This window comes from Delphinapterus leucas, chromosome 19 (assembly GCF_059928025.1).
Source record: "Delphinapterus leucas isolate spDelLeu-1000000601 "Yukka" chromosome 19, BTC_Dleu_Yukka2, whole genome shotgun sequence".
Classification (NCBI taxonomy): domain Eukaryota; kingdom Metazoa; phylum Chordata; class Mammalia; order Artiodactyla; family Monodontidae; genus Delphinapterus; species Delphinapterus leucas.
In genome coordinates this window covers 38818282-38962460 of record NC_143147.1, presented here as the reverse complement: position 1 = coordinate 38962460, position 144179 = coordinate 38818282, and the positions used below count along the sequence as shown (strand labels likewise).

Here is a 144179-nt window from a genome sequence, read left to right as displayed (position 1 = left end):
TGAGCAAGAAGAAACAAACAAACAAAATTCCACTGTTAGGAGCTGAGCAAAAGGTTTGGAGCTAAATCTCTTAAGAATGAGCTCTTGCAAAATCATTAGGTAAAAAAAGCCAAGCACAATTGAGTTCCAGAATGTGTTTTTGGCCTCTTAATAGATAATTAGAATGAGCTGCTCTGTGTGCAACATGAATAAGGGTCTTGCTGCTTTTTTTTTTTTTAATTCTTTATGATAATAACCAGTGAAATATTTTTAGTTTTTTTTTTTCCCTTCCATATAAATCCAAATGTATGATGTGTCATGCATGGTCATATTAAGATTTTTAACAACAATATAGAAATAGAAGAAATATAGGTAACATGCTCCCCCTTCCCATTTTTTAAAACAAATGCTGTCTTATAAAACCCTTGGATTTCCAAACACTTATTGCATTAAAGCTGCCAGTCCGCCAACCCTCTTTGGATCTCATTCTGGGCAACAATCTAGAGAAAGCTAGTCAAATAATTACAGTAATGACAGTGATAAAAATATGGCTAATCTTCTATTTTGAATTCCAGATTTAATTTCTGGAAACAGCCAAGTTTGGTGGACAAAGTGGAGATACCATCTTTGTTTCCAAATGAGGTACAACTATAATATAATGTCCCTGATTTTACTGTGTGGGTTTGAAGGACAGCCACAAACACAGTTTTAAATACCTTGGTAACACTGGAGATCCAAGGACCTCAGATGAAAAACTCCAACTTTAGAGAATTTCTTTTGGCTCATTTAACTGAAGGAGTATACTAACGCTCTGATCATACCCTCAAGGTAGCTTTTTGCAGGTCGCACACCCTCAGAGGCCATGGCGATTTAAACTACTGAGGGCTCCCTGGCAGACAGGAGCTAAGAACAATAGATCAGCAGAGTTGGAGCCCTGCTTTCCACTGACAATACTGCATCTGAGCAATGATCTGGCTCCTAGGATGGAAGAGAATGGATGTGACATTGCACTCCAGCTGACCTTTATCAGTTATTGAGTTCTTACTGTTTTAAGTGCTTTACATACCTTCACTCATTTGATCCTCACAGAAACCCTAAGTCAAGTTGCCTCCCTTTTATGGCTAACGCACGGAGGCACCAAGAAGCCAAGTAATTTGTCCAGAAGACACACAGAATAAACGGCAGATTTGGGATTTGAAACCAGCTATTCTGAGCTCCGGAGTTGGTGTTGGTGTCTCTGACCGCTGTGCTATACCAGCAAGACTCTTAAGCCGCTCAAGTGTGTATTTCGGAATCTTATAATGTAGGTTGTTGGGGTTTTTTTGTTTGTTTGTTTTTGTTTGTTTTTAACAGATGTCTCATATAAAAGTCATAGGAACTTGGACAAGTCACTTAACAGCTCCGAAGAAACGGGGAGCTGAAGAAACAGGGAGAACGCAAAGTCAGAGTTGTGAGGGTTCCTAAAAAATTGATACAAAGCTCCTGGTATATAAGGGGCGTACCTGGCCATTTCCTATAGAAGAAGGGCAAACTATAGAAAATACTGTCCACTTACTACTTCCTTTTTTTGGGCGGGGGGTACATTATGAGACCATTAGTATGATTCTAATTTAATGTAATAACACTTTGCTTAATGTCATGAACCATCATTCTTCTGTGGAAATAAAGTTGATAAAAATCAACATCTTCCCTGTTTCTAACATTAACTCCTTTTTGTTCATATCATTCAACTCATTTTAAAAATTATATATTTTTCTTCTTAAAAACAATATACACATTGTAAAAATTTAGAATATGCATAAATGATAAAGAAGAAAAATGCCCATAATACATTTACCCACAAATAACTAAACATTTTGATGTATAAACTCTTTCTACACACAAATAAATTTAAATGAAACAGGATCAAATTGTATAGTTGCTTTGTTCACTTAAAAATATTATCATGGGGCTTCCCTGGTGGCGCAGTGGTTGAGAGTCCGCCTGCTGATGCAGGGGACACGGGTTCGTGCCCCGGTCCGGGAAGATCCCACATGCCGCGGAGCGGCTGGGCCCGTGAGCCATGGCCGCTGAGCCTGCGCGTCCGGAGCCTGTGCTCCGCAACGGGAGAGGCCACAACAGTGAGAGGCCCGCGTACCGCAAATAATAATAATAAAAAAAAGAATGTTATCATGATGTAAGCTATTATATATACAGTGGATAAACAACAGGGTCCTACTATATAGCACAGGGAACTAATATTCAATAACCTGTGATAAACCATAACGGAAAAGAATATAAAAAAGGAATATATATATATATATATAACTGAATCACTTTGCTGTATAGCAGAAATTACACAACAGTAATCAACTATACTTCAAGAAAACCAAAAAGGAGAAAAGAAAAAACATTAATATCTAGAAAAATAAAATCAATACAGGCAAATGGCTATTTAACCTACTCCCAAATGATGTTGCTATATAGTGGTTAAAAACTTCACCTAGAATATCACATCATGGCTAGAACAATAGCAACAAAAAAGAATATAAGTAAATATAACAGATGCAAAATGATGGTGTGTCTTTGGTCTTTCTCAAAAGAAAAAAAAAGAGAGATAGGGAAACAAAGTAAAAATATGTTTTCCCCAAATGTTTCATAATTTTTAATAAAACATTTTAGCAAACTGTTTTTCTTAAAATGGAATTAAAGCTAGAATAAAAATACAATCACCTCAAAAACTAAACAAAAAAAAAAAGTTATCATGAAAGTATTCCCCCATGTCCTTAAATATTCGCCTGTAGCATCTTTGTGGAGGTTTGTATACTGTCACATCACATGGATGTATCAATTTACTTAAGCAGTCCTTTATTACTAAATGTTTAGGTAGTTTCCAGGTTGCTGTTATTATGAAAAAAAAGCCACAGTGAATATCATTGGGGATAAAATGCATAGAAATACAACTCTTTTTTTTTTTTTTTTTTTGTGGTACGCAGGCCTCTCACTGCTGTGGCTTCTCCCGTTGCGGAGCACAGGCTCCGGACGCGCAGGCTCAGCGGCCATGGCTCACGGGCCCAGCCGCTCCGCGGCATGTGGGATCCTCCCGGACCGGGGCACGAACACGTGTCCCCTGCATCGGCAGGCGGACTCCCAACCACTGCGCCACCAGGGGGGGCCCACAACTCATTTTTAAAATTAGTGTAAAGCATACTACTCAGGATGATAAACTCCTGGGCTCTAAAATGCCCATCGTGTTTGTTTGTTGTTAAGCAATTATTTGATGTTTTGAATTCGTAGAACTATTGCTTCCTCTGTGAGTCCAGTTAAAAGAATGGGCTAATGTTCTAAGTATAAATGAACTCTGTCTAGCTTTAGATGGCTTCATAACCCATGTAAACAACACATTCTCCTGGAAATTCCCTAAGTGTGTTACATTTACTTTAGCTGGAGTTCCCTCTAGCATTTGTTTAATCCAGCATCATTTTGACTCCTAATCCATTTTTCAAAATAGACTTTCTTTCTAGAGCAGTTTTAGGGTCACAGCAAAAAACTGTACTGTGGGAGAGTTCCCACCTACCCCTGACCCCCCACATGCAACATCAGAGACCACAGTGGTGCATTTGTTACAATTGATGAACCTACATAGATACATCATTATCACTCAAAGTCCATAGTTTATGCTAAGGTTCACTTTGGTGTTGTACAGTCTATGGGTTTTACTAAATGCATTTACTAAATGTATTACTAAATGACATGTACCCCCCATTATGGTATCACACAGAATAGTTTCATAACCTTAAAAATCCTCTGGAAACCACTAATCCTTTGTAGAGTCTCCATATATTTTGCCTTATCCAAGAAGTCATATAATTGGAATCATACAGTGTGTAGCCTTGGCTTCTTTCACTTAGTAATACACATTAACTTTCCTCCATGTCATAACTTGATGGCTTATTTCTTTTTAGCTGAATAATATTCCATAGTCTGGATGTACCAAAGTTTATTTACCCATTCACCTACTGAAGGACATCTTGACTGCTTCCAACTTGTGGCAATTATGCATAAAGCTGAAATAAATATCTGTGTGTAGGCTTTTGTGTGGATATAAATTTTCAACTCCTTTGGGTAAATGTCAATGAGCATGACTGCTGAATTGAATGGTAAGACGATGTGTAGCTCTGTAAGAAACTGCTAAACTGTTCCAAAGTAGCTGTACCATTTTTGTATTCCCAGCAACAATGAAGGAGAGTTCCCGTTGGGTGTTGTCAGGCTTCTAGATTTGGGCCATTCTAATCAATGCAGACTGGTATTTCTTTGCTTTAATTTGCATTTCCCTGGTGACATATCACGTGGAGCACCTTTTCATATGCTTATTTGACATTTGTATATCTTCTTTGGTAAAATGCTTGTTCAGGTCTTTTCCCATATTTTATTTGGGTTGTTTGTTTTCTTATTATTGAGTTTTAAGAGTTCTTTGTATACTTTGAGTAACAGTCTTTTGTCAGCCATGTGTTTTGCCAATATTTTCTCCCATTCTGTGGCTTGTCTCCTTATTCTCTTGATCTTAATCCATTTTTAGGATTAGAAGATAGAGTGGGAAAAAATTGGAATAGGAGACAGGGTGGTGCTGGATTATCCAAAGGGTGGGCTAGGCCTAAGCTTAGGGCCCCAGTAGAAAGGAGCATCAAAAACATGAGAAACAGGGACTTCCCTGGTGGTCCAGTGGGTAAGACTCCATGCTCCCAACCCAGGGGACACATAGTCATTGGTTGGGGAACTAGATCCCACATGCATGCCACAGCTAAGAGTTCACATGCCACAACTAAGAGTCCACGTGCCACAACTAAGAAACCCACATGCCGCAACTAAAAGATCCTGCATGCCGCAACGAAGACCCAATGTGCTGCAACGAAGACCTAGTGCAGCCAAAATAAATAAATATTAAAAAAACAAAAACAAAAAACATGGGAAACAAAAGTTCTGAAAGAATCTGATGTCAAAAAAGACAGAATAGGGGACTTCCCTGGTGGTCCAGTGGTAAAGAATCCATCTTCCAATGCAGGAGACGTGGGTTCGATCCCTGGTCGGTGAACTAAGATCCCACATGCAGCAGGGCAACTAAGCCCGTGCGCCACAACTACTGAGCTCACACTTTTCAATGAGAGAGCCTGTGTGTTGCAATTACAGAGCTCACGTGCCCTGGAGCCCGAGCACCCCAACTAGAGAGAGAAAACCCTCATGCCACAACTAGAGAGAAGCCTGTGGGACACAATGAAGAGCCTGTGCCACAAGAAAGATTCCCACATGCCTCAACAAAGATCCTGCATGCTGCAACTAAGACCCTATGCAGCCAAAACAAATAAATAAAATAAATAAAGAGAAATTAGAAATGAGAAGATAAATTTTTTTTAAAAAGTAAAAAAAGACATAATAATGTCCACCTCTGGCTATAACAGAGTAATTGGCACAAGATTCCCTCTCATTGAACAACTATAGAACGGAACGAGATATGTGATGCACCTTTTTTCAAGCAAAAGATGGTTGGTGTAGGGGTATGATACTGGAGAGATGAGAAACATGTGAAGCCAGCCTCACAATCATCGCAGATTTCTTCTATGGTGCATGGAGGTGAAACCTAAGTGGAAGGATGGCTTGCTGTGAGCTGAGGGGGCAGGGAGTGGGTTACTGGGCTACTAAAGCAGCTGAAAATTGGGGGCAGGTTATTAAAGAAGAGGAAGTTGCACAGGAATTCACCATGGTCCCTGGGTGAGGGCTAGGCTGCACAGGCACAGGGGTGAGGTTCTGTGAGGCCTAGCAAAGACGATCTGTTGTGGGCTGAGAGCTTAATGGTGATACTAGAGGTTGTGCTGTTCTGAGCTGTTTTGAGAGGTATTAGTGTCTGGCCAAGCCAGAGTGCAGAGACTTCTATGAGCACTTTGGACTTTCAGGTGAGACTCCAGAAAAGACATAATTTAGGAGTCAGGAATATGTCTTAGTTTAGGGGCTGAGCCCTAAGATTAAAGTCCAAACTGAGGGACTTCCCTGGTGGTGCAGTGGTTAAGAATCCACCTGCCAATGCAGAGGACAGAGGTTCGAGCCCTGGTCAGGGAAGATCCCACATGCCGTGGAGCAACTAAGCCCGTGTGCCACAACTAGCGAGCCCACAAGCCACAACTACTGAGCCCACGTGACACAACTACTGAAGCCCGCACACCACAACAAAGAGTAGCCCTCACTCTACCCAACTGGAGAAAGCCTGCATGCAGCAACGAAGACCCAATGCAGCCAAAAATAAATAAATAATAAATAAATTAATTTTTTTTAAAAAAAGGTCCAAACTGAAATACACCCACTCTAATAAAGAATAAAACCTAGGCTAAAATGGCCAAAAGGATATGCCTGTAATTTAACTACCTACCAGAACAAAAATCAATACCCTTTAAAGGAAGACAATGTAATTCAGACTTCTTAAAATATATCACCCACAATGGGGACTTCCCTGGTGGCGCAGTGGTTAAGAATCCGCCTGCCAATGCAGGGGACACGGGTTCGAGCCCTGGTCTGGGAAGACCCCACATGTCGGGGAGCAACTAAGCCGGTGCATCACAACTACTGAGCCTGTGTGACACAACTAGTGAAGCCTCTGCGCCTAGAGCCCATGCTCCACAACAAGAGAAGCCACCGCAATGAGAAGGCCGCACACTGCAACGAAGAGTAGTCCCAGCTCGCCACAACTAGAGAAAGCCCGCGCACAGCAACGAAGACCCAACACAGCCAAAAATAAATAAATAAATTTATAAAAAAATAAAGTAAATGTAATAATATAATACTGTTAAAAGATAAACTGAGGCACATTAAACTTTTGAAGAGTTCATTGGAGCAAACATTGATTTGAATCAGGCAGTGCCAAACTGAAACTGGTTAGAGGGCACTCTACTGTCAGAAGCCAAGGGAAAAGGCTTTTACAGAGCAGTCACAGGAGCAAAGCATGGAAATTATTTAACTGGCTCTAGCTTGAGCAGTTGCATTATCTGGGAAAGTCTAGTTGGCTGTTTGTGATTGGCTGTTCTCAAGTTTTGATTTTTTACCCTTGAGGCATTTATAGAAATTGACTCTGGCTTAGGTTTTGGCTTGCTTACTTTGGGGGCCAAAGCGTTAGAGCCACCCTAGTCTAATGACTTCCTTGTTAATGACTTTCACGATAGTGTGGGGTTTATTATGTATGTCTGTGTAAAATACATGACAACAATAGCAAAAAAGGTGGTAAATAAAATTTTAATGTAATAAGATTCTCATATTTTACATATTCATTCATTTAATATATTCATTCTAAATGGACTGTGATGAGTTAAGGATGCAAATTATAATCCCTAGAACAACCACCAGAAATGTAATTGAAAGACGGGATAGTTAGGGAGTTTGGGATCGACATGTACACAATGTTATATTTAAAATGGATAACCAACAAGAACCTACTGTATAGCACAGGGAACTCTGCTCAATATTATGTAACAACCTAAATGGGAAAACAATTTGGAAAAGAATAGATACATGTATATGTATAACTGAATCACTTTGCTGTACACCTGAAACTAACACAACATTGTTAATCAACTATATTCCAGCCCCCTTTCCTCTCGCGGGTCCCGGGTCTTGGTTTGCTAAGTGCACTTGGGCCCGGCAGGTGCTGAAAGGTTGGGGTCGTGGACCCTCGCCAGCTCTCAGCAGCACGGAGGTGCAGGCTGTCGCCGAGGGCGCGGGGCCGGCGCCGCTAGCGGGGCGCTCCGCCCCGGGGCCCCCGCCCCTGACCCCGGCCAGGCCCTGGCTCCAGCCCCCGTCCTGGCTGCGGCCTCACAGTTTACCCTGCTGGTGATGCGGCCCTGTGGAGAGCAGGACGAGGCTGCGGCCGAAATGCACCCTGCGGCAGGCTCCGGCCCTGGGTGGGCAGCGCCAGGGCTGGCAAGCCCGTTCGGTACCTGTGCGAAGTGGCGGGGGATGGCGAGGAGGAGGCGAGGGAAGATGAGACAGACCTGCTGGACACTTCGGACCCCGGGGGGAGGCGAGAGCACGGCTAGTTTGGAGGATCTGGAGGACGAAGAGACCCACTCTGGGGGAGAGGGCGGCAGCGCGGGAACCCGGAGCCGGGGCAGCGGCGCGGGCAGCGGCGGGGGCCTCATGAGCAAGACCTGCACCTACGAGGGCTGCAGCGAGACCACGAGCCAGGTGGCCAAACAGCGCAAGCCTTGGATGTGCAAGAAACACCGCAACAAGATGTACAAGGATAAGCACAAGAAGAAGAAAAAGTGACCAAGCCCTGAATTGCAGTGCGGCCGCCCAGGCTGGCAGCGCGGGAAACGTCAAACTTGAGGAAAGCGCAGAGAGTATACTCTCTACTATTAAACAGAGAACAGGATCTTCGGGGGATCAACCTGCAAGACCTACTCTTTCAGAACAAGTGTTAAATCAAAAAAGACTTCTTACTAAGAAGTCCAGAAGTGGTGCGGTTTTTACAGAAACAGCAACAACTATTATATTAGCAAGTTTTGGAGCAAAGACAACAGCAGTTTCCAGGAACATCAGTGTGAGGGAATTTATCAAGAAGATCTACACGTTTTTTTATCTTATTGTAGTGGGTGGACGTATTTTTATACTAAAGATAAATGGGGTAAGATTTTCCAGTAGAAGGTAAAGTCATTTTCCTGTGACTGTATGTGTGCTTTGGGGACAATAAGTTTTGCACATGTGCATCTAATCCTTTCAGATCACTGTGGATGTGAAGAAATCAGCTTGTCTTTCCAAAGTAATATTTAATTACAATGTTTTTTTAAACAACGTGTTCCTCTTCAGTCATTGTTACTGAAGGTAATGAAGCAGTTGCTTTCTGTGGGAGTCAGGAAGTTAATAGATTTTAATCTTGGATCTCAGTGATTCTCATTAAGGGGCAGTTGGAAACATATGGGTATGTTTTTGCTTGTCACAGCGACCTTGAAAACTGCTGGTTTTTAGTGAATAGGACAGGAATGCTAAGTGTCTGGAATGGTCCCCCACAACTAAGAATTATGTTACACGCAATGCCAATAATCCTCCTGTTTAGAAACACTGAGAGCTATTTGTGATGACAAAATGTAGTTGGGCACCTAGAATTGGGTTCTTGTAATAACCTTTTCTTTGCAGTCAAGACTGGAGCTGTCAAAGAGGTAAGCATATTTTCTGTGTATAAGGAAAGTGATCACTGTTAAATAGCTGTGAGATTAGGCTGTGCATCTCCTTTCAGAGATATGCTGGTAAAACCCGAGAGGCATTAACCAAGTACCCTGGAATGAATGCATCTCCTAAAGTTGGCTTCTCTACTTCTTGTTCCCTATTAGTGTTGATCTTATTTAAAACAGACAGTCCTGTGTGTAGAATTTGTGAACAGTACAAATGTATCTCATCCCACCAATGTCAGGACAAAATTACTTTTTTATACTCATTTCTTTTTCAAAAAGAGGTCCTGAGTATAAGAATAACACTCCAGCATTTTCTCAGTGTTTTTCAAAATTGAGCTATTTTAAGATTGTGTTATTCCTAAGTATTGTTCAAAGAGTGATGGGTAATCTGGATAGATACTTTTTTCTTGTATTTTCTCCCAGGAAAACTTTTAAAAGGCAAAGCTTACCAATAAGAGTATCAAATCAAATGTCAAGAAAGTATTTCTAGTGTTAGGACAATAAATGCATGTGTCTCAAGTTAAACTTGTGCAAAAATTTGTTAGTTTCTTGGGTTTTAAACTCTGAAACATATATCAAGTTAAACTTGGTCGTGGCTGTTCTAAGATGTACTTAAGGAGAGAAGGAATCTTTTTGTTCATTTTATTTATTTATTTATTTTTGACTGCGTTGCGTCTTCGTTGCTGCGCGCAGGCTTTCTTTATTTGCGGCGAGCGGGGGCTACTCTTTGTTGCGGTGCATGGTCTTCTCATTGCGGTGGCTTCTCTTGTTGCGGAGCATGGGCTCTAGGTGCATGGGCTTCAGTAGTTGTGACTCACGGGCTCTAGAGCACAGGCTCAGTAGCTGTGGCACACGGGCTTAGTTGCTCCACGGCATGTGGGATCTTCCCAGACCAGGGCTCGAACCTGTGTCCCTTGCATTGGCAGGCAGATTCTTAACCACTGTGCCACCAGGGAAGCCCTCTTTTTGTTCATTTTTGATATATGTTTTATACCTGCATATCTGTGCACAAACGCTTTTACCAGAATTATTCATTAAAGTCCAGTTATTGACCTTTGGGAAAAAAAACTATATTCCAATATAAAATAAAAAGTTAAAAAAAGAAAGAAATAGAAGTATAGGCAAAAGGCCAATAAGAGGAAATGAAAATGAAATGTATAGCATATTGGATTAGTCCAAAAGAAGACTGGAAAAGAGGAGCATAGGGAAAAAAAACACAAAGAGACAACCAAAAAACAAGTAGCATTTTGGTGGACTTAAAATCAATAAGTATGTTAAGTACAAATGGACTAAACACACTAATTAAAAGGCTGAGCTTGTCAGACTGCATAAAAAGCAAGACCCAAATATGTTCAGTCTACAAGAGACACACTTTAAACATAAAGACACAGAGAAATAGAAATTAACACGTTAGGGCTCCCCTGGTGGCACAGTGGTTGAGAGTCCGCCTGCCGATGCAGGGGACACGGGTTCGTGCCCCAGTCCGGGAAGATCCCACATGCTGCGAAGAGGATGGGCCCGTGAGCCATGGCCGCTGAGCCTGCGCGTCCGGAGCCTGTGCTCCACAACGGGAGAGGCCACAGCAGTGAGAGGCCCGCGTACCGCAAACAAAAAAAAAAGAAATTAACACGTTAGAAAGCTATACCATGCAAGTAGTAAGATAAGAAAACTACTGTAACTATGTTGCTATTGGACAAAGTAGATTTTAAGAGAAAGATTATGATGAGAGATAAAGGGGGACTTTCAAGTGGTTAAATAATAAAAAATACATAAAATCCTTAACGTGTACGTACTTGTATTAGTTTCCTAGCGTTGCCATAACAAAGTACCACAGACTAGGAGACGTAAAACAAAAATTTATTCTCTCACAGTTCTAGAGGCTGGAAGTCTGAAATCAAGGTATCGGAGGGCCACGCTTCCTCTGGAATCTGTAGCAAAGGCTCCTTTCTTGCTTCTTCCTAGCTTATGAGGATTTTCTGGCAATCTTTGGTGTCCCTTGGCTTGCAGCTACAGCAGTTCAATCTCTGCCTTCAGTGTCATCTGAATTTGTCTTCACATGGCATTTTCCTATATCATGTTGAATTAGGGCCCACCGTAATGACCCCATCTTAATTGATTATACCTCCAAAACTGTATGTCTAAATCAGGAGTTAGGACTCCAACATATATTTTGCTTACGTTGGCTGTCAAAGCGTTAGAGCCACCCTATTTTGGGAGGATATAATTCAATGCATAATAGTACCTAATAATAAAGCTTCACAATACATGGGGGAAAAAAGGGACAAATACAAAGTGAGAAACAGACAAGTTCATTATCATATTGAAATTAACATCCTGCCAGTCTCAACATATTTCAAAAGACAAACATCTGAGATAGTAGAGCTGACTAAAATGGAATTATATTAGAAATTAATAACAATAAGATATACTGGAAAGCACTAGATAGTGGGAAATGAAGCCATATCTTTATAGGTAATTACAAAGAAATTACAAAGGAGAAATTATAAAGGAAATTAGAAAATATTTTGAATGAAATTGATAATGAAAACACTTATCAAAACTTGTGGAATATAACTAAAACAGTGCTTAGAGGGAGATTTATATTTTTAAACACCTATATTAGGCAAGAAGAAGGCTTAACAATAATGATCTGATGTTCCAGCTTAATAAACTTGAAAAAGAAAAGCAAATTAAACCAAAAGTAAATAGAAGGAAATAATAGATATGAGAAGAAATCAATGAAAAAAAGAGCAGACAGAGAAAATTAAAGCCAAAAGCTGGTTCTTTGAAAACATTAATAAAATAAATAATCTATTAGATGGATTAATCCAGAAAAAAGAAAGAAAACACAGATTACTTAAATCAGGAATGAAAGAGGGGTTACTACTACAGTGTCTACTGACATTAAAAGAGTAATATGGCAGAATAAGGACCCCTAAAAATTCTGCAAAAATTGTCAGGATCAACTTTTTCAGAACTCTGTAAATTAGCAAAAAGCTCGCAACAATTCAGAAAAATGCTTATTCAAAGAAAGTGGTTGAATCTTGGTAAGAACAGCAAGCTTTGTGGGGTTTTAACTTGACCTTTTCCCATTACCCCCACCCTAGCTCCATGGTAGTCTTAAAAACCAATAGTCTGCAAATAACTCCAAGCCCTTGGAAAACACTAGGAAACTTACTGGTTTTAGGCACTTAAGGAAATCCTTATCTAGTCATTAGCTGATCATGAAGCTAACCAAGCAGAGAGTTTAGAGAAACACATGATGAAGAATACTCACTTTACGGAATTAATTCAGAAAAGTCACTAAACAAATAACAACAACAAACCCTAGGAAGGGGGGAATCTGGTGTCCACAGTGCCACATTGTATTATTTTAAATGTCCATGTCCAGCTTTGAACAAAAAATTGATGACAATTGGTGATACATACAAAGAAACAAGAAAACATGGCTCATATAAGAAAAAAAAAAATCAACAGAAACTGTCCCTGAGTAGGCACAGATGTTGGACTTTCTAGACAAATATTTTACAACAGTTATTTTAAATATGTTCCAAGAACATGAGGAAATCATGTCTAAAGAAATAAAGGAAAGCATGAGAATGATGTCTCTTTAAATAGAGTATCAGTAAGGAAATAGAAATTATTATTATTTTTTAAAAAGAACCAAATGGAAATTCTGGAGTTGAAAAGTACAATAACTGAAATGAAAAATTCACTAGAGGGGCTCAACAGCAGATTTGATCAGGCAGAAGAGAGGAATCATGAATCAGGACATAGATCAATTGAGATGATTCAGTCTGTGAATCAGAAAAGAAAAAGAATAAAGAAAAATGAACAGAGCCTCAAACACCTGTGAGACATCAACAAGCTCACCAACATACACATGATGGGAGTTCCTAAATGAGAGGAGAGGAAGGAGGGCAGAAAGAAAATTGGAAGAAATAACAAAGGAATAAAAAGAGTATATTAGAAAATATTTAACACAGAAGAAGGCAGTAATGGAGAAATTGAAGAGCAAAAAAGATATATAACATAAAAATAGGTAGTGAATGGCAAATGTAAATCCTACTTCTTAGTAATTTAATGTAAATGGATTAGATGCTCCAATTAAAAGGCAGAGACTGGCAGAATGCACAAAAAACATGATCTGACTACATTCTGTCCACAAGAACCACACTTTAGTTTCAAAGACACCAATAGGTTGAAAGTAAAAGGAGACACCATGCAAATAGTAACCAATAAGAAGATAGACCACATTTGGGTCTCAATAAATTTAAAGGATTGAAATAATACAAAGTATATTCTCTAACCACAGTGGAATGTATTTAGGTAGGTCTTAGTAAATATCTACTGCATAGAATTCGATAAACATAAAGTATGCCCCTCCTAGTGTTCTTCACTGGCTAACCAGCCTTTTTAAACTTCTCTGCCTGGAAGGAGAGTTCTACAAGCCTTCTGGCATGAGTCAGGTCACCTCGCACACAAGAGCTAGGTCAGAGGGGATCTCTTAGTGTTCATTTCCTGGAAACTGCTCCCCATGGAGGCGGGGCAGCATTTTATAGTAGGAAATGCTTTGCTTCTGTAATCACATAGTCTGGATGCCAATAACCATTACCTTAGACAAGTTATTTAGTTTCTCTAAGTCTCAGTTTTCTCATTTGTGCCATGAGATAACTATACCTCAAAGATTTAGTGGGAGAATTAAATGAGGTACCAAATAGCTAAATACATAAATCTTAATTTCCTACCCTCCTCATTCTTCTGTCTTCCTTCTTCTCATGCAAATAACAACGCAATATGAAAGAGAAGAAATGGGGTAAAGAGTCCTGGAGGAATAGAATTACTATTATTATATTACTATAGTAATTACTATTACTGTTACTATTACTACAGGAAAAGCGGGAATTAGAATATTAAATAAAGCAATCCTGAGCTAGTAGCCTAGTCCTATTTTGTATAAAATACATGACCCTCATCTGTAAAATGATATAATGACTTCTGTCTTGTAGTGCTTACAAGGATTATAAGAGATTATAAGGATATCTATGACTTGTCTAGCACCCAGCAGGTGCCCAATAAATGGTAGTGATCACTATTAGCATTTACCTTGTCCTCCTTTTTGCTGCCCACCCTATCCCCAAAGCAAACTCCAGCTTATTCCTCCCAAAACACTTTCTCTTCGCTCCCCATCCCCTCTCTTGAACACTTCTCCCTTATTGTACACCCACTTTACCTGCACCCAGGCCAGAGCAGGGAGGGAAACAAAGCTAAAAATAAATGAAAGAAAATAAACCTAAATAAACAATTTTGAGAAAAATGTTTCAAAATTATATTTGTGTGTGTGTGTGCACGGGCAAGTGTGTATGTATGTGTGTGAGAGGAAAACTTTGTTAAACTGGGTTGAATCCGAACTCCAGTAAAGTAGAAATGGAAAATAAAATAAAATAAAAAGCATGTTATATCGGCGGCATGGAAAGAAATCACCAAGTTTAAGCCTGAGCGTGTGGGTGTGTGACCATGGGCTCCAGGCTGCAGAGATTGTAAGCCGATACGCCAGCGCCCAGGACCAGGGAAGAGAAAGGAAGGATTTAAAAAAAAAAAAAAAAAAAAAAAAAGGCAGTCAGTCGTTTACTGTTCCTGCAGTTATTTTTTTAAGACCCTGTCCTGATAAGACAGCCTTGCTCGCGGGGGCGGTGCGGACAACTCCTGTCCGGATGAGTTCTCCGAAGGAAGGTACCTGCTGCAGGGGCTTCTGTGCAGTAGTCCCCTCACTCCCGGGATCCGGGGTTCACCACGCGAGGCGTCAGTTTCCTCATCCGCAGAGTGGCCGCAAGAACCCCCTGGTGGTCGAGAGGCTCGTCTGAAACCCCGAGCCCAGCGCCCCGCACCCAACCCCCGGAAACCACCGGGGTACGAACGTCGCAACTCGCACGTCAGCAACCCCGGGGGCCCCGCGCGGCCCGCCCCACCCCCCACGCTCCCCGCCTGCCCCACGTGACTTCCCGAAAGGCCCGGGGACCGCCCCTCCCACAGATCAGTTTCGTTTCCTTGGCGGCCTCCGGGCGATAGTGCAGCAGTCGCGGCCGTGGTTCCAGCGCGTCTCGTCGGGTTCCCCCAGGAGCGCCATGGCGGAGCTGTGTCCCCTGGCCGAAGAGCTGTCGTGCTCCATCTGTCTGGAGCCCTTCAAGGGGCCGGTCACCACGCCCTGCGGCCACAACTTCTGCGGGTCGTGCCTGGACCAGACGTGGGCCGTCCAGGGCCCGCCGTACCTATGCCCGCAGTGCCGCACCGGCTTCCAGACGCGGCCACAGCTGCACAAGAACACGGTGTTGTGTGCGGTGGTGGAGCAGTTCCTGCAGGCCGAGCAGGTCCATCCCGAGCTCCCCGACGACTGGACGCCGCCCACCCGGGCCGCCGCCCCCAACCCGGCCGGCCAGGTGGCTTGCGACCACTGCCTGCAGGCGACCGCCGTCAAGACGTGCCTGGTGTGCACGGCCTCCTTCTGCCAGGAGCACCTGCGGCCGCATCTCGACAGCCCCGCCTTCCGGGACCACCCGCTGCAGCCGCCCATCCGTGACCTGATGCGCCGCAAGTGCCCCCAGCACAACCGGCTGCGGGACTTCTTCTGCCCTGAGCACGGCGAGTGCATCTGCCACATCTGCGTGGTGGAGCACAAGACCTGCTCGCCTGCGTCCCTGAGTCAGGCCAGCACTGACCTGGAGGTAGGGGTTGGCGGATGAGGGCCCAGAGGGGCAGCCTGGGCCTGCTGGGTTGTGCAGAGGGTACCACTGTGGGCATCTTGGCCTACTTGGATCACCTGGGTGCGGGGGATGGGCCTCGCTGGGCCTGAGATCAGGGCAGGGGCATCCCCAGGGTCCAGGTAGAAAGGGGCTGGGAGAACATACAGCCCTTCTGGATCATTCCTGGTCCACCTTCTCTGCCCCCACCCCTCTCACCCATTATACGGAGGGACATTGCTTGCCTTAAGCCTAGCACTTGTCTGACATGTTTAGTACAGGGTTTTGAACATCAGATATGAGCGCTAGGGGTTACCTCTGTTCTCTCAATAAATCCGGGTAGCACCCGGGAGGTGGGTATAATTAGTTATTTACAGCTGAGGAAATGGAGGTTCAGAGAAGTTAATTTAACCTGAGCTAACCCAAGTGGGCATTGGGCCCCCAGCTGGTCTGACTCCACATTTGCTGTTTCTCCCTATGGACCAGCCTCAAAGCCAAGTCCACAGAGTTCAGAGCATAGGACATTCCTGAGGTCATGTGAGAAAAAGCCTTTGGTGAGCCAGAGACTTCCAGCGACCAGGGAGGACGGTTATGGGTGGGAGGGTGGGCAGAGTCCCAGGAATCCCTGGATAGGATGCACAGCCAAACTCCTGCACCATAGCGCCCTATATACTTCCTGTGCCACTTTAAAGCACAGGATTGGCCCTCATCAGTAAAGTGAGGAGGTGGGACTGGGTGGATTCATTCCTAAGGGGCCTTCTGGGTCTGTGATGATTTCAGTGGTTTGGGGATCATAATTTCCCCCTGTGGACTCCAGGCAGAGGCTGAAAAGGTGTAGTCTAACTACCTTTCATTGTATCAGTCTGAGCTCCAGAGTGAAGCCTGATTTCCTTTCACTCTGGCAGTGCTGTCAGGGAGAACAAGGGCTGTCCTCGTATCATCAAAGGAGACATGAGGCCTGTGGGAGGTTTGCAGTGGCGCCAGGGCCAGGGTGAAGGCTTTGCTCCCGTCCGGGCACGGCTCCTCCCTGGCCTGGTCTGCTTCTCCAGTCTGAGCAGGGTTTCTGTGTACTTCCTCCCTGAGTCCCAGAAGTCAGACCTCAGGCAGTGCCTGACAGTTGACTTTGGAGGTACCACCATCTCAGGCCCAGACTACCTGGGTCTCCACCTGTTGCAGGAAGGAACCTGCCTGGCCTGCGGAGGCTGGAGCCCTGCTCTGCCCCGCATCCGCTGTGGTTCAGGGCAAGACTCTGAGTTCTCTGAACCTTATCTTCATCCATAAAATGGGATTAATAGCATTCCCTCCCCACCTCCAAGGGTGACCAGGAGGCTCCGAAGGGATGAATTGTGTGGGAAGTGCCTCATGGGCAGGCCCCAGGGTCAGGCTGGTTGACACAGGCTCTGACCAGAGCTGGATGTTGAGATCTGGGTTTGAATTCTGGCTCTGCTTCCTAGCTAGGAACTCAGAAAAGGGGCACAATAATAGTACCTATCTCAGAAGGTTACTGGGAAGATTAAATGAGGTGTTCCATAAATGGCGTTTTACAGTTCGCTAATGCTCCATAGAAGTGCCACTATCATTTCTGTTACTCAGAAATTCCCTGAGGAGAGTTTGCTGCATGGAGGGTGTTAGGCTGCCCAGCTCTTCTTTGCCTCAGGATGCATGGCTCTGAGGACTAGGGCAGCCTGGCTCCTATCGAAAGACCCTTCTAGAAGTTCTTATCCAGGAGGCTGAAGGCAAGTAGGGGCAGAAGGACCCATTTCCGCCTGGTCTGGAGCCCCAGCTCCCTCTCAGCCTCCAGGACCTGGAGCTGGAGTCTGCGCCCAGATTATTTGTATGCCATACACACTGGGCTTTTTAATCCTTTTAACAAGGCTTTCCTGCCATCTCTCCCCTTCCCCTCGTTGTCCTGGCTTGCTCAGTCCTTTAACCTGTCTCCTTTTCCAGCCCTGCTGCTGGTCAGTACTGGTGGCAGAGCCAGCCCAGCTTGGCCCGGTCACTGGTGTGGGGTGGACTCAGGACTCCGGTGCCTCCCATGTGGAGGACCCAAGTCCCCAGTCTGTGAACCCCACTGTTAGAGACCAGGTCAAAGGGCATTGTCACAGAGGTCACATCTGAAACGCTATCAATGACTTGGGCTTTTGGGGTTGAGTTAGTGTGGCCTTGGTCTCTGCTTCTAGCCTTTACATGTGACTCTTCTCTGGGTGGTTCAAATCCAGAGTCAAGGTCAGTGGTGGAGTGGGAGAGGCAGGGAAGAGGAAGGGAGGGCCAGAGTATTGTTGAGCCAACTAGTTAGGGGACATACATTTTTTTCTAGAATTTTCCTGTGTGCTCAGTTTGGACACAAGTCTGTAATTGTAACACCAGGATCTTGTAGCACTAGTTAATGGCGATGTGACCTAGGGCAAGCCACTTAATTGCTCTGTGCTTCAGTGACCTCATCTGTAAAGGGGGGATAACCCTCTACCTCCTAGCGTTGCTTTTTGCTTTTAGTTAATACATGGAAAGCACTAGAACAATGCCTGGCTTGGAGTAAGTACATGATAAACACTAGCTCCCATTATGGTAGTGGTGGTGGTGATTTTCCTACCCATTTCTATGCCCCAACATTTCACCTGAGTAGGGTGAAATTGGATATTGATTATGAAAATTTATGGCAATACTAAGAGGCCTTGGGTGATATTAGCTTCCACTGTGCATAATTTACCTTTGTATCTGAAGGCTAGGGGCCTAGCAATTCTGAATCACCTTAGTTCAGTTTCAGGGACTGAACTGTCGATGGCTGGTTTACTGCTGGTTCGTCCCTATCCTAGGGTTTAGCCCTTGGAGGTCGCTGCCTGTGGGGCTTATCAAGTGAGCCTTGGACTCTGATCTTTGTCCACCTGCCTCTCCGAGGCTGACAGAGGCCCTCCCAGCTGTCTTCCGGAACTGGCAGATGGCTCTGGGAGAACAACCCCCGATGCCAGGCTTATCTCTCTGGGTTTCCTTCTTCTGGATCTTAATTACATAATCCTTCCCTCCTTTCTTAGCTCCCTATTGGTTTTTAATAGATCCCCCTCCCCCAATATTTTGTCTGCTTTTCTGGTTGTTTGCAGTGGGAGGCTTGGTTTGTACAACCCCGCCTGCCACTTTCTGAAGCAGCTGCCCCAGCTCGTTCTGTCTGTGTGAGCTTGACCACCTTGCTGTCCTCTTTGCCTCAGTTTCATCATCTATAAAATGGGTGCTAGTGAAGAAGCTCATAATAATCCAAGCTGAAGTTTACTAAGGCCATTTGTCCTGACTAAGATCCAGGCACTATGCTGAGGACTTAACACTGCTTCAGTTAATTCTCCTTCTAGCCCCGCGGGGTGGGAACAGTTGCGTTGATATCTATTTCATGGCCAAAGAAACAAGTGAGAGACAGCTGAAGAGCTGGGTATTGAGTCTTGTCTGTCTGGCTCCAAATCCTATCCTTGTAACTTCTTTACTGTCCAGTTCCCCTGAAAGGATGAAGGGAGGCAGTAAATATGAGAATGCTTCAAAAAGCTACAAGCAGGGACTTTCCTGGCTGTCCAGTGGTTAAGACTTCACCTTTCAGTACAGAGGGGAGCTAAGATCCCACGTGCCTCGTGGCCAAAAAACCAAAACATAAAACAGAAGCAATATTGTAACAAATTCAATAAAAACTTTAAAAATGGTCCACATCAAAAAAAACAAACTTAATAAAAAAAAAGCTACAAGCAGGTGAGACTTGGGGTGGTGGAAACACCTGTGGGATAGACTTGAGGGCAGTCGCTGGTGTTGGGTGCTGGTGGGGGGCTGGATGGGGTATTTTCTCACTCGGTTTGTTTTCTCCGCAGAACAAGTTGAGGCATAAACTGACTGTCACGTACAGTCAGATCAACGGGGCGTCGAGAGCACTGGAGGACGTGAGAGCCAGGCAGCAGGACGTGCGGGTGAGAGACAGGGCTCCCCGCCACCAGCCTGGCCCTGGAGCCTCCCTTCACCTCTGGGGAGGGCAAGGCTTGTGTCAGGTTCACTCACAGTGTCAGAATTCAACTTCAGCCTTGCAGAACATGCAAAAAGCTATGTGCCCAGAGAGATCCTTTACAGACTCAAAGCCTACCTACAAGCCCAGCCATTAAAAATTAGGGTTAAAATATAGTAATATAAAAAGTGGTTATGATTTAAGGGGGAGAAAAACAGGAAGTAAAAGTTGCATCTATTTATTTTTAAAAAGTGTATTTGTTTCTAGGGCGACTGTAACAGGTTACTGCAGACTTGGCTTACAACAACAGAAATGTGGTCTCCCACAGTTCTGGAGGCCAGAAGTCCAAATTCAAAGTGTCGACAGGGCCACACTCTTTCCGCAGGTTCTGGGGAAGAATCCTTCCTTGCCTCTTCCAGCCTCTTGTGGCTCAGGTATTCCTTGGCTTGTGGCTGCATCACTCCAATCTCTGCCCCTATCTTCACATGGCCTCCTCCGTCTTCTCCTCTTTTGTCTCTAATAAGGACACTTGCTATTGGATTAGAGCTCACCTGGGTAATCCAGGATGATCTCATCTCAAGATTCCTACCCAAATTACATCTGCAAAGACTCATTTTCTAAGTAAGTTCTGAAACGTGGACATATCTTTTGAGGGGCTGCCATTCAACCCATTACAGGAAGTATAGGAAAAAAGACTGGAAGGAAATATAATAAAGGAATAGTAGTGCAAGTGTTGGAGTGGTAGAATTAGGGATATTTTTTTCCCTCTAGTTTTTTTACAGTTTTTATAAGGTTACAATGCTTTTATATTGAAAGAAGATTTGATTTTTAAGCATCCTGGTCTGGAGCTACAGCATTCAGTTTTATTGCCACAGCTGTGGCTTAATTAGATGAAATCTGGGTTAGAATACTAGCCTGTGTTGGCAGATCTCTGAGCCTTAGTTTTGAAGCAATCACAACTTCTTTCCAGAGGTGAGTTATGAGGCTTAAATGAAAGGATGCACATGAAAATACCTGTATCAGTGGGGGGGGGGCAGGCTAAACTGCTGTAACAGAGATACCCCTCAAAATCAGAGGTTTAAATAAGATAGCCGTTTATTTTGCTCCCTGCGAAAGTTCAGGTGAAGAACCCAGACTAGTGGGACCTGAGCAACCCAGGCTACTGGGATGGCTCTGCTCCATGTGATCCTTCAGAGTTCAGAGTTCTTTCCTTTTTATTGCCCTTCCTCATCTCTGTGGTTGCAGCTGGGTCACCATTACATCTTTGCTGTAGCCTGTGAGAAGGGGGAAGGAGAGTGTTGCCATTATCACTTTTGCTCCTGTTGTGAGCAGCTTAGTCACATGACCAAGCCCAGCTGCAGGGGATGCTGGGAAATGTAGTCTGTGGCTGGGCAGCCACGTGCTGGTCTAAACTCCAGGGGTGTTCTCTTATTGACGGGAGCAGAAGGAGGATGAATACTCAGGGACATTGGTAGTCACATTGGAGGTGGCAGGGTTAAAGAAATAATTGAATTCCTGGGACTTCCCTGGTGGTTCAGTGGTTAAGACTCCGTGCTTCCACTGCAGGGGGCACGGGTTCAATCCCCGGTCGGGGAACTAAGATGCCATATGCTGCGCAGTGTGGCCAAAAAAGAAAGAAAAAGAAATAATTGAGTTCCAATCTTCCTGTCCCTCTTATGTGTGTTTCTGTCACGTTTGATCCTGAGCTATTGAGGTTTCCCAACATGTAAAGCGAAACTGCAGCTTCTAGAGCAGTGCTGTCCCCTAGAAATATAAAGTGAGCCTTATACTGTATATAACTCTAATTTGAATAACACATGAAATTAATTTTAATAATATATTTTATTTAACTCAGTATATCCAAAATATTATTTTAATCAGTATAAAGTGTTAATGAGATATTTCAGATTCCTTTTATTTTACACTTATAGCACATCTTAACTTGGACTAGCCATAGTTCAAATGCTCTGTAGCTACATGTAGCAAGTAGCTATGGTATTAGATAGCGCAGTTCTAGAGGAAATTTTCTAGAGCAGCTTCATACCCTTTAAAAAATTACTCATGAACTGCTTTCCAGCTTAAGAAATAAAATATCGCCATGGAAGATGAAGCCCCTGCTTTGCTTCTCCCTTTTTATATCCCCCTTCCTCTCTTCCAGAAGTAACCACTATCCTGAATTTATCCATTCCCATGTGTTTCTTTATACTTGTAATATGTACGTATGTATTCCTTTGACAATAGATACTACCATTCTGTTTGTTTCTAACCTTTATGTAAGGAGCATCATATTGTATGTCTTCTTCTACAAGTTGTTTTTCCCTTATTACTGTTTAATATTCCATCCTGTGAATAATTTTCCGTCTTCTATTGATAGACATTCAGGTTGTTTCCAGGGTTTTGCTAATTCAAACAGTGCTGCTTAGAGCATTCTTGTGTGTCTCTTGGGCAGGTTCTGAGATTTTTTTCTTTATTTATTTACTTGGTTGCATGGGGTCTTAGTGGCTGCAGGTGGGCTCCTTAGTTGCGGCTCCAGGACTCCTTAGTTGTGGCTCGCCAGCTCCTTAGTTGCGGTACGTGGGCTCCTAACTTGCGGTTCGCGGGCTTCTTAGTGGTGGCATGAGAACTCTTAGTTCCAGCATGCATGTGGGATCTAGTTCCCTGACCAGGGATTGCACGCAGGCCCCCTGCATTGGGAGCACGGGGTCTTATCCACTGCGCCACCAGGGAAGTCTCCAGATTTTTTCTAGAGTATATTCCTAGATTGAGTTGCTGGTCAAAGGGTATGAGCACCTTCAAATACACCAGATCTTGCTCTCCAAAGTGGTTGCATCCCTTTGTATTCCCAGGAAGTATAGGTAAGAGCTCCTGGCGCTCCGTGTCTCAAGCTTAGCTTTTTTGCCAGTCTGATGGATGCCCTCTTGTTTTGGCTTCTCAGGAGGTTGCACACAGGAAGATAGACCAGCTTAGACAAGAATACATGGAAATGAAGGCTCTCATTGATGCCTCAGAGGCCAGCTCCACACGAAAGATAAAGGAAGAGGAGAAGAGGGTCAACAGCAAGTTTGACAACATTTATCAGATCCTCCTCAAGAAGAAGAGTGAGATCCAGACCCTGAAGGAAGAGATTGAACTTGCCCTGACTAAGGGGGACGAGTATGAGTTTCTGGAGGTGGGTCAAGATGAGGGCGTTGAATACTCTTTCTGCCTAGCGTCATGATGTTGACTGTGGGTGCGTTGGGGCCCTCGAGGAGCTGAGGCTGTATGAGGTCATGGGAAGCATCCCTGAGACACATGCTCTGTTAGTTTTCTGCATTTCATGACAACTTACCACAAACTGAGTGGCTTAGAAGAACATCTATCTGTTATCTCACACTTTCTGTGGCTCAGGGCATGGCTGAGGTCTCACCAGGCTACATTCCTTTTGGAGCTCAAGGTTGTCTTCCAAGCTCACATTCTTGTTGGCAGAATTCAGTCCCTTGTGGTGCAGGACTGGGGTCCCCATGTCCTTGCTGGCTGTCAGCAGGGGCCACCCGCAGTTCCTAGAGGCTGCTGTGATTCCTCGCTGTGTGGCCCTCTTTCGAGTTGGCAGCCGGCTTCTTCAAAACCGGCAGAGAATTTCTCCCTCCCCGAAAGCCCAGTTCCTTTTTTAAGGACTTTTACCTGATTAAGTGAGGCCCACCTGGGAGAATCATCTTTTTGATTAATTCAAAACCAACAGATTCGGGATCTTAATTACATCTCAGTATTCCTTCAGTTTTCCCATGTAATGTAACCTAACCATGGAGTAATATCCTTTCATACTCAGTGTCATGCTCATACTTAGGAGGAGAGGATGTATAGGATGTGTACCCGGGGCAGGCAGGAGTCTTGGGGGCCATCTTAGCATGCTGCCTACTGCATAGGCCCCCACCGCTTCCCTCCATCCTGCCTCTGCACAGCCCCTGGAAGTGTCTCTCTAAAGCACAGGCACCACTCCCCGCCCTTTCTGATTTCACATTCCCACAGGACCTTGGTGACCAGCCTGCCTTTGCCAGCCACCCCCTGCCCATGCCCTGTGCTCTAACCACAGCAGAGCACTCCTCAGATGCACCGGGCATTGGGAAGGAATGCTGTGGCTGGCCTCTGCCTAGTAAACCCTGTCCTTTGTCCTCAGATCCCGTTATTCTGCCATTGCTGGCGATCCGGAGCATGTTACCTGCCTCTGCTCTTGCCCTCAACAACGTTGTTTTAGATGTCCTTGTTTTCATGTCTGTTTAAAAGGCTGTCAGGGGACCTCCCTGGTGGTCCAGTGGTTAAGACTCCGTGCTCCCAACGCAGGGGGTGTGGGTTCAATCCCTGGTCAGGGAACTAAGATCCCACATGCCGCACAGCGTGGCCAAAAAAAAAGAGAAAAAAACCAAAACGCTGTCAGCTCTTTTCGGGCGGGGCCCTTCATCCTCCTAGCATGTCCAGTGCACGGCAGAGTGTCTGGCACGCGGCAGATGTTCTGGGGTGGCCCGTTGATTGGGTGACGTGCTGCTTTGACACGTCCAAGGCCCAGATTCCATGTTCAGGTCCTGAGGAGGGACAGGAGTGCCTGGCAACCTTCTCTTCTCTGTTCAGGGTCTTCTGGCCACACCTAGGCTGGATGGCATTAAGTTTCATCTCACATGCTCATTCCTGTTTGTTGGCCTAGCCGCCTTGAGCTCTTACAGAAGGATTCCGAGTCCACATCTGGCCCTCTGGATACTGTATGACATGATTTGGTCTCCAGGTCTGGAACCTTCTGTAAGATCCTTCTTCTTCATTGGATATGTGGCTGAATCCTGCAGCCTTCCAGGCATTCCTGTCTATTTTCAGGACATGTGTTCAGAGCTGGTCCTTGCGGGATGGAGATGGTGATGAGTCTCCTGTACTTCTTCAGCCACAGCTGGAGGGGTGGAAGGAGCATTGTCCGTGGGGGTCAGGAGATCTGGGTCCCCGCTTTGTCCCTGCCACGAATTGGCAGAGGTCCTGGCAAGACACTTGTCATTTTTGACTTCAGTTTTCCCGTTTGTAAGGTGAGGGACCTCTGAGGGCCCTTCCAGCTCCAGATCGCTGTGTCTTGAAGTGGCACTTTAACCCCCAGTGACCTCTGGCTCTAATTTGAGAGGTTGATTAGACTTAGTGCCCATGGGCACAGGGAAGCTCCTTCTGGGGTTCATGAGGCCTGAGCCCAGGCCCTGGCTTCACCAGAGCTGCCTGAACTAACCCCCTGGCTTGTTGCAGAAAGCAGCAAAACTGCAAGGAATCACAACGAAGCCAGTCTATGTCCCCAAGGTGGAGCTGAATCACGAGCTGATAAAGGGTGTCTGTCAGGGCACCTCTGAGCTCAAAAATGAGCTGAAGCAGTACCTCAAACAGTTCCAGGACAAGAAGCCTGAGGAGCTCATCATCCCAGGTAACTATTAGCAACCTCCTATGCTTTCCACTGGGACCTCTGAAATGGGATGTGTCCCCTCAGTGTTTTGGGGTGGGAGAGAAATCCTGAACTGGAGCATTGGGACTTGAGTTTCGGGGGTTATAAAACATTTGCTCTCCATCTAGGAGGTAGTGGGGAGTTTCTGCCTCATCCTGAGATTGTAGCTGTCCTTCCTAAAATATTTTTGGGGGCTGGATGTTATGAAGGGTCTTTCTAGATAGGCTTTTTTTTGTGAGTCTGAGGTTGGCTCAGACGGGTTGAATGGATTCTGGGTTGTCAGTGTTATTTGGTAGGGAAGTGGCTAGTTTGGGGGTCAGAGAAACATGGAATTCCTCCTTGGTAATACCCCCTGCCCTTCCACGTACATCCAACCCATTGTCAGATTTTGCTTCTTAAACACCTCGTGCTTCAGTCAGCTGATTTCCCTGCCAGCCACCAGTCACCTGCTGTCCATTGCAATCACCCGTGGCAGCTTCCTAATGAGGCCCTCTGCATCCACTCCTGTTGCAGCTGGAAAGAGCTTTTCAGGATGCAAATCTGATTTCTTGGCACCTTCTCCCCTGCCTCCTGTTCAGAGACTTTCCATTGCTTTTAGATTGCAGACCAGACTCTTGACCCTGGCTGTCAGCCCCTGCCTGGTCAGGCCCCGTCTGGCTCTTTAGCCCTGAAGTTACCCCCTCCTCCCATACATCCCTCTACACTCTATAATTCTTCAAATATGTTAAGCTTAAAAAAAAAAAAAAAAAATGTTAAGCTTCCTGCCACAGGGCCTTTGTACATGCTCCCCCACTGCCTAGAGGGCTCAGACTCCAACATCTTCACCAGGTGACACCCTGTCACCCTTCAGAGGTCAGTTGAAACATTCCATTTCTCAGCAAACCTCCCCTGTCGCCACTCCTGCTCCTCAGACCAGGTTGCCGGGTCCTTATCATCCCTTGGGGCCCTTAGCGCATTTTACTCTTCCTTGCCATTCCCGTGTGTCTCCCCCACCAGACTGTGATCAGTGAGGGCAGGGGCTGGGTCTGTTTTCATCCAACACTCTCCCCAGCGCCCGGCACAGAGGGGAAAGCCATTGATGGATTAGCCCTGCATATTTGTTTTCCTGCTATGTCAGTGATCACTGGTCTGGGGACGGAGGGGTGAGAGGAACCAGAGGGAAAGGAGCTACCACGACATGCCAGACATCTTGATCTCACCACCACGAGCGAGGAGAGTCATCCCCGTCATACGTCGGAAGAAACCAAAGCTCACAGATGGTTCAGAGGTCATGGAGCTGGGTGCTGGTGGAGGAAAGACTGCACCCTGGCTGCATTTTAAGGCAGAGAAAAGAGGGAACACACCGAATTTGTCTTTCAGTTATCTTGTTTCTAGTGCTTGTAAATGATCGGATGGGGAAGGTCAGCGGAAATCAACTTTGTAAGCCCTCTCCCCGCCTGCCGACTGCGGGGCTGGCTCCTAGGCTTGGTTTGGAAGAGCCACATAGACTACCCTCTTCTTCTTTGGCACAGGGGTCCCTGGAGGACATGACCTGCCGCACATGCCGAAACCCCCACGGCCTATGAAGAAGACCCCAAGTAAGTAAAGTAACCCCACCTCTGTCCCTGGGGCCGCAGCGACTGTGGCAGGCGGTGCTCGGGCTGAGGCACTGGCAGGCGTCACGGCTCCTGTCCGTGGGGCACAGCCCATCCCAGGCTCCGCGGGGCCCAGGCGCACCTGGAGGCAAGTGCTGTCTGACCCCACTGAGGGGAGGTGGCAGGACTGTTGCAGGAGCCCTGCTGGCGCACGCGGGAGGACCGGCCATCAGCACTGGATGTTCTGACTGCCTGGAACAGCAAGATGACCGAAGCTGGCTTGTCTTGAGAAATACTTACGATGCCCGAGTTCTGGCATTTGGGGTGACCCCCTGAGCAGAGGCTGAGCCTCACCGTAGCCCAGTGCCGTTCAGCCTCGGGTTGGGATGTGTTTCTGCCATCACAGAGCTCTTCAACCTTTTTTCCCTGTTGCCCTCCTTTGCTCTTACCTCTCAGGCCCTTTTAGAAATTTTTTTCCTAATCACCCCCATCCATGAAATTTTAATACCGCACATATGATATATCTGTTTATATACTGTGCTTTTACACATAAAAAGAACAAGTTTTTTCCATCCTTCTCTCCCCCTCACCTCCTAAGAATCAATTTCTGCTCGCCCTTGGGGGCGAAATCACCCTGTTGAGATGGGGCTGGGGTGAAGAATGGTCCTCAGTTTCCTCATCTGTCAAATTTGGACCATAATGATGTCCACCTCATGGGATTATTGTGTGAGGTTCACATGGGACACTGATGGTGAAAGCTCTCTAAAGGACGGGCATATGTCACCGAACTGTTGGCCAAAAAGTCAGTGAGGACGGAGGAGGGCTGCCCCGCATTGGGTGGTTGGGATGAGAGAACTCCGGGCTGGTTTTTGTTGTTGTTTGCTTGGTGTTAGTGTTTAGTGGTTGTCTTTGGCAGACAAATGTGTGGTACCAGTTCCTGAGTGGAATGGGGTCGGGGACTGGGATGCCTGGGACAGGTGAGGAGGGAGCCATCAGCGGAGCCTGAAAACGTGGAAGGGCACCTTGTGTGAAGAGGGAGGTACTGTAAACCTGTGGCCTTCTCAAGGCACAGCTCCTGAAAGCCTCCTTCCCGCTGCCCCACTTCATAAGCCCCGCTCTTCATGTGAGTGAGCTGTTGGGGGCTGAGGCGGGGAAACAGGCAAGGAAGGGGTAGGCTCATCACTGTGGATGAGGCTCCTAAGAATCGTGATGACTGGGGAGGGGGCCCTTTGCCTGAGGCCAAGGTCATAGCCTGGGGTCCTGCCAAGATGCTGGTCCAGCGGCAGTGGGCAGGAGAGGAGCAGGGGGGAGATGGGAAGAGTGAGAACGACTCCCGAGAAATACGGCTCTGAAGCGGGAGGAACGGGGAGCCAGTGGGGCATGTGGGACCAGGGAGGGTCTGGTGGAGAGAGAGCAGGGCTGGTCTGGAATGTACAGTATCCTGCAGGCAGGCAGGGATGAGATCCAAAACCCCCCTTATCATTTCAGTGGTGGGGAAGGTGGCAGAAAGGGAACCTGAAATCTTCTAGTCTGCTCAAACTTGAGCCCTCATCGCAATCCCAGGGGCTTGTAAGAGACAGACTTCTGAGCCCCACCCCCAGACTCTCAGTTTCAGCTGGTCTGGGTGGGTCTGAGAATTTGCATCCCTACAGCTTCCCAGGTGATGCTGATGCTACTGGTTTGGGGACCACGCTTTGCGGACGGGTGTTTTAGCTAAACTCAGTTCCCACAGGCACACACTCGTGATACTTTCTAAAGACTATCGTGGTACTTGGCAAGCACATTTTTTTGGCTTGCTCCCTATGTGGGTCTTTTTTTGTGTTTGTTTTTGCATTTTTTCTTCTGCGGAGATATAATTTAATACTACAGTAAAATGCCCAGATCTTAAAAGTACAGTTAGATTAATTTTGACAAATGCACACATCTGTGTTACCATTACCCAAATCAGGATAAAGATTTCCATTATTCCAGGAAATTCGTTCATGCTGCTTTTTAGTGAGCCCCCTCCCTACCAAAACCATGATTCAGGTTTCTATCACCGTAGATTGATTTGCCTGTTGACCCCTTATATTTTTCAAGTTTAAAACATCCTAGCTTTATTTGTATGGGTCACATTAGTGCATTGATTGTTATTATGGTGTTTTGAAAGTGTCATTGTGTTTAAAATATGTTAATTCTGAAAATTTTCTTTTTCAGAAGAAGAAAAGAAACCCAAGAAACCTTGTAAGTTACGCATTTCTGCATCTTTTTGTTTCTTGAGTGCCTGAGTGTAGAACTGAATGCCAGCAGGGAAAGCTGAGCCATGGGGTTTGGGGGTCTGGGCTCTGTGACTGTGTCCCGTGCTGGCAGCCAGGCCTGGGCTTGGAGGTGGCAAGTGTAAATGCATAAGACCAATAGGATGAGTGTTGCCCTGTCTGGACTCATTTGTGTCGCCGTGGCTGTCCAGGTGTGTGTTTGTGGAAGCAGCTCTTGAGAATCAGCGTGGCAGGGAGTATAGGCCATCAGGTCACCCTGTCATGTCCCCAACTCATGCGTCTCCTCCCTCAGCCCCAATCATTGTCTCAGCCAGCAAGCTTCCCACCTTTGGAGCCCCAGAACATTTAGTGGATCTCAAACAAACTGGCCAGGAGGGTGAGTTCTGGTGGGCCAGGGGCAGTGGGCTGCCCACTCTGCATTTGTTCTGAAAACATCTCTCTCTTCTTCATCCAGCTGAGGCCAAAGTCCCCACCAGACCGTCGACCCCAGTGTCTCTCAAGGCCAAGGTGCTGGAGACCTTCCTCGCCAAGTCCAGGCCTGAGCTCCTGGAGTGTGAGTAGCTGCTGGCTTGCTTACCCTTGCCTCTGTCTAGCTTGGTCAGCCTCTCGCCTAGAGGGCCCACTGTGCTCTACTCTGTCACATCCTTACTTGCTCCCTTCTGGCTTCCAGCCCGGAAGTGGTGGGAGTTCCTTCCTCCGGGCCAGCCTAGGGGCCACCCGCCCGTAGCTTCACCCACAGAGCATCCTCCACTTGTGCTCACTTCCACGCAGTGGCCATAACCTCTCTCTGCGAAGTGCGCTCTGGCCCTCCTTTCCCCACAGCCACAGCAGGCTGGGTGGGGAGCAGTGGATGCCTGGTTCTCGGGCCGGCGCCCGAGAACCTCCCCCCACCCGCCCCCCATTTGTGGGGCCCCCTGCGCTCTGTGATACAGCCACGTAAGCAGAGGAAGTGAGTTCTAGGGACTTAGGATCTTAGAGGACATTTTCCCAGGCCATTCATTTTGCCCTGGGGGAAAACCAGAGCAAAGTATCCTTCCCTGAGCCCCCGAGCCAGGGAGTGGCAGATAACCCCAGTCCTGAATTCCCAGCTAGGGATTGTCCTTCTCTGCCTGCTGTCTCCCACTGGTCCAGGGTTCCGTGTGAGCAGAGGGGCAGAGATGGGTGTGTCCTGGGGAGGAGGTGGAGGGTGGGGACAGCACTCATCTCTGCTCAGTCTTCGGACTTGCCAGAACTGGCTGGAAGTGTGGCAGGAAGGGCGGGGAGGCCATGCTCGTGTCCCAACCAAGGAGTATATTCAGGTCATGGGTGTGTTTACAGACCTTGATTGGTTCCCCGTTGCAACCGATTCAAGTCTAGACCGCTTAGCTCTCTACTTGTGGCTCCATGTGTCCCTCTCCTCCTGCTGTGTCCTCTGTGCTTCCAGCTGCCCAGCCTTCCCTGGTCCCAGCACCTGTCCACCGTCCTCGTGACTCCACGTTTGCCTTCACTGTCCCCTCTGCCAAGCATAGCCTTCCTCCCTCCTCTGCTCTCCTCTGTTTAATTCTCCTCTTCCTGTCGCCAGCTCCAATTCTAGCCCACCTGTGAAGTGTCCCCCTGTGCCCTCCCCACCCTTTAGCCGTTGCCCCGTGGCTGTGTCCCTCCAGCAGTGTGCCTGCCCTTTAGCAGAGTGCAGGGCCCGTGGTGTTGTCATTACTGACGGGCTTGCCTTGCTTGTGGGAGTGTGAACTCCACGAGGCCAGGCACCATGTCTGGTTCATGGTTGTACATCCTGCATAGAATCTGGCATAAGCCAGGGGCTCAATAAATGGTCTTAGATGGAGGAATAGACAGAGAGATGGGTGACTAATAGATGCACAGATGGCTGGATTGATGGATAGAGAGATGGACAAATGTCCGCCCGGCTAGACAGAATGGATGGATGGATGAAACAAATGAATAAATAGGACCAGTTAGGAAAAGGATTGAAAGTGAGAGCATTTTGGGCTCCTTGTAACTGGCTCCTTGGTGCTCCCTTAGATGCTGTTAAAGTCATCCTGGACTACAACACTGCCCACAGCAAGGTGACTCTGTCCGAGAACTACACCGTAGCTTCTGTGGCTGACGTACCCCAAAACTACCGACCACATCCCCAGAGGTTCACATACTGCTCTCAGGTGTTGGGCCTGCACTGCTACAAGAAAGGGATCCACTACTGGGAGGTGGAGCTGCAGAAGAACAACTTCTGTGGGGTGGGCGTCTGCTATGGCAGCATGGAACGGCAGGGCCCCGAGAGCCGGCTTGGCCGCAACAGTGCCTCTTGGTGTGTAGAGTGGTTCAATACCAAGATTTCTGCCTGGCACAACGACGTGCAGAAAACCCTGCCCTCCACGAAGGCCTCGCGAGTGGGCGTGCTCCTCAACTGCGACCACGGCTTTGTCATCTTCTTCGCCGTGGCTGACAAGGTCCACCTGTTGTATAAGTACAAGGTGGACTTTGCTGAAGCTCTGTACCCGGCCTTCTGGCTGTTCGCCACAGGCGCCACGCTCTCCATCTGCTCCTCCAAGTAGGTGGGCTGTGGACGCTTGGGCTGACTGCCTGTGCAGTGCCTGGGACTCTAGTGAAAATGCTGTATGTAGGTGGAGCTCTCAGGGAGGTTCCTGAGAGTCCCCAAGGGCTGAAAGGATGGGAGGGGAGCTGGTGAGGGTGGGAGGATAGGGAGATGGGCTAAGAGGATGGGTTTGGCCAGGGAAAGGGATGGGGTGATTGCGTTATGGGTGAGGAAGCCTTTCTGCCTTCTGCTGCCCATCAGGCAGGATGACCCCCTCCCCTTGTTCTGGTAGATCTCCAGGCTGCCCGGTGGCCGGGTGCGGCTTTGCGGAGTGAAATCCTTAGTGCCCCTCTGCTCTTGGACATAATCTATAGCCACTGTGGGTTCTTCCTTAGGCCTCTGGTGTCTGCCTCTCTGCTGTCTGGGGTAGCCTTCAAATCTTGAACTTTTGATGATTCTCTACAGAGCTACTTAACTCTATAGATTTTTTAGAAAATTCCAAAGTCATTGAATTTCATTATTACTCACCCCCCACTACCTACATGTGGGAGTTGGGGTGAATGCTCAGACCTCTGGTTATTTTCTGTGCTTGAGGGAAGCTGCGCACAACAGGTCTCCACCCAGACCAGAGTTTCCCAAAGAAGTATGTCCTTTTCCTCCACTGTTTCCCTTTCTGTCTTGGACCTCAACACCCCATCCATGGTTTTGAAATGTTTAGTCCAACAGGACCCTTTTCAGTCTAAGATTTCAAACCATAATCTGAATCAGCCTGTTTTGGATTTGTGATTCAGGGTCAAGGTGACCCAGGTCCCATGTGGCGAGAAACCCCTCCCACTCTCATGTATTATGAAAGGCATCTCAGCAGAGATGCCTTGGTTGCAACTACGGAGCCTTCTTCCCCTAGCCCAGGCTTTGGGGCAAGGCTCTTCACCAGGCAAGAGGGACCCTGACTGCGTTCACAGTTGGAGGTTTTCTTCTGATTGGAGCCTCTTGCCTTCTTACTGATCACCCTCCTCAGTGATAGCCTCTGTTCCCCAGGATTGTGAGATCCTGCACTGGCTGGTGGAGATACCACCGTGGCCAGCACAGTTGAACGTTCACCTAAGCCCGCTGTCAGGCAGACAGGCCAGGTGTGGCTACCTCGGGGACCATACTAGGTCACCTGCTGGGCTGACTACCTATGGCCAGAAGGGCCTTCTAGCAGATCCATGGGAAACAGCAACATTCCTGTTCAACCCGGCACTGGTCCTTGTGTGAGTTAGAGGCCTGTCACCAGCCCTAGCCCTTTCTACTTTCCTCCTCGTTTGAGCCAATTCCAGATGTAGGAATTGACCAGGCAAAGGGTCAGGAAGACTTAAGGACCAGGGAGGAAAGAAGCTGCCAGGCTTAAGCACAAGGAGCTATTTTTCCTGCAGTGTTTCTGTGCAGTGAAAATAACCCCAGTCCACTCAGGGCGGGAGCGAATGGATTCCTGGAATTTCCCAAGCTCCTTATATCCTGATATTGTCAGGATGTAAGTTCTGATCCCCAAAGTGAGAGAAATGTAACCTCTTGTGGTGAAATGTGTCCTGCTCTGGGCTTTGCCAAGAGGAGAGCTGAGGTCAGGCTCCTTGTGGTATGAAAAGGATAATAATACCACTGGAGACAGGGACCCCAGGCCTTTCCATATGGATGTTTGACAAGTTAGTGCTTCTGGAGCCTTGTGCTGGGCCCCCAGGGCACTCTAGTGAGGCCCAGAGCACTTGATATTTCTGACAGATGTGTTCATCTGTGTCCCCTCCCAACAAGAACTTCCACTTCCTTGGGAGAGAAATCATCTTTGTAGGGAAGATCCCCCTGCAATAGCTGAAATGTGGTTTTTAAAAGTTTGCTTTCTTTGCTCCTGGGAAGAAAAGTTCTTTGTTGATTCTTCTCTGCTTTTGGAGATGGTCCAAAGCATCTTCATTGATCTCCTGAAACAAACGCCTTGTTTGAAGCCAGTTTATACTCGGGAAACAGCTGGGTTTAGAGGAGAATGCCGAAGATTAAACCATGGGTCCTGCTTGGGCTCTTCTGCAGAAATGAGGGCAGCCAAGAGGGCTGTTCTCTGATGATCGATCATCCAGCTCAGGAAAGGGAAGCATGAGCCCCTGTGTTGATGAGAGGCAAGCAGGTAACCCAAGGTGAGCCCTGTGTGGGTTCTTTGCGTGAACTGAGGGGCATTCCGAACCATTCTGTTTCCAGTGGTGAGACTTTACATCTCCTCCCTTGACTTGCGGGGCCGGTGCCCGACACTAGCGTCCTAGAGTTGGGGGAAAGTTCGTGTTCATCTGACTTCCCGTTTTGCAAAGTAAGTCAGATGACTCCACTCACTGCTCTTGACATCCCATTATGGAGGAGGTGCCTCCTTAGATGCCCCTGGTACCCTGGGGGAAGGGTCAGAACTTCCCAGATACACAGACATAAAAACGCTCTCCCAACCTAGGTATCAGGGGCTGTCTCAGTCACTCTGGTGTGATAAACGAAAGGTCAGGGTCAAGTGTTTGTTATTTTTCAAGGGCTGATTGATTGGTTCTCCTGTTATAATTACTCTGAAATGGGTCTGTGATCTATACATAATACTGATACATTATTTCTTACCTTATTCTGCTCCACTGTATTGATTTTAAATAATTAGGAGTATTTAAGCTTATATTCTTGAGTTTATATTTTTAAGAGTTGATTCTTTCAGAGATAATAAGGGCTGTAGACACAGATCTTCTGAAACCCACGAGAAATACCAGAGCCAAGGCCCGCTGACATGCCTCAGAAGCTTTGAATGCAATAAAGCTGTGTGTGGTATTGTTTCACACATTGCAGTGTGTGTAGAAAGTGTTACTTATCTGTCATGCTGGAGTCAGCAAATGAGGTGTCCAAGGGCCTCTGGCTGCCCCCCACCCAGATGCCTGGGGGCTGAGATTTCAGCAGAACTATAGCCCATTTGAGGCTGTCATGGGTGTGGCAGCCACTCAGGAAGCTTTCGATGCAGAAATCTCAGCCAGATAAGATGTCCTTCTGGGCTTTGCATCAGGATGGGGGTGGGGAGGAAGGGGAGGGGTATGAGTGAAAAGGTAAATAAACCACAATGGGGTAATCAGGGAAACGGTGATGGAAGTGGGAGGGTTCATTGTATTATGCCTTCTATTGTTATCTCTGTTTGAAAATTTCTATAATAAAAAGTTTAAAAAATGAAACAAAAACCAGCCAGCAGTGGGCCCTGTTCACGGATTTTATCCTTGTTTGAAGAGAGGTAGGAGTTGTGGTTGGTGTGCATTTGAGGTTGTTGAATAATAATTTGACTGGCTGTTGTCTCTTGTTCCTGCTGGGGAGATACTAAATCCTTGGAATTTCCCCAGTAATAGGAGCGTCCTTATTATTCATGAGCCCCTTGGATCACACCTGAATTTATGCTAAGAAGTGAGATGACCCAGGATCGGGGCTGGTCGGCAGAGAGACCAGGCGTGAGATTAGAGGGTTGGTCTCCCTGAGCCAGCCTCACCCCCAGGAGGGGAGAGGGGCTGGAAATCGAGTTGAAATATGTGGTCAGTGATTCAATCAGTCGTGCCTGATAAAAGCTGGGCACCCCGAAGATCTGAAACAGGAGGGAAGGGGGCAGGGCACAACCTTTGAAAGAATGACATAGCCTGAGGACATGACATAAACTGATTAGAAGCAAATGAGTCCAAGCTGGAGGACAAGTCGACTTCCACTAGACGTTGTGCCTCAGTATACACTCTTCTTCTTTTTAAATGTATTAATTTTATTTATTGTTATTTTTGGCTGCGTTGGGTCTTTGTTGCTGCGCGCAGGCTTTCTCTAGTTGCGGCGAGCAGGGGCTACTCTTCGTTGCGGTGCGTGAGCTTCTCATTATGGTGGCTTCTCTTGTTGTGTAGCATGGGCTCTAGGTGCACGGGCTTCAATAGTTGTGGCACGTGGGCTCAGTGGTTGTGGCTCGTGGGCTCTAGAGCTCAGGCTCAGTAGTTGTGGCACATGGGCGTAGTTGCTCCACGGCATGTGGGATCTTCCTGGACCAGGGCTCGAACCCATGTCCCCTGCATTGGCAGGCGGATTCTTAACCACTGCGCCACCAGGGAAGCCCAGTATACGCTCTTTGTAACACATCAGCAAGCTAAATGACACAGCCACAGGCACCATGACAGTTCCAAGGCCCACCATAAGGATCAAAATGTGGGCGGTGGCCCAATTCCTGGAAATCCCCACCCCTTCCTGAAATAGCTGGAATACTCCTCCCGCTCATTAGCCTATGAAATCACCCACCCCTATAAAAACTGAGAACCCCATACCCTGGGGCTGCTCTCAGCTTCTGAGATGGCCCACACTCTGTCTGTGTAGTGTGTTTCTAAATAAATCCACTTCTTACCTATCACTTTGTCTCTCACTGAATTCTTTCTGCCACGAGACATCAAGAACCTGAGCTTCATTAAGTCCTGAAACCAGGTGTGTGATCTCAGTTGGAAGACGGTGGGTTTTGCCCGGGTTTGAGTCCCGGCATGTGGGTTCAAGTCCCAACCTGAGGTGCGTGGTTTCAGCTCCACTGAACACCCCGATTCCACAGGGAGAGGGACAGGAGCTATGGGTTGGTGTCCCTTCTGAACCTCACTCCATATGTCTCTTCATTTGGGCAGTCTTGATCTGTACCCTTTACAATGAAACTGTAATCATAAGTATAGCGATTTCCTGAGCTCTTTGAATTCGAGTAACACTTACACTGAAGCTGAGGGAGGTCATGTGCTATAGACCGGAGGTTGGTGCTGCCGCCCAATTCATATGTTGAAACCTCACCCCCAGTGTGGTGGTATTGGAGGTGATTAGAGGGTGGCGCCCTCATGAAAGGGGTTAGTGCCCTTATACGTGAGACCCCAGAGAGCTCCCTCACCCCTTCTGTCATGTCAGGACACAGCAAGAAGACAGCTGTCTCTCAACAAGGAAGCAGTTCCTTACCAGACACTGAACCTGCCAGCGCCTGCTTCTTGGACTTCAGCCTTCAGAGCTGTGAGAAATAAGTGTTTTTGTTTAAGCCACCCAGTTTATGGCATTTTTGTTATAGCAGACCAGACTAAGCCTTCTGGATGTGTGTGTAGCCAGTTGGTCAGAAGTGTGGGTGGCCTGGGGACCCCCTGAAGTGTGGCTGGGGTCTGAAGTGAGGGCAGTCTTGCTGGGACTGTGTCCTTTGGCCTGTGGAGCCTGACTCTGACGCCAGGGGTTATCAGCAGAATTGTACTGCAGGATGCCAGCTGGTGTCAGAGAGAGATGGCAGGACTTGCAAACTTTGAATAAGCCCTTGACCAACTTGTCAGAAGAAACTACACTGTTCTTTCTTTTTAAACATTTCTTATAGCAGGTTTATTTGCAAAAACTGGAAACAACCCAAGTGTCCATAAACAGGGTGAATAGATAAACAAATTTTGCTGTAGCCGTACAGTGGAAAACTGCTCAGCAGTATAAGGAAGGAACTATTGACGCACGTGAAAACATAGATAAATCTCAAAATAATTATGCTGACTGAAAAAAGCCAGACGTGAAAGAGTACATAGTGTATGATTGCATTTATGTAAAACTCTAGAAAATGCAAACTATCTATAGTGACAGAAAGCAGTTTAGGTATTGCCCTGGAAGGGGGGTGGGCAGGAGAGGCTGCAGGGAGGGATTATAATGAGGCATGAGGAAACTTAGGGGAAGATGGTTGTGTTCACTATCTTGATTAAGGTGATAGTTTCATGGGTATTTGCGTATGTCAAACCTTAAATTGTACAACTTAAATATATGCAGCTTACTGTGTCAATTATACCTCAATAAAGCTTTTTCTAATTTTAATTTTTTGATTGAAGTATAATCGTTAGCTCCAGGTGCACGATATGGTGATTCAATATTTCTATACATTACAAGATGATCACCACGTTAAGTCTAGTTACCACCTGTCACCATCAGTCTCCCTCACCTCTTTCATTCATCCCCACAACCCCCTCCCCTCTAGCAACCCCCTCCCCTCTGGCAACAACCTGTTTTGTTCTCTGTATCTATGAGTCTGTTTCTGTTTAAAACACATTGTTCTATATATGCAATCTAAAAAAAAAAAAAAGGTTCTGGTGAACCTAGGGATTGGACAGGAATAAAGATGCAGCCGTAGAGAATGAACCTGATACGGGGAGGGGGAAGGGTAAGCTGGGACGAAGTGAGAGAGTGGCATGGACATATATCCACTACCAAATGTAAAATAGATAGCTGGTGGGAAGCAGCCGCATAGCACAGGGAGATCAGCTCGGTGCTTTGTGACCACCTAGAGAGGTGGGGTAGGGAGGGTGGGAGGGAGGGAGATGCAAGAGGGAGGGGATATGGGGATATATGTATATGTATAACTGATTCACTTTGTTATAAAGCAGAAACTAACACACCATTGTAAAGCAGTTATACTCCAATAAAGATGTTAGAAATATATATATAAAATAAAATAATAAAACAAAACACATTGTTCTTTCTTTTTTTTCTTTTTGGCCGCGCCTATTGGCTTGTGGGATTTTACTTCCCCAACCAGGGGTTGAACCCGGGCCTTTGGCAGTGAGAGCACCGAGTCCTAACCACTGGACCACCAGGGAATTCCCTAAAACACACTGCTCTTAAAGGAGCTTCGAAAGTTTCTTCTTTCCGACGCCAAGTCTCCAGGGCTTAAAGTCTTGGGATTTGCTCTCTCACCCCCACTCCTCTTGCAGCTTTCTCTTCCTCACTGTCCCTGTGCCCACAAAAATACTCAGGATGTCAGTTACAGAAGTGTCCTCCCATTCAGAGATGCCACTTAAACTGTCATGGGACACTCTTCTGTTCCAGTGAAAAGTTCAGGACAGTAACTTTAGACTCCTTAGTAAAGTACAGAAGGGTGGTGAGTGGTGTGTGTGTGTGTGTTTGTGTTTATGTGTGTTTATGTGTGTGTGTGTTTGTGTGTGTGTTTATGTGTGTGTGTGTGTTTATGTGTGTGTGTATGAGGGGCTAATTTCAAAGTCACCTGTGGTCAGGGAATGACTCATTTATTTTTCCTCGATTCTCTCATGGGTCTTCCAACTGTTTTCTCTCCAGTTCCCAGGTGGTCTTAAAAGGCCATTGCACCTTGATTAATGGGAGGCTCCCCAGCCTTTACTGACCCCGGGTGTTGGTCTCCCTGTCTTTTACTGTGGAACAATCTTAATGCGTATACTACAGGAAGACACTAAAACAGTGGGTCTTAGAGTGGGGGTAAAGGAAGGGATGGTAATACTGACGCAATAAGAAAGCCTAGTGGAAAGGGGATCATTGGGGTAAAAACGCCTCATGACTGATGATTTTCCTGCCTATCTTCTGCGCTGAGGTTATTTCCTCTCAAAAGTTCAGACACTCGAGTTTCTTTTACATTTCCCCATACGCTTCTGGCTTTTCTTGATTGAAAACATGTAGGTGGGGGCACATCTTCCAGTTGGATTTGGAAAAGTTCCTGCTGGGCAGCGCCCAGGCCCTTCGCTCAGAAGCTTGCTGGTGAGAAGCTGCATGGCGTGGCGCATGGCACAGGCTGCAGTGCTTCTAGGATGTCCAGCTGCTGGGCCCACCGCATGGGCTGACAGTGTCTGACAGTCATGGGAGAAATCCACGCTCTGTGGCTTCTGAAGAGTCCTGGAGCCTGGATATGTGGGTCTCATCCTAGATTTCCACAGAATCCCTGTGAGGGACTTAGTGGGCAGACACGAATGTAGTGTGACTCTAGGTGATGGTCTTTCTCCATAGGGATTTCCCAGAAGGTTTATGCCCTAAAACCTTCTTATCTACAGATGGAATGTGAGTATAGGATTTGAGAAGCTGCTTCACTGCTAACTGGCTCTTAACCAGGGGTCACACACCATTTCCAAACTTGCATTAGTGACTAATGGTGATTTTCCATTTCCATGGCACCAACAATTCAGCTTTTTAAAGCATCCCTGAAGACTGCGTTTTGTACTCATCTCACCTGTCTTTTCTACAAGGGTCCCACGGCCTTGAAGGATGCAACTCAGCTTTCTCAGAGGTGTCCCCTCTGAGAAAGATGTCGAGAGAGTTTCCTCACTCTTCCTGCACCCTGACCCATGGCTCATCCTCTTTGGGTCCCTGGCAGCAATACCATTGTGCCTACACTCAATGCTAGTCCTCCATCCAGTGTCATATGCAAAAAGCAGTTCTTTGCCTTATGAGGATAGTTTATTCCAGGAAAAGATATATGAAGTTTGAAGCTCCCCAATTTCTTACCCCTAGACCAGTGATATTGTCTCCATTAAACAAGAGCTAATCCATCTATTAGAAGTTGTAAATTCTCACCCAGCCTTGACAACCAGTTCGTCCAGGTCAAATCTGGAAGAGGTCTTGCCTAGGTCAGTCCCTCTCCTAGAGCCAGGAGCTCAGTGAGACAGAATTCCCACTGAGAATTCCTGAATCATTCAGGATTCAGAATGTTCTTCTGTCTGAGTACTGTTTACTCACCACCAGGATTCACTCCATACTGGCTGGACTGGACCATTCTGGGTCTGGACCTCAATGTTTCAGAACCCTTGATGGCTGGAAGCAGGGACAGAATACCTATTCTAAAATCACCTGAAATACATGTCTAATGGCTAACAGTGGAATCAGGGAATTTTTCTTTGGGCAGATACTTTCATTGTCTTGGGACAGATATCTTGGGTGACTTCCAGTCATCAATGAAATAATCCAAGTGCAAACACCTCAGACTGGGATGCTAAGTGATTATCAAATCTGTGGGATGGAGTTATTCATAGTATCCCTTTATTAATGTTCTAATGCTCATAGGGTCAGTAGTGATATCTCTTTTTTTCATTTCTGATATTAGTAATTCATGTCCTTTTTTTTGGTCTTAGTCTGGCTAGAGGCCTATTGATTTTACTGATGTTTTTTAAAGAATCAGTTTTTGGTTTCATTGATTTTCTCTATTAATTTCACGTTTTCAATTTTACTGATTTCTGCTCTATTTCTTATTGTTACTTTTTCTGCTAAATTTGGACGTAACTTGCCTTCTTTTACTAGTTTTCTAATGTGGGAACTTATATTATTGATCTTAGATCTTCCTTCTTTTCTAATATTTGCATTCAATGCTATAAATTTCCCTCTAAGCATTGTTTTCACTTCATCCCACAAATTTTGATAAGTTGTGTTTTAATTTTAATTCAGTTCAAAATATTTTAAAATTTCTCTTGAGATTTCTTCTTTGACCCATGTGTTATTTAGAAGCGTTTTCAATCTCCACATATTTTGGGATTTTCCAGTTACCTTTCTGTTACTGATTCCTAGCTTAATTCCATTGTGGTGTGAAAGCAGACATTGTATAATTTCTATTCTTTTAAATTTGCTAAGGTATGTTTTATGGCTCAGAATGTAATCTATCTTGGTGAATGTTTCATGTGAGCTTGAGAAGAATGTATATCCTGCCACTGTTGGATAAAATAGTCTATAGATGCCAGTTATATCCAGTTAACTGATAGTGTTGTTGAATTTGCTGATGTCCTTATGACTCTGTCCATTTCTGATACAGGATTGTTGAATTATCCAACAGTGATAGTGGATGCGTCTATTACTCTTTGCAATTCTATTCATTTTTGCCTCACATGTTTGATGCTCTGTTGTTAGGTGCATATATATTAAGAATTGTTGTGTCTTCTTGAAGAACTGACCCCTTAACCATTATGTAATGCCTTTTTTTAAAATCCCTGATAATTTTCTTTGCTTTGAAGCCTATTTTGTCTGAAATTAATATAGCTACTCCTGCTTTCTTTTGATTAATGTTAGCATGGTGTATTTTTCTCCATCCATTCACTTTTAATCTATATGTGTCTTTATATTTAAAGTGGGTTTCTTGTAGAGAACACATAGTTGGGTCTTGTTTTTTGATCCACTCTGGCAATCTCTGTGTTTTAACCGGTACATCTAGACCATTGATGTTTAAAGTGAATATTGATACAATTGGATTAATATCTGCCATATTCATTGCTTTTTTCTATTTGCCGCCCTTGTTCTTTGTTCTTATTTTTCTCTTCCACTCTTTTTCTGCCTTTCATGTTTTTTACTTTTTTTAACATCTTTATTGGAGTATAATTGCTTTACAATGGTGTGTTAGTTTCTGCTTTATACAAAGTGATACATATACATATATCCACATATCTCTTCCCTCTTGCGTCTCCCTCCCTCCCACCCTCCCTATCCCACCCCTCTAGGTGGTCACAGAGCACCGAGCTGATCTCCCTGTGCTATGCGGCTGCTGCCCACTAGCTAACTATTTTACGTTTGGTAGTGTATATGTGTCCATGCCACTCTCACACTTTGTCCCAGCTTACCCTTCCCGCTCCCCATATCCTCAAGCCCATTCTCTAAAAGGTCTGTGTCTTTATTCCCGTCTTGCCTCTAGGTTCTTCATGACCATTTTTTTGGTTTGTTTTTTACATTCCATATATATGTGTTAGCATACGGTATTTGTTTCTCTCTTTCTGACTTACTTCACTATGTATGACAGACTCTAGGTCCATCCACCTCACTACAAATAACTCAATTTCGTTTCTTTTTATGGCTGAGTAATATTCCATTGTATATATATGCCACATCTTCTTTATCCATTCATCCGCTGATGGACACTTAGGTTGTTTCCATCTCCGGGCTATTGTAAATAGAGCTGCAATGAACGTTTTGGTACATGACTCTTTTTGAATTATGGTTTTCTCAGGGTATATGCCCAATAGTGGGATTGCTGGGTCGTATGGTAGTTCTATTTTTAGTTTTTAAGGAAGCTCCATACTGTTCTCCATAGTGGCTATATCAATTTACATTCCCACCAACAGTGCAAGAGGGTTCCCTTTTCTCCACACCCTCTCCAGCATTTATTGTTTCTAGATTTTTTGATGATGACCATTCTGACTGGTGTGAGATGATATCTCATTGTAGTTTTGATTTGCATTTCTATAATGATGAATGATGTTGAGCATTCTTTCATGTGTTTGTTGGCAGTCTGTATATCTTCTTTGGAGAAATGTCTATTTAGGTCTTCTGCCCATTTTTGGATTGGGTTGTTTGTTTTTTTGATACTGAGCTGCATGAGCTGCTTGTAAATTTTGGAGATTAATCCTTTGTCAGTTGCTTCGTTTGCAAATATTTTCTCCCATTCTAAGGGTTGTCTTTTGGTCTTGTTTATGGTTTCCTTTGCTGTGCAAAAGCTTTGAAGTTTCATTAGGTCCCATTTGTTTATTTTTGGTTTTACTTCCATTTCTCTAGGAGGTGGGTCAGAAAGGATGTTGCTGTGATTTATGTCATAGAGTGTTCTGCCTATGTTTCCCTCTAAGAGTTTGATAGTGTCTGGCCTTACATTTAGGTCTTTAATCCATTTTGAGCTTATTTTTGTGTATGGTGTTAGGGAATGTTCTAATGTCATTCTTTTACATATAGCTGTCCAGTTTTCCCAGAACCACTTATTGAAGAGGATGTATTTGCATAGAGTTGCTTGTAGTAATCTCTCATGATCCTTTGTATTTCTGCAGTGTCATTTGTTACTTCCCCTTTTTCATTTCTAATTCTACTGATTTGAGTCTTCTCCCTTTTTTTCTTGATGAGTCTGGCTAATGGTTTATCAATTTTGTTTATCTTCTCAAAGAACCAGCTTTTAGTTTTATTGATCTTTGCTATCGTTTCCTTCATTTCTTTTTCATTTATTTCTGATCTGATCTTTATCATATGTTTCCTTCTGCTAACTTTGGGGGGTTTTTTTGTTATTCTTTCTCTAATTGCTTTAGGTGTAAGGTTAGGTTGTTTATTTGAGGTGTTTCTTGTTTCTTAAGGTAGGATTGTATTGCTATTAACTTCCCTCTTAGAACTGCTTTTGCTGCATCCCATAGGTTTTGGGTCGTCGTGTTTTCATCGTCATTTGTTTCTAGGTATTTTTTGATTTCCTCTTTCATTTCTTCAGTGATCTCTCGGTTATTTAGTAGTGTATTGTTTAGCCTCCATGTGTTTTTACTTTCTACAGATTTTTTCCTGTAATTGATATCTAGTCCCATAGCATTGTCATCAGAAAAGATACTTGATACGATTTCAATTTTCTTAAATACCAAGACTTGATTTGTGACCCCAAATATGATCTATCCTGCAGAATGTTCCATGAGCACTTGAGAAGACAGTGTATTCTGTTGTTTTTGGATGGAATGTCCTATAAATATCAGTTAAGTCCATCTTGTTTAATGTATCATTTAAAGCTTGTGTTTCCTTATTTATTTTCATTTTGCATGATCTTTCCATTCGTGAAAGTGGGGTGTTAAAGTCCCCTACTACGATTGTGTTACTGTCGATTTCCCCTTTTATGACTCTTAGCATTTGCCTTATGTATTGAGGTGCTCCTATGTTGGGTGCATAAATATTTACAATTGTTATATCTTCTTCTTGAATTGATCCCTTGATCATTATGTAGTGTCCTTCTTTGTCTCTTGTAATAGTCTTTTTTTTTTTTTTTTTTTTTTTGCTGTACGCGGGCCTCTCACTGTTGTGGCCTCTCCCGTTGTGGAGCACAGGCTCCGGACACGCAGGCTCAGCGGCCATGGCTCACGGGCCCAGCCGCTCCGTGGCATGTGGGATCTTTCCGGACCGGGGCACGAACCCGTGTCCCCTGCATCGGCAGGCGGACTCTCAACCACTGCGCCACCAGGGAAGCCCTAATAGTCTTTTTTTAAAGCCTATTTTTTTCTGATATGAGAATTGCTACTCCAGCTTTCTTTTGATTTCCATTTGCATGGAATATCTTTTTCTATCCCCTCACTTTCAGTCTGTATGTGTCCCTAGGTCTGAAGTGGGTCTCTTGTAGACAGCATATATACGGGTCTTGTTTTTGTATTCATTCAGCCAGTCTATGTCTTTTGGTTGGAGCATTTAATCCATTTACATTTAAGGTAATTATCAACGTGCCATTTTCCTAATTGTTTTGGGTTTGTTATTGTAGGTCTTTTCCTCCTCTTGTGTTTCCTGCCCAGAGAAGTTCCTTTAGCATTTGTTGTAAAGTTGGTTTGGTGGTGCTGAATTCTCTTAGCTTTTACTTGTCTGTAAAGGTTTTAATTTCTCTGTCAAATCTGAATGAGATCCTTGCTGGGTAGAGTAATCTTTGTTGTAGGTTTTTCCCCTTCATCACTTTAAATATGTCCTGCCACTCCCTTCTGGCTTGCAGAGTTTCTGCTGAAAGATCAGCTGTTAAACTTAAGGGGATTCCCTTTTATGTTATTTGTTGTTTTTCCCTTTCTGCTCTTAATATTTTTTCTTTGTATTTAATTTTTGATAGTTTGATTAATATGTGTCTTGGTGTGTTTCTCCTTGGATTTATTTTTGTAGGGGACTCTCTGTGCTTCCTGGACTTAACTATTTCCTTTCCCATATTAGGGAAGTTTTCAACTATAATCTCTTCAAATATTTTCTCGGTCCCTTTCTTTTTCTCTTCTTCTGGGATCCCTATAATTCAAATGTTGGTGCATTTAATGTTGTCCCAGGGGTCTCTGAGACTTTGCTCAATTCTTTTCATTCTTTTTTCTTTATTCTGCTCTGCAGTAGTTATTTCCACTATTTTATCTTCCAGGTCACTTATCCGTTCTTCTGCCTCAGTTATTCTGCTATTGATCCCTTCTAGAGAATTTTTAATTTCATTTATTGTATTGTTCATCACTGCTTGTTTGCTCTTTAGTTCCTCTAGGTCCTTGTTAAACGTTTCTTGTATTTTCTCCATTCTGTTTCCAAGATTTTGGATCATCTTTACTATCATTATTCTGAATTCCTTTTCAGGTAGACTGCTTGTTTCCTCTTCATTTGTTAGGTCTCATGGGTTTTTGCCTTGCTCCTTCATCTGCTGTTTCTTTCTCTTCTCATGTTGCTTATCTTACTGTGTTTGGGGTCTCCTTTTTGCAGGCTGCAGGTTCGTAGTTACTGTTGTTTTTGGTGTCTGCCCCCAGTGGCTAACGTTGGTTCAGTGGGTTGTGTAGGCTTCCTGGTGGAGGGCACTAGTGCCTGTGTTCTGGTGGATGAGGCTCATCTTGTCTTTCTGTTGGGCAGGTCCACATCTGGTGGTGTGTTTTGGGGTATCTGTGCCTTATTATGATTTTAGGCAGCCTCTCTGCTAATGGGTGGGGTTGTGTGCCTGTCTTGCTAGTTGTTTGGCATAGGGTGTCCAGCACTGTAGCTTGCTGATCGTTGAGTGGAGCTGGATCTTGGCATTGAGATGGAGATCTCTGGGAGATTTTCACCGTTTGATATTATGTGGAGCTGGGAGGTCTCTTGTGGTCCAATGTCCTGAACTTGGCTCTCCCACCTCAGAGAAACAGCCCTGATGCCTGGCTGGAGCACCAAGAGCCTGTCATCCACATGGCTCAGAATAAAATGGAGGAAAAAAAGGAAAGAATGAAAGAAGAAGATAAAATTAAGTAAAACAAAAGTTATTAAAATAAAAAATAATTATTAAAATTTTTTTTAAAAAATTATAAAAAAGAAAGAAGAGAGCATCCAAACCAAAAAAAAAAAAAAAAAATCCACCAATGATAACTAGCACTAAAAACTACACTAAAAAACAAAAACAAAAACGGACAGACCGAACTCTAGGACAAATGGTAAAAGCAAAGCTTTAGAGACAAAATCACACACAGAAGCATATACATACACACTCACAAAAAGAGAAAAAGGGAAAGAAAAATATCGTTGCTCCCAAAGTCCACCTCCTCAATTTGGGATGATTCCTTGTCTATTCAGGTATTCCACAGATGCAGGGTACATCAAGTTGATTGTGGAGATTTAATCCGCTGCTCCTGAGGCTGCTGGGAGAGATTTCCCTTTCTCTTCTTTGTTCGCACAGCTCCCGGGGTTCAGCTTTGGATTTGGCCCCGCCTCTGCGTGTAGGTCGCCTGAGGACGTCTTTTCTTCACTCAGACAGGATGGGGTTAAAGGAGCAGCTGATTCGGGGATTCTGGCTCACTCAGGCCCGGGGGAGGGAGGGGTGCGGATGCGGGGCGAGCCTGCGGCAGCAGAGGCCAGCATGATGTTGCACAGCCTCAGGCGCTGTGCGTTCTCCCTGGGAGGTTGTCCCTGGATCACGGGACCCTGGCAGTGGCGGGCTGCACAGGCTCCCGGGAGGCGAGGTGGGGATAGTGACCTGTGTTTGCACCCAGGACTCTTGGTAGCGGCAGCAGCAACCTTAGCGTCTCATGCCCGTCTCTGGGGTCAGCCGCGGCTCGCGCCTGTCTCTGGAGCTCCTTCAAGCAGTGCTGTTAATCTCCTCTCCTCGCGCACCAGGAAACAAAGAGGCAAGAAAAAGTCTCTTGCCTCTTTGGCAGCTCCAGACTTTTCCCGGACTCCCGGCTAGCTGTGAAGCACTAGCCCCCTTTAGGCTGTGTTCACGCAGCCAACCCCAGTCCTCTCCCTGCGCTCCGACCGAAGCCGGAGCCTCAGCTCCCAGCCCCCGCCCGCCCCGGCGGGTGAGCAGACAAGCCTGTTGGGCTGGTGAGTGCTCGTCGGCACCGATCCTCTGTGCGGGAATCTCTCCGCTTTGCCCTCCGCACCCCTGTTGCTGTGCTCTCCTCCGTGGCTTCGAAGCTCCCCCCTCCGCCACCCGCAGTCTCCGCCCGCGAAGGGGCTTCCTAGTGTGTGGAAACATTTCCTCCTTCACAGCTCCCTCCCACTGCTGCAGGTCCCGTCCCTATTCTTTTGTCTCTTTTTTCTTTTGCCCTACCCAGGTAGGTGAGGAGTTTCTTGCCTTTTGGGAGGTCTGAGGTCTTCTGCCAGCGTCCAGTAGGTGTTCTGTAGGAGCTGTTCCACATGTAGATGTATTTCTGGTGTATCTGTGGGGAGGAAGGTGATCTCCGCGTCGTATTCTTCCGCCATCTTGAAGCTCCTCCGCCTTTCATGGTTTGAATTTTAAATGATTCCTTTTTGTCTTCTTTCTTAGCATATTTCTTAACACTTAAAATTTTTTTTTTAATTATTGTTTTTTTTTTAGAATTTGCAATATACATTTACGGCTAATCGAAGTCCACTTTCAAATACCTCTATACTACTTCACAGGTAATGTGATTACCTTATAATAACAAAATTATCCTGGACTTCCCTGGTGGCGCAGTGGTTAATAACCCACCTGCCAGTGCAGGGGACAGGGGTTCGATCCCTGGTCCGGGAAGATCCCACATGCCGTGGAGCAAATAAACCCCTGCGTCACAACTACTGAGCCTGCGCTCTAGAGCTGGTGAGCCACAACTATGGAGCCCATGTGCCACAACTACTGAAGCACGTGCACCTAGAATCCACAGTGAGGTCTGTGCACTGCTACGTAGAGTAGGCCCCGATTGCCACAATTAGAGAAAACCCATATACAGCAATGAAGACCCAATGCAGCCAAAAATAAATAAATAAAATTTTAAAAATAACAAAATTACCATAATTTATCCCTCCTGTCCCTTTTATCATTGCTGTCATTTATTTCACTTATATATAAGTATACACAAGCATACATAAACATAAGATATATACATAAACACACATAATCAAATACATTGTGGGTATTGAACAAGCAGTTATCTGTTAGATCAATTAAGAATAAGGAAAATAAAATTTTAAATTTCATTTATTCCTTCTTCAGTGTTCTTCCTTACTTTTTGTAGATCTGAGTTTCTGACCTACATTATTTTCCTTTTCTCTAAAAACCTTCTTTTCTTGCAAAGTAGGTCTACTGACAGCAAATTCCTTCACTTTTTGTTTGTCTGAAAAATTCTATTTCTCCTTGACTTTTGAAGGATGATTTCACAGGGTACAGAATTCTAGGATGGTATTTTTTTCTCTCTCTCAACACTTTAAATATTTCACTTCTACCTTGTATGATTTCCAAGGAGAAATTGGATGTAATTCTTATCTTTGTTCCTCTATTGGTAAGGTGTTTTTTTTTCCTTCTGACTTCTTTCTGGATTTTTACTTTATCTTTTATTTTATGTAGCATGAAAATGATATGCCTTTTAAAGTACTTTTCCTACTTGTGTTCTCTGAGTTTCCTGGATCTGTGATTTGCCGTCTGACGTTAACTTGGGGAAATTCTGAGTCATTATTCTTTCAAATAGTTCTGTTCCTTTCTCTCTTTCTTCTCCTTCTGGTATTTTTATTATGCATATATTACACGTTTTGTAGTTGTCCCATAATTGTTGGATATTTTGTTCTCTTTTTTTTTCAGTCTTTGGTCTCTGTGCTTTTCCGTTTTTGAGGATTCTATTGATATATATTTTTAGCTCAGAGATTCTTTTCTCAGTCACGTCCAGTCTACTAGTAAGCCATCAAAGGCATTCTTCATTTTATATGTATATACAGCTGATTAACAATAACAATGTTGTGTTAGTTTCAGGTGCACAGCAAAGTGAATCAGCCACACATATACATGTATCCATTCTCCTCCAGACTCCCCTCCAGGCTGCCACGTAACACATAACATTGAGCAGAGTTCCCTGTGCTATACAGTAGGTCCTTGTTGGTTATCCTTTTTAATATAGTAGTGTGTACATGTCAATCCCAAACTCCCTAACTATTCCTTCCCTCCCCACTCCCCCCACCTCCATAACCATAAGGTCATTCTCTAAGTCTGTGAGTCCATTTCTGTTTTGTAGATACGCTCATTTGTATTATTTCTGTTTAGATTCCGCATATAACTGATATCATACGATATTCTCTTTCTCTGTCTGACTGACTTCACTCATTATGACCATCTCCAGGTGCACTCATGTTGCTGCAAATGGCATTATTTCGTTCTTTTTTATGGCTGAGTAATATTCCATTGTATATATGTACCACATCTTCTTTATCCATTCCTCTGTCGATGGACATTTAGGTTGCCTCCATGTCCTGGCTCTTGTAAATAGTGCTGCAATGAACATTGGGGAGCATGTATCCTTTTGGACCATGGTTTTCTCCAGATATATGCACAGGACTGGGATTGCAGGGTCATATGTTAGCTCTATTTTTAGTTTTTTTAAGAAACCTCCATACTGTTCTCCATAGTGGCTCTACCAATTTACATTCCCACCAATAGTGTAGGAGGGTTCCCTTCTCTCCACACCCTCTCCAGCATCTACTGTTTGTGGAGTTTTTGATGATAGCCATTTTGACTGGTGTGGGGTGATATTACATTGTAATTTTGATTTGCATTTCTCTAATCATTAGCATGTTGCACATCTTTTCATGTGCCTCTTGGCCATCCGTATGTCTTCCTTGGAAAAATGTCTATTTAGGTCTTCTGCCCATTTTTCGATTGGGTTGTTTGCTTTGATGATATTAAACCACATGAGCTGTTTGTAAATTTTGGAGACTAATCCCTTGTCGGTCACATCTTTTGCAAATATTTTCTCCCAACCTGTAGGTTGTCCTTTTGTTTTGCTTATGGTTTCCTTTGTTGTGCAAAACTTTTGAGCTTAATTAGGTCTCATTTGTTTATTTTTGTTTTTATTTCCATTACTCTGGGAGACGGATCAGTAAAGATATTGCTGCGATTTAAGGCATTCTTCATCTTCGTTACAGTGTTTTTTGTTTTTTTTTTCCCCAACCAGAGATTGAACCTGGGCCCTTGGCAGTGAAAGTGCAGAGTCCTAACCACTGAACCTTCAGGGATTCCCTCTGTTACAGCGTTTTTGATCTCTAGCATTTCATTTTGTTCTTTATTAAGAATTCCATCTCTTGGCTTACCTTGTCCATCTGTACTTGCATGCTGTCTACTTTATCCATTAACTCTCTTAGTATATTAATCACAACTGGGTTTTTTTGGACTTTTATTTAATTTACTTTTTTATACAGCAGGTTCTTATTAGTTATCCATTTTATACATGTTAGTGTATACATGTCAAGCACAATCTCCCAATTCATTATACCACCACCACCACGCCACCACTTTCCCCCCCTTGGTGTCCATATGTTTGTTCTCTACATCTGTGTCTCTATTTCTGCTCTGAAAACCGGTTCATCTGTACCACTTTTCTAGGTTCCACATATACGTGTTAACATACGATATTTGTTTTTCTCTTTCTGACTTACTTCACTCTGTATGACAGTCTCTAGATCCATCAACATCTCTACAAATGACCCAATTTCGTTCCATTTTATGGCTGAGTAATACTCCATTGTATATATGTGCCACATCTTCTTTAGCCATTCATCAATCACAGCTGTTTTCAATTCCCAGTCTGATAATTCCAACATCTCTGCCATGTCTGGTTCTGATGCTTGCTCTGTCTCTTCAAATTGTGTTTTTGCCTTTTGGTATATTTTGTAATTTTTTCTTGCTAGCCAAACCTGTTGTACTAGGTAAATGGTACTGCTGTAAATAGGTCTTTGGTGTGGGAGAAGGGGAAGTGTTCTATAGTACTATTATTTAGGTCTTGGTATTTTAGTGAGCCTATGCTTCTAAACTGTGAACATCACAGTGTTTCTCAGTTTTTTCCTCCTCCCCCTAAGTGGGACGGTATGCTAGAATGGGCTGGAATTGGGTATTTTCCTTTCTCCAGGTCAGTTAGGCTCTGATAAAATCACAGCAGTTTAGGGTCTGGTTAATTAGTTTACCCTGAGGGCAGGCCTTGTTAAGAAGAACAGAGTGCTCTGGTGTATTTCAAAATGATTCCTTTTCTCCTTTGCCTGCCAGAAGCTTGAGGGGATTTTCCTCTGATATTTACTGTGGGAAACACGTTGAGCTTTTGGAGATAAATTTCACAATATGGTGGGGGCCCTATGACTGGGTTCCCTTGTATTTTTTAACCCTGATAGGTGGTTTCAGCTCCCAAGTCTCCGCTCTGGTAATTCATGATTCCCTGTTATTGCCTGTCTCTCCAACCTTGAGGGCAATGGTTTGCCCTGTGTACTCCCTTCTTTTATGGATTCAAGAAGCATTGTTGAGCTTCCCTGGTGGCGCAGTGGTTGAGAGTCCGCCTGCTGATGCAGGAGACACAGGTTCGTGCCCCGGTCCGGCAGGATCCCATATGCCGCGGAGCGGCTTGGGCCCGTAGCCATGGCCGCTGAGCCTGTGCGTCCGGAGCCTGTGCTCCGCAACAAGAGGCGCCACAACAGTGAGAAGCCCGCGTACCGCGGAAAAAAAAAAAAAAGAAGCATTGTTGATTTTTCAGTCTGTGCAGCTTTTTACTTGTCAGGAAGGAACAGCAACTCCAAGCTTCTTACATGTGGAACTGGAAACTGGATATTCATGATTTCATTATCATTCAGTTCAAAATACTTTTTTTTTTTTTTTTTTTGCGGTACGCGGGCCTCTCACTGTTGTGGCCTCTCCCGTTGCGGAGCACAGGCTCCGGACGCGCAGGCTCAGCAGCCATGGCTCACGGGCCCAGCCGCTCCCCGGCATGTGGGATCCTCCAGGACCGGGGCACGAACCCGTGTCCCCTGCATCGGCAGGCGGACTCTCAACCACTGCGCCACCAGGGAAGCCCCAAAATACTTTTAAGTGCCCCTTTCTTCTTTGACTCATGAGTTATTTAGAAGTGTGCTGTTTAGTTTTCACATATTTGGGGGTTTTCCAGATGTCTTTTTTTACTGGTTTTTAACTTAATTCCATTGTGTTTGAGAATATCTTTCCATAGTTTTGAGACAGGAGGGAAGTGGGTAGGGCCCAACCTTTAAAAGAATGACATAGCCGTTGAGGATACGACATAAACTGGTTAAAACCAACTAGGCCCAAGATTGCATGAGCTTCAACTTCTGGTAGACAATTAGCCTCATTTCATGCTCATTGTAATGCATTAGCATACTAAATGCACACCCACAGGCACCATGACGGTTCTAAGGGTGACCATAAAAAGGGCAAAAATTGGGTGGTGGCCCAATTCCTGGAAATCCCCGCCCTCTTCCCCCAAATAGTTGGAATAATCCTCCTACTCACTAGCCTATGAAGTTACCCAGCCCGTAAAAACTGATCACCCCATATTTTGGGGCTGCTGTCATCTTCTAAGATGGCCCACACTCTGTCTGTGGAGTGTGTTTCTCCCATGGCCGCTCTCGCCTCCTTAGACAGACTGCATTCTGCCTATGGAAAGTGTCTCTCTCTCAGTAAACCTGCTTTGAGTTTACTATGGCCGGCTCTTGAATTTTTTCCTGCACGAAGTCCAGGTCCCTCACTTGGTGGCCCATTCCAGGGACTTACCTGAGACACGGGACATGACCATCCTCTTGAGCCCCATTTTCCTACAACAGTTTGAATTATTTTAAATTTATCGAGCTTTATGACTGAGAATATGATCTATCTTGGAAAATGTTACATGTGCACTTGAAAATAATGTGTACACAGCAAAGGAAACCATAAACAAAATGAAAAGACAACTTACGGAATGGGAGAAAATATTTGCAAACGATGCAACCGACAAGGGCTTAATTTCCAAAATATACAAACAGTTCATACAACTCAACAACAAAAAAACCCAGCCCATCTAAAAATGGACAGAAGACCTAAATAGATAATTCTCTAAAAAAGAAATACAAATGGCCAATAGGCACATGAAAAGTTGCTCAACATCACTAATTATTAGACAAAAGCAAATCAAAACTACAATGAGGTACCACCTCACTCCAGTCAGAATGGCCATCATTAAAAAGTCTACAAATAACAAATTCTGGAGAGGGTGTGGAGAAAAGAGAACCCTCTTACCCTGTTGGTGGGAACGTAAGTTGGTGCAGCCACTATGGAAAACAGTGTGGAGTTTCCTCAGAAAACTAAAAATAGAATTACCATATGATCCAGCAATCCCACTCCTGGGCATATATCCAGAGAAAACTTTAATTCAAAAAGATACATGCAAAAAAAAAAAAAAAAAGATACATGCATCCCTATGTTCATAGCAGCATATTCACAATAGCCAAGACATGGAAACAACCTAAATGTCCGTCAACAGGTGAATGGATAAAGAAGATGTGGTACATATATATAATGGAATACTACTCAGCCACAAAAAAGAATGAAATAATGCCATTTGCAGCAACATGGATGCAACTAGAGATTACCATACTGAACGAAGTAAGTCAGAAAGAGAAAGACAAATACCATATGATATCACTTACATGTGGAATCTAAAATATGGCTCAAATGAACCTATCTATAAAATAGAAACAGACTCACAGACATAGAGAACAGGCTTGTGGTTTCCAAGGGGGAGCAGGGTGGGGGAGGGATGGACTGGGAGTTTGGGGTTAGTAGATGAAGACTATTATATATAGAATGGATGGACAACAAGGTCCTACTGTACAGCACAGGGAACTATATTCACTATCGTGGGATAAACCATAATGGAAACCATAGAAAAAGAACGTCTCTATGTGTATAACTGAGTCACTTTGCTGTACAGCAGAGATTGGCACAACACTGTACATCAACTAGACTGCAGTAAAAAAAAGGACACTAATGTGTATGCTGCTATTGTCGGGTGGAGTGTTTCTGTAAGTGTCAATTTGTCAAGTTGGTTGATAGTGTTTAGGCCTTTTATATTATTACTGATTTGTGTCTACTTGTACTAATTATTGGGAAAGGGTGTTAAAATCTCTAACTAAAACTTTGAATGTATCTGTCTTTTCCTTGAAGTTCTATCAGTCTTTTTTTCTCTTTTTTAATGAATTTATTTATTTATTTATTTTGGCTGCGTTGGGTCTTTTTTGCTGCGCACGGGCTTTCTCTGGTTGTGGCGAGCGGGGGCTACTCTTCGTTGTGGTGCGCAGGCTTCTTGTTGCGGTGGCTTCTCTTGTTGGGGAGCATGGGCTCTAGGCACACGGGCTTCAGTAGTTGCAGCATGTGGGCTCAGTAGTTGTGGCACACGGGCTTAGTTGCTCTGTGGCCTGTGGGATCTTCCCAGACCAGGGCTTGAACCTGTGTCCCCTGTGTTGGCAGGTGGATTCTTAACCACTGCGCCACCAGGGAAGCCCTCTATCACTCTTCTTTTTATGTAATTTGAAGCTTTTTTTCCTAAGTGTATAAATATTTAGGATTTTTATGTCCTCTTGGTGACTTGACCCCTTTATTATTATGAAGTGACCCTTTTTATCTCTGCTAATATTCTTTGCTCTGAAAACTACTTTGAGTGATATTAATATAGACAGTCTAACTTTCTTTTGATTAATGTTAGCGTGACATATCTTTTTTCCATCCTTTTGCTTTTAACCTGTGTCATTATATTTAAACTGTATTTCTTATAGACAGCATGTATTTGGGTCTTGCAGAAATGACAGTCTGCTTTTAATCAGTGAGTTTAGACCATCTGCATTTAATGTAATTGAGCATGTGGAATGGGAAATAATGCTGTGGTCATCTCTGGAGAAAAAAATCTGCCATAGTCCTCTGAGTCTTTTCTTTCTCCTGGAGCACTTAGTTTCAGCTTGCCGACACCTATGTTAATTTACTGTTGTTCTGTAAAAATACTGTTGTTTTACTCTTGAGGATAGGGGAATGTTCATATTAAAAAAAAAAAAAAAGACTCAGTTTGCAACTTTACATTCATCTTTCCCTATGTAAAAGATTCGCAGACACACACACACAAAGCATTTGACCTTCAATACCAATATCCATGAATAATATTGGATTATTCATCACCCTCTGATGTTACTGGGATTATCAGATGCAATAACCCTTGAAGTGACACAAAAAGTAGTGTCACCTTTTAAGAGCAAAAAAACTAACTTCTCAAAATGCCACATCAAACAAATGCTTCTTTTAACAGAAATTACTTCTTTTTTAAAAAAGCTCAAAAATTTATTCCCACTTTATAAAGCACTCATTGCTTATCTGTAAGAAATGACACCTCTTTATACAACACTTAAAGAAAAGGCTGAATGCAATCTGTGCTCTGTTCCCTTTTTGGAAAGTTATTTTTCTAAGTCTAAGTTTTCTAATGATGTAGGAAGTGCCAACTATCTTTGGTCAGAAATGGATGCCAGCGATGTCACCTTAAGAAAAATTCTATGGAATGTAAACAAAAAACTTCTGCATTTATTTTGCCGGTTGCGGGGTTGCTGCACAATTTTGTACTATTCTGGGAGCAGCTCTTTGCTCTATTAACAGGACCCCACCTGTTAGGTGGAGTGGTTTCTGTTTTGCATTTCTATCCCTTAATGACTCATAATGAGTCATGACTCTTTACGTCTAGCTGTTTAATATGCCTCAAGTCAGATTTGTTTAGCACATTCTAACAATGGCACACAGTGACCTTTCCTTTGTCACCTCTCTGGAAGGTAACCAACTACCAGGAGCTAAGTACAGCAGTACTGGTCACTCTTGTACCCTTTTGGGAAATAGCTGTCTTTATATGGGGAAAAGGAAAGAGTGACAGAAGTGATAATTCCCAGTCTTATGGCAAGATGGAAACTAAAAGAAGCTGAAAAGTAGAGGCTGGAATTCTATTCCACAGTTATCTTTTCTCTTGTGTATTTTTAATCTTTCCCTTTCCAGTAGGTAGTTCCTTTCCCCTGTGCTGCCAATTATGCCACTACATTTCTTAACAAAGCAGCAATATTTAATGAAAAACCCCACCAACTTGCTAAATCTGTTGTAGCCCAAGTGTCTGCCTCTCTAGGTCATGGGTCATCTTCTGCTGCTCCATGTAGGATGGAGCTGCTCCTCTGTTCATGCGCCTGATGCACAGTGAGGCCAAACAAACTGAAATATCGAAGTTTGGGGCAGAGCAAGGTTTATTGCAGGGCCAAGCAAGGAGAATGGGTGGCTTGTGCTTAAAAGCCTGGAACTGAGACTTACCTGGTGGCACAGTGGTTTAAGACTCCACTCTCCCAATGCGGGGGGCGCAGGTTTGATCACTGGCCAGGGAACTAGATCCCACATGCATGCTGCAACTAAGAGTTTGCATGCCACAACTAAAGAGCCTGCCTGCCACAACTAAGGAGCCCACCTGCCACAACTAAGACCCAGCACAACCAAATAAATAAATACATATTAAAAAAAAAAAAAAAACCCAAACCTTGAACTCCCCAATGGTTTGGGGGGAGAAGTTTTTATAGGCAAAATTTGGGTTGAGGGCTGCATGGTATGTGACTTTCTTCTGATTGGTTGGTGATGAGGTAACAGGGTGGTGCTCCAGGGATCTTGTGATCATCCTAAAGTTACCATCCTCCACCATGGTGGGGGCCTTTGTTCACTGCTGTTTCCTAAATACACAGAAAAATGCCTGGGACACAGTAGACAAAATATTTGCTGAGTGTGTGACTTCATTTCAAGGATACAAACTCCAGTGCCTGAAAGACTCTGCTGTACATTTGGGGGCAGCCAGAGGAATCTATAAAAGAGGAGGAAAGTAAAATTAAAAACCAGACCATAAACATGACTATTCCCAGAGTCCTAGGAAAAAAGGAAAAGTACAGTTTAAATCCTTCATAGGGTCCCCTCGAAGCACTCTAGATACTAGCCTATCTTTTCTGTCCTTGCCCATCCTCTGATTTTACAGTGAAGAGAGAGCCCTTTCTTCAATCTTGCACATAGAAAAAATCTCCATCCCTCTGTAACAGGGAAGAGCCAATTCTGACTCCATGTTGGATCTGTTTCTTTGACTTTAACCTTTGCTTTTTGTTGCTTTTGTTATTATAATCATACATAATGACCTGCCTCAGGGAACCTTGCCCCTCTGCCTGCATGTTAAACTAAAGTGCCTTTGTTCAGCTCACAGGGAGACAATCTGACCCTGCCCACCTGTAAATGGCTGCAGAAAAGAAGAAATTAACACATCCCCTCCCTGATGCTGGCCAAGCCAGGAAAAACTAATGGCCTTTTTACTTTACTTCCTCCTGCCCATCTCTGTTCTATAAAAGAAACTGACATCCTGACCCTGATAAGCTGGTTTTTTGGGAACCCTAGCCCACCATCTTCTCAGTCTGCTGGTTTTCTGAATAAAATCTATTCCTTGCTTCAACACCTCGTCTCCTGGTTTATTGGGCTGTTCTGCAGCTTGCAGAGCAAGCTTGACTCAGTAACAAATTTGGCGAGCCAGCTAGGTGCCTTGCTGCTCGTGGCTAGCTGGCCCCAGTCAGGGAATATTGGGGCAAGGCCCTAGCAGCGGCTGAGACCATTTTCCCTGAGGATCTTCCCTTCAAAATTCCCTGAAGCGGCACCAGCTACACCAGTGCTTGGCAGTTGAAGCAAGGAACCGACAACCTTCTACGAGTCAATTTTGGAGGGTAAGTCGCTCTGGTGTGTGCACCGGGAATATATTCTCCCCTCAATTTGGGCTTTTCCTTTACAGGACAAGCCAATTGTTTGGTGGGGGTACCGTCTTGGAGAGGGGAATTGTTGGACTTTACCTGATTTGGGAACTGGTTTGTTGGTTTTGGTTTTGATTTTGGTTTCGTGTGAATCAATGTTGGAATTTCTTTGTGCTTTTTGCGTTGGAATTTGTTTGCATCTTTTGTGTTTTGGTGTTAGCAAACTTATAATAAAAGTGGGAAATACTCCATCTATCCCAAAGGAGGACCCTTTGGGGCGTATATTAGATAAATGGGCAAAACATAGCCGTGAGCCTATGACTAAGAAAAACATGATATACTATTGTAATAAGGTGTGGACGCAATATATGTTAAGTTCAGAAAGGTGATGGCTCGAATGGCTTCCTCGATTATTATATGATCTCACAATTAGAAGTGTTTTGATAAAGAGCAGGGAAAAGAGGTGGGATTCCATATGTAGGAGCATTTATGCTATTGCATCAGGAGGAAAAGGAGTCAGAGGGCTGCTCACCCCCCAATGCCACCAACATATTTACTCCTTTCACCACCTCCTGTTTCCCCTTCCCATGGGGATCGAATAGAAGTTTCTATGTTAACCCTGGAGCACAGGGACCTGGTTTAGTATTACCATCTAAGACCCAACAGGGCACCCAATTTGGACCAGGAATCACTTCTGCAACAGGGCAATTTCCCTTACACCAATATCCTGTAAGAGGCCAGGGAACTCCTTTAGACTTGAGGCATCAGATTCTAATTTCCCCACAGGAGCCCTGGGTAACTTTGACAGTGGGGAACAAGTTGACTGATTTTTCTAGTAGATACGGGTGCCACATATTCTGTGGTAAACGCCAAGGTGGCACAGAAAACATCGCAGTCTATCTCACTCACAGGAGTTTCTGGAGAAGTACAAAACCCTTCATTCTTACAACCTCTAGAAGGCCAACTAGGGGACCTCACCCTGAAACATAACTTCTTGTATATGCCAGAGTATCCAATCCCCCTTTTTTAGGATGAGATCTCCTTTGTAAATTAAATGCTCAAGTAACTTTTTCGCCAGAACAGCTTGATATCAGGGTCCCACTGGAACTTAAAGCCTACAAATGGTGCTCATGGAAACTGCAGAGAAGGAAACAAAGTCATCCTAGGAGAAACTTGCCTGTATCTTTGAGATGCAAATGTCCTATTTGGTGTTCTCAAGAGCCCTCATCTTTGCCATCTTTTTAAAATGCAAATTTTGAAAAAAGTGTAAAGTAATTTAGAAATTGACTTGTCAAGGGTAAATAGAAATCCTCAGTGTTATTCCTGTAAATATTTAGCCATCTAGAGAAGTGAGCTTTATTTGTTCCATCTACCAGAAACCCAACTTTAATCCAACCTCTTGTAAACTGATGGGTTTTACATTGCTGTACCTGCAGGGCTGAAATTTTGAAATGAGAACTATGAGTTCTCTCTGTTTGTTTCTGTGTTTGTATGTGTCTTTGCCTTTGGATAACATTGCTGAGGTTGTTTTGTGTATGAGCTCTGTTTAATTGGCTTAAAGAAAAGTAAGCACTTACAAACCAAACAATTCTAAATACAAGAGAAATTAAGCTAAATTAGTTTCAGTTTCACGTGAACTGGGAAATATTTAGTATTAAATTAATGTTTAAGTTTGTGATCTAATTAATATAGACATGTCTTTAGAGTCATCAACATTAAGTATAATACTTTCACTGCACCTAGGTTTAATAGAAGTTAAATGAAATCTTGTTATACCTGTTGCAAATCTGTCAGCAAGGAAAGTAACTTGATATGAAGAAACTTCTAAGGAAAGAAAATGTAAATGAGATAAGAACCTTTAGGTCTGAAAAGCTATCTACAATAGTCTCTCCAGATTTTGGTAACTATTACTTGTCTCTTGGCTTTCACTAGAAATTAAGATTTTTAAGAGTCAGGGATTCTATTTAAATTTATAGTTAAAGCTACTGAAAATAATAAAACATTTCAGTGTGGTAGAGTGTGTGTTTTCAGTTATGAAAGTGTGAGGAATGGAAGTACATTTTACTGAGAAAGTTTTATACATGGTCAGGATGAACTAAATTTAGATTGAAGTTAACTAAGTAAACAGATTTTATTAAGTAAGCTAATACAAGACTGGAATTTGACTTCTCTCTCTGTTAGAAGTGCTCCTTTTTGATAACAGATTGTATGAGTTTCTGTGCCCTTAGGAGATCCATATTTGTTTTCTTTTAATCGTTTTGTGATTTTGGTTAAATGAATAAGTATTGTTTCACAGTGACCTATGATCCTGTTGTGTTTTAAAACCTTTATGATGTTTTTAACAAACTTCCCAAATACCAAAATCTGACTAAAACTTTTTTAGCCTCCTCCTGACTCTGGAATACTTCAAAAGAACATCTCGGAGACATCTCAGAGAGGAATGTTAAACTAAGTTTATTTGGCATGTTAAATTATTTCAGAAATATTGTCAAGGGATTGGAGATGAACCTTAGGTTATAGTGTATGTATTAATGTCATTAATATAGATATTCCAAAATTTAATTTGCATCCCTAACATCTGATATGTCCTGATATGTTATCAATCATAATTCTAGTTATTCTACAATGTTACATGTCACAGAAATATCCAAGTTTCCTGCTAATTGTATTGTACTCAAACCTTTAACCAGGTTATTTTAAGTTTTGTCCTGATGCTTTTACAAAGTGAAGATTTTCAAGAGGACTCATAAAAAGGAACTTTTTAACAAATATAAGTTTCTGGTAGCCTTTAGATAATATCACTGGACTGGGTAATGAATGACAAAACTAATGGAAAACCTGATTACTTCATCCAGATCAACACAAATTAATTACCTAGGACTGAATAAACTGGTGAATATGGTTATACTTTTTATGGTTTCTATCTGAAAAATTATTGGTTTAAATCTGTGTTTTCCAGGTGTAAGGAAAACTAATTATGACTTCCAGTAATTTGGTAAATTATACCTTGGTAAGTAGAATTGAAACATTTATCTTTTTCTCTCTGCCTGGTTGATCCTGCTAGTACCATATGCTTGTCTCAGAGATTAAGCCATGCATGTATAAGTATTCATGGCTGGCACAGTGAAACTATGGATGGCTCATTAAATCAGTTATGGTTCCTTTGGTTGCTTGTTATTACAACTGGATTACAGCTAGTTATAATAATCATTGGTTTAATTTGTTCTTTGTTTCCAAATTGTTTGTGCTTTGTGTCTCCCTGCTGCCCTATGTTTTTGTCAGTGTTACCAGCTGCATTACTTATATCCTGTCTATTTTATAAGACTGTTGCCTCTTACACTACCCAGTGTGTAACCAGGCCTCCAGCAAGACTTCTATGGCTAAACATCTTGAGGAAATAGATCACATTTATAACATAAAATAATTGTAATAGTGTGATTCTAGGTATGGGAGGAAGCAACAAGGCAAAGTGTCTCCTGGATCATACTTAGACAGAGGATCCAGAGAATCTTTAATTATCAATAGGGCCTAATCCAAAAATTAACACCTTGGAGTGACATATGAAGAATTTCCCCCTGATCTGGGATGAGCCTCCCAGCGCTGTGGGACAAAATTTGATCATGAAATGTCTCCCAAATATTGGTCAAATTCCTGACCAAGAGGAGAAGATGCGAGAAATGGAATATTTCCCTCCATTATCAGTCATCAGCGGTGCTTGCAGCCCCTCAAGGTGAGCTGGTGAGCCCTGAGGGAACTCAGGAAGGAGAATAATACCTGCCATCTAGCAGCCATCCGACTGCAGCCACTCCCTACGGCAAGCCCTGAGGAAACTCAGGCTATGAGAATACACCATACAGGCCCCAGATATCTGAGGTGCGTATCAAAGGAATGATTTCAGTGAGCCTGGAATCTTCCCATACATAGAAAAGTGCTAAATTCCTTAACTTTAGATGCTGCCTCCTGGTCTTGAAGTCCTCAAAATTCCCACTGAATAAAACTTAAGTCTCAACTTTTAGATCATCAGTATTTTTTAAGTCTACAGATGTAAAGTAGACACTTTCCAAAGAGGAACAAAAAAGACAAATCTGAACACTGGCACCAATGGTGGACCCTCCCAGAAAGATCCATCTGACAAAGCAGTTAGAATAGTTGTCACCCCTTTTTCCACAAGATTGTGGAATGGACACTGACAGTGGAAAATTGTAACAGGGAAGAACCAATTCTGACTCCATGTTGGATCTGCTTCTTTGACTTTAACCTTTGCTTTTCTTTGCCTTTGTTATTATAATCATACATAATGGCCTGTCTCAGGGAACCCTGCCCCTCAGCCTGCATGTTAAACTAAAGTGTCTTTTGTTCAGCACGCAGGGAGACAATCTGACCCTGCCCACCTGTGAATGGCTGCAGAAAAGAAGAAATTAACACATCCCCTCCCTGATGCTGGCCAAGCCAGGCAAAACTAATGGCCTTTTTACTATACTGCCTCACCTCCTCCCCCTCTCTGTTCTATAAAAGAAACTGGCATCCAGACCACAATAAGATGGTTTTTGGAGACCCTAGTCTGCCACCTTCTCGGTTCGCGGGCTTTCTGAATAAAGTCGCTATTCCTTGCCTCAACACCTTGTCTCCCGATTTACTGGCCTGTCGTGCAGCAAGCAGAGAGAGCTTGGACTCAGTAACACCCCTATAGGAAATTCTCACCAACCCCCTCCCCCCAAAGAATTGCTTTTGTCCCCAGATTTAGTTCTCTCCATTTCTCCCCACAGGGCAATTCATAGACACAACATCCTTAGGAGCAAATTTCCTAACATCTAGGTGTTTAGTCTGAGTGATTCTCAGCCTTTAGAAGCATTTGAATCACCTCAAGGACTTGTGGAAACAGATTCCTGGTCTCCACCCCTGAGTTTCTGATTTAATAGGTGTAGGGTGAGATTTGAGAACTTACATTTCTAGCAAGTTCACAGGTGTTGCTGATGCTGCTAATCTGGGGGCTACACTCTGAGAATCACTGATCTAGCAGAACACCTCATGGGGTATCAGCAAACACGACCACCTGGGTTTTGCATGTCAAGTTTGTCCCCTTTGAGGTCACCACTGATGTGATGGCAAGAGAATCTGCTCTGCAGGATTCTATATGGTGGAATCACCTCTTGGTATTGATACAGGTTTCCCCCGCTATCTGAAAGTAGAGTGTTCCTATATGGCATAAAGCCAAAAGTATCCTCCTGCTTTCAAATAAGTTGAGCTAGATCACTTTGCTTTTACAAAAAATGTACGTTAGTACATTAATATGGCAATGGATTTTTTTTCATAAAAGCGAAAATCCTCTTTGGATGTCTCTCAGTCGTTGAGAACAGGGACTAAGGTAGGTGTTTTGTAAAAGCAAAATAGTGCAATGTGAACTTTCAGAAAGTGGGAGATACCTGTAATCTCATCTTCTTGGCTTGCATCATACTTCACGTCTTCTTTCATTTCCTGGTTACTTGTCACCTTGTCCTCTGTTGATTCTACTTGTCCACTCCCCCATAAAGGGGAGCGTTTTCTTCAAAATCCAGGAGCTCTGCTATTCTCACCTGAGTATTCTGCTCTCCAAGAATCCGCCCTCTTTCTTCTTCTTCTTCATCATCACAGCTGACATTTATTTCCACTGACTGTGTTCCTATGTTCCTTATAATATACCACACTTGACATAAACATATCAGTTAGGATGTTGCTTTTGGTGGCCATGAACAAAAAACCCAACTTTAAAAAATAAGGAAAATTTTCATCTCACATACCATCATATACTCCCAAGGAAGGGCAGTTCCAGGATTGGCTGACTCAGTGCCTCAACATTGTCATCAATGCGTCTTTCCAACTTCCCACACTGCCATTCTTGCCCTGTTGGCTTTGCCCTCATTTCTGCTTACCTCCTGGTTAAAAAAAATGACCTCAGTGGTTGCAGGTATCCCACACAGTCATGACACCATCTCTTTCTCTCTGTATCTCTTTTTTTTTTTTCAGTACGCGGGCCTCTCACTGTTGTGGCCTCTCCCCCTTTGCGGAGCACAGGCTCCGGACGCGCAAGCTCAGCGGCCATGGCTCACGGGCCCAGCCGCTCCGCGGCATGTGGGATCTTCCTGGACCGGGGCACGAACTCGTGTCCCCTGCATCGGCAGGCGGACTCTCAACCACCGTGCCACCAGGGAAGCCCTCTCTGTATCTCTTTTTAAGAGCCAGGCAGTCTTTTCTGGAGGTACCCCAGCAGATCTCCCCATTATGTCTCATTGACTAGAACTGGGTCACATGTCCACCTCCAGCTGCCAAGAGAATGGGATTACCATGTTGGTTACCCCTGAGTTGGGGTGAGGTCACCTTCTCCGAGTACTTGGCTGTCATTTGGGGGCACAAGGAAGAAGAGGGAAATGATTGTTGGTTGGTTGGTTGGCTTTGAACATAAGAACAGAAACTTATGTTCTGGTTGTGTACTGCTGTGTAAAAACACAAAAATAACATTGGTTTTGCTCTTGACTTTGTGACTTGTGTAGGGTTTGCTTGGAACAGCTCATTTCTGCTCCACTTGGCGTCTGTGGGTGGTGGCTTGAAGGCTGGGCTGTAATCGTCTTCAGGCTGACTCACTCACACATCTGACAGTTAATGCTAGGGGCTTTTCCTGGCAGCAGATACATTTTCTCTATGCAATACTGAAGAAAGGGCTGAGTCCCAAGGGCCAGTGTCCCAACAACCAGGCAAAAGTCATATCACCTTTTATGACGAAGCCTCAGAAGACCCCGATTTCTGCTGCATTCCCTTCATTGGAAACAGGTCACTAAGGCCAGTCCCTATAAGTGGAATTAGATTTCACTTTTTGATGGGAGGAGTATCAAGAAATTTGTACACGGTAACATGTACTATCTGATTAAGTCCTCCAAGCAGCCCTGTTCTATTCTTCATTGTTTTTATAGATGAGAAAAGAGACTCATGTTAGAACCTTGAAAACATTATGCTAAGTGAAATAAACCAGACACGAAAGGACAAATAGTGTATGAATTCCACTTCAATGAAGTACTTAGAATAGGCACCTTCACAGAGACAGAAAGCAGAACAGAGGTGACCAGGGACTGGAAGAAGGAGAGGGAGTTATTATCTCATGGGTTTGGAGTTTCTGTTTGGGGTGATGAAATGTTTCTGGGAATGAATAGTGGTGATAATTGCACAACACTGTGAGTGTACTTAATGCCACCAAATTGCACACTTAAAAATGGTTACAATGGTAAGTTTTATATTATGTGTATTTTACCACAATTAAAAAAAAAAAAAAGAGATCAGGTTAACATTCTGGCAGATTGTAGCCTCCAAAAATGGCCACAGCACTCTTTCCAGGACAGCATGCTCTTCCAGAACCTTCCTCCCCACCCCCAATAGAAGCTGTCTGTTTCTCCTCTTGTTGAAACCGGGCAGGGCTTTGTCACTACCTTGGTGAATGGTAGAAGTGACACTGTGTGACTTCTGAGGCTGGGGCACAAAGGAGTAGGGCTTCCTCCTGGCTCTCCCTCTCAGGATGCTTTCCTGGGAACTCAGACACCATGCGTGAGGAAGCTGCAGCCCCAGCTGACAGCCAACAGCAACTACCAGATGGGTGAGCTTTCCACCGATTCAGTCCCCAGCCTTAGAGCTGTCCCAGCATATGCTGGGAGGAGGATCTGACTCATGTGAAAATGTACAGAGGCCTGCCCTTGTTGCAGATCCAGGAACAAAATAAATGTTGCCATTTTAAGCCACTTAGTTTTCAGGTAATGTGTCACACAGCCATGGTGACTGGAACACATACCTAGTGAGTGACAGAGCCAGGACCTGAACCCAGGACCTGGAGCTGAAAGTCCAACACTCAAGATGCCCCACCTCTCTGTGAATGACACAAAAACCTATGCCTGGGCTTCCCTGGTGGCGCAGTGGTTGAGAGTCCGCCTGCCGATGCAGGGGACGCGGGTTCGTGCCCCGGTCCGGGAGGATCCCACATGCCGCGGAGCGGCTGGGCCCGTGAGCCACGGCCGCTGGGCCTGCGCGTCCGGAGCCTGTGCTCCGCAACGGGAGAGGCCGCAGCAGTGAGAGGCCCGCGTACCGCAAAAACACAAAAAAACCCTATTCCTGTAGTCTGGCCAGTACATGAATGTCCTGATCTAACTTTATAGTCTATGTATCTAGCACCAAGTGTATCTTCTATTCCTGAAAACTAGCTCCTGCCACTACCCCCCAGCCACTGCCACCCCCAGTGTAGAGGAACAGCTCCATTCCCAGGCATGAGATCATGGGAAGCCTATAAGGAGCCGGTACAAGGTCATCTTCTGTTCACGTCCTTATACCCCCTGGGAAGCTGTCATGAGCCAGTTTCCCATTTCTCTGGGGTTCTGGTGAGACCTGGGCTTCAGAATTTCAAAACCACTTTCCTCCAATCTAGAATTAGCTCCTTAGCAATGGGGTGTCCCATAACTCACATTGCAGTCACTCTGCCTCTTTGGGTGCTGTACAAGAACCATGGGGAGTTGGCACCTTTGGCTTATTGTAACTTTGCTACTTGTAAAAATGGCTGCTTATAACTTTACTGGTTGAATCATTCAGGTGCTGGCCTTGGCCTTGTACGTGTGAACCTGATACCCAGCAGTTCCCCGTTTGTATCAGTCACATCAATATTTGTTGAACAAATTCACTTTTCCAAGGTTCAAAATCTTGAGAGACTATTTAATCCTTTCTTCAAGGTATCCTTCATCCAGATCTGTCAATTCTTCCTCTATAAATGTTCTCATTTCTGCCTCTATTTCCGTGTCTGTTGTCTCTACCTAAATTCAAACCCTAGTCTGCTTGCTCCTGGATTATAGTAAAACTAGGCTTCCTGTTTCCAATCCATCCCCTTCCGATCCATCTTCCACAGTACTTCTAGAGTAATCTTCTTAAAATGCCATTTATAGATGGCACCATATGGTTCACAGACTTAAAGCTGACATCTTTAGCTCCTTGTTCAATGCTCTACAACCTGGTCTTCTGTTATTTCTCCAAATTCATCTTCCATGAATCTTCTACATCAACATTTGCTTCTCGGGACTTCCCTGGTGGCGCAGTGGTTAAGAATCCGCCTGCCAATGCATGGGTTCGATCCCTGGTCCGGGAAGATACCACATGCTGCGGAGCAGCTAAGCCCGTGCGCCACAACTACTGAGCCCACGTACCACAGCTACTGAAGCCAGTGCGCCTAGAACCCGGGCTCTGCAATGAGAAGCCACTGCAATGAGAAGCCCAGGCACAGCACAGAAGAGTAGCCCCTGCTTGCCGCACCTAGAGAAAGCTTGCACAGGGCAACAAAGACCCAACGCAGCTAAAAATAAATAAATTAATTAAAAAAAAAAACAGAAAACACACAAAAATATTTGCTTCTCTCCAGCTTGGCTAGCACTATGTCCTTTGAATATGGCAGAATGGAATCTCCTTTGAGGCTTAGCCTAATGACACTTCCTTTCTTCCTGAAGCATCCCTCCACTGCCAGCTCTTCTGAACCTGTGTACCCTTGAGTTCTCTGTAGTACTCAATGGGCTTGTGGATGAGTCAGAATACAAAATGACTGAAGATTGCAGAAGATAACTAGACAGAGCAAGTTCATTGCCAGTTAATACTAAATATGTCTGAGGAATCCAGCTAGGACTGGTTCTTGGTACGGAGGTTCTTAATTGGAGTCTAGGAGGCCCCTGAAGTTCATTGCAAAATCCTGCTGAATGTGGATAGCAACGTGTGTATGTGTGTCCATAAGTATAGTCAGCTCCTTGCAGAGGTCTGCTTGTGGCCCAGTAAAGGCTAAGAACCCCTGACCTACACAGAAGGTGACATAACTTAGTGAAAAAAACAAGCAACAACCCCACTAGATTTTAGAGTCACAAGACTGGATTGGTATCTTATCCCAGCTCTGTGTGACACTGGTATGTCACTAACCTTTCTGAATCACAGTGTACTCATTTGGAAAATTGAAATTATTATCTGCTCTGCCTAATCAATTGGGTTTTTGTGAGGAATAAAGAAAATACTTCATATAAAATTGCTTTATAAATGATGAAATGCTCTACAAATATGTTATTATGCTACTTAATTCCAGACCATATGGTTCTTAAGATTATATGTTCCAGTTTACATAATTTCTTACCTCTCTTGAAATAATAGTTTCTTACTAGTCCTATTTCCTCCTCCTGTTGTCTGGGTGTTTCATTGGTCCGGAGTCCATTGCTATTACCTGAATCATGGTCACAAGCTTTGGTATCAGATACTAAAGGTCACTGCTCCTTTTACCAAATTAAAGCAAGCCTCTTGCAACATGTTACTCAGAGTTTATCTTTTTCTAAGGAACAGAAACTCACTGCAGCTCGGCCCCTCCTTTCCCAGTGGAAGAAAGCATGTTGTTTAAAGCAGTGCTTCTTAAACCATATGTAGTGAAAAACCAGGTGTCTTTTTGTTTTTGTTATTTTAATTTTATTTATCTTTAGCTGCATTGGGTCTTTGTTGTTGCATGCAGGCTTTCTCTAGTTGGGGCGAGCAGGGGCTACTCTGTGTTGCGGTGTATGGGCTTCTCATTGCGGTGGCTTCTCTTGTTGTGGAGCATGGGCTCTAGGCATGAGGGCTTCAGTAGTTGCAACAGGTGGGCTCAGTAGTTGTGGCACACAGGCTTAGTTGCTCCACAGCATGTGGGATCTTCCAGGGCCAGAGATTGAACCCGTGTCCCCTGCACTGGCAGGTGGATTCGTAACCACTGCGCCACCAGGGAAGTCCAAAATCAGGTGTTTTGTTTCTTTCTTCTTTAAAAAAATTCTAATACACTGTAAAAAATTAATAAACAGAAACCTCAATTAAAAAGAGTCAGGAGACAAGAATGAGGAACTCTCAAACCCTGCGATGATAGTACGGCCCAACAGGAAGAAGAAATATTCCTCTTCTTTCCTGGCGAGGACTGAGCCAATGAAAAGCCATGGAATCTTTGTTTACTATAGCCCTCCCAACTTCCTTTTCCCCTCTATAGGAGTGCTCCTTCCCTTGCATGTGGCTTGCCATGGTTATAGACCTTGAATTACAATTCTTTGCTGATCATGGATAAACCTATCTTTGCTGGAGAGCTATTTGGCAGTCTATTGTTTTAGGTCAACAGCATCATGTATCAATATTTTTTATAAAGTACAGTAAAGAGAAAAATGACATAAAGAGACACACAATACAAGCTACATTTTTATTAGGATTAGATCCAATAGTCAACTGACAAAATAGCTATACAAATTTCTAAACTCTTACTCTCAGTTTCTGTACTTATTTCCTGGTGGATTGGAAGAAAACAGTCTGTGGGCCATACTCTGAGGAGGACAGATTTAAAGGTTACAAAAGCATTTTGTGAAAACGAAGCCCAGTGGATAATCTGATTGCTTGCTGGTCTGTGGATGGGCTTCCTGGGTCCAGTCAACTACAAGGGAGGAATGGTCACATGGTCTAAACATGGCTGTAGGGGTGGGAACATTTTTCCTTCTTGGTTCTTCAGTTGGTCTAATAATTAAATTGATATGAGACAGATTAACAGGAAAACAAACAAAATTATGTACATGTGAGAGCCCCGTAAAGATATGAAGACCCGAAGGACAGCCAGGTAATTGAAACTTCTGTAACGTTCTGAGCTAAAGAAAGGGGTAGGGATCTGAGGGTACAAAGGGGAGGAAGGCCATTCCTAGGAAGCTAGAGGAGGTGTTTGAAAAACAAAGGTTGTCCTGTTATGCTGATGTTTCTTAGGTAATAAGGTATATCTGATAACAGCTCTCTTCTGGTATGGGCTCTTTTCCAACGTAAATTTAAGCAATTGAGGGGGAAGTAAAGAACTTTCCCTGAATCTACTGTGTTTTTGACTACCTTTAGCCCAAACTAAAACTCATGCCAAAGTGGCTATTTTGGGGTAAGAATTCTGCTCCCGTTCATGGCCGTTGGCAGAGCCTTGGCTGGAGCACTTCCCAGAGAATGGGGCCTGAGATGTGCGCAGACATGCTGTAGGAGCACGCACACGGGCTCTGGCAGTACACAGTCCTGCTGTTTGCCAGGGTTGGTCTCCGAGTGCAGCGCCTCAGCAACTTCATTTGTTCAAAACTCCTGGGTGCCCGCCTATGCTGGAAATTGGAGGATGAGTATAATGCCCTGAAGAGTAAGTGTTCCATAACACATAGAACAGAATTTGCAAAAAGACATGCAAATGCTCATTAATTTGAATGCAAAATGACCAAGGTGAGCAACCTGTCCTCAAGAAGCTCACAGCGTACACAGCTTTGTCATAGATGAATTTACCTTCTGTCAACTCACACGTGATAAAAAGTTTTCATTTTCTAGTTCCACAACGGTACCAAAAAAATTAAATTTCGATTTATAGGAAATGTTTAACACTTTCAGTTCATTAATCTCTGAATTCCTTCCATGTATGTGATCAGTTTCCTTGTTGAAGGCTGTATCATAAACCCTAGCATTCCTAGTGTCCAGCACAATGATATATCTGCCTATATTCAACTTCTTTTTATACTGTTGGTGGTGGTTGTGTTGATGATGAAAAAGCAGCAGGGATGAGGACCCGGGATTAACATCCAGCCCTGAGTTACCAATCTGTGAAATGGAGTTCATAATGTCTACCTCACAAAATTGTAGATTATAATCAGATAAAAGTAAATAAAACATCTAGCATAATACCCAAGTGCCCAAGCTGTAATTTAAGAAGTAAAAACATGGGGTGTTCCCTGGTAGTCCAGTGGTTAGGGCTCAGCACTTTCACTGCCGTGGCCTGGTTTCAATCCCTGGCTGGGGAACTAAGCAAAGGGTGTGGCACGGCCAAAACGGAAAAAAAAAAAAAAAAAAAAAGAAGTCAAAACATGGAACTGTCAGGGGCTATTTAGTTAATAGCCTTCTTGGGAACTTCTGTAGATATCACCGCCAAACGTGATAACTCATGTTTAAAATTATGATCAAGAAAGGGTGCATTATGCTTGGCATTGTCTGTTTAAAAAAAAAAAACAGGCAAATGAGCAGTGAATTTTAAGTTATTTCAAAAAAAAATTGTAAAAACACAATTCTAACATGACAGAATGAAGCTGGACTGCACTTTTTCCTCTCATGAAATGAATAAAAATGTTATTTGCCACAAAACGTCATATGAAATCCAGATCACAGCTGTTAAACCATAAAGCTTTATAAAAATTCAAATGGAAGGAAGTGCAAATTTCTGCCAAGTATAAGATGCCTTCACTTTTCCCTCCCATTACAATCATCATATAAGCCTGTGGGAGGCTACAGGTAATTAGTTGCCAACCCGTATTTTAAAATTAGGTTTCATATAAAAAGCCCACAGTTCTACCTTTCCCAGAAAGATGAGCTCTGTGCTCCTGGACCTGCTTCCCTGCGGTCAGGTGCTCTAGTTTGCCCAGTTCCACCACCCCCACCTTCGTCTCCTGCCTCTCTCCTCTAAGCACCTGAGTCTGCAACCTCTCCATTGGCATGGCTCCCACTTTTATAAAGAACTGGGGGGCTCAAGCAGAACAAATAACTTGCCTAATGTTAAACAGTGGTAGAGGATGGGTTTGCAGCCTAGATATTTCAAATAAATTCTCTTCTCTTTCCACTGTAACAGCTGAAAATGAGATGAATGCACCTCATTTATTTGACTTCCTTTACTGGTACTCTGCCACAAGCCAGTTGCTAAGTATGTATATTTTCCTCTCCGTCCAAACGTATCTGACCCAGAACTTGCCACACATTGTAATTTCTGTTCTGCTGTAGGCCAAGGACCATCTTCTGTGAAAGTAACTCAAAGCCGTCTTCTCGTTGTTGTGTCAAAAAAAGCAACACAGGATCATGCTTTTCAAGTGCTGCACTTTAATTTTATTAAAAAACGAGCAAACATCATCAATGTATCAAATGCTTTAATTCACATTTCTCTGTCTGTAGGCATTGACCACAATACAGACCCAACACAACAAAAGCAGTTAACACAGGGTAATTAGTGATAGGGACATAGTACTGAGGCCAAGGGGGGAGAAAGTACATGAGGCCAGCTGGCTGCTCGAGCGGACCCGTCACAAGCGTCCTTGACACTGTGGGTTCACAGAGCCGATCCAGTCAGTCCGCCTGCAGGTGATCAGGGCCAAGGATCTGGCTGCTCTAAACTTGCACAAAACAGAACTAAAACCAGAGCGCCGATTTATGTGCTGGGCTCATTCAAGCTGATCAAATTTGAGAAGAAGACTGCTGGCAGAGCCCAGAACTGGAGTAATGAGAACAAAAGTTCTTATGAGCCACTGTCACCCAAGTACACAAAGCACCCTTCCTTACTCTAGGAATTTGCTCAGATAGCCCAATCTTCTCATCCAATCAGGTTGTCCCTTTGCCTGGACAACATTAGAGGAACAAGGAAAGCAATCTAACTTTCCAGCTCTCTTTTCCACATTCCGAGTCAGTCATCAAAAAGTACCACGTGATGGTGATTTCCTATAGTTTATCTTGTAAGGCGCATTCTGCTTTGACACTTCCCTTTATCGGTGAGGTAGCTCAGGACATCTTTGCAGAGACTGAAGTGTCCTAGGTCTACTATCAGCAGTACACTTAAATTTATAGCTTCTAGGTGACTTAGTTTCTGCAGACATTTCTGTAGGTGACTAACCTCAATCATTTAAGTTTTGTGAACTTCTGTATTAGAGGGTGACAGTTTTTGATTCTTTCTCCAGAACCTTAGAATGCACCTTTTTGAGACCTGTGAGCCTCATGCACTGACTGCACAGTCAGGGCCATGGGGGTAAATGTGTGTGTGTGTGTGTGTGTGTGTGTGTGTGTGTACTTACATAACTAAAATTAAATACACAGACCATTTCTATACTTTACTAAAATTAGAAGTACAAGGAACAGAGGCTAAGTCAGTGCTTTACTATTCAACAAAATGCCTTCAAAATTTGTGAAATAGCCATATTCCAAGTGGCCATATTCCAGGCAGCAACTGAGACATCCAAAATATTCTTTTTACAAAAAAACAAGAGGTTTCTGAATATGTAAAAATCAGTAGAAAATTAACCAGGTGACAGAGTCATTATAGTGGCTTCCAAACTCTTTGAAAGAAAATAGTGGAAACTATTTTTTTAAAAAAAGGAAGTGTTTTATGTACTGAAATCTGATCTGAAGCAGCACCCCGGCGTGGGGAGAAAGCAGAAGCCCCGGTGGGCTCCACTCCACCGGCCCCGAAGCACTGCTTGTCCTCCAAGACTCCATGGATCATAGCCCAGAACCTATAGTTCCACAGAAAAACCTAAGGCTACCAATTTTTATGTAACAGAGTTTATCAATTTGGATAGGATACGAACCAATTTTTCATAGAGTTCCTTTAGAAGATAGATTTGGGGGGAAGAAAGCAGTTAGTGGAGTGAAGGAAAAACACATTTAAGAACATCCAATTAATTCAAAATTTCTGCATAGTATCTAGCCGGCAAAAGCCCTGGGTGAACACAGGAGGTATAGACGAGTAACTTTAAAATTTCAGTGCGCATCAGAAGCATGTGTGGTGCCTGTTAATGAAACCAGAGATGCCGAGGTCCCACCTCCAGAGACCCCAATTCCTCAAGTCAAGGGCTGGTTGCTGGGCTTAGGCAGCCACACTGTCAACCAGTTCCTGAGGTGATTCTGATGCTGCGGAAAGACTGCAGGGTATACTTGGAGAAACAGGAGATAAGCCTTCAAGGGAAAATTTGAGAAAGGCAGGGGCATACTTCTAGAAAGCAAAACCAAAACCACCTCTTCAGTCTTGTTGCTGAGAACACGCCTTCATTCAGATTGGGATAGAGTAGCAACACTATTTTTTCTTTTTACATTTCTAGATGTTTAAAGTAAATCTACCTATGTTCCATTGTCCCAAATTAGGTAGAATATTTTAAAAGTGTGAATATAAAGTGCTGGCTCTTGTTTCAGTGTTATCATTTTGAGGGGAAAAAAGCTTACAAATTACGTATTCAGATCCACAGGAATCTGTAAATTAACACCACCTTTAAAGTTTCCTAAGTCAGCGCAAATTTAAAATTCCATAATATACATTAAATACAACTTTACTTGGTATTACAAATGCACACTATTTTTCTTTTGACATACTGCTAGTATTCATTCTTACAGCACAAAAGAACTGTTTACAATTTCTGAGTCACGGTATATTTTCCAACTCTAAGTAGACAAACATATACTACATGTTTTTTGACACACACTAAAAAAATAATAATTTTGACTATAAAATTTTATAAACATTAGCTACATCAAGGGGTCATGGCTAATTGTTGCAGAAAACCTAAAACACATTTAAGATCATGTAATCTTACCATTAGACAACTTGTATTTTAAAACACAAGTCAGTTTGATTTCTATTAAATATAACAAAGCACTGACAATTATCTCCATCTACTTATGGGATCCCTAAGAGCTGCCAGGTATTCAGTATTTAAGTTACGTAGTTTGCGAGGAGTTAGGAATGCATTAGAACAGTAAAAGATGAGAGAAATCTGAAAACAGACATGAAGACATGCTTTACTACACTTCTTCCTGAGAATTTAGAAGTTACTTTTTTCTTCTTCTTTTTTTTTTTTAATCAAGACAGTTTAAAATGGAACAGAAAAATCCTGTGGCAAATGATGTTTTGTAAAGTGTGGAATCCCTGGTAATGTCAACAAGTGCTACTCTAAAATATAACTTGCAAACGTGAGTCTTATAAATTGTACTTATTTAAAACAAGGCACATGCCTACACATTTATTTGAAGTGCTGAGTAAATGTGCCCCAAAAGCTAGCGAATTTTTAAGAAATCAGATGAAGTAGGTTTTATGACATGGCGCTCTGAAACAGCTTTCCTAAGCAAAACTGAAGTCCGAATGAGTGAGCACAGCAACAGGTGAACTTTGTGAAGGGTCAAAGCAGGGAAAACCTTCACTGGATTATGAAAACTGAAAAAATTTGTTTTTAAATAAATGAGGGTGTTGTATATAAATCTGTTCTAAATCAAATGTAACATTATAGTTACAGCTTTAAAAATTAAAAAAAATGATAAGTTATTTTGATTATTTTAATTCTGATATCCCATATTAAATATTTACTTTGATTCTATAATTAGCACTATGAATTATAGATAAAATATAGCCTAAAGCAAAGTGAATTTAACAGTATATTTGTAAAATGTTCTATCTGTAACAATTTTGACCATGAATTAAACAATGAAGCTCATTATACTCAAAACATGATCAGCCCCTTGAAAGAAAATCTACAAACTCTCCCACCACCGCAATAGGTAACCTACCATGAATGGTATATGGATAAGGTGAAAACAGCTCTGCTCACAAAATCTTAAGAATACTAGAATTCAGCTGCTCCCACTGAGACCTGGAAGAGGTTAATTTAAGCAAAATAAAAGCATTCTAATGTAATGTATTGACTACTGTATATACTACTTAGTTGTTCCTTCAAAACATGGCCTGGGCCTGAAGGTGACTGAAATTTAAGCTTCTGGCAATTCATAATCGATGACAGATTCATAATAGCCCCTTAAGGGGAGCTAACGGTGTTGGGGGGATACATTCCAATCCTTCAGAGATTAATGTCATAAAAGACCACCAAGCCCACAAATGGGCCATTTGTCCTAAAACACCAGGCTGGAGGCCCCGTGGGGCGGCCCCACGGCAGGACCTGAGGGAGTAGGTTGGGGAGCAGCAGAGGGGCACCCTCGGCATATTTCTGAAGAATGAGAATATCTACATAATATATCTGTCACGAGAATTAAATTATGGGTTTCAACTATTACTTAGGCTACACTTCTGATTGTGAGTAGCAGAATTTATGTGATCAATGTAACTTATTAAATAAAGCAATATATTGTAAACACTAAACACAGGTATACGACAATGAAGAAAATAAATAAGTAAAAAAATATATATCTCTCATTTTAAAATAAATATGATATAAACATTTTAGCAGAGGATTCCATATCCACTTCCCCAAGGGGAAAATCTGTTAAGTACTTTGGATATAAAAGACTACTATATTTCAAAATACTACCAGACCACTAAATTTTTAAAACTTATCAATTAACACTGAACAATTTTGGGCAGTTAATCTGACTGGTAAATTTTCTTTAGTACATTTTTTTGAATTGTTGACACTGTCTTTTAATCAAAAGAGAAGTCGGTGAACCATCCGGCTTTAAACCTGTAACTTTCTTTTTCTTTCCTTTTTTTGGCCACTCCCCCTGCAACGGAAGCGTGGAGTCTTAACCACTGGACCACAAGGGAAGTTCCAAAACCTGTAACTTCCAATCCAAAGTGCTCTGATTGTTAATTTTGCAATTCACCTAGGTGGTTCTCTTTTGCCTACACTGGGATAAAACAAGATGCTGAATTTCAGCTCAACTTGGTCATTAACAGAGTTAACCAAACAACATTAAGGGGTCTGAAAATGTTCCTAAAATAAAATTTAAAATAAAAAATCTGAGTGTTGTCTTTCTTTTACATGTCTCCTTTTGGGGTTTCCTGGAAACAGATCTTTATGGATCCACCTGGTGCTGGGCTGTAGGAAATCTTAAGAGGCATGCTGCAGGGAGGATGTCCAGCATGAACCATGCCAATTTGACACCAACTATCTCCTTTCAAAAATGCAAGTAATTTTTAAAACGTTATGGTGTCACCACAGTAAAAATTAAGATGGAAATGATTTTCCCACCCACATCTTGTTGCGTGTATGTGTCCATCAACTGTGTGGCTCAAGAATAGGGAACGAGTGCACACTTCAGTGAGCCAACTCTCAAACACAGGGCCTTCAGGGAATGTCCTGGGACTTTTAGTTAGTGCTACATGATCAAAGAGTTTGCTGAAAAAAGACCGGGCATTTGGAAGCAACCGGAACTCTGGCTGTTTTTGGAATGCTATTTACATAAATGTATACCCATTACACTACTGATGAAATGAAGACTAAACCAGCTGACAGAGTTCTATTTTGGATGAATGTGTATCTACTCGTCTGTGAGGATTCTACACTAAGTTCTCTTTTCCTCCTCCACCTACTCAGTTTCCTTTGTGTCCTCTGGATCTGAAGTACTAGAGATGTCGTCATCTGTTTGTTCTCCAGAGAAATATAACATCAGCGCGTGTGTCTTGTGGGTTATGGTGACAGTGCAGGGCCCCTGGGCCCATGGCTCCCCATCTACCTGCATCGGCATCATCGAGCACTTCAAGATCAGCTAGAATTAGGGACAAATAACGAGAAAACAGTCAGCCCCCAAAAAGCTCAGAAAAATCTTCCTTAATAACATCCCAAGTCCCTTAACCCTCTTTCTCAGGGACATTTATTAGCATTTCATTCTTAGAAAATTAATCTGAATATATCTTTATTCCTCAGTTGTTTAAGGGATTCTTTTTCACTGAACACTTCATTTCTTCAGCTGGATTGAGGGTCATATTTCCTGTCTCTCCCCATTCTACTCACCCCTGGTGGAGGGTGACCAACAGCATGGGCTGTAAACCACATACTGGTTTAAGGCAAGGTATAGCATGTATATTTACTTCTACACATCAATGGCTTAGAAATGGACAAGTTAGTCCATTGTAGCAATATTTCACCTACCCGCACTGTATGTGCTTGTCCTATTCGAAAAGGATTTGCCAGTTTCACTTGAATCTGAGCACAGTGGAAAGACCCATATACTCCAACAACTTCCAGTAAACCATCATCATGCCTAAAATTGGACAAAGGAAATATGGATTATGTGATGCAATAAAATAAAATCAGCCCCAATAGGACAATTACTTTTTAACATAGGTGGACCAACAACTTATTAAGTATTGATATTAACAAGGTATACAATAAAGAAAATCTGTGGGAAATATGTTAAAAGTCTACAAAGAACAACAGAAACCAGTGACATAAAAAACCACTTGCAAATGTACATACCTGGCTAGAGGGTAAGTCTCATCTCCCATCCCTTCCCACAGTCTGCAGCCACCGCCCCAGTAGCCAATGTTCAGAACGATAATACCTTCCAAATTCGGCAGTTCTACTCGCTCACCGTCCAGCTCTAGCTTTAAAGAAATACAAGGAGTAAGTTACTTCAGGGTATGCTACTGCCAGACATAGTCACTTAGAATTCCCATCCATTTTCATACACATAAGATGTGACAGCTGGTAGGAAGACTGCTTCCTACTCCTCACTCCAGGTAACCTGGCCTTTCTCACCTGTTCAATGTTTACTGTAATAAATGAATTATAACAAATGAAATTTTCTAAAACCAAGGTCATCAAAGAAATCCTTTTTTGTTGAATCCCCTTATATTTTCAGGTTGTATCTAACTTGCTGTTTTAATAGCACCTCACACTGTTGACCCCTTCCTCTTTTCCTGAATTATTCTCCTCCTTTGCTTTCTGGGAACCAGACTACTTCTCTGGACGTTCCTCCTCAGTCACTGCTCCCAACCTCACGTTGAAGGCATTCCACATAGCTATGTACTGGGCTCCTTTCTCTTCTCTCCATACTCTGGATTGAAATCTGAGTCACTTCCATCTTGCTAATTGCCATCTCTGTGCTGATGGCTCTATTTTGCTTGTCCAGGAAAGTGAACTGGGCTAGATCTATAAATCTAACTGCCCACAAAACACTGCCAACTGACTGTGGCACCTCATCTACTTTCCCAAGAAAGAGTAGCACTCCCCCGCCCCCAATGCCGCAGCCTAACCAGAAACCTGGGAACTAGCTTTGACTTCTGTGCCTTTACCCTCCATACCAATTAATCACTAAAAACAACTGATGCTGCTTCTTCTAAGTATCCATCCTTCTCCATCATTCCTGACAGTACCCTAGTCGAGCAGCCCATCGTTTCTCTAGCTTTACTGTCCTCTTATTCATCTCTCAAAGATTGGTTATATTGACACTTATCGCCTTATTACATCCCTTCAATGGCTTGACTCAGTGCTCATGATGAAATCCAAGTTCCTTAACAAGTCACAGGTTCCTCTGTGATCTTGGCCTCTGTCCATCTCTCCAGCCTCAGCTCTCTTATCCCTTTCTCTCCCGCAAGCTATGGTCCAGCTTGAACACACTCAAATATGTCACGTTCTCTCTTGTCTCTGGGCCTCCACACATGCTGTTCTAAGCCTAGAATAATTTTCACCTCTCTTCACTTAGCTAAGTTTTATTTAATTTGCAGACGGCAGCTTGTCACTTCTTCCAGAAAGACTTCCTTGTCAGTCACTTTCCCTAGACAGTTTCCAGTCCCTGGGTTATGTACTGCTCTTATCTATTCCTCTAAGACCGCATATTTTCCTTATCAGATCACTTCTCATGCCATATTGCAATATGATTTAAATGTCTTTCTTCTCTCCAGACCGTAAACTTAGTGAGACCGAGGGATTTATCACTGTACAGCTAGTACCTAGAACAGTGCCTGGCATTTTGTAGGTGGTTTCACAAATAATTTTTGTATAAATAAACTATTAGACCAAAAAAAAAAAAAAGTGCTACCTTGTATGCTTCACTCTACCCCTGCTATCAAAGCCCAGGAAAAAGGAAATATGACAAAGCAGAAGGCAACATTGTTTATGGCAACCCTCGCCATCCCTCCTGTGCCGTGAGCTCAGCGTCTACTTCACCGCAGCAGCTTCCTTGGTGAGTATACAGTCAGGCTCCTCCCTCTTGGCTCTTTTTTCACTCTTTCCCTAAGTTTTTTATTGTTTGGCTCTTCCCTTCTTACTTTTTTTTTTTTTTGGCTGAGCTATGGTATGTGACATCTTGGTTCCCCAACCAGGGATCAAACCCACGCCCACTGCAGTGGAAGTGTGGAGTCTTAACCACTGGACTGCGGAGGAAGTCCCCCTTTTTACTTATTTTAGTAGTTCTAGGTTTCTCTGTATTAATGTCTTTGCCATTGCTATTAACCATTACAGATTCTTTTCTGAAGCAAGCAAGGAATACATATAAAACTTTGCCATATCGTGATGTCAGGGGTGCTGTAGCAATAAGCAATCATGAATATCCTATCTTTATTGCTCATACATTTCTATTTTGCTTTAGTATGTAAGAGAGACACATCACAACCATAATAGGAGTTAAACTTTGGGCTTAAACTTCCTCTGAGTACATGATGAGTTAGGCACTGTGTCAGAGAACTCACATGGACGCTGTTCAGAGTCTGTCTACGTAACAGACTGGAGTTACATAATCCCGGGTTCAAATCCTGGTTACCTATATCCTTGGGCACTTTGTGAATGTGGGCAAGTTATTTAATTTCAAATAGTTTTCTGCGAGATGGGAATATAATAGTACCTGCCTTACAGGTTGTAGTGAGAATTCAGTGGGAAAATGTGTATAAAGCACTTAGTAAAGTGTCTGGTACACAATAAATACTCCCTATGTGTTAGCAAAATATGTTAATAGAAAGTTCAGCATTTTCGTTAAAAAAAAGTTCATAATCCAGAAACCACCTAAAAGTTTAAAAGCTTACATATATACACTACCAAACGTAAGGTAGATAGCTAGTGGGAAGCAGCCGCATAGCACAGGGAGATCAGCTCGGTGCTTTGTGACCACCTGGATGGGTGGGATAGGGAGGGTGGGAGGGAGGGAGACGCAAGAGGGAAGAGATATGGGAACATATGTATATATATACCTGATTTTACTTTGTTATAAAGCTGAAACTAACACACCACTGTAAAGCACTTATACTCCAATAAAGATGTAAAAAAAAAAAAAAGGCTTACCTCAACTTTTTTATTCAAATCTTTACATTCTTGCACTAAACAATCTTTGGTTCCATAAAATAAGTAAACAGCCTATGAGAAATGGACAGAAAATATGATATTAAAGCAATCTAACAAGCCCTGTAAGCAAGAAAAAGACACTGAACCAATGCTCCCTGATGTGATGGTTGAGTCATGTATCCAGAGAATGGACTAGATACAGATGGAAGAAGGGGCACCATTACTTCTGAGTTTAATTAGCCCATTTTTTCAGGGGAATGTAGGATGGGGTGGTTTGTGCTTAAATGCTGTATTCTCCCAGTTTATCCAAAAAGGTACACCTTATAAAGAAATACTGTGTTAAAATTAGAAAATTCCACCTTTTCCTAGTACTTCAGATTACTTAATGAAAGTAACACAGGTAAGTCTAGCAAACATTTTATAATCACTTTTGAATACAGAAAGGTTGATGGAAGCACTGAGATGTTAATTAGCAACTGTATAAACAGCAATTCTTATTGCCTTAGTAACTATATTAATAAAAGAGAGCTATTTGTAAATTTGAAATACCTGTAAAACAGAACCAGGAACAAAACTGTTTCGTATCTATTTTTTGCATCCTATTGCTCAATCACCAAAAGTCATTAAAAAGATTCCAAGACAAAACTTCCACCAAAGGAATCAATTGTACTAGAAACCAGAGATGATCTCAGTTAAAAGTGCGGTAAACAAACTGCTCCTTTTCTTACCTCATCTGCCTTTTAGAGTCTTTTCAGGCCAATGGAATCTAGTTTTCCATGAATGACTTCACCAAAAATTTATCCTGCCTAAATTTATTTCCAATTCTACTTGCCATTTAAGTAAGATAAGCTCTCATATATTCCATTTAGTTGCCATCTAAGCGAAATACGCTGTAAAACATCCCAACTCTTGAGTTAAAAAAATTTTGTCATGGTTATGAAATACTTTAATACATTTAAGGATCTAATTTGACAGTCTCACATAAAACAGAACAGGTAAATGTTTCCGTAAGTTAGTTCTATCTCAATCTAGTTGAAAGAGTGCTAGATATAATTGAACTATTGATTTTTACTGTACCTTAGGTGATAAGCAGGAAAGGTTATTTTATCCAACACACCTTATTAAGAATTCTGCTAGAAAACAGAGATGGTGCCTTCTCACGATGAGCGTGAAAATTGAGGGCCATAAGAGCATCAGGTCCAACAGAAAAATAGTTGTTCATTGTGAATTCCTGTGGAAAAGGATAAAAATAAGCAACAGATTATGCTTCCATCCAAGCCTGTGTTATATAATAAATATGTAAATCTTAGTCTTTGTGTTCTTTATGAAAATTAAGTACTTTCTGCATTCACTTTTTGCGTAGAGTTATTTTATGCTATCCAGTGAAGTTTCCAGAGATAAAGCTTCAGTTCAAAGGCTGATCCTATAAGATATAAATTTCACTTTCCATTTCTGGTTAATATGCTACATCTAAATGGCTCTACTTTGCACCCAGGCTTTCCACTCCTGTGTTCCCATTACATTTGCTTTTTACTTCCATTGCAACTCTCAGGCTCTCAGCTTTTTCAGTCTCAATCAGGCTATTGGTCCCCGCTTAACTTATCTTACTTCCCAATCCAGCCTGGATCCCCTCAACCTAGCTGCACTTAATCTTCTTCCTGAGCAATAAGCTTGCATTTCTGACTTCTTGTTCAGTGGGCCACAGACTCAAGGGTGACATGCCCAAAATCTTAACGCATTTTCTTCCCATTCAAACCTGAAACTCTATTTTTCTTATCTTGGTTAATGTCACTTCTATACATCCCGTCATAAAAACTAGACATCTGGCAGTAATGTTTTTTCTCGCTTCCCCTAATAGCAATCAGCTGCCAAGTCTTGATCAATTCCACCTCTAAAACGTCTCTGAATTGTCCTCATCCTAAGATTCCCTTTTTTTGGGTCATAGTGCAGGTTTCTAAGCTATTTTCACACTATCTCCAGGGTATCTTTTTAAAAATACAGATCTGCTATCTCTGTATTATTTGCTATTTACTAACCACGATGTGCACCCTCTCGTCTCTATTTCCTCTACCTGGGAAGCCTTTTGTTCCTTTCTCTGTTGATCTAAATTGTATTTAAATTTTAAGGACCAACTCCCAGGTCACTTCCCCTGAAATATTTCCAGCCTGATCTACCAGGGCGGAACCAGGCACACCCCCAGCCTATTTCATAACCAGCTCCCTAGAGATAAGGAACTGTCGCTGTGTCCCACCACAGCACCACAACGGAAGCACTCCATCATGCTTGTTGAGACCACTCGAAACTGCAGCCCTAAAAACGTACCTTGAGTTTTCTTAAGTTGTAGTATCCTTTATTTGTTACTTGAACTTTCCATCTAAAACAGAAGTTAAAAAAAGAATCAGTAATTATTACCAAATTAACTGCCAATTAACTATAATTATTACCAATCAACTCTGGACACCTGGTAGACGAGGTTGTTCTATTAAAATAGCATTTGGAGAAATAAGCACATTTAAGTGAGTATGTAAGTTTTGAAATGAGTACTCAGCCTAATTTATGACTTCAGTCCTTACATAACAACAAAATATACAGCAACAAAATAAAACACCAGTATCCATGTATAAGTACAACTAACATAGTTTTTTACATTTAAATTACATTTAACTTTATAACTATACAAGTTTTCATTTATAATCCAAACAATATTCCCAAAGCTCAAGAAATCTACTTCTGGGGGGAAGTATAACTTACCTATCTAGTTTAACTCCATCTGCTTCCATCACGTTTCTTAAGACTTGTGCAACTGGGATTTCTCCCGCATAGCCTGTACCCCAACCCAAGGTATTAGATAGATCGTTGCCTGTTCCCAGAGGCAAGACTGCAACTTGTGGAATGTATTTCTCTTGTCCCTACAATATAGAAGATATATTTTTGATTTTTCTCTTCAGACTATTTGTAGGGTAATAGTATTTGGTAAAATTTAAAGCCAAAGCAATAAAGATACAAATATAATAGTAACTGCTCAATCACAATATTTAAAATTGGCAATGTCTTCTAATATTCATCTGCATAATAAAAAATATAAGCACAAATACTGTATAGTTATCTTAGAAGTGCTTCTGCGAAAGGCAAGCAGGTCTTAAAGATGGATACCTTAATCTTCATTTCATCAACTGCATCCAGGACCCAGCCCACAGTCCCATCCCCTCCACAAACAAGGACTCGAGCTGAGTAACAGGGAAGAAGAGTACAAAGTTGCAGTGCTTTGACAGGGGGAGTTTTAGTAACATCAAAAACCTAGACGTGAAAGAAAAGGAAAAAATTATTTTATCCAACACTGTCATCCATCTGTGAGGATAATTTCCTTCTAGATGAGTACATAGATATGCATAAATAACAATACTGGCTACGATGCGTTTATCTTTAACAATATGCCAGGCACTATGCCAGACTATATTCACTGTGGATCATCCCAATGCTGACCCTACAAAGCACGAGTAAACCTCATTCTACTGTCCAGGAAATGGAGGCACAGGAAGGTTAAATAACTTGCCTACGCTTCCTCTGATAATTAGGTGCTGACATACAAATTCAATCCTGTAGTTTATCCACTATACAATCTTGCCTCTTTGCTGTTCACATAAAACCAGGCTGTGCTAAGTTCACCTTTAACTAGTGCTTCATATTTTATACTGGATTCAAAAACTCCATTACTAGTGCAAGTTAGTACCAATTTCTGGAAAACAATTCTGAAATATGCATAAAATGACATAAAGGTGAAAGGATCCTTGATACCTATAATTCTGTAAATGATCTAGGAAAATATTTCAAAAGGTGAAAATGCCCTGTGTGTAAAGATATTTAGTCTGGCATTATTTATAATGGCACAACCTTAGAGAGAAACTTGACCTCCAACAGCAGGAGACTGGATATAGGTATATCCATTTGATTATTTCTTAGTCATTTCATACATAATTATGAGGACTATGTTGCAACATGGAAAAATATACTTTTAGGTAAAGAAAACAGAATGTAAACTTCTACCTAGATTATTGTTACAAAATGCTAATATGTGAATGCACAGACAATTCATGGAAAGAACATGGACAACTGAAAACAACTGATGTATTTGTGTGGAGATAATGCAGGTGATTTTCTTTCCTTTTAAAATTTTATTCATTTATTTATTTTGGCTGCGCCACGTGACTTGCAGGATCTTAGTTCCCTGAACAGGGATTGAACCCCAAGCCACGGCAGTGAAAGTGCCGAGTCCTAACCAATGGACAGCCAGGGAACTCCCCTTTCTCTTTCCTTTTAAAATTATTTTTGTATTTCCTTAAGTTGTGTAATGTTGAAAGGGAAAATTACAAATTAGAAAGAAAAGTTACTGCATTTATGATTGTTGCACAATGAGTTGTTTAGTTTTTCAAAATAGAAGCCGCTAGCATGTCAGCTCAATCTTAATGGTCTGAGTCTTTTACTCTTACATTCAAAAATGTTGGTGTGCAATTACTCCCAATTTCCAGCAATCACTGTTTTACTCTCTGTTTCTATAGATTTACCCTTTCTGAACATGTCATATAAATGGAATCATACAATATGGGTCCCTTGCATTGGGCTTCTTTCACTCAGCGTGTTTTTGAGGGTCATTTATTGTAGTATGTATGTATGTATCAGTAGTTCCTTTTTATCACTGAATATTCCATTCATATGGGTATATCACATTTTGTTTTATCCAGCCACCGACTGATGGACAGTGGGGTATTTTCACTTTTTGGCTATTATGAATTATGGTGCTATGAACATTTGCATAAAAGTGTTTGTGGGATATATGTTTTTGTTTCCCTTGGGTAGATTCCTAGAAGTTCTAGGGGGTACGGTAAATTTATGTTTGACTTTCTTGTTTTAAAAAAATATCTATTTATTTATTTGGCTGCGCTGGGTCTTAGCTGTGGCACGTGGGATCTTCGTTGCCACAGGCAGGATCTTCATTGCGGCATTGTTGGATCTTTAGTTGCGGTGTGTGGGATCTTTCAGCTGTGGCATGTGGGATCTAGTTCCCTGACCAGGGATCGAACCTGGGCCCCCTACACTGGGAGCACAGAGCCTTAGCCACTGGACCACCAGGGAAGTCCCTGTTTGACTTTTTAAGAAATTGTCCAAGTGTTTTCTAAAGTTGCTGCAGCATTTTACATCCCCACCATGAGAACCCCTCTTTCCCCACATATGTGAATGGCTCAATACTTTCATAATTATTATTCTTCCCTACAATCAGATTATTACTGGCTTCAAGCATTAACAACCATTACAATTTAGGGAAAATGTGAAACTAAAAATGAAAAGATTAATACAGAAAGGAAGGTTTTCTCTTTGGTTACCTGTACGGGACTTAGGAGGATCCTGAATTCTCCCAGCAGTCCTTCTCCCATATTAGTTCCACTACGAGAGTTGGCCAGGATTATTAATGGAGTCCACTGCTTTCCAAGCTTAGATGCTAGCTAAAAAAATTAATGTGAGTGAAAAGACCTTAATATCTCAAAGACAGTGAGCAATAAGTTTTTTCATTTCTTAATAACAACAGTGCTGTAAATTTGCTGAGAGAAAAACAACTATCCCAATCGATACAATATAAAAATCAAAGAATTCTAAGAATGGAAAAGTTCCTTAGAAATGAACTAATTTCTGCTTAATATATAATTCTCTTCTACATTATTCTAGATAAGTCATCCAGTATATACTTGGATACTCATGTAAGAAGGAATTCACTAACAAGGCAGCCCATTCCACTACTAAATCAAATTATTAGAAAGTTCTGACTTAAATTGAGTTAAAAATCTGTCTTTCAATAACTTTAATTGTTCTACTTTTTTTTTTTTTTTTGCGGTACGTGGGCCTCTCCCGTTGCGGAGCACAGGCTCCGGACGCGCAGGCTCAGCGGCCATGGCTCACGGGCCCAGCTGCTCCGCGGCATGTGGGATCCTCCTGGACCTGGGCACGAACCCGTGTCCCCCGCATCAGCAGGGGGACTCTCAACCACTGCACCACCAGGGAAGCCCCATTGTTCTACTTTTGATTCCTGAGGCAAGGAATAATTTCATTTGTTCTTCCATATAACTGTTGTGTTCAAACACCTGAAGCATTATATTGTTTATTAGTCTTGTCTCCCAGGCAACACGTTTCAACCCTTCTTAGAATGGACATTGATCTTCTCTGCTCTCTTAACCCTGACTGTCCTTTTCTGGATGAATTCTAATTTTCAAGCTTTTTTTTTTAATGGGATATTCAGAAATAGATTCAAGAATCCAGAACTGTACAAAGCCCAAAGTCAAATGAAATTAATGTTTCTCTAATCTAACCACTTCTTTCCTCTCCCCTTCTCCTTGTGGATATAACATTAATGAAGATGTTCCACGGTTTTACTTAGTGATTCTCATCCCCTATGATCTCAGATTGAATTCAGATACATAAGCATTGTCCATTTAAAAAAAAGTATCACAGCAACATTAAACATGTTTTAAATTTTAACATCCCTCTTTCTTTTGCAGGAATATTGACAAAGATGACATTTAAGATATAAAATCCGAACTTGGAAAAAACACAATTTAGTTTTAGAATGAAATCGTTTAACTACTTTGGGACATTCAAGCAGGAAATAAATGCAGATTTTACAGTTTTTCCTTCAGAACTACATGAAGACTGAAAGATGTTTGTACCAATTTTCATACACATACATACTGCCAAGTATTGTCAACAGCTTTAATGCTCACCATTATCTGTGGGAGCATCTAACGTGCAACATAAACTTATCTCCAGGCCCCTACGTGAGGTTCCAAACGAAAAAATTCTTTTAGAACAACGTGTGAGGAAAATCTGTTTTCTTTTCACTGACAATAATCATGAATCCCAAATCCGACTGTTCATCAGAATCATCTGAGGACTTAAAACAAAATACAGATTCCTGGGACTTACCCTAGATCTACTAAATCAAACATGGTGATGGAGGTGGGCTCAGAAATCTGTATTTTTAAAAAGCTCCTCAAGTGATGTGGACTCAGTAATTTAGGATCCACTAATATAACATATTCCAATTTCCCTTTAGACCTGAAAGAACTCAAGCGCCAAAATTTGTGGCACATCTTTAGCAAGTGGGTAGGGTATTGTGGCTTACCATAATGATTCTTCTCACACACACAGTTGTGTCTCATACACTGACTTAAATAACTTTTTGGAAATCAGTTACATAAGGAAAAGTAAACTCTGATTACCACTGCATAATCTGTTTTTTTGTCTTTACGCATCTGATTAATGGCGGTTAAATAACTTGGTGGAATGATGAGGTTTTTGAATTCTCCAAAGTCACACTGTTCGTTCTTTAAGCTATTTTTCATACACTCATCGTGTACTGTTTTCTGACACCAAATGCACCTGAGGGAAGGAAAAAACAAAGACAATAATTAACTTTAAACCACAATCTTACTCATCTGCAAACCAATCATTTTTGTCAAAAAAAAAACTGAAATAGTAATTTCATCACCAATGAAAAAATCTGGCAAGTAAAAAATTTATAATTGTATCTGCACAGTGAAAATAGAGCAATAAACTTTTTTTTAATGCCCTTTTTTTTTGGGGGGGGGCCATGCGGCATGTGGGATCTTAGTTCCCTGACCAGGGATCAAAACCGTGCCCCCTGCAGTAGAAGTGCAGAGTCATAACCACTGGACTACCAGGGAAGTCCCTAGAACAATAAACTTTGAGCATACTTGACAGTTTAATCTAACAGTGGTTCTTAAAGTGCAGTCTGGGGAAGATCCTTTCAGGGTGTCTCTGAGGTTAAAATCATTTTAATAATAATATGTTATTTCACCTTCATTCTATCCAAAGTATACGGTGGAGTTTTCCGGAAGCTATATGATATGTGCTAAATCAACAGACTGAATGCAGAAGTAGATAGGAGGCGCTAGCTGACTTCCACACCAAAGAAATGTACCAAAAGAGTAAAACGATGCCAATCTTCTCACTAAATTTTCACAAAAATATTTTGTTACCATTATTGTTATTTTTAAAATGAATATTTAAACAATTTCTCAGTTTTAATTTACAACGTGGTAAATATTAGTAGATATAATCCACATAAACAAAGCTGGTCTAGAACAATGGTTTTGTGTACTATCGATTTGTGCTTTGGCTGGAATAGGTTCATGAGGCCTAAAGGCCTTCAGCTTAAATGCCCCATGGGCCTGGGTCCTTAAAAGAGTTCCTCAGGGTCCAGTGTGAAAACCTCCTGATTTATAACCATCTGTAAACACTTTAGCAAATATAGTAAAATAGTCAACTTCTTATTGGCAATTAATATGAAACTAATCTATATGTTTGCATCTGAAGTACAGACAGATGTTTATGTTCAAATTTGCCTCTACATTTGAATGCATGCATGAAACAAGCAGAGAATAGTGCTGGCAAAGGTCCTGGGTTTCTATTATTAATCTACTAAGTATTTAATCCACTCACAGATAAGGCAAATCTGACTGTACAGACAAAAAGAGGTCAACAGAAAACAATGGTTATAAGTAAGTAAATAAATTAAAAATAAAAAGAGGATAAAAACTCTTTCACCCCAAGGTCAACTCTCTTGGACTTCTATTTTAAAGTTTTTTTTCACCTGGATGTTCAGTTTTATCAAGTAATTACTGCTATTAACTCAAGAATCCTATTTACTGCCCAAATTACAATTATCTGCAAGGATAACCTTGTTAACACTTGCTTTCAACCTAAGCTTGAGAAACGACGACAGACTGCTAACGCAGCCAAAGTATACCACCTCCACCTACTGCTCTACTGTTAACTTTAAACTAGTATATTATTACTGAAAATAACCTGAAAGGAAACCCACTGAATTATTTCACAATGGTTTCCTCTGGGAAGAAAAATGGGACCGAGGGATGAGAAGAACATTCTCTTTTTACTCTATGTTCTTTGGTATTGCTTGAGTTTCTAAACACCAGTATGTATTCATGAACTACTTGTATAAATTTTTAAAACTGTATTTTAGATGATATTGGCTTATGCTTTAGAATTTAGAAAATACAGAAAGACATAAAAGTCATCCAGAGATAGTTACTCTTAACTTTTTGATGTATTTATTCTCAGTTTTACAGTCCCTATATATTTATTTTTCAGGTTAGGGATATGATGTATTTTTATATATATATCTGGACAGTACTTTTCTTTGGAAATTGTATCATGAATTCTGTCCTATGCCATTAAGTATTTTTTAAAAAACATGGTTTGTTAAGAATATGAATATCATATCACATGGATATATCATAATTTTTTGTGAATTGATTCATGGTCTATATTCATCTTTTACTAGGTTTTAATAACTGCATGTACTTTTAATTTATATAGGATATCAACTTCTTTTCTGTCATAGTTATTGCAATCATTTCAGTTTTCTCTTAAATTTACCTTTTAATGTACTTTAGTTTATTTTTTGCTAGACAGATCTGTATTTCCCTTTGTGGTTTATTTAAATGCTTTCATGCTCTGAAGTCCTTTACCTTTCCAAATTAGATATTTGCCTATAGCTATTCCCCCCCCACACTTGTTTTCATATTTATGCCTTTAATTCAGTGCTTCTTAACCTTCTGGGGCTACAGATTCCACTGAGAATCTCATGGAAATGTCAGGCTTCCTGGAACCTTATCCATCTATGAACTAAGAACTCCTGCTTCAATCCATCTGGAGTTTATTTTGGTATAGAGTGTGATATGAAGAGTCAACTTTTATTTCCTCAAAGAGCACATGTCCTAGCATGATTTATAAAGTAATCTTTTCTATCCCACTGATTTGTGACACCTTTATCATTTAATAAGTTCTCATAAATTTCAGAAAAGACTCTTAACCAAGGTGATGGCTATTATCAGCCTTTGCTCTGTAAAGGCAAAGCCAAAATACTTACTCCTTATTCAGCTTTATATTTTTCCTGAGAAATACCACAATCAAAATTGAGACCTGTTCTCGATATACATTTTGTAATTGCTATTTTATTTGACCTAGATTTCAAACCTGATGGGAAAATAAGACATTACTAATAATGTCTTGATACTTTAGTTTTAGCAGTCATGTCTTTGAGTGATTGCTTATGATCTTTATTCTTTCCCCAACTTTTTATTTTGAAAAATTTTAAACCCACATAGAAGTCAAAAGAATAGCAAAATGAATACCCTTAAACCAACCCTTAACTCTGATTCTTAAGTAACAATTTCTCCCACATTTTCTTTCTCTCTTTCAAAATAAACTCATATTTTGCTGAATCATTTGAAAGTAAATTATGGACATTATGAGATTTCACCTTTCAATACTTCAGCAAGTGTTTCCAAAACACAATGATAGTCTCCTTGCTTTTATACACACACACACACACACACACACACACATATATTTAATTTTTATTGGAGTATAGTGGATTTACAATGTTGTGTTAGTTTCAGGTGTACAGCAAAGTGAATCAGTTATACATATATCCACTCTTTTTTAGATTCTTTTCCCATATAGGCCATTACAGAGTAGTACTGAGTGGAGTTCCCTGTGCTATACAGTAGGTTCTTATTAGTTCCTTGCTTTTAAAAGTGTTTTTGCGTGAAAAAAATTTTTTTTACAGGAACACAGGTAAGCCCACCACCTATATTCCAACATTAATATATTAACTGTAATTGCTTTGTTTCATTTCTAGCTATCCATTAATCTATCTTATTTTTGGTGCATTAAAAATAAATCGCAGACATTAGAATATCTCTTAAACACCTCGGCAAGCAGGCATATCATTACCTTGAGTTCAGTATTTGTTTATAGGTTTTTTTCTTTCAATGTAAAATTTATATACGATGAAATGTACAAATATGTACATCTGCTGAGTTTTGACAAGTAAACATAATTATGTAACTTATCCTTATGAAGACACAGAACACTACCCTATGTGCCATTCTTGTGCAGGAATATGACTGTTTTATTAAAAAAAAAAAGTCTTCTCTAAAGTTACCTGTTCACAATAGCTCTCTTCTTTAGTATGCTGGAAGAGGCAACAGAACTATATGTGAAGCTGAGATGGTCATCTATGAAATTCACACTAGAATGGGGTTGGCAAACTACAAATACGTCTGCCTCCTAATTTTGTGAATAAGTTTTACTGGAATATAGCTACGCCATTCATTTATGTACTGTCTGTTGCTAGTTTTGTACTATGATGGACGGTAGAGTGAAGTAATTATAACAGACCATATGGTCTGCAAAGCCTGAAATACTTAGTTTGGCTCTTTATAGAAAAAGTATGCTCACCTCTCTCCAGAAGATAATCTGGTATCCTTTCATTGTTTCAGATAATTAATGAAATGAATAAACATTAGAATCCAGAATCATAAAGTTTAAGATCAAAGCCTAGAGTAAAGCTGCCAATGTAATTACCTTCCAAGAGTCAGAAGCCTGTTTTATTAATCACTGTGTGTGTGTGTGTGTGTGTGTGTGTGTGTGTGTGTGTGGAGGGGGGTGTAATGAAGAAAAGGCCTTATAAATAAAAGGTTTTTTAATAAATAAAAAAGTGTTTTATAAAGGTTTTTATAAATAAAAATACAATATAAACCAAAAAGTTTTCTTAATGAGAGACAGAACACTATAAGGAACAAAGGTTTACTCAATAAACGTAATGAATACTTAAAAATAGAACCTGATTTCCTATTTTAGTCAGAATAGAGGTTAGAAGAAACAAAAGAAGTGTGGGGAGCAGTGATAAGATGATACTAGGTGCAGACATACCCTGCCGTGGTTGGGGCAGAGGCAGGAAAACACAGAAAAGAAAGAAGCCTACAGGGAAAATAGGATCCAGCACAGTGCCTGGCACAAAATATATGCTTAATATGTGAAAACTAATAATGACAGTGAGTATAAATTAAAAGTCCTTTGTCACTTATTCTGTAGCCTTTAAAATCAGTTACCACCTGTCATATGGCCCTTCAAAAATGCTACCTTGTTGAACAGTCTTCACAGTTCACTTGAAATCTTAGACTTCCCAAGAATGTGACGCAGACACAGAAGGAGCCCTCCCCAGGGCTGGATAAAATCCAGAGAGGGACAGTCTGGTCTGTGTTTAAAGGTTGTAAATATTTATTCTGTTCCTTTTTCCAAAATATCTCATTCCTACAGAAGGTCACAGCAGACTGTAATCCTCATAAAATTATCTGCTAAAATAAATCAGAATATTATAAAATACATACTACTTCAGGACACTGTGCTCTCTTCTCCTGGGAATAATAAACACTTCCTAAATTATACAGGAACCATTTTTACCATAGGTGAGGAGTTCCAGCATGCTGGGAACAGACTGCTCAGTAACCAGTAAGAACAAGCTAAGGCAGAAAAGGAAACCTATCACTGCCATGTTCACTGTGCTCAAAGGAGGGAACACAAAATTAAGGACAGAGGCTCATGTTTAAGAAGTACATAAATATAGCAGTGGTTCTTAAACTTTAGAATTATCTGCAGGGCCTGTTAGGCAAAGATTGTTGGTTGCCAGCCCAAGTTTCTGATTCAGTGTGTCTGGGCTGCGGCTAACACTGCCAGGAAAAATAGAAGATGCTCAGTTAAATGTGAATTACAGATAAACAACAAACAATTTTTGGTCTAAGTATGTCTCAAATATTGTAAACATTTTATTTTGTATTAAATACAAATATTTTATTTAATTTTGTGTGCTAAATCTAAATCTGTGTTAGAATTTGCATTTGTAACAAGTTTCCAAGTGATACTGATGCTGCTGGTCTGGGGACCTTACTCTGAGAACTACTGAGATACAGGATATGATGTCATCATTAAGAAGGAAAAATTGGGGGCAGGAGTGAGTAGATTAGGGAAGTGTTCCTGGAGTAAAGGGCACAAGATGAGTCATTAGGATGCCTAGAAGGACTTCCTTGGTGGTCCAGTGGTTAAGACTCTGCACTCCCAATGCAGGGGGCCAGGGTTCGACCCCTGGTCAGGGAACTAGATCCTGCATGCCGCAACTAAAAGTTCCCGCATGCTGCAACTAAGACACGGCGCAGCCAAATAAATTAAAAAAAAAAAAAAATCTTTGAAGGATGCCTAGAAGCTAGCCAGGAGGAGGATACTTAAGCCTTGAGGAAAAAAAGGGTAGTATGAAAAGGGTATTTAAAGGAAACCACAACCAGCCTGATGTTGCTGGTGCATAAAGTTTAATGCAGATGGTGGTAGATAAGACTAGACAGGCAGGCAGGGTCCAGGGAGCACGAGGACCTTGTATACCACGTTAAGCACTTGGAGTTAACACTGAAAGACCATCACTTTAAGTGATGGGGGTAATCGAAGGGTTTTAAACAGAGCAGAAACCCCAATCAGATATGCATTTCTACAAAGATCATTTGGTTGGAGAATCAGAGCATGATTATTTGTTAAGGAGTATATGAAATGCAGTTAAGATATTTATAGAAGCCGTTTTAATCTAATTCTGCACAGACACAAAGAAGGGAAGGAAATAAAACAATATTCAATTCATGCCTTCTTTCCAACTAATCCCAATTCTCCAAGACTGAAGCTTAACTAGGGAGACAATTATGAAATTTTTTAAAAGCTCTAGCTCTCACTGATGCCAAAAAGACATCTAAATTTGAAAGATATCAAGTAAAAATGGTTATAAATCTCTGTAGTTGTTTAAAGTATATATTTTGGTAACCTTTAAAGTCTAAATCTTAAGTATGAAATTATTTAAAATAAGATTTAAAAATAACTGTTGATATAACAATGCTCATGCTAATTAAAAAAAGGATTTTTAAATAAAATAAACAAAATATAATCAAAAAAGTAACTTACTATCTCATGCCAGCTTTCTATTTCTGTTCTTAAATATGTTTAGGGACTTTTCAACTTGTCAGAAACAAAACCCATCACAATGAAGATGTCCAGACTTAAGGCAGAGAAGAGGCTAGGGGTTAGTATTCCTAACCCTGTACTGGGGGTTAGAAATCCGGGATGCCAGTTCTACTTTACCACTGAGTAAATTTCTCTGAACTATCAAATTCTCTCAAATGTAAAATGAGTTAGAACAGATAATCTGCAAAGCAGCATCCCCTTTTATTACCAACCTCTAACATGAGGAAAGGACATCTTCACCTATCTTCAGACAATATTTAAGAACACAAATGTGTTGTCCAGTGTGTATTTAAAAGCGATTAAAATATTCTTGGATTAATCAGTCACTTGTCTAAGATGCTACAGGTCCTGAAAGACCATCTGGCAAAAGGAGTGTTCTTTTGGAGTGTATTTCACTATAGCACCGAATATAGATTAGAAAAGATACTTAAAGTGCTGCTCTGGAGTGACACTTGTTTTCATTGTACATTCATAACACAACACCCAGGATGAATCAGTTTTGAGACTCCAGGGAAAAGTTAATTTGTTCATACTTCATTTTTTCTCATGCAAAATGGAGCTAAACAATAGAAACAAAAGCTAAAATATAACATACAGTGGCCATAAAGTATGTGGCACTTAGAGACCTCTGGATGAAAGTTAAGAGCCAAGTTTTATTACCCAAAAGGGCAAGTTGGCTAAGGAGTGTAGGCTAGATGAATCAACGAGGCAAATGACTATTGCAAAGCTGCCTCACTGTATATAATACCAGGGCTATTTATTAGCTTGTGTCCTCTAAGTGGGCAGTTGAGGCCATTTGTGGAGATCAAAGCAGGCTGCTACGCCCACTCTTTGAAATCCTGACTCCCTCCAAGCATTGTGGGACAATCAGTACCCACGAAGGCCGTACCTGTAATCGCAGAGCTTGGGCTGACTGCCGCATTGCTGCTTGCAAACCACACAGTAACTGCACAGGGGCACGTTGCCCCGGATCCAGTGGTGGTGCATGGCGTCCAGGGCCTTGCTGTCATTCTTGAGCATGATCTCCTTGCAGTGAAAGCGCTTGTCGGCCTTCTTGAGGCAGCCCTCGTCCACGCGCAGCCCGCAGCAGTCGCAGAAGGCGCCCTGCAGGATGTGCTGCGCGCACACGCAGCAGTAGGTGGGATGGCTGAACAGGTCCGTGTCGCGCCACCCATGCTTGCTCTTGCGGAAGATGTCCCTGCGGTGCAGCTGCCGGCGCGACCGCTGGAGGCTGCACCAGAAGGTGATGAACACGGGCAGCAGCACCGAGCACAGCGTCCACAGGACCAGGTGCCCGTCCGCAAACAGGCCCTCGTAAGGCGCCGGCTGCTTCTCCCCTTCCATCTTCCCCAAGGTCTATTTCTAACTAGGAGAGACACGGGCGGGTCCACCTCGGGCTCGCTATCCCCGTCCCGCCCTCCTTCCTGCCTTTCAGGGGATCCCAAAAGCGCCGTCGGCCCAGGTGGCTCCGCTCTCTCCAAGGAGGGGCACGCGCGCCGTCTTCCCCGCGGCCCGACCCCAGTGCCTCCGGGTCGCCGCGCCGCGGACCTGCGGCGCCGAGGGGGCGGCGCCCCGGGCTGTCACGCTCCGTCCCCTCCCTCCTCCTTGGGCCCGGCCACCGCCTCCTCACCTCGTCCGGCACGGGGAAAGGCGCAATCACAATGTACAGGCTGCCCCCACGGCAAGGCCGGTGCGGCGCCTACTTTTTGGGCGCGACGGCGCGGGTGGGCCGCACGGAGCCTGCTAGCGCCCGTAACCATTAGCCCACACCCAGCAAACATACGCGTACTGCAGCTCCTGGGCCCGCGCGGCCTCCCTCAGGCCCGCCCCCGCCCACCGCGCGGCCCCGCCCCTCTCGCGAGGCCTCGGGGGCCAGGGCCCCGGCCCCACCCGCCCCTCCGGCCCTACCTAGCCTGGGGCGGTGGCGCGGCTCCCGGGGCCAGGTTTCGGGCCTTCCTCGCACCCTCGCGCCACCAGGAGGCCTGCGGGGGCGTGCGGACGCCACTGGAGCTGCCCGGGTCCCCTGGAGCCGCGGGCGAGGGCGGGGCCTGCGGCTAGAGGTCGGCGGCTGGACTGAGTGTAATGTGCGACCGGAAGGCCGAGAGGCCTGCGGCGGCAGGGCCTTGGGGAGGGGGAGGAGGAGGAGCTTGATGGGAAGGGCGGCCCCCCCGTGGGCGTGGCTTAGGGAGAACAGTGGGCGGAGTAACAATTAGGTGGGGGCGTTAGAGAGGATGGATGGTTGAGTCTTCTGAGTCCGTAATCAGCGAGAGTTCTAGCCTGAATGATTTACACAGTATAAATTAACCTTTTCTGTGACTTCCAGCCTCACTGGTGGAGGTGGGAGCTGGCGCAGTTTTGAAAGTTGTAAGGGAGAAAACTGGCAGTTTTGAGAGTGTTATGTTCCGATAGAACAGGACAATCCAAGTAAAAAATTGGTAGCTGTCACCTGCGCTCCCGCTAGTTACTTATTAAACAGAAAGCTGAGGGCTTACTATGTGCCAAGCACTGTGCGAAGAGCCCCAGCTCTCCCAGAGTGCCAGGACTGTTGAAACATGCCTAACAAGAAGGATTTATTAGCCCTGTTTGTAATGGCTTACTGCACCCCAGCTTCAGTCTCTGCACTTACCACGCGCCATGCTAAATTTATCATCCCCATTTTACAGATGAGGAAAACAGAGGTACATGATTGTTGTCACAAACCCAATGTTGGGGCTGAGATCACTTTGTTTTAACTTCGTCATCGAAGTTGCTTCAATCTAAACCATCAAAGAGAGAATTTCTCTTATTTTGTTACTTCTCTGAGAAACTGTGCCCTGGACTGTCTTGCTAAAAAGCAGATTCTTATTTCCTTTTTCAGGGATGAGGACTGAGAGTCTTCATTTCTAATAACTGGTCTAATGTTGATGGTTCCCAGGCCACACTTGGAGTGGCAATGCTGAAACATTTAATAACCTGGATTGTGAAGATTGAGGGAGGGCATGTGGTGAAATGGGAAGAGCAGTCAGATGGCATTATGAGGCCTGGGATCAGATTCCTGCCCTCACACATCTAACTGTATCTTCCTGTGCTTGTCTGTTCATCTCTCTGGGCCTCACGTTCCTCATCTGCCACATGGGACAGTTGGATGAGATCTCTAAAGCTTCCCTTCCCCTCTGATAGCCTTCATGTGTATGGAAATATCGTTGTCTTTTATGAATCCTAGTTGAGGCAGAGCCCTTAAATTAATTTAGATTTGGAAAGGTAACAAAAGAATATACTTTTAAAAAGTGACGATTCCCCCTCCCCATTCCCATTATAGAACATTTGGGAAATACAGAAAAATATAAAGGAAGAAAAAGAATCATCCATCTCTCACCTCAAAGACACTCTATGTTTGAACATTTTGGCCCATTTTCTTCCATTATTTTCTATGGAAACAATGGATAACTTTTTTGTACACATAATTTTGATCATATGGTAGATATATTCTCTATCTAGCTCATTTTTCATTTAACATGACAAAATATCCTTTACATGTTTTTATAAATTTATATTTAATGGTTGCATAATATTCCATTCTATGAATACAGTTCACAGTTTATGTAACCTTAACTCCGTTGTTGGCTATTTAAGTTGTTTCTAAAATATTAGAAGCAACTGGACCGCCTGCCCCCGATGTCAGAACACAGAGGTCATCCGGGATCCCCTTCACCGCACTCCTGTTTGCACCTTCTGTTTCCTAGGTCCTGTGATTTCCCCTTTCTTGGTGAATTCTCTAGTTTTTGTGGAGCACATCCTTCAGTAGCTTTTAGAGCAAGGGTACATGTGAAGCATATATATATATATTTTTACATCTTTATTAGAGTATAATTGCTTTACAGTGGTGTGTTAGTTTCTGCTTTATAACAAAGTGAATCAGTTATACATATGTTCCCATATCTCTTCCCTCTTGCATTTCCCTCCCTCCCACCCTCCCTATCCCACCCCTCCAGGCGGTCACAAAGCACTGAGCTGATCTCCCTGTGCTATGCGGCTGCTTCCCACTAGCTATCTACCTTACATTTGGTAGCGTATATATGTCCATGCCTCTCTCTCACTTTGTCACAGCTCACCCTTCCCCCTCCCCATATTGTCAAGTCCATTCTCTAGTGGGTCTGTGTCTTTATTCCTGTCTTACCCCTAGGTTCTTCATGACATTTTTTCCCTTAAATTCCATATATATGTGTTAGCATACGGTGTTTGTGTTTCTCTTTCTGACTTGCTTCACTCTGTATGACAGACTCTAGGTCTATCCACCTCATTACAAATAGCTCAATTTCGTTTCTTTTTATGGCTGAGTAATATTCCATTGTATATATGTGCCACACCTTCTTTATCCATTCATCCGATGATGGACACTTAGGTTGTTTCCATCTCCGGGCTATTGTAAATAGAGCTGCAATGAACATTTTGGTACATGACTCTTTTTGAATTATGGTTTTCTCAGGGTATATGCCCAGTAGTGGGATTGCTGGGTCATTTGGTAGTTCTATTTGTAGTTTTTTAAGGAACCTCCATGCTGTTCTCCATAGTGGCTGTACCAATTCACATTCCCACCAGCAGTGCAAGAGTGTTCCCTTTTCTCCACACCCTCTCCAGCATTTATTGTTTCTAGATTTTTTGATGATGGCCATTCTGACTGGTGTGAGATGATATCTCATTGTAGTTTTGATTTGCATTTCTCTAATGATTAGTGATGTTGAGCATTCTTTCATGTGTTTGTTGGCAGTCTGTGTATCTTCTTTGGAGAAATGTCTATTTAGGTCTTCTGCCCAGTTTTGGATTGGGTTGTTTGTTTTTTTGTTATTGAGCTGCATGAGCTGCTTATAAATTTTGGAGAATAATCCTTTGTCAGTTGCTTCATTTGCAAATATTTTCTCCCATTCTGAGGGTTGTCTTTTGGTCTTGTTTATGGTTTCCTTTGCTGTGCAAAAGCTTTGAATTTTCATTAGGTCCCATTTGTTTATTTTTGTTTTTACTTCCATTTCTCTAGGAGGTGGGTCAGAAAGGATCTTGCTGTGATTTATGTCATAGAGTGTTCTGCCTGTGTTTTCCTCTAAGAGTTTGATAGTTTCTGGCCTTACATTTAGGTCTTTAATCCATTTTGAGCTTATTTTTGAGTCCTTGCATGGTGTCTACAAATGTCTCTGTTCCACCCTCCATACCTGATTATTTATCTGCATGTAGAATTCCAAGTTGGAGATAATTTTCCTTCACACCATTAAAGACAGTTCTCCATTTCTGCTTGCTTTTAGTGTTGCTGTAGAGATGTCTGACGTTACTCTTATTCCTGATCCCAAGAATGCAAGTTGTTTCTGCTTTCCTGAAACTTGTAGAATCTTCGCTTTTTCTCCAGTGTTCTGAAATTTCACAAAGATGTGCCTTGGTGTGAGTCTGTTTTCATGTATTTTGCCAGGTTTTCTGGACCCTTTCAGTCTAGAAGCTCATGTCCTTCAGTTCTGGAATTACTTTGTTGATTTCCTCCTCTCTATTTTCTGTGTTCTTTTTGAAACTTCTGTTATCTGGATGTTGGACCTCCTAGACCGTTCTTTCTCTTTTTATTTTTATTTAATTAATTTATTTGTTTAACATTTTTATTGGAGTATAATTGCTTTACAATATTGTGTTAGTTTCTGCTGTATAACAAAGTGAATCAGCTATATGCATACATATATCCCCATACCCCCTCCCTCTTCTCTCTCTTTTTAAAATAGACTTTATTTTTTAGAGCAGTTTTAGATTCACAGCAAAATGGAGCAGAAAGTACAGAAAAATTATCCACATCCTGAACCAGAGTGGCGTGTTTGCTACAATCCATAAACCTACATTGACACAGCATCATCACCCAAAGTCCATAGTTTGCATTAGAGTTCACTCTTGGTGGTGTACATTCTGTGGGTTTGGACAAATGTATAATGACATGTATCCACTATTATAGTGTCATACAGGATATTACAGTGCCCACAAATCATCTGGGTTCTGCTTATTCCTTTCTCCCCAGACCCTCACCCCTGGTAACCACTGATCCTTTTACTGTCTCCATAGGTTTACCTTTTCTAGAATGTCATATCATTGGACTCATACTGTGTGTAGCCTTTTCAGATTGGCTTCTTTCACTTAGGAACGTGCGTTTAAGTTTCCTCCATGTCTTTTCATGGTTTGATAGCTCATTTCTTTTTAGTGCTGAATAATATTCCATTGTCTGGATGGACCACAGTTTATTTATCCATTTACCTCTGAAGGACATCTTGGTAGCTTCCAAGTTTTGGCAATTATGAGTAAAGCTCCTAGACACATCTGTGTACAGGTTTTTGTGTGGACATAAGTTGACAAATCCTTTGGATAAATGTCCTCTGTGTAAACATTTTTTTTCTCAGTTTTTTTTTAATCTCTCATTTTTGCTCTAATATTCTAAAAGATTTTCATAGCTTTATTTTTGAATCTTTTTATTGAGTTTTTAATTTCTAAGAACTTTTTTGTTGATTTGTTTTCTGAGTCTTACTTTTTTTACAGCATCCTATTCATGCTTCATGGGAGCAAAATTTTTCTCTCATCTCTTGGAGGATACTGTTAGATATTTTTTTCCTTCCTCTCCTTGCCTGATCTGTGATTGCCTCAAGTTGCTTTTTCCTGTAGTTTCTTTTGTCTTCATCTTCCGTGTCAGAGGCTTTCTCAGATGTCTGATGATCCTCCCGGTGACTCTTAGGCACCTTAAGATTTGAGAACCGCTGCTAGAGTATCTCTTAATCCCTCAAGCTTGTCATCCCAACTGAAATCCCACAGAGAAAAACAACACATATTTCAGTATTTTTTTCTCCAGAAGAATTGGAGCTTTTCTCTTCCAGTTACAGCCTTAGCCATTTTCCTCAATGAAATATAACAGTAGCCTTAGAGGTGGTTTCACGAGTTATTCAGTCCATGCTCCATCCCTCATGTGTTTATTTGTACCATCTTACATTCCTACACCTTTGCCAGTGCCGTGGTCATTCCTGTTTAGGCTGGAGAGAAGCCTTGCAATAGCTGTCAGGGACCTGGTGAGACCTTGGCCATCCTTACCTGCTGGGCAGATGTAAGTTGAGGCCAACGTCCTGGTCCAGAGCAGAAATTATAGCCTGCTCGGGGAAGCATGCAGCAGGCCAGAAAGGGCCCTGTCCAAGGCTAAACCGTCTTACCATTGTATTGCTGCTCCAGAGAGGAAGGTGTGTGTTTGTGTAGCAGGACTGAGGACACGTGAAAGGAAACTCAGGGCGTGGGGTGTAGAGACAGAGCAGGGGAAAGCAACTCACACTTAAAAGGGGCCATATTTTATTTTCTAATAAAGATGTATTTTTATTTCAACAGTATATAAAATTATCTTAAGATGTGTTTGGTTAATCTCGATATCATTTGGTCATTAAAAATTTTTTTACAGGCTTTCTATCATGTGTCTGAGAATGGGTAGGGTGTGCAAATATAAAGAAGAGTGATTTCACAGAGAAGGAGGAGTAATAAAACAGTAATAGTTTCCAGGTATTAGTTACTATATCTGTCAAGTACTTTACATACACTTTCTCTTTTAAGTCTCAAAACACCTTAAGATGTAAGTTTTATTATAATAATAATTATTTTTTAATAGTGAGTAAACAGTGACTTGGATAGTAAAGAAATGTGCCCAATGTCACACAGCTTCAGTGTGACACAGATAATAAGTTTCAGAGCCAGGATTCAAGCCCAGCTCTATTGATAACTCTGCAGCCCACAATCTGGACCATTATATCACTCAGTCCACACAGCAGATGTTCATTCACTTTTGGATGAAGTATCTGGCAGGACCCTATTATTAACTTAGACCCCAAAGCACCCAGATTTGGACACGCTGACCATCCCATTATACCCCCTGTATCAGTTATCTGTTGTCAGAGTAGTGCTGTGTAACAAAGTGCTCCTAGCTCAGTGGCTTGAAATAATCATTTACTCTTAAGGGTCTGCAGGTTAATGGGAGGCTCTGCTACAGGTGGTGGTAGCTGGAGGTCAGCTGAGTGAGGCTGCACTGGGCTGGGTGGGTCTGCTGGAGGCTGTACATCTGTGCAGACACTTTTCATGGGAGTTAATTCTGAGACCTAGCTTGAAGGATGGCAGCTGTCTGGGGGAAGCTCTTTTTGTAGCAATGGCTGCAAAATGCAAGAGGGTACCGCTAACTCTGCAAACACATTTCCTGCCTCTGTTTGTGTCATGTCTGCTACCATCCCACTGTCCAGAGCAAGTCACGTGGTTGGGCCCAAAGTTAAGGGGCAGGACTGCAAAGTCATATGGTGAAGAGCATAGATGTGCACTGGTGATGATGAAGAACTGGTGCTAATAATTCAATCTGCCTAACCCAAACCTAACATCTGCCCACACAGTGTGCCTATAAATTAATGTGTGGGTAGGTACACATGAGATTTATGGAGGTACTGTTATGAATAGTATACAACAATTATATGTACATGGTAAACATGTAGAGTTTATAGTCTAGTGGGAAAGGGAGCCAAAAAAACTAATAATAAAAAAGAAAACAACTGCAAAAAGGAATGTTAGAATTTATTTTATTGGCTCTGGGCCTAAAGAATGTGGACACGTTATAATTCTCTTGAGACAGATTCAGCAGCTTTCTATAGGAAAAAAAAAAAAGATGTTCCCTTGTTTCTGAAGTTTCTTTAGCTCACAGGATTTGAAATCACTGTCTTATCCTATTGAAAGAGTATGCAGGGTGATGGTGTTGAGAACTTGATGGTGTCAGCTTTATCACTGATGTTTAAACATTTAAGGATTTCTTTTTAAAAGAGATGGGAAACCCACATGAATGAAAATATCAGTTATGTCAGGGTGCTGTGATACGGGTGGTAGCACTCTTCCTTTATATATTCTTAAATGTTGTCAAATTGGTAATGTAGCTTTCCCATGTCTCAGTATCTGATGGGGACCTTCAGATCAATTAAAATCCTAGGAAAATAGTCTGAGGCACTGCAATGCCACCTGTCTCCACCTCCAATGGATCCCCTGGTATTCTTGGCAACTTCTGGAATGGTGAATGTTGGTGGCCTGAAGTGTCTTTCCCCTGACCTTTGTTGTCCCAGGTTCTTCTCTCTACTCTGCCACCTTGTGGATCTTTTGGGAATTGTGTCTTCTACTGTGAGCCCTGTTGACTCACCTAATTGATCTGGCTGACACTTTCCCTAGAAAGGAGCATAAGCAGGTAGAAGAGAATTCTCCCCACCAGAGTGACACTCACAATCAGGTTACCTTGCTCTTTCAGTTTTTCTATAGTTCCCCCTTTTGAGATGATATCTCCAGAGCCCACCTGAAAGGCATTTGAATGACCCTGTGAGTATCACACCTGAGGGGCCCTCTCCACCTGAGACCTTGAACCAGCATCCCAGGGTGGGATACAGGCTTTCTCCAGTCTCACTTCTCCTGTCCACCCAAGGTTCCCTTTTCTTTCTCTCTCTCTCTCTCTTTTTTTTTTTTTAAATTAGAAAAGTAACACGGGACTTCCTTGGTGGTGCAGTGGTTAAGAATCCGCCTGCCAATGCAGGGGACAGGGATTCAATCCCTGGTCTGGGAAGATCCTACATGCCACGGAGCAACTAAGCCCGTGTGCCACACCTACTGAGCCTGCGCTCTAAGGGCCCGCGAGCCACAGCTACTGAAGCCCCCGCGGCTAGAGCCTGTGCTCCACAACAAGAGAAGCCACCACAATGAGAAGCCCGCGCACCGCAACGAAGAGTAGCCCCAGCTCGCCACAACTAGAGAAAGCCTGCGCGCAGCAACAAACACCCAACACAGCCGAAAACAAACAAACAAACAAATAAATAAATGGAGAATATTAGAAACAATATTAAAAAAAAAAAGTAACATAAGCTTACCTAGAGCTTACGGTCCAGTGGAGGAGACAGATTTTAAAAAGTAAACAAAGACAACATTTACCCATTACGGGGAGTGCTGTGAGGTAGAGAGTCATGGTGGTTGTGGGGTGGCAGGGAACCTTCATTAAGTATGCTGGTAAAGACAGGCTTGCTTGAGCAAGAGAAATTACAAATTGAAACCTGAAGACTGAGAAGAATCCAGTCATTAAAAGAGGGAGGAAGAGCATGTGCAAAGATCCTGGGTGGGAAAGAGCTTGTTAAATTGAAAGTAACGAAGTGTAGCTGGATTGGCATGAGCTGGAGGGGTGCGCTTGGAGTGGGGTTGGAAAAAACCACAGTCCCAGGTAACACAGCGTCCTGTAGTGCACGGTAGGGTTTCTGATTCTGTTCTGAACCCAGTGGGAAGATAAAGAAAGACTCGTAAGCAGGGAAGTGATGAGGTCCAATTTATATTTTGTATTTCTGTTTTAAGAAGACCATCATTACTGCTGCATGGAGAATGGATTGAAGCAAACAGGGAGGGAAGCTGGGAGAGCAGTTGGGAGCCTGGTGCAGGAGGCTGGGTGAGAAGTAGCAGTAGCCTAGACTCTGGTAGTGGCATGAGAGATGGAAGAATCTGGACCTACACTGTTCAGTGTGGTAGCCACTAGCCACATGTGGTTACTGAGCACTTGAAATGTGCAAGTATAAAATACACACCAAGTTTTAAAGACTTGGTACAAAAAAAAAGAATGTAAAATATCTGATTAGTACTTTATCTTGATTACATGTTGAAGCAATATTTTGCGTATTTCATGTTAAATAAAATATAATTTAAAAAATTTTACCTGTTTTTTTACTATTAAAAAATGTGGCTACTAGAAAAATTTAACTTATGTGGCTTGCATCCATAACTTACATTATGATTTTATTGGACAGTGCTGATACAGACAGCAGTTACCAAATTAAAAAATACTTTTGTACTGAATTTACATTGGATACATTAGAAATTTCTAGCTAGGTATAAATTTTTTTTCTGGTCCATAGAAGATGTTTATTTGATATAACAAAACAATGCAGTTAGTGTTCGTTCCAACCACAAAGAACAAAAGGAATAAAAAACTTGACAATGCACATAAAAAACCAAGATGCTTCGTGTGACAAATGTATATTGCTAAAATAGTGCTCCTAAAATTTCGCAGTTATTGAAAACTGTATGAGAACAGAAGGATGTCAATAGCAACAGAGTACATAAAACCAAACATCTAATTTTGAGCAAATTAACATATGAGGCAACTTTGCTAACAATGCATGATTTCTTTTCCTTGATAACAGTCGGTTCAGACTATTTTTATACCAGCAGAATGGGCAGAACATTTGAGTTTAATATCAATTACACAACATTAGCATAAACTTGGGCAACCACCGATAGGGGGTTGTTTTCTTTTGAGCTGGCAAAGTAACTACAGAAACATCAGATCATTTCTCTGAACTGAGAATTTTATCCCAATAAATGCCACATACCTTCCACACATATTTTTATAATATATTTAATAATTTATGTGATATATATTGGTGATTTGAATTTAAAGAGACTTCAGCTTATTGAGATTTTATTATCTTTATAAAAATAAACTTAAGTGTGGAGTAAGGCTACTTACAGTATTACTGACTTATTGCACAAGGCCCTTTTGGGGTATAATGGGAAGAGCTCCAGGCTTTAAAAACAGAAGAATTTGGCTCGACTTCAGCAAAATGTATGAACTTGGACATCATTTCACCTGTCTGAACCCCAATTCCTTACTTGTAAAATGAAGATGAGCCATGCATCTCATCCCTTATCCCTCATCCTTAATCATCCACATGGTAGGTACTGTTATTTCCTTTGTACAGGAGAGGAAACTGAAGTTCAGAAAGGATAAGTGATTGACCGAAGTTTATGTTGCTAGAAAGAGGGGAAGCCTGGGCATGAACCCTGGTCTATCTGGCTTCAAGGTCAGCTGAAAAAAAATTTTTCCCCTCATTAGGCTCCTTGCTAATTTCCCTGCTAATTTCTGAAATTACTGGGGAGGTCAAAATGGATTGGTGAATGGGTTTTGGAAAAGTGTCATAAAATATGTAAATGTGAGAGGTGATTAATTCTCAATGAAACAGTAGGAGCATAAACTGAAGCTACAGATAAACACAAACTACTCCATGATGTATATATAGACATATCTATTTAAATGAAATGGTTGTCATGTGTTGCTTTGTCAAATTCAAGCTCCAAAAGTTTGATGACAGAGGGATAATTTCCTTCCTCAGGATGAAAATTTATAGGAATTCAGAGGAAAATATTTTCGTGATCATACTGAAAATTTAGCGTCAGATGCGTTTAGCATCATGCTGTGAGTGCTGTTAGTCAGAGCATAAACAGCCTTTGGGCCGGATGTGGCTTTCTTCAAGTAGGCTGGCTCTTTGACCGGGGGGATTCATTCTGCAACAGGCAGAGAGAGGGACCAAGGCAGGATGAAGAGGTTATTTGTGCTCGTGCTGTCTCTCACCTTACTGATTTTCTTCTCAGGTGAGCATTAACTCCCGAAACCTATTTCTGTACTGACAAGATAAACTGAAATAAGTCTATCTTATATTTTTAAAATATTTTTTCAAAATTTCAAGTAATATGTAATGTATAATAATTCAGTGCTTCTTTTTTTTTCTTCCTAAGAGCAGGCTCCCGGAATTGGTATAATTAGGGATAAATTATTTTTTTAATCTTTAAACATATTGAACACTAATTCTCAAAAATGCTGATAAATCTTCAAGGATACCGTCTTTTAGAGTTTATCTGAGATCATCAGAATTTGATATACTTTCGTTTTTCCTTTTTTTTTTTTGGCTACGCTGCGTGGCTTGTGGGATTTTAGTTCCCCGACAAGGGATTGAACTCAGGCCCACTGCAGTGAAAGGAGGAGTCCTAATCACTGGACCGCCAGAGAATTCCCTCGATATACTTTTATTATAATAGTATCTTTTAGAATTTGTGTGTGATTATCAAAACTTGACTTACTTTAGTTATAATATTTTCTTTGAGGGATCGTGGGTGCTTATCAAGTTTAATATAACCTTATTGTCATGGGGGAATTTTCTAATAACAGCTTAAACTTGATTTAGTGTATTGAGGATTTAAAAGAATCCCACCAAAGCAACCCTGAGGGACAATAAACACACTGACCAGTGAACTGAAGAAAATATGTTTAAAGAAACATGTTCATTAAATTAACAGCCACCTTTAGAGGAATGAGCCATGGCGGCAGCAGGTAAATGTGCAGCTTTTACTCTGAGTTAACCATATTAGAAACAATTAAAAATTCCCCTCTGAGCCCTCTGGAACGCCACGTCCTTTGGGACAGGTCCCTTTGAAAGAACTTTTGTGCGTTGACCCAAATTGGACTTGCAAATGCTTCGCCTTGGACTGTGAGATGGAGCATGGATGCGTGTGTCTGAGAGTCCCTAAGGTCCCTTCCTGACTTTTTCAGGGGCCTCCCCGATTCTGACGGAAAAGCAGGCCAAACAGGTCCTGAGATCCCGGCGCCAGGACAGGCCGAGCAAACCCGGGTTCCCCGATGAGCCCATGAGGGTGAGTTCCGGGCTCTGGCTGTTTGAAGGGAGAGGGAGATCATTTGAATGCTTGTTCATTCTGAACCCAAATGAGGTGCTGGTCCCAGCCCAGCATGGGTGCTAGATGGAGGTTCTGTGGAGTCCCAGGTGTAAGGTGATCTCACCTTCTTATTCACGCCTTTTCTTCTCCAGAGGTGCCAGCTCTGCTCCCCTACTGTTCGAACAGTATTTAAAGTGGAAACAGTGGGGCCGATGGTGGGAGTCCAGAATCCGGCGTGGGCGGCTGGGTGGCTCCCCTGAATGGGATGATAGGGAGCTGTGCCCTGAGGCTGGTGCCAACCCCATCTGCTCCCTCTTCCCTTGGGTGCCGGGCAAGCTGGACCAGCATCCCCGGCTAGTGATGCTCTGTCTGGGTAGGCAGAATCTCTGCCCCTGCTGCCACCAGATTCCACCCTCGCCTTGTGCCTCCGATTTTGGTCTTTGGCCTCAGTTCTGCCCTGTAGGTTTGTGGCATCCACCTAGTCTTTCTGAACCAGAGTACCCTCCACTGCCTCCATTCTGTGACTTGTGGTGGGTGCTACTAGGCCCTGCCACCCTGGCCTCAGGCCAATTTGGGCCTGGCTTGTCTCTCCCTCCCACGACGGAAGTGCTGACATTCCTGGTATTTTTACCCAACTCAGGTGAAGGTAAGTAGCAGGGACCCAGGCAGAGTCAGCGTGTCTGTGAAGCCGTGTCTGTGGTCAAGGCTGGTCTCCCACCTGTGCCCACATCAGCCGGGCCGCATGCTCACCCTCTGTTCATTGCATCTCTGTGTTGAGGCCCAGAGGATCTGCAGCAGCACTGGCCTTTGCTCCCTGCGGAATCGTGGGGGTAGTTGGATTAGTTCACTTAAAAGTCTCGCAGTGTGATGCCGGGTCGCACAGCGGTGAAGAGTACTGGCTGTGGGCAGACTGTCCCGGTTTGAATCTCCCCATTTTCAAACTATATAACTTTGAAGAAGTCTCCTCACATTTCTGTACCTCAGTACTCTCGACTATGAAAGGGGGGTAAACAATATTATTACTTATATTTCTATAATATTATTATTATAAGAGCATGAAACAACTACTTGATGAGAATTTAAAAAAAGTAATTCATAGTAAGGCGCTTAAAATAGTACTCAGCAAGCAGTAACAACTCCTTTGAGTATTAAGTACCGGGGACGAGGTGGGGCCAAGGCTGCAGACAGTCACCTGGGTTTCTGCTCAGAGTTGGTGGCAGACACAGAAGAATCAGCAAATCACTGTTTCACGGAATGGCTTAGAAACGAGCAAGCGATTCAGGCTGTTAGGTGTGGATGTGGCTTTGTTCTCCTTGGTAGGAGAAGTCAGAGGTGGCTGGAATCTCCACACACGGGTGGAAGGGGTCTGGGAGGTGGGCCAGCGCAAGAGCAGCAGGGCTTCGGGTACGTTGGACTTTACCTTGGGTTCAGTAGAGGACAATCAAAGCATGTCTCGAATGGGCAAGTGCACAGTTGGGTTTTAGACAGATGGTTTGAGATGCATTTAGAAGAGTCTCAGCATTGAAGTCTGAGCACACCAGGGCTCAGAGGTGGGCAGAGACAGAGGATCCCGAGGGGATGAGAAGGAATGTGAGGGAATATTGGGGGAAACCAAGCCTCCGGCACGGAGGATGAGGGTTGGGAAGGGGCGGGGTGGATGGTGAGGGAGCCAGTGAGGAGCAGGATGCCTGGCCCGAGGGTCCTGGGGAACTCCAACTGGCTCTTTGCTCTTTTGGGGTGATGTCTGGAGGGGCCGTTCCAGAGGCTCTTCCCTGGGGGCCCTGGAGGCTGTGGGAGGCTGGTTCAAGAGGCTCTGAGGCATCAGGCCCCCTCCAGGTGCCCCAGCGTTGGCTGGGTGTTTTCTCTGCCGGCATCTGGCCCTGGCTGCCCTGAGCTCTGGTTGTGGAAGGGCGGCCTGGGCAGGGACTGGAGGTGGTTTAGGCATCAGGCAGCACGTGGGTGTGGGTGTTACGGCTCCGCTTCCGCCCCCAGCTTCCTTCCTCCCCCAGCTTCCTTCCTCCCCCCATGCCAGCTGCACACCGTGCTACACTTTATCCCCAAACGCTGCTTGGGGTGGTCCTTCCCTGCCCAGAACTTCCAAGAGCTCCTTCTCTCTCATTTCCCTCCTCCTGGCTCCCGGTCATCACCTGCCTTCACCTGTGACAACCCTCTGCTTGCCTCTGGCGTTACTATTTTACTGAATATCTGGCTTTTTGGGTTTTGTTGGTTTTGGTCATCTTTTATAGGCTTGACCACCACTGACTCATCTTAGCTGCCTTGAACCTGCCTGATCTAGTTTCTGTGATTCTCTCTAGACTCACCCACCATTTCCCACCCATCCCGTGTATGGTACAGTCCTGTATGTCTGTCACAAATACACTGACCTGTGTCCAGAATCCTCAGCCACTCATTCAAGTTTGGAAAAATGCCTGTGTGACCTACAGTTGAAATGTGAACATAAATATGCAATAAGTTGGGCTTCCCTGGTGGCGCAGTGGCTGAGAGTCCGCCTGCCGATGCAGGGGACACGAGTTCGTGCCCCGGTCTGGGAAGATCCCACATGCCGCGGAGTGGCTGGGCCCGTGAGCCATGGCCGCTGAGCTTGTGCGTCCGGAGCCTGTGCTCGCAACGGGAGAGGCCACAGCAGTGAGAGTCCCGCGTACTGCAAAAAAAAAAAAAAAAAAAAAAAATGCAATAAGTTATTTGGCGGCTAGCCTATACCTGTAGTTCTCATCCGGGGGTGATTTTGCTCCCCCACCCCAGGGACATCTGGCAATGTCTGGAGACATTTTTGGTTGTCACAACTGGTGGGAGGAGGGTTTGCTATTGGCATCTAATGGGTTACGGCCAGGGATGCTGCTAAACATCCTACAATGCACAGGGCAGCTCCCACAACAAAAATGTTCTGGCCTGAAATGTAATAGTGCCGGGGGTGAGGAACACTGGCTATGGTGATGGACAGTCTCTTTCTCTTTTACTGCGTGTGTCACTCTGTGTGTCTCTCACACTGTCATACATCCACCCACACGCAGTACTGGCTGAACCAACACATAGGTTCTGGAATCACATTTTTCTTAGGAGCATGTTTCTTAACCTTGGCCACATGCTGGAACCAAATGGGGAGGTTAAGAATATGATGCCTGGGTTCCCCGCACAGAGGGGTGCCCCACGGTGTGTCCTAGGCATTGGGGAGGGGGGTGAGAGCCCCCTAGGTGGCATCAATGTGCAACCGAAGCTGAGAACCAGTGGGCCAAGCCTTCTGGGGGAGACCCGCCATGGGTAACAGCAGCTCCCGTGGTCCGGTTGGGAATGCATTTAGCTGAGTGTTGAAATGAGGGTCTGGAGAGTAGATGGGATACTTGTTCAGATGCAGGTCAGAGAGACAGAGTGAGAGGGTCAGGTGGTCGATCAGAGAGCACTCCTTGCTGACCAAGATGGGCACTTAATTATACTTTACCTCGACTGTGCCCTGCCGAGCACCAGGCACTGAGGACATAGACTAGACATTCTTCGTTCGTTTGAGATGCTTGTGTCCACTGCATGGTGACGGATGAGCCAGAGCATCCAGCCTGTTTCCAGCTCTCTAACAAGATCATCTGGCACACGGGGTCTGAGGAGAGGGCCTTCAAGCTCCAACCGGAAGGAGGAGAGAGGCTGGTCAGGCTTCTTGGAGGAGGCGCCACCGAGCTGAGGCTTGAAGGATGTGGAGTTTACAGGCAGTGCAGCGGTGGGCGAGGTGGGAAGAGAGTTCCCCCTCAGTGTGATTCCAGGCGGTGTTCTGCACAAACTGGTTGTGGACTTTGGGCTTTAGAATGAGGATGAGTCCTTTCCTTTTTTTCCTTACAGAGAAAACCCAGTTTTCTCTGTAAAATGCAGAGTTTGGCCCAGAGTCTGACTAGAAGTTTCATCCCAGGTCTCATATAGAATATGAGGGTCTGGATAGAGCTTCAGGACGATCAGGTTCTTGGTGCCAGTCAGCAACTGGTAGGAAGAGCCCTGGCAGCCGGCTGTGGACTTGGTGAGGGCCAGAGGGGTTTATCTGGAGGCCCTGGAGGGGCTTATGTAGGCATTTTTCTCAAACACCAGGGCCTCCCGGCCTCCTGCACTTGCTGTCTGACCTTGTTCCCCCTTGTGGCTTGTTGTTGACTCTTCCTATTAAGGGATTTACTGAGAGCAAGATGAATAATACAAATCACCTGTTATATAAAAAGAAGCAATTCACCCCCTTTTAAAAAAATTACAGTATTTTGTATTGAAGTACAGTTGATTTACAGTGTTGTGTTAATTGCTGCTGTACAGCAAAGTGACTCATTTATATATATATAACGCATTTATATATATATAACGCATTTACATATATATAACGCATTTATATATATATAACGCATTTATATATATATAACGCATTTATATATATATAACGCATTTATATATATATAACGCATTTATATATATATAACGCATTTACATATATATAACGCATTTATATATATAAAACGCATTTATATATATAAAGCATTTACATATATATAACGCATTTACATATATATAACGCATTTATATATATAACGCATTTATATATATATAACGCATTTACATATATATAACGCATTTACATATATATAACGCATTTATATATATAACGCATTTATATATATATAACGCATTTACATATATATAACGCATTTACATATATATAACGCATTTACATATATATAACGCATTTACATATATATAACGCATTTATATATATAACGCATTTACATATATATAACGCATTTACATATATATAACGCACTTACATATATATAACGCACTTACATATATATAACGCATTTACATATATATAACGCATTTACATATATATAACGCATTTATATATATAACGCATTTATATATATATAACGCATTTACATATATAACGCATTTATATATATAACGCATTTACATATATATAACGCATTTACATATATATAACGCATTTACATATATATAACGCATTTACATATATATAACGCATTTATATATACACATTCTTTTTCATATTCGTTTCCATTATGGTTTATCACAGGATATTGAATGTAGTTCCCTGTGCTGTGCAGTAGGACCCTGTTTTGATTCACCCCTTTTATCTGAGCGGCTGACAGATGTCACAGCCATCCCAGCCTGCATCACTGCTGAATGAAGCGTTGGACGCAGTGACCCCACGTTTGTCAGCAGGTCACCAGGAGGCCATGAGGTGGGACCTCTGGCCAAGGGAACCACCCTTCCCTGCTCTTTACCTCTTGCCGAGACAACCTTCTACTCTCCTTCTTTCTTTGTGCAAACCATCTGCTTACATATCCCTTTGCTAGAGATGGACACACTGTCCTGTGTGTTCAGGATGGTACATATTGCGTGTATGTGTGGATTGTGTGTGAGTGTGTGTGAACATTTGTGTATGACTGTGCATGCATGAGGATATATATGTGAGGGTTTGTGTTTGAGGATATGTATGTGTGTATGACTGTACATGTGTGAGGGGGTGTGTGCGTGTGTATGTGAGCGTTTGTGTATGGGTGTGTGTATGATTCTGTGTGTGCATGTGTGTTTTGGAACAGGCCTTGCAGGATAATTTTTTCAGAAGCTCTGGATTCCAGTTTCCTGTCTTTTGACCTTCACTTGAGTGTCTGGGATTTATGGGATGTTGGGTGACGGGCACAGAAGGTCCTCTCGGGGCCAGGTTGGAAGGACCTGGCTGTCATAGTGGAGTGGACTTCCGTTCTGTACTCAGTGGGAGCCACCAAGGGATTTGAAGTGGGGGATGATGTGATTAGGGCTGGCGTGCAGGGGCCGTTTAGAGGCTCAGGACACAGCCTCTCGGACGCTGGCCTTCAGTTACCATTATACGTGGGACATGGGAGATTACATTGTTGGACATGTTATCGTACCTCCTTCCCATGGCAGCCTGGAGACAGACAGGTGGGCTGGGACGGATGAGCAGAGGTAGTGATCTCTGGGAATGCGTGTGCCCTCGGGAGCTAAGCTCTGAGACTCGTGTGCTCACCACTAACTCAAAATTACCGAGAGATGACCGGGTGCGTTATTTCATTTCACTTCTCCCCTCTGAGGGACTGAGCGGAAGAAAACCCTTTCAGAGAGGGGAGAGGCCATTGACGAGAGTAAATGGATGGTGCTTTGGGAAGGTAGTAAGAATTCAAAATGAAAGCACATATGAAGATTTACAGTAGTCTCTCCTCAGGAGTATCTATAAAACAATGTTATATTCTTGACACTTGGCTTTAATATTGGCAGATGTTGGCTTCTGTGGGATGACAGGTGTTTCGGAAACAGGTTCAGACAAGCTATGCCCACACATGCAAAGGACTGGACCCTTTTGACAGCTTGTATCTTCATGACAACAACCGTTCTCTCCGGGGAAGAAAGCAGGAGGGGTTCTGAGTGCATGGAGGCAGCTGGGGAGGAAGAGGATGAAAGGCCAGAGCTGGGGGTTGTGAACACGGGTCAGAGAGAGGGGGCAGGTGGGGAGGTAGAGAGGGCCCAGACCTGACAGATTCCCTGTGGCAGGAAATAGTTAACACATTTATTTTATGGCAACGCCTTGACATTGAGTTAGAACTTATTCTCAGCTCTGTGCTGTGATTACCCCCTGAAGCCTCCAAACCGTAGGAAAAGTCTGCTATGCACAGCAACCTTGTGTTAGTGGTTGTTTGGGGGAATGACAGATGGCAGGTGTGTGCTGAAGGGGGCTGACGAAAGAGGGAGGTAATCGCTCAGATCTGGATGCTGCAGTGGTGGAGAAACACGAGTCCCAGATCTTCAGAGATTTTGGGGAATTGGGTTCTAGATGTCACAGGAGTGGGATGGGCACTCCAAGAAGCCTGGGATTCATGTGGGGACACCCCATCTGGAGACATCTGGGTTTCAGCTGAATTCATTTACTACTCTAGGACTTAGGACTTCAGTTTGTGAAGACATCATGTTAGAAGAGCTTGTAACAAAGCCTCAAGATCCTAATGGAGGAAAAACAATCTGAGAATCTGATGAAGACAGGGCTGTGTGAAAAGAAGGGCTGGTCTTGTGGTTAAAGGGAAGAAGCTAGAAAAAAGAATCCTGAGCTTTCCCTGGAATGTGTCCTCAGTCATGACTGTGCGTCTGTTGATTTTCAGGGATTAGGGCTGAACTCTTGCAACTCAAAAAGTGGTCCCCAGCCCGGCTGCTGGGCTTCAGTTGGGAGCCAAGAGCCTCAGGCTCCTCCCCACACCTGAAGGCGGATCTGGGCCACAAGGCTGGGTGACCGAGGGGCACATTTAAGTTTAAGAAGTGCTGTCCTAGAGAAGTGGCTCTTAGCCTCTGCTCCCGGCGTCCTGGGGACTGGGAACCAGCCTGCGCTTGTTTTGTTTTGACACAAGGATCCCTCTTCCTTCCTCTGGGCACTCTGCTCATGTGGATTCCTGTTTTCCAGGACCCCTGGCTCCTGGTTTCTCCTCCTGCTTTGTGGTTTTTGCTGCTCAGTTTCCTTTGCTGGGTTCTTAGCCCTTGACGGTCCTTTAAATGTCAGAGCATCCCAGGGCTCTGCTCTCTACCTTCTCTAGTCCCCGAGCTTAAAATCACCTCTATGCTGATGGCCACACACTCCTATCTCTAGCCTGGACTCTGTCTGTGAGCTCCATCACACAACTGTCCACTTGGCTGTTTGCACTGGAATATTTAACCAGCACCTCGGACTTAACAGCCTCAAGAGGAATTCCAGATTGTTGCCTTACACCAGCCCTGCCCTTGCCTTCCACGGTGGGGTAAGGTGGGCCACCTCCTCCTAGTTGCATGGGCCCCAAATCCAGAATCTGACCACTTCTCACCCTCCCCTGCCACCACCCGAGTTCCTAGAGTGGACTGAGCAATACTCTCTTACCCTGCCTCTCTCTTCCTCTCTAGATCCCTCTGCATCTGTTCTCAGCAGAGCAGCAATAGTCAGTTCTTAAAAACGTAAACCGGATCCCATCTTTCTCCTGCTCAAAACCTTCCAATGACCTCCTGCCTTACTCCAAAAAAATCCATGGTCCTATAGTGGCCTACGAGGCCCTAGAGGTATGTCCGCTCCCTCTGCTCCCTCCTTGGCCTCTACCTGCATCTCATCCCTGCCCCCGACCCCTGCCGCCGTTCCAGCCATGCCGGCCTCCTCATTGCTCCTTGAATGTGTCAGGCTTGCTTGTCCCTTCATTGATGTAGTTCAGGCTATGTGGAAAGCAGTGTTGTGTTTATTCTGTAACTTGCTTCTATTGACTCAATAATATGTCCTGTTCTAGCTCATTTTATTTTATTTTATTTTATTTATTTTTTGCGGTACGTGGGCCTCTCGCTGTTGTGGCCTCTCGCGTTGCGGAGCACAGGCTCCGGACGCGCAGACTCAGCGGCCATGGCTCATGGGCTCAGCCGCTCCACGGCATGTGGGATCTTCCCGGACCAGGGCACGAACCCGCGTCCCCTGCATCGGCAGGCGGACTCTCAACCACTGCGCCACCAGGGAACCCCTCTAGCTCATTTTAAATTGAAGCATAGGGTAAATGTATGATGCTATGGTCTGAATGTTTGTGTCCCCCCAGACCCCAAATTCATATGTTGAAATCTTAACTCGCAAGTGATGGTATTAAGGGATGGGGCCTTTGGGAGGTACTTAGGTCATGAGGGCTCTGCTCTCGTGGATTGTAAATGGGATTAGCACCCTTATAGAAGAGGCCCCCCAAAGCTCCCTAGTCCCACCAGCCACGTGAAGATATAACGAGAAGTCTGTGACCTGAAGGAGAGCCCTCACCCACCCGTACTGGTACCCTGATCTTGGACTTCCACCTCCTGAGCTGTGAGAAATAAATTTCTGCTGTTTATAAGCTGCCCGGTTTGTGGTATTTCAGGTTATAGCAGCCCGAATGAACTGAGACATATTACAACTTATTTATTTAGCCCTTCCTGGAACAATGGCCATTTTACTTATTTCCAATGATGAAGATCCTTGTACACATGTGTGTTTTGCCGAGTTCAGCGATAAGAAATGAAATTTCTGAGTCAGAGGGTTTATGTACTTCCAGGTGAAATGGGTACTGCCAAATTGCCAAACTGACTTACCAGCTCCCACCAGTAGTATGTATAAGAATACCTAGATCCCCACCAGTAGTGTGTATAAGAATACCTAGATCCCTGTACTCTTGTCAACACTTGATATTATGAAAGTTTTGTGTGTACAACTTTCAAAATGGAAAGAAATCCTATCTGCTCTTCTATCTGCATATGTATATGGAGACATGTTGCCAAACAATAATGACATTATTTTCTTCATGATAAAATTTGGGACAAATTTATACTTTTTATTTTCATGCTTTTTGCTATTACTTAGCATATTAGTTTCTTAAGGCTGCCATGACAAAGTACCACAAACTGGATTGCTTGAAACAATAGAAATCTATTTATTTATCTATTAATTAATTAATTAATTAATTTTTAATGGTCGTGCCGGGCAGTGTGTGGGATCTTAGTTTCCCCACCAGGGATCGAACCTGCACCCGCTTCAGTGGAAGTGCAGAGTCTTAACTACTGGACCACCAAGGAGGTCCAACAATAGAAATTTATTCTCTCACAGTTTGGGAGGCTAGAAGTTTGAAATCAAGGAGCTGGCAAGGTTGATTCCTTCTGGGAGCTTGGAGGGAGAATCTGTCCCATGCTTCTCTCCTAGCTTCTGGCGGTTGCTGGCAATCTTTGGCATTTCTTCACTTGTAGCTACATTACTCCAATCTCTGCATCTGTCTTTACATGGCCTTCTTCCCTGTGTGTCCCTGTGTCCAAATTTCCTTCTTCTAAGGATGCTAGTCTTTGGATTTAGGGCCTACCCTACTCCAGTGTGACCTTGTTTCCAAATAAGACCACATTCACAGGATTCAGGTGGACATGAAATTTGGGGGGACATTATTCAATTCAGGACATTCAGTTTTTTATTTTTAATAAATGTATGTGTAGTTTTCACCAAAAACAACACAGGAGAGGGTTTAAGAGTGGGGCAGCAGAGTGCTGAGTCTGAATCCCAGCTCACCACTTACTGGCTATCACATCCTGGCCAGGTTGCTTAAACTCTGTAAGTCTCAGTTTTCTTATCTATAAAATGGGATATGATAATCAAACCTACCTCAGAGACTTATTGTGAGAGAAAGCATGCAAAGCACAGTGCCTGAGTGATGACATTGGCTCTCATTCTTCTTGTTTTTTACAAAGCAGCAGCTGAATAAATACTTTTTAAAATATAACAAAACAAAAACCTCTTTGGCTCCTCACTGCTTATAAGATAAGGGCCAAGTATCTTGGCCTGGGAGACAGACCAGCCCTAAGCCACCATTGTGTCCCATTTCCTGCCACTCGTCCAAGGCCATTTACGCTCCAACCACCTGGAACTTCTCATTGTTTTTAAAAATAAACCATCCTCTCCCTGGTCTCAGCATCCTTTCACAAATGATTCCCTTTGCCTGCAGAGCTATTCTCCATTATTTATGCCTGGTACCCTCTTCTTCATTCTCAATGTCACTTTTTCTATCTCCCCTGAGTTGGTCCTGCCCTCCTAGTACTCACTCACAAAACAATACTATATAGAGGTACATCTATATGTATGTAAATTTCTAGAAAAAGGTCTAGAAATATGATCAGTTGACTCTTAATTATGTCATCTCATTCAGGAGGTTAAGATTGCAGGTACTGATCTAGGGAACTTTATATTTGATGTTTAAACTTTAAACAGTAACAATATGTTCATGTGTTACTTGTGTAATTACAAATAAAAATTTAAGCCATTCATATTTATTATACAAAACTTGGAAACCAAGAAAGGGTCAAAAGAAGAAAAAAAACATCTGGTGTAGTCTTACTCCCTCTCCCCAAAGACAGCATTGCCATTTTTGATGTATTTCTTTTTAGTCTTTTTGTGTGTATTTTTAAAAAGTATAATCACACTCTACAATTTTGTATCTTGGTTTTTCTCTTAATATTATAACATACACATTTCCTCATATTATTAGAAACTCTTTATAACCATAATGATAGTGAATTACCCTCTTTTGTTAGATCATTTCCACTATTTTTTTAAATTTAATTTTTATTTTATGTTGGGGTATATTTGATTTACAGTGTTGTGTTAGTTTCAGGTGTATAGCAAAGTGATTCAGTTATACATATATCCATTCTTTTTCAGATTTTTTTCCCATATAGGTTATTACAGAAGAGTAGAGTTCCCTGTGCTATACAGTAGGTCCTTGTTGGTTATCTTTTTTTTTTTTTTTTTCGGTACGCGGGCCTCTCACTGTGTGGCCTCTCCTGTTGCGGAGCACAGGCTCCGGACGCGCAGGCTCAGCGGCCATGGCTCACGGGCCCAGCCGCTCCGCGGCGTCTGGGATCTTCCCAGACTGGGGCATGAACCCGTGTCCCCTGCATCGGCAGGCGGACCCTCAACCACTGCGCCACCATGGAAGCCCGGTTATCTATTTTATATATAGTAGTGTGTATATGTTAATTCCAAACTCCTAATTTATCCTTCCCCTCACCTTTCCCCTTTGGTAACCATAAGTTTGTTTTCAAAGTCTGGGAGTCTGTTTCTGTTTTGTAAATAAATTCATTTGTATCATCTTATGAGATTTCCACATATAAGTGATATCATATAATATTTGTCTTTGACTTACTTCACTTAGTATGATAATCTCTAGGTCCATCCATGTTGCTGCAAATGACATTATTTCATTCTTTTTTATGGCTGAGTAATATTCCATTCTATATATGTACCACATCTTTATCCATTCCTCTGTCGATGGACATTTAGGCTGCTTCCATGTCTTGGCTATTGTAAATAGTGCTGCAGTGAACATTGGGGTGCATGTATCTTTTCGAATTATGGTTTTCACCAGAAATATGCCCAGGAGTGGGATTGCTGTGTCATATGGTAGCTCTATTTTTAGTTTTTTAAGGAACCTCCATACTGTTCTCCATAGTGGTTGTACCAATTTACATTCTAACTTACGATGTAGGAAGGTTCCCTTTCCCACTATTTTTTCTATTATAAACAGCACTCTAAAATTTTGTTCTTAAAGTGCTTTTAATATTTTGAATTATTTGCTAAGGATATGTTCCCAGAAAATAAATTATTGGATCCAAGTATATGAATACGGTATTTTTGAACCTTTTAGTATATATTACCACATTGCTTTCTAAAAGTTTTAAAAAATAATTTATGTCTTGTCATCCAAGAGAATGTTTCAGTAGAGGTTTTAAGGTAAAGATAATGGGAGCATGATATAATATCTTAAATTGGATATGAGTTGGCCATTTCTGGGGCAGAGTGGATGCAGTAAGGGAGGATTAGGGACGTGTGGGTGTCTGTGTGGACACCTTGGTGCCACTCATTGGCATTAGAAACCTAGGAGAAGAAGCAGGTTGTCTGGAATGATGGTGTGTTTGAAGTTCTTCTCTGACAGCCCCTGCCTTTGTACTTGTTTCTTCTGCTTTTGTCTACCTGGTTAACTCTTACTCATTTGTAGAGATTCACCTGAAATGATGCCTGTTTTGAGAGGCCCTCCTGATGCCCCTACCCTCCCACCATGGATTAGAGCATCCCTCTGGCCTAGCACTCACAGCACAAAATTGCTATTTCTGACTTAAAAAAAAAATCTCTCTCTCCTACTAGACTGCTCTAAACTGCTTGAGCAGATGGACTGTTTGTTTCACTTCTGGGTCCCCAGCACCAAGCACAGAATTTGACATTTACTAAATGCTCATTATACTTGTTTCTATTCCTTTCTTTGCTTCTCTCCAGGGGAGAAATTTTGTAGGACATTACTCTACCATAGAACCTGGAGGTTATTTCAAAGAAATCTTCTATTGCCTCGCTTAAATTCATTAAATTTCTCTTAGTCGTCCCAAATTTTAGGGAAAAAATTATTGCCAACTGCTGGGGTGAACCATGGAAATTCTCTAAAAAAGATGACATCCGAGCTAAAATTATGTCCTTTGTGATTGTATTCGTAAGCACTTGTGTGCCCTGGGAATATGCTTTCCATTTTGGCCTGTGTTCCTTTAAGGAATGTTCTTGTGGGGCAAGTATAAATCATATTAGCTTTATTGTAAATAGTCTTTGTGAAATATGCTTTCATTTTTAGCCCCTTGACAAATGTATGTAGTAACTCCGTTACCCTTTTGTTCCCTGTGATCTCCAAGACCAGTTCAGAGCGACTGAGATACAAATTGTGCACATCACTGATTTGCCTTCTTTTAGGGCTAAGCCTTCTAAGTGGCCCAGAGCAGTTAAGTTCTGAGCCACGCTTCTGCCTATATGATTATCTTGCTTTTACTAATGAGCAAAATAATTCATCCAAATGTCGATGGACCTTTAATTTCATGCAAATGTCACGGGAAGGATTTTGCCTTCTTGGAAAAAGATCCCACCTTGATCGATTAACTGTCTACTTTATGATTCTCAGCTTGGATCAGGTTCCAGTGGGTATTTAATTTCATTATCACACCTTTCCTGTGCCATCATAAAGGACCCCCTCCAATTTCTGCTCTAAATCTTGAGAAATTATTTACTTAAATCATTCCAGTTGGCATTGGACACGAAATGCAGGTATTAGTTTTTGTTTTGCTTTAATTTTTTTCCCCTTGAAAAAAGGAATCTAAAAAAAATGAAAACTTATTTTTCATCTACCCCTTCTTTCTTGATCCAGGAACATTTGAGATTACCATTAATGCTGGGTCATTTCTAACTTAGCCAACACAATTGTTGAATTTGTGGTTTTCAGCAGATTTGCAGTTTGGCTTTTCATCTTTGACTAATGATTGCTTTTAGGCCTTTGTGGCTTATTCATTTCCCTAACATTTTAAATAAATAGTGAAATGTCATGGAAACCAGGGCTTGTTTCTTTCTCTCTCTATGTGTGTGTCTGTTTTGGTTGTTTCTCTTCAACAGTGATTTCAGCCTCTATTTAGGGGTGTGAAATACATATTAGTCTTTGATGCTTTTTATGTACGTTTGGCCTGGGCCATTATAATGAGCAGATTGACGCAGATGCCCAGGAGCCTCCCAAGGAGGATTTAGTAAGATTATGGAGAAAGAAGAGTCATTTCATTTCTTCATCACTTGTTTGTACATTTCTCCTGTGAGTTTTATTGAGGCCCTACTATGTGCCAAGCACTAAACCGTATACTAGGTATTCCTTGGACACTCTCGTCAAAAAGCCAGTTGGGTATTTGGCTGAGACGGACAGGGATTAAATGAATAAGGATGCCAATGAGCATATAATTATAAGTGGTGTATAAATGCTGTATATCAGTGGTGACATTCTTTCTTATCACCACCAATCTCATTGGAAAAGTCTTTAACTATTGGGAAGCTGTCAGGTTCATGATCACAAATATAAGTTTTCCAGAGTTCTAATTTCCCCTTGAAAGCTCAAATTTTATCATTTTGTAACAAGCACTGTCAGTTTTCCTGGAAATGATAAGCTCACTTCATTCACTTTTGGGAAGATGTCTGCCAAACACATGCATAAAACACACCTAGTTCAACTCTTGACGCCAACAGTCCCCCAGGTGCTTTTCCTTGAGAAAATCATTGTACTTTGTCGTGCAGCAGAAGTGCTGCCTGCATGCTTCCTGTTGGTCATTTTCTTCGGCTTCACCAGGGCATGCTTCAGTGAAGCTGGCATTTTGAGAATGTTTTATTTGTATTTATTTTAACTGCGACTGTGTGATGAAGGATATGTCGACCACTAGGACAGTTGGGTGCTACTGCCTTGACTCCTGCCGAGGCGTCAGTTTTACCCACCAATGCACACAGTGAGAAGGCAAATGTCTTAGTATTACTCGAAAGATAGTTTTGACATCATGGACCCCCCGGGGGGAGCACAGACCATGCTTTGAAGACCACAGCTATTTTTTCATTCAACAAACATTTATTGAAATTTTCCTGTGGACCAATTCCTGGGAGAGATGCTCCATCTACAACCTCAAGGCATGCTCACATCTTCCATATATAATAGTAACCAAAATTAACTGAGGAGGGCTTAATAAAGAGACTTTTTACAAAGGTGTGGCAAGATGAAGGTGAACTAACAAGAAATGATAAAGGATGCAGGGCTAAGACTCCTGAGGCATGAGGGCGGAAGGGAAGAGTGTGGTTCCCAGACCCAGAATGGCAGCCGTCTAGGAGCTGGGTCTTCAGGGGAGGGATGCAGCCAACCTGCCGAGACTCCTCGGGGAGGTTGCAGGGGAGTACATACCCTCACCTCTCCCTTCCTACCTCTAGGCTGCTGCTGGCGCCTCCTATACGCCAAACCCAATAGGAAACCCCAGGACAAAAGACTCTGTGGTTGCAGTTCATCTAGGTCAGTCTCTTAGTGCAAAAGGCCAGGTGAAGGAGGGGAGAGAATGGGTTTAGAAGTGAAAATGGAGACTACATATTTGGCACAGAGCTTTATTTGTACCATTTCATTTAATCCTGGCAACCCAGTGAGATAAGTGCGAGGGCCATCCCCACATTGCAGATGGACAAACTGAGGCTGGAGAGGTAAAGCAATAGTATTGGCAGGGTTTTGATTGGAACCAGACCCTGATCCGGACCCAGACCCAAACCTCTTAGCCTCTCCACCACACCGCTCTGGCAAACAGGCAGGCAAGAAGATGGCAACGTGGGTTTCCTTCAGTGAGCTGCTTACACGGAACAGTTGAATAAGCAAAGCTGTATGCTGAGAAGTCTTTGTTCCTTATTTACCAGCCTCCACACTGCCTTCCTGTTCCTCCCAATGACTATTCTTCTGGCCAAAGATTCCTCAGACAGGGAAGACAGGGCAGGGTTCAGCCCCAGACTCACAAACGTGTCCAGCAAGCTGCTGGGGAATCCTTGTTGGATCCCATAAGGAGCCCTCCCAGCATCCACCCCTTCCCCAGCTGCCCCGGAGACTCCACGCCCAGGACACAGGGTTCATTTTGAAGAGTTAAATGAAAACAACGATAATCAAAACAATTTTAAACTGCATGAGTCCTGGGGGAAAGAAAAAACATTTCAGGAAAATTGGACACCTCCTAATTCAATCCTTTGCACAGTCATTAAATTGAAAAAAATGTTATATTTAAAATAGGATGTAGACTTCCTAGGGGTTTTTCTTGAAACTTAAAAACTCAAAGTTCTAGACTGGACCGTCTGTTAAAGCTTCATTAATGCCATAGGAGGGTTTTCATGATTTAGGATTTTTATATCTATACATGCCAAAATAATCTTATATTACCACATATGACTACTCTCGCCCAAGGTGAAATGCCACTTCTCTGATTAATGGCCTGCAGCTTTGGGTTACCCGTATGTGTTTATGTGGACTGTTCCATGCACACTTTGCAATGATTCCCATCCCATAATCTCAGCACCAAGGCTTATTTCAGGGCAGTATCGACAACATACATCCTACAAATTAAAAGTCATTTTTATCTCTTCTGGGGGGAAACATAAAGTTCACGTGCCAATATGTGAGCCAAGACACATGGCACCTCCACTAAAAAATCTGATGTGGCCCAATTAAGTCCCTATTGTCAGAATGTGGTCACTGCTAAACAGAGTAACCAGGGCTATGCCAGGAGAAGTCCAGAGAGCTATGGGGTCACAGGGAACCTGAGAAGGCTGCCTGGAGGAAGAAGCATCTAAGCTGAGGGCTGAAAAGTCAGATAGGAGTGAGACAGGAAAAAGAGAAGGCACAGGGGTGTTCCAGGCAGAGAAAATAGCATGAGATTAGAGAGCAGAGCAAGTGCAGCCAATCCAGGGAAAGATGGAGTGCAAAGGGTTGATGGTGGGAGAAGAGGAAATGGGTGAGGCTGGATCATCGGGAGCCCCACAAAACATTTAAGGAACTGGAATTTCTCCTGAGCCCAGTGGAAGCCATTCAAGTATTTTAAGTGAGGAAACAACATGGGTAGATTTTAAAAAATGTCACTTTGCAACAGGATAAAGAGATAGACAAACAAAACAAACAACAAGGATTTTTCACTCTCTTCTTTATAACTTTTTATTGTTACATAATTTCAAAACAGTAATATGTATCACTGTTGTGATAAAAAAAAACAATAAAACCATTTTCATTTTTCATGTTTTAAAAACCTACCCTGGGGCTTCCCTCGTGGCACAGTGGTTGAGAGTCCGCCTGCAGATGCAGGGGACACGGGTTCGTGCCCCGGTCCGGGAAGATCCCACATGCCAGAGAGCAGCTGGGCCTGTGAGCCATGGCCGCTGAGCCTGTGCATCCGGAGCCTGTGCTCTGCAACGGGAGAGGCCACAGCAGTGAGAGGCCCGCGTACTGCAACAAACAAAACAAACAAACAAACAAACAAAAAACCTACCCTGGCAAAAGACTTGAACAGATACTTCACCAAAGAAGAACACAGATCACAAACAAGCATATGAAAAGATGCTCCATATCATATGTCATCAGGGAAATGCAAATTAAAACAGCAATGAGATACCACTACACACCTATTGGAATGGCCCAAATCCGGAACACTGACATGATCAAATACTGGCGAGGATGTGGAGCAACAGGAACTCTCATTCACTGCTGGTGGGAATGCAAAATGGTACAGCCACTTTCAAAGAGAGCCTGACAATTTCTTACAAAACTAAGCGTCCTCTTACCATATGACCCAGCAATCATGCTCCTTAGTATTTACCCAAATGAGTTGAAAACTTATGTTCAACACAACAACCTGCACACAGACGTTTATAGCAGCTTTATTCATTATTGCCAAAACTTGGAAGCAACCAAGATGCCCTTCAGTAGGTAAATGGGTAGATAAACTGTGGTGCATCCAGACAGTGGAATATTATTTAGCACTAAAAAGAAATGAGCTATCAAGCCATGAAAAGACGTGGAAGAAACTTAAATGCATATTACTAAGTGAAAGAAACTAATCTGAAAAGGCTACATACAGTATAATTCCAATGATAAGATATTCTGGAAAAGGCTAACCTATGGAAACAGTAAAAAGATCAGTCATTGCAAGGGTTAGAGGGGAGGAAGGGATGAATAGCAGAGCACAGAGGATTGTAAGGCAGTGAAAATACTCTGTATGATACTATAATGATGGATACATTATACATTTGTCCAAACGCATAGAATATGCAACACCAAGAGCGACCCCAATGTAAACTATAGACTTTGGGTGATGACGCTGTGTCAACATAGGTTCATCTCTTGTAACAAACGCACCACTCTGGGGCAAGATGTTGATAATGGGGGAGATTGTGTGTTTGTGGGGACAGGGGGTATATGGGAAATTGCTGTACTTTCTGCTCCATTTTGCTGTGAACCTAAAAGTGCTCTGAAAAATAAAGTCTATTAAAAAGAAAAAAGGAAAAAAAAACCACCCTGGCTGTGGGGTGGAATGTAGAGGAAGGAGGTAAGACGAGAGACAGGGAGAACCCTCCAGATGCAGTGGCAGGGATCTAGCAGGAGGGTGGGGACTGAGATTGGGCAGGGGAAGTGGGGATGGGGAGATGGCATCCAAGAGCATCCGCGGGATTTAGGGGTTGCTTGGCTGGTGGGGGTGGAGAGTGGGGAAGAGGTGGGAGCCCAGGAGCAGGCTGGAACTCTGCTTTACCAGCCATGTGGGGTCACGGCCAGACACGTGGAGAACTACTGCTGGTGGTCTGGGCAATGCCCGTGGACCACTTCTCTGTTTGCATCAGGGGATGGAGAGGCAAGGTATGGAGGGAAAGAAGAGAATTTGTAAGTGATTAAGACAAGAGAAGTAACACTTCACTCTTATTTAAGAAGCATCCTATTGATTTATCATTTTTCTGGTGTATCATTTATATGGGATAATGCAATGAGAAACAATACACAGAAAACTCACAGCCTGAACTGGCTTTGTTGAAGATCGAGCCACTTTGGGAAGAGAAGGTTTACCCTGAACCTGGAAGTGACACTCCTGTTGATCGAGGGCAGAGCAAGAGCGAACTGAGGGAGAGGAGGCGAGGAGACGATAACTTCATGCAAAGGAACAATCGCCCCTCCTCCAGCTGGATCAGTGTGTTCAGAGGTCGATGATCGACGGATGCACAGCCCAAGAAGCCGGCTCCTTTGCAGCAAACATCAGTAACAGCTATCATTTATGCTCTTTACTTGCTTCTAAGGGCGACAGCACACCCCTCATACGCCATCATCCTGGTACAGCTGCTGGTTTTCTCCACCCTGTCCCCCATCCATCCTCCACCTGGCTCTGCCCGGCTCCGGAAGTGGACCCCTAGAAACTGCATCGCCTGGAACCCTGGCCGGCTGGCTTCTGCGTGGGCTTGGCAGGAGATGGAGGGCAAGAGGAGAGAGAGGATGGGGTATTTGTCTCCTGCTCTTCCCCTGCTTTACAGAGGCTGAGCCCTTGCCCTGGGCCCTGCAGGTCTAGGCATGGCCATGGGGCTTTTCTCTATTGCTAGTCCCTGGGTACTGGAATGCGCTTCAGTGGTTCCCTTAACCCTTTACATGCCTGTGAATGGTTCCTTCATTAAAGTTCCTTTAGGCGAACCATCTGAAGGAGAAATTGTGGTTCTAGAGAGGCTCAGAGACCAACAAAACTTTGTTGTCAGTGACAACCATGGACCAGGGCAGGAGGGGGCCCTCTCTGCTGTTGTGAAGAGTGGCGGGAGGTGGTAGATCCCACGAGGAGGTGTCCTCACTTGCTGGTTACAGTGACATTATCCAGAGCCACAGACCAAGCCCAAGGGGTAGTTGGTCATCACCTTTTCCCTCCTTGCAGGAAGGCAGTGCTGGCGAAGGCCTCTGAAGAGCTGTGGCCCTTTCAGGGCTGCATTTGGGCAGATCAGTCTGTTAGGTTGGAGCAGAAATGGTGGGGGGTGTGGGACGTGGTGTGGGCGGAACGGGAGGTAGAGTGACGGATGGAGGGGTGAGGAAGCTGGGACAGCCTGGGTGGCAACGGTGGAGACCCGACCTGCAGAAGTGGCAGAGGTGGAGGGCGTCACCTGAGAACTCTTCTGGAGATAGGCTCAGAGTACACTCAGTCTCAGGATGAGTCTGAGGGAGACACGCTGGTCCACGTCTGGCTCGGGTTCCTGAGTCGATGGAGAGGCTGGTCACGGAGATGGGCAGCACCGGACGATCAGCTCCTCTCTGTTGTGGACACACCAACACATAGAGCCAGTTACCTTTCATAGACATGGAATCATACAACACGTGGTCCTTTGTGACTGGCCCTTTTCACGTAACAATGTTTTCGAGGTGCATCCGGGTTGTAGCATGCATCATTCCTCGTAATGGCCGTAGAGTATTCCCCTTGTATGGGGATGCATTACATTCTTTATCCATTCTTCTGCTGACGGACATTTGGGCTGTTTCCACTTTTTGGCTGTGATGAATAGTGCTGCCGTGAACAGCTGTGTACACGTTTCTGTGTGAACATATGCTTTCACTTCTCTTGTATACACAATTGTGGGGTCAAATGTTTACTCTGTTTAGCATCTTAAGGAACTACCAGGCTGTTTTTATAAAATGCCCCTTATCCCTAGCAACTTTATTTTGGCTTTAGGGTTTATTCTGTTCGATAATAGTATAGCAACTCCAGCTTTCTCACAGTTATCCCTTGCCTTTTAAAAAAGATGATTTTATCACAAATGTGTGTTGCCATAAATAAATAAATATATGTATTATTTAGTTATGCGTGTTTTGAGCTTTATTAAAATGGTGTCACACTATAAACACTGTCTTCCTGGACTTGCTGTTTCCACTCATTATGCTATTTCTAAGACTCATCTGTGTTGTTGTATGTAGCTATAATTCCCTTTTTCATTGCTGTATAATATTCCATGGTGTGACCCTACCATAATTTATTTATCCATCCTCCTGTCAATGGATATTTAACATGTTTCCAGATGTTTCCAGAATTTTGCTACTACAAATTTATTGCTGCTGTGAACATTCGTATCTGCTCTTGTTCTCAAAGTGACCAGCAGCATTCTCAGCTGGGAACTTGTTAGAAATGCAGATTCTGGAGCCCTAACCCAGACTCACTGAATCAGAAGCTCTGAAGGTGGGGCCCCAGCAGTCTGTAGGTTTTAACAAGTCTTCTGGGTGATTCTGATGCCTGATGAAATTTGAGAATCATTGCTCGAGGATATAAACAAGAGTGAAATCTCTGGATTGCAGGCAACCGATTGTTTTCCAAAGTGGTTGTTCCATGTAACTCTCCATCAGCAGTGTCTATGAGTTCCCATGGATACACACCCTCTCCGCACTTAGGGTTGGTGGCGGTTTCTCCTGCCTGGCTGTGCTGCCCTGTCTCAGAACCACAGCTGTACCCCGCACATGGGCAGCTTGACCATCAACCGTGAATAAAAGCTTCTCTTCGATGTGGGTTTGTTTTGCCAGGAATACATGCACCATCTGCTCCGCCTGGAACGCCGTGCTGAGGAGCAGTTCCTGGAGCACTGGCTGAACCCTCACTGCAAGCCCCACTGCGACAGGAACATGGTCCATCCTGTGTAAGCAGCTCGGGACCAGCCCCCGGTACGTTCCTTCTCCTTGGCCTTCTGTTTCAGGGAGACGGCGGTGGCAGTGCAGGCATGGCTCGGGGGTCTTCGAGAGCATGGTGTTAGGGGAACCAGCGGGTGAGCTGGTTATGGGTTGGAGAGCGGGAAGTGCAAGGCAGGAGAGGTCGGTGGGAGCCAGGTTGAGAGGACCACTGGGGACGCGCATGGGGGCCTGACTCCTGCTGAGTCACCAAAAGATCCCAAGTACGGGAAGGATGTGACCCTATTTGCCATTCAGAAAGGGTCCCTCTGGGATACAAACCTGGAGAGACATGGCTTGCTGAGACTTGGGTCTCTCCAGGTGGGGTCAGCATCCATGGGCTTGACTGTGACATCCATCACAACGGTCACCATTGTCACCAGGATCAGCAACTTCTTTACTGCCTCCCCACAGCCTTCCAGACTGGGACTCTGCCCAGCCTGTGTCCCATCTTCCCTCTTCTTCTGGCTTTGCCCTTTCAGTCCCCCTGACCTGCATGGTTCAGCATTCCCAGCACAGCCCACCTCTGTACCTCTGTTCCTGCGAGAGGCTGTTTGCTGCTTCACTCACAGTGTGTCTGTGTCCATCTCCTCGTCCCCTTTCCAATTCTTGCTAGATTACACAGCAAAATCCCTTCAGAGGTTAAGCCTAGTGAGTTTCATTTCTCCTCTGTAATTTGTATGTATTAAGCAGGACAGGATATAACTGGGTACTTGATCATTTGTTGTTAAGAGAAATCTTGTTTCCTTGTTGTTTATTTTGTGCTGCTGTGAATTGACACAGAACACTCCCGTTAGAGGATTGCTCTTTATAATTTTCAGAGTGCTATCGCACAAAATCTCTCATTTGATCCTCTTAACACTCCTGATCATTGCAGGGCGTGTTTTTTTTTTTTTTTTTTTGCAGTACGCGGGCCTCTCACTGTTGCGGCCTCTCCCGTTGCGGAGCACAGGCTCCGGACGCGCAGGCTCAGCGGCCATGGCTCATAGGCCCAGCCGCTCCACGGCATGTGGGATCTTCCCGGACCGGGGCACGAACCCGTGTCCCCTGCATCGGCAGGCGGACTCTCAACCACTGCGCCACCAGGGAAGCCCGCAGGGCGTGTGTTTTAACTCTGTTTTATAGGGGACCTAACTGAGCTTGATTAAGCTACTAAGTCATGCCGGGCAGTATTGGTATGTCTGTCTTCTGACAACTCCAAATTCTGCAAGCTTTCCGCGGGCGGTACTGCTGGAACCTGGGTGTGTGTGTGTGTGTGTGTGTGTGTGTGTGTGTGTGTGTTGGGGATGGGGGCGGGCACGGTCCTTGTGAGGGGCTTTAACAGACAGTGAGAGGAGCATCTGCTAGGAATGGAATAGGAGTTCTGCTTTTGAGGGCTAAGGGCTGGGTTGACATCCTGCTCTGGTCCCCCCTGCCTCTGGATCCCTGTTCTAGGTCAGAGCTTCTCCCACCCCTGGCACCAGGGACCTTTTTCCTCCAGCACCGGAAGCCCGCTCTTGGCTTTTTTCAGAACACAGCACTGCGGAGTACTTAAGAGCTCAGACTCTGGAGTTGGGCGGACTTGGGTTTGGTGCTCTGTGTTCCTGCTCTGTGACTTTGGACAAGTCACCTACCCTCTCTGAGTCTCCATTTCTATATCTGTAAACTGGGGTAGAGCCTGGAGCATAGTGACTGGCTCCATGAGCAGAGGCACTTGTCAACCGTGGTGCAGGCCAGGGGAGGGGAGAGGCTTCCGGGACGCTGGTGGTGGTGGGGCGGGGGTTGCTCCTGCCAAACAGAGGATCCCACGGAGGCCTCGCTCCAGACAACATCCATTTCAACCAGGAAAACCAGGCCGTAGTGGCTGGAGGGATGGGGCCACTTGGAACTTGGAGTCAGGTAGCATTCAGATTGTGACTCCATTTCGGAAAATATTCCTAACTTCTGTCTCGGTTTCCTCACCTGTAACACGGAAGAGTTCCTCCCTCATAAAGCTGTTCTGAGCATCAAAAAAGTCAGTGCATGGAAAACAGCGCTGCCCTGGCGCATGCTAGGAAGTGCTCAGGAAATGGCAGCTTGATCGCTGTTTCCTCCTCCTCCCCCTCCCCCCTTCCCCTCCTCTCCCTCCTCTCTTCCCCCCCACCCCCTGCTTCTTCTTTTTTATCAACATCGCCATCACATTAACATTATTTTCTTGTTCTTTTCCAGCAAGCATTTTGATAAACAGCGGCCCGGATACTATTGAAACAAGATGAGGCTCCTTTCGTTTCTTTTTTCGGCTGTGGAATGGACGTCTTCAGGCTTTGTGAATTGTGGGCACAGCAGAGGTTGCCTTGGGGATTGATGGCAGGTATTTGTGCTGCTTCATTTGACTAACGTGCACAACTCATTAAAACCAATCGCTTAAACTCCAGGCCCCCCTCCCTGCCCCGCAATGGCCTTCCTACCACTGCGGCAGGGTGAGCAGAGGGAGAATCCTTCCTGGGGCCGGTGGAGCTGGGGCCTCCAGAACAGGAGAGGGGTTAGAGAGCAAGCCTTGTTCTGCTAAGTGAAGCACACCACTTGGGGCGGCAGGGGGTTTGGTCATCGCTTTTTTTTTTTTTCCCCTCTCCTTTTCTGCTGTAATAAACACTGGTGTTAAGCCTGCTTTCCATGGTTGTCTCCTTTCCTTTCCTACAAGAAGAGAAGCAGAGGTTTTTCTTCCTTGTTTATCTTTGTGACTCCAGGATCAGAAAATTTACTGTTCTTTGAATAGATGAATGGATAAAAATACAAACACCCAGCAATTTTTCACAAGAGCCATCTCTTTTGGTAAAGAGATTATTTACCTAAGGCCAGCTCTGGAAATAGAGCCGTAACTTAGTACCAACTCTACACCCTGGTCTTCTAGCCAAGGGGACATTTCTTGTGGAAAGTGGGTTGCAGCTTCTATATCCTAGTGCCCCTCACCTGCCCACAAACCTCAGAATCAGAGATTGGACTATCAAAGACCAACAAAAGCAGAAATTGGGAGGGCAAGGGAAAGTGGACCAGGTGGTCCTAGGGAGAATGTGATGACATCCTCAAAAAGGATAAGGAGAGATGCTCATCCACCCTGGGCTACAGAGGAGGGTCTGTGCCAGGGGAGCCGGGAGGGCTTGTCCACGAGAAAGTTACTGAGCTTCTCAACAATGATGATACTAACATTTATTTTATCCCTATTATGGGCTGAATCCTGCACTAAGATTTTTACATACAGCGCCTCATTTGTTCATCACACTGTGGACAAAAAAATGTTGCCTGCCGTTTCAGTAAACAGTGAATGTTGCTGGCCATCAAGCCATCAGCCACTGAACTGCCCTTGGACCGTGGGTGCGTCCTGAGGGGAACTCACGATGGAGAAAAACAGGATACTGACCCTAGTTAGTGAAGATGCATATCTAAGGAATACTTTCAATGAGCCCAGACTTGCAACTTCCTAAACATCGAAAAGCACTAAAATCATTAACTTGAGATGTCTGGTTTTTTGTGATTAGCAGTAATCTTTCAATGTTCAGCTACCTGTATGTTTGCTTTTTTTTTTCCCAGCAAAAACTCCTGTGTATAAGGCTCCTCCCTCACCTCTGCAGAGCAGTTCTCAGAGCTATCTGCGAGGCTGTCTCCCAGGCGAGAGTCCTCAGTAAGGTCCCCGAATAAAACTTAAAATATTTAGGCAGTGCGTTTTTCTTCAGTCGACAACGCCTACTCTGTGCAGTAGCTGTGGTTATTATTCCCACTTGATAGATGAGAAAACTGAGGTTTACAGAATTTAGGTAGTGTATTAGTTTTCTACCTTGGCTGTAACGAATGACCAGAGACTTAAAACAACACACGTTTATTATCTTACGTTCTGGAGGTCAGAAGTCCAACCTGAGTCTCATGGGGCTAAAGTCGGAGTGTCAGCCTCTCTGCAGGCTCTCGGGGTGAATCTGTTTCTTTGCCTTTTCCAGCTTCTAGAGGCTGCCTGCCTCTCTCATCTTGTGTCTTCTTTCCTCTGTCTCCAAGGCCAGTAATAATGAGTTGAGTTCTTCTCACACCATATCATTCTGACCAGCTCTCCTGCCTTCCTCTTCCACTTTTAAGGACCTTTGTGATTACATTGGGTCCATTCGGATAACCCAGGACAACCTTCCTATCTTACGGTTAGTTGATTAATAACCTTGATTCCCCATTGCCACTCAAGGTAACATATTTACAGGTTCCAGGGATGAAGATGTGGACATCTTGAGGGGAGGTGTTATTCTGCCTACCACGGGCTACCAGAGCTGGAATCTGACCCTAGGAAACCCCTCACTACTCTGGTCCCCCAACCATTCTGCCCTTAAACATGAAATCCATCTGCCTTAAGTGGTTAAGTCGTTTTCTCACCTGAGCTCCTTGAGTGCTCAGAATGGGACCTTAATGGGACACTATTGCACCTCCCATCTAGCAGGGGCATTGTTTGAGTGCCAGACCCATTCCATGGATTCTGAAATTTAATACAGGGACTTGTATGGGGCGTAGTGGCAGACAGAACCGTCCTGCTCAGGCCACCACACCACCTGTGTCTCAGGGTGTTTTCCAAGAAGTAGGAGCTGCACATGTGTGTGGGGGACAGGATGCAAGGTAATGACATTGATAGGTTCCAAAGAAGAGCAGGAATGAAGCAGAATTAAAAATAAAGCAGACCCACAGGGAGCCAGGGTCTCACATCCCAGCAGAGAAGGAGGGGCCTCCTTGAGTTTCTAGGAATCTTGGACACAGCTCTCATCTCAGGGGCAAACACTCCTTTTACGATCAGAGGGCATTCTTCTTCTATCACATAGACCCTGATTTTCAGCCTCCTCCCCTGGACACACAGGCCGGCTGTGCTTACTTTACCTGGTGCACACTTCCCAGAGACCATAGGCAAAGGGGCTAGAGCTCTGTGTTCACAGTGAGCTCACTCCAATGTCACCTCCCCCCTCACAGCAGCTTCTCAGGTGGAAGGAGAGTGAGAGCGAGGGCGCCTCAGGACAAACTTGACAGCAGCAGAAAACAGGCTTGGAGCCAGACTGCATTCTAATCCTGGCTCCACCAACTGACTAGCTGTGTGCCCTTGGGCAAATTGATTAACCTCTCTGGGCCTCAACTCCCTTGTCTGTAAAATGGGAATAATAATAATAATACTTAGTTCAAAATGTTGTGATTATTCCTTTACTGAGTAGCACTCCATAAAAGTAGCCATTATTACTTAAAAAAAATTCTTGGGCATTATTTTATCAATCAAGATAAATTCTCACTCTCTATTTATATTTTAAAACTTCTTATTTAGAGAAGTGGTAGGGAGTGGTTGGGGGAATCCAGAATACAGAAGGGCTGTCTCCCTACTTGAGAAAGAGTTGCCATCTTTACATTATTGAAACTTCCTATCTCTGAACAAGGTCTATCTCTCCATTTATTTAGGCCATTTTTTAGCGTCCATTGTTACAATTTTATAATTTTCTTTCTAAAGATTGTGTTCTGTGAGCATTATTCCTGGAGACCTTGCAGGACTCTTAAAATTATAATTGGAATTTCCTATTTATTTATTTATTTTTGGCTGCGTTGTGTCTTCATTGCTGCGTACGGGCTTTCTCTAGTTGCGGCGAGCAGGGGCTACTCTTAGTTGCGGTGCACGGGCTTCTCATTGCAGTGGCTTCTCTTGTTGCGGAGAGTGGGCTTTAGGTGTGTGGGCTTCAGTAGTTGCAGCACGCGGACCTTAGAGTGTGTGAGCTTCAGTAGTTGTAGGGCACAGGCTTAGTTGCTCCACGGCATGTGGGATCTTCCAGGACCAGGGATCGAACCCATGTCCCCTGCATCGGCAGGTGGATTCTTAACCACTGCGTCACCAGGGAAGTCCTGGAATTTTCTTAAAATTACATTTTCTAGGGAATTCCCTGGCAGTCCAGTGGTTAAGACTCTGCACTTTCACTGGTGAGGGTGCAGGTTCAATCCCTGGTCGGGGAACTAAGATCTTGCAAGCTGCCATGCAGCGCAGCCAAAAAATAAAAAAAATAAAAAAAAAAAATAAAAAATTACATATTCTAGTTGGTTATTCCGCTGTGTATAGGAATAATATTGATTTTTATATATTGATTGTGTCCAGCTACCTTTCTGATATCTCTTATTAATTCTAATACTTTGGGGTTTTGAGAGGGTTACTATGTATGACATTTGCTCCTCTCCCAAGTTTAGAACAAATTGAGAAGTAAATGCAGGAGTCAGATGGACAGAGGTACAAGCTATCACCTTTATTACTCATAAGGTTCTTTGCAAAATATGGGTTAAATCTGTGGCTACAACAGACTCTTTAATACCCCATTCTGAAACAGGAGGGAAGGAGGCAGGGCACAACATTTAAAAGAATGACATAGCCCGAGGACATGACATAAAATGATTAGAACCAAATAGGTCCAAGATGGTGGAAGATTTGACTTCCAGCAGACCTTGAGCCTCATTATACGCTCAAGCCTCATTATACGTAATACATTAGCGTATGCTAAGTGACACACTGACCAGCGCCATGACAGTTCTGAGGCCAACCATCAGAGATCAAAAGTGGGCGTTGGTCCAATTCCTGGACACCTCCGTCCCTTCCCCAAAATAGCTGGAATACTCCTCCCACTCATTAGCCTATGAAATTACCCACCCCTATAAAAACTGAGAACCCCAAACCCTGGGGCTGCTCTCAGCTTCTGAGATGGCCCACACTCTGTCTGGGAAGTGTGTTTCTTTCTAAATAAATCCACTTCTTACCTATCACTTTGTCTCTCACTGAACCCTTTCTGCCATGAGACATCAAGAACCTGAGCTTCGGGCTTCCCTGGTGGCGCAGTGGTTGAGAGTCTGCCTGCCGATGCAGGGGACGCAGGGTTCGTGCCCCGGTCCGGGAGGATCCCACGTGCCGTGGAGTGGCTGGGCCTGCGCGTCCAGAACCTGTGCTCCACAACGGGAGAGGCCACAACAGTGAGAGGCCCGCGTACCGCAAAAAAAAAAAAAAAAAAGAAAAAAAAAGAACCTGAGCTTCATTAAGTCCTGAGACCAGGTGTGTGATTTCAGTTAAAAGAACGTGGGTTCAAGTCCCAATCTGAGTTACACAGTTTCAATTCCATAATTAAATGTACCCAGTTGCACATAGAGCTGGAAAACTGCAGGCCCTGCTGTTGTAAAACCCATGGAGTAGAGGAGCAGAGGATGAGAGGTTCCTACGGGCAGGCTGGTTCCCCAAGTGAGTAGAAAGGAGGGTACTGGGCTGTGCAGGCTCAGCTCCTTCTCCAAACTTGATAAATTACTCTTTTAGGGTGGGTGAGGGAGCAAATAGAGGCCAAGGGTGTTATTCTAATGGAGCTACCACCATGAAGAAACAGGAAACAAATGTCCCTCACATATTGTAGGTTCCATCACATTTTCTATGTAGAAAATCTTATTGTCCATGACAATACTGTTTCTTCTTTTACAAGAGGTATAACCCTTATTAGTTTTTCTTGTCTTATCACTGTACCTAGGACTTCTAGAACAGTGTTGAACAGAGGTCACAATAGTGTCTTCTTGCCTCATACCTATCTTTAAAGGGAATAAATATGATTCCTGTAGCCTTTTGGTAGAAAGCTATTTTGGGGCTAGGGAAGTTCCTGTCCGTTCTTAGTGTGAAAAAAAAATTATACAGGGGTATTTAATTTTTTGAATGCTCTTTTGCATTAATTGAAATAAATATACTGCGAGTTCCTACGTGGCCTAGTGTTTAGGGTTCCAGGCTTTCACTGCTGTGGCCTGGGTTCAATCCCTTGTGCAGGGAACTGAGATGCTGCAAGCCAAGTGGCATGGCCAAAGAAAAGGCCATATTATTTGTAACAATATTAATGTGATAATAATAGATTTTTCTAATGTTAAACCATCCTCAAATTCCTGAGCTAGTACAGCTTGTCAGGGAAGATTTCCTAGAGGGAGAGCCTTCAATGATTGTGAAGTAATTAGCTGGACAAAGGAGATGGAGGTGGGGAAGAAAGGGAGGGAAGGGTAAGGGCCAGAGTTGTTGCAGGCAGGGGCAGCAGCAGGTGCAAAAGCCCTCAGGTGGGGAAAGAGCCACTTTGTTGTAGGAGCTTCCTGAAAGCCAGTGTGGCCTCACCTCTGAGGAGTGAGCGGAGAGTGTCTGAGACGAGGTGGTAAGTAGTAAGTCTCCTCTGGTCCCGTTACCCTCTGCACCAAACCTGTAAACTCACCTGATAGAAAACAAGTCTCTGCCTCAGAGATTTTTCAACTGATTAACACTGACAACAGGGCTTCCCTGGTGGCGCAATGGTTAAGAATCTGCCTGCCAATGCAGGGCACACGGGCTCGAGCCCTGGTCCGGGAAGATCCCACGTGCTGCGGGGCAACTAAGCCCGTGTGCCACAACTACTGAGCCTGTGCTCTAGAGCCCACGAACCACAACTACTGAGCCCACGTGCCACATCTACTGAAAGCCCCGTGCTCTAGAGCCCGTGCTCTGCAACAAAAGAAGCCACCAATGAGAAGCCCGTGCACCGCAACGAAGAGTAGCCCCCACTCGCCGCAACTAGAGAAAGCCTGTGCGCAGCAGTGAAGACCCAACACAGCCAAAAATAATAAATAAATAAAAATAAATTAAAAAAATAACTGACAACATTTTTTGTGTGGTTCAGTTTAGGTAGTTTAAATCTCTCTGTTTCTCTTTTAATTAGATGTTGGCCCTGGCTTTCCTCTCTCTTGGTCATGTCAAGGCTCCTCTTCTCTTCTCTTTGGTGGTTTAATGGGCAACAGAGAGAAGTTGTTCTCAAAGTGTGGCCCTAAATGCAACAGATTTCTGTGTATTAATTTTGTAACCTGCAACCTTACCAAATTCATTGATTAGCTCTAGTAGTTTTCTGGTAGCATCTTTAGGATTGTCTATGTATAGTATCGTGTCATCTGCAAACAGTGACAGTTTAACTTCTTTTCCAGTTTGGATTCCTTTTATTTCTTTTTCTTCTCTGACTGCTGTAGCTAGGACTTCCAAAACTATGTTGAATAAAAGTGTTGAGAGCGGACCTTCTTATCTTGTTCCTGATCTTAGGGGAAATGCTTTTAGCTTTTCGCCATTGAGTGTGTTGTTAGCTGTAGGTTTCTCATATATGGCCTTTATTACATTGAGGTATGTTGAGGCCAGTAGGGAACTTGTCAGATATGCAAACTCTCAGACCCCGAGGGCTTGAGGCCCTGCAGTCTGGTTTTAGTGAGCCCTCCAGGTGATTGAGGTGATTTAGTGAGCCCTCTCAAGAGGTTGAGAACCACTGAGTTAGAGCTTCCTGATGCTATGGGAAGAACCCAAGACTGAGAGCTGGGAGGCCTGGGCCCTGGTCCTCTTTATTCATTTCTCCAACAAATATGTTCTGAGTACCTACTGTGTGTTGTGCACTGTTCTAAGCCCTGGGGACCCAGAAATGAACAAGACAGACAAGGTTGAATTTTTAAAAAAAATTTTAAAATTCATACATATATTAATATAAACCACCATTTTAACCATTATAAAGTATACAATTTAATGGCATTTAGTACATTCACAGTGTTGTGGTGTATACTTAAAAGTAGAATTGCAGGGTGATATGGTAATTCTATGATTACCTTTTTGAGGAACCACCAAACTGTTTTCTATAGTGGCTGCACCACTTTACATTCCCACTAGCAATGTATGGGGGTTCCAGTTTCTCCACATCCTTGCCAACACTTGTTATCTTCTGTTTTATTATAGTCTTCCTAGTAGGTGTGCAGAGGTATCTTACTATGGTTTTGATTTGCATTTCCCTAATGACTAATGAAGCATCTGTTCGTATGCTTATTGGCCATTTGTGTATTTTCTTTGGAGAAATATCTATTTAAGTCCTTTACTCATTTAAAAAATTCAGTTGTTTGTCTTTTTGTTTTTGTCGTTGTTGTTTCTGGCTGTGCCACGGGGATTGCAGGATCTTAGTTCCCCGACCAGGGACTGAACCCTGGGCCACAGCAGTGAAAGCATGAATGTGCCAAGTCCTAACCACTGAACCACCAGGGAATTCCCTTGTCTTTTTGTTATTGAAGGGCTGATGTCTTTGTAGTGGCTAAGAGCAGTGTTTACTAGAGGTGGAATCTTGGACAAGTTACTGAACTTCCCCTGCCTCAGTTTCCTCTTCTGTAAAATGGGGATAATAATAGAACCTACAGTAAAGGATAATGTGAAGAGTAAATGACCTACTGTGTGCAGAGTTCTTGAAACCTTGCTGGCACACGGTAGGTTTGTGCCATGTAATTGATAGCCCATATTATACATGAGATGAGACTAACGATAGTAACTAAACACGAAATTATCAGGGATGAATAACTGCTGGGAAGAAGACAAAACAGTGATGCAAATAGAGAGTGACTGGAAGGCTATTTTCGGTTGGGTGGACAAGGAAGGCTTTTCAGAGGAGGTGACACTTGAGCTGACACCGGAATGACAGGAAGAAGCCAACTGCGGGAAGATCCATGTACAGGAAGAGCATTTCAGGCTGAGGGAACGGCTGGGGCAAGACGGGAACAAGCTGGCCAGTTCAAAACACTGCATGAGAGAAGGACGGGACTGCCAGGGTGGGTGCTGGGCTTTCCCTGCATGGGGGTCCTGGCTGATGGTGACAGCATGAGGGGGCATGAGTTTTGGAGTCAGGAAGCCTAGGTGTCCAGGTCTCTATGTATTAGCTGGGACACTGGGGACAAGTTACTTAGCCCATTTGGAAAAGCCCTCCGTTTTCTCATGTTAAATGTGAGGCTGGTTATATTTATCTCATGGGCCTGCTGTGAAGCTCAAATGAGATAAAATTCAGAGCGGGGAGGGGCACACACACTTTAGATGATATTAATCACAGGTGTGTGCGGCAGGGGGTGCTCAATTGCAGTCTAGCTAATCCCCTTGTATTGGCCCAAAAGAGCAGGGGCGGTTTTGAAAATACCTTTTTATGGGGTTGGTAATGGAAACATGACCTGTACTTTTCTACCTCAGCACTGTGGTACGTGCAGCCCTCGTAGCCTCTCTCCTACCTTCCTTGAAATGTCCTTCAAGGTCTTTGAACCTTCTTTCAAGGTCCAGTCCAGCTGAGCTTTTATTGAGCACGCCTCCCCACCATGTGCCAGGCCTGGGGCTCTGCAGGTAAATGGCATGGTCTGTGACCATGCAGGAGCTCCTCTGCAGGAGCTTCCACGCCACCTCCTCTACCAGGCTTCTTCCTGTTGCAGCGGTTAGAAGCACCGCACGCTCTCCTGCACGGCTGCAGCACTTTATCCTCAGGGGATAAAGGAGGTCAGGGGAAGAGCTTGGATTTGGAGTCCTGGTCTCCTCCTTACCAGTATCCAGGGTACACGGAGCCCCGCCACGGTCGAGAGCGCTCTGAAGCTGGACTGTGGGGCTGAATCCAGATCCACCACTCATTAGTAACTTAACCTCTCTGTGCCTCAGTTTCCTCATCTGTGAAATGGAGATAATAGTACTTACTTCATAGGATTGTGATAAAGATTCAATCTAGTTAATTATAATATAGATAAAGCACTAGATGAATGCCTGGCAGGTAAGTGTTATGTAAATATTTGCTTATTAAAATAAATAAAATCAGTAAAACATTAGCATTGTGACATGGGCAAGCCACTGGACAGCCAGAGCCTCAGTTTCCAAATCTGTCCATTGGGTCCGCTGTGAGGCTCCAGTGGGATAATATATGCACAGTGCCTGGCACAAGGCAGCCCCTCCACAAAGCCGGCTCCCTTCCTCCCTCCCAGCCCTGTGTCCTGCTGGGGCCCTGTCTGCCTTTCCAGCAACTGCTCAGGACCAGAGAAACAGAAACAGGCCTTATCTGTAACCCAGAGCCTGCACTGTGAAGGTTCTTAGGAAACGTATGCTCTATGGAACTGGAAAAGGAGAGAAGAAATTGGACATGGTGTGTGTATGTGTCTGTGTGTGTCTGTCTGTGCCTGCGCTGGGGCAGGCGGTGAGCACACAACACTGGCCACCCCGCAGCCCACACAATGCTGCAGGGAGGAAAGAGCGGTTTTATGCAGCCCAGGGCAAGGGCGGGGCGCCGGGGCTGCGAGGGCCGGGCCGGCCACTAGGGGTCAGTGTGTCTCCGCCGCAGGCCGCTTACCTGACTGGGGCAGGCGCCCACTGACAGTTCCTGACAGTTTGTAACATCTCCTGCCTAACGTTAAAAAAAAAAAATTAATTAATTAATGTATCTTTCTCCGTAGCAGAGAAGGGAGCCCAGACAACCGAAATAACAAGCCTCTCTTTGCAGGAAAATGCAGGAGGTGGTTAAACCGTCCCGTCCTTCGCATTCCTGGGCTGAAGGAATAAGAATCCAATTGTGGTTTCTGCTCTGGTTATCTTGGTGCCTCCGAGGGTGCCATGGGGGAAAATCTGCTGAATTCTTCCCTTTCTATTTTCTGCCTCGGCGAGGAGGAGGGCGTTAATGCCGGCTGGCAGTTACTTGAAACTGAGATGGATGGTAATGGGGTGTGTTAACAAACAAGGGCAGGAAATAAAGTGTCATATTTTCTGGAGGGCGAACCGCTCCCCGGAGACAGAGCGGCAGGATTCTAGTGAGGAGACACTCTGAAGGAAAAAAAAAAATAACACAAAACTCTGCATAATCTCCTCTCTCTCTGTCTCTCTCTCCTTCCCTTTTTGGTGCCTCTTTGGTGAGACATAAATTCTGTCTTATCCCGGGGCTGGCTAACAGGCAAATAACTGGGCACCAAAACAAACAACAAAAAAACCCAAACTTAGATTCCTGCTTCAATGTTTAGTTATTTCTTTGTCTCGGGCTGAGTCTGGAGATAAAGAAGACTTCAGGACGTGGATGTAGACTTCACCACATCAGAGCTGCCTGCCTGGAACCCAGTCCCTGTGTGATGGTGACCCCCCTCCTCAAGCCCACTGACCCCACTGTTGGATGCTGTGAAGCTGGCCCCTTACTGGTGCTCTTGCAAATATAGGAAACAACCTCGCCCCATTTCCTACATCCTTGTCGCCCTCCTCCGTGGCACCTTCTTGATTCCCCTGCAAGAACCCAAGGCTCCCACCAGCCTTGTGTCCCCCTCCCCCGCTGTCCCTTGTGTAGAACCATATCACAGCCTCTCTGAACAATGTGCTCTTTGAAGGCCTGGCTGCCATCTCCTTCTTTGTGTGCCTAGCACCTGGCGTGGTGCCTGGTACATTGTTAGTAGGTGCTTGATATATGTTTGTGAATGAATAACTGGTGATGTCCTGAACCCCCCTGGCTAGAAATAATAGGACCAATGTTTATTGAAGACATTCCCTGTCCTAAATGCTTTGCACGTTTTCTCTCACACAGTCCTTACACCATCCCCGGGAGACAGGAACTAGCATGATGTTATCATCAGCATTTCCATTTTACAGATTTGGAAGTTGAGTCTCGCAAGAGGAAACCGCCGACTTGCCCGACGCCATGGAACCTGGTAACCGCAGAGCAGGGATGTACCTGGTGATCGGTGCTTCAAGACCTCTGCCTACTTGGATGACCCACTCCCTGGCCCCTGGATCCCTGGCATGGCACTTCACACTAGCTAACTTGTTCTATTATAGGGACGTGCACTCCTTGAAGCCAGGGCTGTGCTTGCAGCTTCTCTGTAGCCCTCAAGAGAGAAAAGACCAATCAGGGCAGGGGCTAGAGTCCTCTGGAAGCGGGTCCCTGGGTTTGGCTTTGGTTTAGACTGAATGGATCCCCATGGGTCCTGACTACTCAAGACTCTGGAGCCACACTGCCTGGATTCAGATTCCAGCTCTGCCACTTACTAACAGGGCCCATCCCTTAACCTCTCTGGGCCTTGCTTTCCCCATTCGCAAAAAGCGCGTAACAGCAGTTCCCGCCACATAGAGCTATTGTGGGGATTGAATGAGTGGGTGCATTCGTGTTGAGGGTGCTGGGCACTAACATCTACTGCATGTTAGCAGTTCTCATTGGAGACACGAACACAGAATGTGCACTTTTTGCTGTCACTTCTCAACTGTATGCTTGTCCCTATGCTGGCCGTCAAATGTCTGTGGGCCTTACAATGCCCTGTTTTCATAGGAAAGGTAGTCACTCCACTAAAAACAAACGATACACCAACAGACTCGCGCCTTTGAGATCACAGGGGAAGGCGAACATTTGGTCCTCCGCCTTAGCCCTCCCCTTCATGTCACATATTAACATATAAATCAACAGGGGATGCCCATATAAGGTCTGGTATTCAATTCATTCAGCTTATGGCTGCTTTGGGTGGACATACGTTCACAATTAATGAAGCCAGCCGGCTTCTCCGGATGGATATAAATACTCTAGGAAGAGAAAGCCGAGACCAAAGGCTTAGGACACCCCGTGCCGGCAGCACCAGCTCAGGCTCTTCCTGTGCGTGATGCAGCATGACTCCATCCTTAGTCCTTCCTGAGGGCTGGGTGA

The 144179-nt window shown here is 43.5% G+C and overlaps 3 protein-coding genes and 1 pseudogene across 11 annotated transcripts; 3 read left to right on the top strand and 1 right to left on the bottom strand.

Moving 5' to 3' along the window:
* The first annotated feature begins 7830 nt into the window (after positions 1-7830).
* Positions 7831-9172, top strand: LOC111163698 (regulatory factor X-associated protein pseudogene; annotated as a pseudogene).
* Positions 9173-15210: 6038 nt separating this feature from the next.
* TRIM25 (tripartite motif containing 25) lies at positions 15211-37517 on the top strand. Of its 2 annotated transcripts, XM_022552547.3 has the most exons (9): positions 15211-15889; positions 19744-19839; positions 22807-23040; positions 25119-25290; positions 26820-26885; positions 29079-29105; positions 29430-29513; positions 29592-29690; positions 31154-37517. In XM_022552547.3, exons 1-9 carry the CDS (start codon positions 15293-15295, stop codon positions 31681-31683), a joined length of 1905 nt encoding a protein of 634 aa, XP_022408255.2. In that variant the 5' UTR covers positions 15211-15292; the 3' UTR covers positions 31684-37517. The 2 variants fall into 2 exon arrangements, with proteins under 2 accessions (XP_022408255.2, XP_022408256.2); XM_022552548.3 differs by lacking the exon at positions 29430-29513 and having other exon boundaries at positions 15212-15889.
* A 34279-nt stretch (positions 37518-71796) lies between these two features.
* DGKE (diacylglycerol kinase epsilon) lies at positions 71797-96731 on the bottom strand. 8 transcript variants are annotated; one of them, XM_022552532.3, is made up of 13 exons: positions 96539-96731; positions 95520-95996; positions 87964-88123; positions 86077-86196; positions 83852-83995; positions 83450-83607; positions 83021-83072; positions 81816-81929; positions 80699-80770; positions 77900-78027; positions 77573-77684; positions 77014-77189; positions 71797-75340 (listed from the first exon to the last, which is right to left on the bottom strand). In XM_022552532.3, exons 2-13 carry the CDS (start codon positions 95972-95974, stop codon positions 75295-75297), a joined length of 1737 nt encoding a protein of 578 aa, XP_022408240.1. In that variant the 5' UTR covers positions 95975-95996; positions 96539-96731; the 3' UTR covers positions 71797-75294. The 8 variants fall into 8 exon arrangements, with proteins under 8 accessions (XP_022408240.1, XP_022408246.1, XP_022408242.1 ...); XM_022552538.3 differs by having other exon boundaries at positions 95520-95746; positions 96539-96727; XM_022552534.3 differs by lacking the exon at positions 96539-96731 and adding an exon at positions 96261-96467.
* A 9437-nt stretch (positions 96732-106168) lies between these two features.
* Positions 106169-132351, top strand: C19H17orf67 (chromosome 19 C17orf67 homolog). Its single transcript, XM_022552540.3, has 4 exons — positions 106169-107074; positions 108030-108130; positions 129586-129723; positions 131914-132351. Exons 1-3 carry the CDS (start codon positions 107020-107022, stop codon positions 129700-129702), a joined length of 273 nt encoding a protein of 90 aa, XP_022408248.1. The 5' UTR covers positions 106169-107019; the 3' UTR covers positions 129703-129723; positions 131914-132351.
* The last annotated feature ends 11828 nt before the right edge of the window (positions 132352-144179 follow it).

Excerpts from the sequence above, each read along its gene's own strand:
- TRIM25 (XM_022552547.3), top strand. The coding sequence starts at position 15,293 with ATGGCGGAGCTGTGTCCCCTGGCCGAAGAGCTGTCGTGCTCCATCTGT. Across the intron at positions 19,840-22,806 it reads CCAGGCAGCAGGACGTGCGG|GAGGTTGCACACAGGAAGAT; the intron begins GTGAGAGACAGG and ends TTGGCTTCTCAG. Across the intron at positions 23,041-25,118 it reads ACGAGTATGAGTTTCTGGAG|AAAGCAGCAAAACTGCAAGG; the intron begins GTGGGTCAAGAT and ends GGCTTGTTGCAG.
- DGKE (XM_022552532.3), bottom strand. The coding sequence starts at position 95,974 with ATGGAAGGGGAGAAGCAGCCGGCGCCTTACGAGGGCCTGTTTGCGGAC. Across the intron at positions 83,608-83,851 it reads TTGATGAAATGAAGATTAAG|GGACAAGAGAAATACATTCC; the intron begins GTATCCATCTTT and ends TCTATATTGTAG. Across the intron at positions 77,190-77,572 it reads GACAAGCACATACAGTGCGG|CTGATCTTGAAGTGCTCGAT; the intron begins GTAGGTGAAATA and ends CCCTAATTCTAG.
- C19H17orf67 (XM_022552540.3), top strand. The coding sequence starts at position 107,020 with ATGAAGAGGTTATTTGTGCTCGTGCTGTCTCTCACCTTACTGATTTTC. Across the intron at positions 107,075-108,029 it reads CTTACTGATTTTCTTCTCAG|GGGCCTCCCCGATTCTGACG; the intron begins GTGAGCATTAAC and ends TGACTTTTTCAG. Across the intron at positions 108,131-129,585 it reads TCCCCGATGAGCCCATGAGG|GAATACATGCACCATCTGCT; the intron begins GTGAGTTCCGGG and ends TTGTTTTGCCAG.